At 41.5% G+C, this 144,179-nt stretch overlaps 4 protein-coding genes across 4 annotated transcripts in view; 2 read left to right on the top strand and 2 right to left on the bottom strand.

Annotated features, from left to right (window-relative positions):
- Positions 1–14,670, bottom strand: part of LOC120529938 (dynein heavy chain 5, axonemal-like) — a 331,615-nt gene extending 316,945 nt beyond the window's left edge. Inside the window, exons 1-3 of the mRNA XM_039754147.1 lie at positions 14,506–14,670; positions 8,319–8,393; positions 2,895–2,978 (exon numbers count right to left, since the gene is read on the bottom strand). Coding sequence (XP_039610081.1) covers positions 2,895–2,978; positions 8,319–8,393; positions 14,506–14,670 — 324 coding nt within the window. The remainder of the gene's footprint in view (positions 1–2,894; positions 2,979–8,318; positions 8,394–14,505) is intronic.
- Positions 14,671–44,289: 29,619 nt separating this feature from the next.
- Positions 44,290–45,182, top strand: LOC120529939 (zinc finger BED domain-containing protein 4-like). Its single transcript, XM_039754148.1, has 2 exons — positions 44,290–44,630; positions 44,888–45,182. Exons 1-2 carry the CDS (start codon positions 44,290–44,292, stop codon positions 45,180–45,182), a joined length of 636 nt encoding a protein of 211 aa, XP_039610082.1.
- Positions 45,183–65,493: 20,311 nt separating this feature from the next.
- Positions 65,494–66,016, top strand: LOC120530053 (dynein light chain 4, axonemal-like). The gene has a single exon (XM_039754206.1). It carries the CDS (start codon positions 65,496–65,498, stop codon positions 65,796–65,798), a length of 303 nt encoding a protein of 100 aa, XP_039610140.1. The 5' UTR covers positions 65,494–65,495; the 3' UTR covers positions 65,799–66,016.
- Positions 66,017–73,057: 7,041 nt separating this feature from the next.
- On the bottom strand, positions 73,058–118,585 carry LOC120529940 (intraflagellar transport protein 57 homolog). The gene is made up of 11 exons (XM_039754149.1): positions 118,373–118,585; positions 113,908–114,070; positions 109,141–109,259; positions 104,338–104,428; positions 95,866–95,937; positions 90,798–90,917; positions 90,648–90,719; positions 82,697–82,828; positions 81,052–81,114; positions 76,970–77,036; positions 73,058–73,227 (listed from the first exon to the last, which is right to left on the bottom strand). The coding sequence occupies exons 1-11, from the start codon at positions 118,537–118,539 to the stop codon at positions 73,058–73,060; spliced, it is 1,236 nt and encodes a 411-aa protein (XP_039610083.1). The 5' UTR covers positions 118,540–118,585.
- Between the last annotated feature and the right edge of the window lie 25,594 nt (positions 118,586–144,179).

Raw genomic sequence — 144,179 nt, forward strand, 5'->3', positions numbered from 1 at the left:
ACTCTGTCACACAGAAATAGTACACGTTGCCCATTTTGCAGTTGTCCCTGTCTTGTCTTCTAATGCATGCCTAGCAGTTCTAAATGATGAGCCCCTGTGTGCTAAATCTGACTTTGTGTTAGCTGTACACGTGAGAAGAACAGATTTATAAAATATTTTTTGTACAGAGCACAGTGACATATTAAACATATAAACTTATTACATTGGGTCCAAATCCCATGCCCTGTCATTGTCTATTTTCTAAACAGCCCAAAAGAAGTGCAGGTGTAAATGGACTGGCCCATTGGGAATGTGAGACCAAACACTGCAGTTTACCATCATGCTGGCACTGTCAGCTCTAAATGTGATTAGACAGATTGGAGAATGCCATGTTATATTATATTTATTAATGCATTGCTAACACTTAATCATGACACTCTAACATCAAGTCAATAAAGCTTCAGGGATTATCAATCTGTCCTGTTAGGAAGCACAAGCGATTGTAAATTGAATTGCAAATGAAAGTGACAACAGGTGAACTGGAGATGCAATAGCAAAACAAACCCCCAAAAAAGAGAATGGTTTTGCAGGTGGTGGTCACAGACAGTTGCTCTTTCCTTATCCTTCCTGACCGATTCTTCTTTAGTTTTACATTTTGCTAATGTCCTTGTCACTACTTGTAGCATGAGGCAGCATCTGCAGTTGATTCAGGTTGCATAGGTGGTCCAGCTTCTCCAGGATGGCACATCCAAGAAGGTTTGCTGTGCCTCCCAGGACAGTCTCAAGAGCATGGAGGAGATACCAGGAGATGGGCTGTTACACAAGGAGAGCTGGACAGGGCTGCAGAAGGGCATCAACCCAACAGCAGGACTGGTATCTGCTCATTTGTGCGAGGAGGAACAGGAGAAGCACTGCCAGAGCCTACAAAATTACCTCTAGCAGGTTACTTGTGTGTATGTTTCTGACCCAACTGTCAAAAACAGACTCAATGAAGGTGGCATGAGGGCCTGACGTCCTCTAGTGGGACCAGGTGATCACAGCCCATCACCATGCAGCTCTATTTGAAATTTGTCAGAGAATATCACAATTGGCAGCTCTGCCACTAGTGCCCTGTTTTCTTCACAGATGAGACCAGGTTCACACTGAGCACATATGACAGATATATACCTAAATTTGGAATTAATAGGAAACTAAATAAAACTCCACGTTGGATTAATAAAGATTTAAAACAGAAGTTGCAAAGGAAAAAACTGCTTTATAAGGCATAGAAGGCAACCATTAAAAAGGATATCAGAGAGGCTATAAGACAGTTGGAGAGGAATAGAGCAGATAAGGCGAAAGAAGACCCCAAGAGATTCTCTTCAGTATTTTAGTAGTAAAAGAACAGTCAAGGAGGAGGTGAAGTGCATCAGGAATAGTAAAGGGGAATTAAAAGATACAGACAATGAAATAGCAGATGCCCTAAACTTACATCATTCTGAGGTGTTTACAAGTGAACAAGTGGATAACCTCAGAGCAGTAACAGGGACTATTAAGGAGGTACTGAGGGATTTGGAAATTGTAGAGGAAGAAGTGCTGCTCAGATTAAATAAAATGAAATCAAACAAATCACCAGGCCCAGATAATATTTATCCTCGTGTTCTTAAGGAGGCTAGTGTGTACAGATATAAACCCTTGACACATATTTTAAGGAAGTCACTGCACACTGGAGAGATTCCAAAGGACTGGAAAATGGCAAATATCATCCCATTATATAAAAAGAGTGACAGGGCAGATCCAAGCAACTATAGGCCAGTAAGCTTAACAAGCATCACAGGAAAATTAATGGAAGAAATTATTATGGATAAGATTGAGCAGTCAGCATGGGGTCAGAAGAGGGAGGTTGTGATTTACTAACGTGCTGGAATTCTATGAGGAGGCAACAAAAGAGTACGTGGCGCTGATGATATTATTTATCTGGACTTTCAGAAAGCATTTGATGAGGTGCCACATGAGAGGTTGGGCATCAAATTAAAAGAAGTGGCAGTTCAGGGTATGTTATTAGATGGGTGGAGAATTGGCTCAGACACAGGAAGCAGAGGGTGATGGTGTGAGGAACCTCATCAGAACTGGCCGATGTTAAGAGCGGCGACCAGCAGGGGGCAGTGCTAGGGCCGCTGCTATTTTTAATATATATAAATGATTTAGATTGGAATATAAGTAACAAGCTGGTTAAGTTTGTAGATGATACCAAGATAGGTGGATTAGCAGATAATTTGGAATCTGTTCTATCATCACAGAAGGACTTGGACAGCAGACAGGCTTGGGCAGACTTGTGGACGATGAAATTTAATGTCACTAAATGTAAAGAATTACACATAGGAAATAAAAAAGTGTGGTTTGAATACACAATGGCTGGTCAGAAAATCGAGAGTCCACCTTATGAGAAGGATTTAGGGGTCGTAGAGGACTCTAAGCTATCAACTTCCCGACAGAGTTCAGAAGCCATTAAGAAGGCTAACAGAATATCTGGTTATATAGCGTAATATAACATTAAGAAGTTTTCCTTTACACAAAGAACGATAGATACTTGGAATAAGTGACCAAATAGTGTGGTAGACAGTAAGACGTTAAGGACTTTCAAAACTCGACTTGATGTTTTTTTGGAAGAAATTAGTGGACAGGACTGGCGAGCTTTGTTAGGCTGAATGGCCTGTTCTCATCTAGAGTGTTCTAATCTTCTAATGTTCTAATGTCTGTTTAAAGTCCGCTTTCCAGACATTTCATCAACAGTGTGATGCAATTCATTATCCTGCCAACCTCCACCATCTTGAATGGCATCTGAGCCCATCACAGATCAAGCTCACCAGTTGGTATTAATTTATTTCCTTGTCTTACTAAAAGTAACAACATATAGATAAAGCTGGTGAACTCACCTCCTCAGAGCCACTAGAAAGGAAAACCCTCTTGTGAGGCGTCACTGAGCTGGCATCAGTCAATAAAGTACCACTGAGCTTTTTCTGCAGGAAACAAAAATTGGATAAAACCTCAGGAATTTATCCAGAATAATCAGTAAAGATGGGTGAGTTGTGATTTGTTAAAAAGCCATTTAGGGAAACCAATTCTGAATATCTATCATGGCCACATTAAATGGCCTAATTACTCTTTTACTTCTTTTTAGGACCAGCTAATTTAAATTAAGAGACATGGGAAGCTTGTGCTTAGCAAGATTAAAACCTTCAGTTCAAATTTAACTTTATTGTTTGTGTGGACTCAGCACAATGAAATTCTCACTTGCATGATTCCTCAGTATAGGGCCAATAAGAAGAGTACCAACACAAGACACATTTACACACACACACACACACACACACACAAAGCATATATACACTAAATGAAACATAAATGTGCAATTACAGGAAATAGCAGTGGCTCCCAAAGTTTTTCGACTCTCAACGCCCTTGCTGAATCCTGGTTTTCCCAAAGTGAACCTCCCCCATCCCTGTCAAATTCTAATTTGCAAAATAGCCAATCATTTTTTAATTAAAGGGTTAAGAAAAATTAAATAAAACACATATTAAGATGACAAAAAAATGTAATTGAACAAATTCAACTAATTATAATTAGTGGGATTGTGGTGTAGCGGGTCCGCGGCTATGAAAGATCAGTGGCTTTTAAATAATCCATTCGTCATGTCAGTCTCTGTGGGCACGATCGTGCAGCCGCGGGGAGTTGATGGAGTAAATGGGGCGAGTCGCACCTGCATTTGAGGGTGTGATCGTTCTCATTTGCTTAATCCAGTGGTCGCCAACTCCGGTCCTGCAGATTTTCATTCTAACCTTTTTTTTTTTTTTATGAGTGCCCTGTTTGTGCTGCTAATTAACTACTTGTGAATTAATTTTAATTGAATTACTTTATTAAGATTTGTACCCCTGAATTTCTTCATCGTTCCTCTGAATTGCTTCATTTCTTTCCTTAAAATGGCACCCAAACAGAAATAAAATGTAGAGTGAGGGAGCCAATAGAAGACCAACTAAGTCAGGGCCACAAACTCCAACCAATTCCACTCCAACCAGCTGCTTAATGAGGTGCCAATTCTTGTTGTTAATTAAACCTGTTCTTTAGTTCCGGGGCTTGTTGCTGCTCTCATTGTGCAGCATCATACATTTCCAAAATTGTTGATTTTCTCTTTTCTAAGAGCTCCATTAAAATGTTTTGTGGACCCGAGCAGATCAACTTTATAACTTTCTTGAGACCTTCATCGTTCTTTATTTTTAGATATTGTATGATGGAAACCAGTTGTGTGCCACATTTGTGGAGCGCTTGTCAAATTGTTGTCACATGCACACAAAGACCACTCTTTGCCATAAAATCCTGTAACTCCTTCAAAGTGGCCATTGGCCTCTCGGTAGCCTCTCTTACCAGTTTCCTCCTTGCTCTTCCATCCAGTTTGGAGAGATGGCCGGATCCAGGGAGGGTCCTAGTAGTACCAAACAATTCTTTATGATGGACTTTACTGAGCTCCTTGGGACTGATAAAGGCTTTGAGATTTTTGTGCATCCATTTCCTGCCTTATGTCCGTCCACAAGTCTATCCCTGAGATCTTTTGAAAGTGGCTTGCCACCCATAGTCAGTTGTTTGCTAGCAAGGGAATGAAACAGCTTCACTAATCACAGTCATTACAAATGATCACAGGTGGGAGGAAGTCAGTAACCATGGTCTGCAATGGAAATGGTGGGCACTTACACCTGATTGAGTTTAGTGGGGGGGGGACTTTTATTAATCTCAGGATTTCTTGTTATTTTTTATAATTCTTCTGAACTGTAGCTGTGATATCAATCACTTAGATGTTAGAGATTGCATTGAGTAAGTAAAGCTGGAAAAAATATTAGTTTGTGTGTTTTCATTTAAGGCTGTAAAGCAAAAAAAAAAAATGGGAATTTTTCAAAAGGGGGGATTCTTTTCTATACCCACTGGTATATACAGTGCATCCGGAAAGTATTCACAGCGCATCACTCTTTCCACATTTTGTTATGTTGCAGCCTTATTCCAAAATGGATTAAATTCATTTTTTTCCTCAGAATTCTACACACAACACCCCATAATGACAATGTGAAAAAAGTTTACTTGAGATTTTTGCAAATGTATTAAAAATAAAAAAATTGAGAAAGCACATATACATAAGTATTCACAGCCTTTGCCATGAAACTCCAAATTGAGCTCAGGTGCATCCTGCTTCCCTTGATCATCCTTGAGATGTTTAATTAAAGTCCACCTGTGGTAAATTCAGTTGATTGGACCTGATTTGGAAAGGCACACACCTGTCTATGGAAGTCTCACAGTTGACCGTTCATGTCAGAGCACAAACCAAGCATGAACTCAAAGGAATTGTCTGTAGACCCCCGAGACAGGATTGTCTCGAGGCACAAATCTGGGGAAGGATACAGAAAAATTTCTGCTGCTTTGAAGGTCCCAATGAGCACAGTGGCCTCCACCATCCGTAAGTGGAAGAAATTCGAAACCACCAGGACTCTTCTTAGAGCTGGCCGGCCATCTAAACTGAGTGATTGGGGGAGAAGGGCCTTAGTCAGGGAGGTGACCGAGAACCCGATGGTCACTCTGTCAAAGCTCCAGAGGTCCTCTGTGGAGCGAGGAGAACCTTCCAGAAGGACAACCATCTCTGCAGCAATCCACCAATCAGGCCTGTATGGTAGAGTGGCCAGATGGAAGCCACTCCTTAGTAAAAGGCACATTGCAGCCTGCCTGGAGTTTGCGAAAAGGCACCTGAAGGACTCTCAGACCATGATAAACAAAATTCTCTGGTCTGACGAGACAAAGATTGAACTCTTTGGTGTGAATGCCAGGCGTCACGTTTGGAGGAAACCAGGCACCGCTCATCACCAGGCCAATACCATCCCTACAGTGAAGCATGGTGGTGGCAGCATCATGCTGTGGGGATGGAACTGGGGGACTAGTCAGGATAAAGGGAAAGATGACTGCAGCAACGTACAGAGACATCCTGGATGAAAACCTGCTCCAGAGCGCTCTTGACCTCAGACTGGGGCGACGGTTCATCTTTCAGCAGGACAACGACCCTCAGCACACAGCCAAGATATCAAAGGAGTGGCTTCAGGACAACTCTGTGAATGTCCTTGAGTGGCCCAGACTTGAATCCGATTGAACATCTCTGGAGAGATCTTAAAATGGCTGTGCACCGACGCTTCCCATCCAACCTGATGGAGCTTGAGAGGTGCTGCAAAGAGGAATGGGCAAAACTGGCCAAGGATAGGTGTACCAAGCTTGTGGCATTATATTCAAAAAGACTTGAGGCTAGAATGGCTGCCAAAGGTGCATCGACAAAGTATTGAGCAAAGCCTGTGAATACTTATGTACATGTGCTTTCTCAGTTTTTTTATTTTTAATACATTTGCAAAAACCTCAAGTAAACTTTTTTCATGTTGTCATTATGGGGTGTTGTGTGTAGAATTCTGAGGAAAAAAAATGAATTTAATCCATTTTGGAATAAGGCTGTAACATAACAAAATGTGGAAAAAGTGATGCGCTGTGAATGCTTTCTGGATGCATTGTGCATTATATTATTGGACAGACATGGACAATTTGTTGATCCCCTTACAGTTCACTGAAAATGTGCTCAATCCTCCTAAAAAGTGATGAAATGAAAAGCCATTATCTCCTGTAGACCTGCATACCGCTGATATATCATTGAGTAAAGCAAGTTAAGTGTGACAAGAAATGAAGTATTGCTTCTTCTACACATATCTTCTACAATGGCCTGGACACATTTGTTGGCACCCCCACAAACCCGCTGCTTTCTTGAGCCTCCAATTGTGCACTCAGTCATTCAGTTGATATAACTGGAGAAAAGTTGTCACTCTGCTGTTTGGTGTCATCGTGTGTCCCACATTGAACACAGACCAGAGACAGCAAAGAAGAGAGTTGTCTGAGGAGAAATAATAGACAACCATGTGAAAAGCAAAGGCTAGAAGACCATCATCTCCAAGCAGCCTGATGTTCCTATGACAACGTTAGCAAATATTATGTAGAAGTTGAAGGTCTATGGGATTGTAGCCAACCTCCCTGGATGTGGCTGCAAGAGCAAAATGGATGCCAGAATGGGCAGAAGGATAGGGAGAATGGGAGACCAAAAGCCAAGAACAGCTTCCAAAGAGATACAAGCTGAACTCCAAGGTCAAGATGCATCAATGTCTGGTTGCACCACCCATCAATTTCTGAGTGACAGTGGGCCCAATGGAAAGACCCAGGAGGACTTCACAGAAAAAAGCCAGTCTTGAATTTGCTCAGATGCATATTTGCAAGCCACAGTGCTTCTGAATAAATGTCTTATGGATAAATTAGACAAATTTGGTGCTTTCTGGCAAGTCACATCAGCTCTGTATGACTGAGGATGAAAAAAGTGGAGCTTTCAAAGAAAAGAATGCCAGACTATTGTGAAACATGAAGGAGGCTTGGTTATGTTCGAGGGCTGCTTTACTGCAGCTGGCACGGGGTGCCTTGAGTCTGTGAAGGGAACAATGAAATTTCAAGATGATCCAGACATTCTGGAGTGAAACATACTGCTCAGTGACAGAAAGCTCTGTCTCGGTCATGGGTCATGGATCCTCCAAAAGGATAATGAGCCAAAACGCACAGCTAACAGCTAAAAGCACCCAAGAATGGCTAAGAACCAAATATTGGACTATTCTGAAAAGGCCTTCTATGAGCCCTGATATGAATCCTATGGAACATCAATGGACAGAACTGAAACATGTAGTCTGGAGAAGACCACCTTCAAGCCTGACCCAGCTGGAGCAGTTTGCTCAGAACGAGTAGACCAGATGACTTGTGGAAAGCTGCAGAAGTCTCATGTAGAGCTCCAGGAATCTCTTGTGTGCAGTGATTGCAAACTCTAAAGCTTGTGCAACCAAATATTATGCGAAGGATTCCATCATTTTTATTCATGCCATTTTCATTGGTGTCATTCTTTGAAATGTTCTTTTGAATCGAAACTCTAAAGCAAAGTCTGAATTTTGTTAAATCCGAAACACACAATGATGGGGCCAATGACTTTTGAAAGTGTCAAGTGATTTCAGAGACAACTGACAGGGTAAAATGTACCCCCTGTTTGGGAGCCCCTAATGTACAGTATCTCTTATCCTTGCTGCCTTTTCATGAGGGGATCTGCCAAAAACGGATCCCTAACTCCTTCCTCTCATTTGGCTGCATCATCCATACACAGATTAACCTGGCGTGTTGATAAGCCTCAGCTCCAAAAAAGGCAATTAAACAAAAAACATACCTCCTCACCTCCAACATTTAAAAGGAAATTAAACGAAACATACCTGGGTGATTTCTTGATAGAAGAATGTTAACTTTTTTGGCCCATTTGGAGCAAAGAATTCTTCAATCATACCAAACTGATGAAAATAAAGAATAAAAACAAAAATCACAGTTTGAGCTACATTATTTTTATGAAAATGTGCTATACAAATAAATGTTGTTGTTGCTGTTGTAGTTTCAGTGTGTTGTGTTGTGATGTGAAATTTTACATACAAGTTGATCAATATTTTGTACGTCTTTATTTGTAACTTAGACAAAGCAAATGTAATATTAGTGTTACATTATTGATAATATCAGTATTGGTTTGATGGTTTCAGGACCCCTTTCCCCCCCTTTTAGGACTGTAATTTTACGACAGGGTTGGGGTGCAGTGCCTTAAACAAGTTTGGCTAATATTTCTCTGCTAAAGTCTCTCAGTCAACCCCTACAGGAAAGCCAGGCTGCCTAACTGCCAAGCTTCACCTTAACACCTGGTTTGGAGGGTAGATGTGAGGGTATTCTGTGCTCCCATTGGTCTGTTTGGAACTGGATTGTATAAGAAGCCTTTAAGAACCGTGATGCACTATTGGCTGTAGGGGTTGGACAGAAAACCTATAAATTTGCTTCCTTTACCTCACTTTCTCTCTCTCTTTTACCAAACTGATGAAAGACAATCACACACCATGAACTGAAAAGAACAACATAATGAAGAGCACAGCTTGGCAGCCATATTGAGGACTTAACTAGAGACATTTAAAGTAACTAACAAGTCTGTGTGCCGCCTGAAACTACACATTACCATTTATCAGGCTATATGGTTGCCAATATCCAAGTGTACTTTGCATATTGTTATTATTTATGAATATTATCAATAATACATTATTTAAAGTGTAACTTAACTCCTGCTTGTCTTTTACTACATCTAATTGCCTGCGGTTATAAATGTAAAAGGGAAGGTGGGGAGAAGTTATAGAGTACAATACCTTGTAAATATTGATAAGTCTGTGAGATTTGAGGCATTCAGACAAAGGCTACACATTAATAATACAAAAGGGGAAAGCAGAGTAATATATTACTCCACCAAGACAAAAACGGGCCTTTAAAGCCTCCATCTTTGCCTCTGATAATCAGTTCTGTTTTGGACTTAGTTCTATGCACATTGTACAACTAAAATTCAACTTTTGTAGCCAGGAAAGCAATATACGGATAGCTGCCCCAAATCTTTATGATGTCTGTGTCGCATTATTATCACATCCATCAATCTCCTCCCAATAACCCATAATGACAAAGTGAAAAAAATGTTTGCAGATTTGTTTGCAAATTTATTAAAAAATGAAATCTCTCATTCATAGAAGTCTTTGTAGAAGCATCGTGTCTTCTTGGTAAGTTTCCACAAGCCTGACACACCTGAATTTGGGCAGTTTGGGCAGATCCTTACAAACATCAAAAACTGAAATCTTTCATTCCTAGAAGTATTCAGACTCTATGACACTCCACATTGCATCCAGGGGCCTGCTGTTTGCTTTAATTCTCCATAAGATGTTTCTAGAACCTGACAGGAGTCACCTATGTCCAACCTAACTTGTTAGATATTGTTTAAAAAGGCATACGTGTGGACCTTTGTATAGAAGGTTCCACAATTCACACTGCGTGTTAGGATAAAAACCAAGCCATAGAGTTTAAGGAACATTCTGTAGGCCTCTGAGATCAAATTGTGGTAGCGCAGAGATCAGGACAAGGGGGTCAAACCATTTCAAGTAGGAGACCGAATTATTGGGGCTCTGACAATTGAACTATTATAAGGGTCTCTTTGCAACCAGCAACAAGATCTGGGAAACCACTGTCATGTTTTTCAATGGGGCTCTTCCACGACAGATCACCACACATTATTTAAAAGTTTAACTACTACATCTCAGATTTTGAATAAAATGGCTGTATTGCTCTGTACTATATCATTAATATTATAATTAAAAAAATAAAACCTTCTCACACAATAGGCAGTAAAAACAAACAAAAAAAAAAACAGCAATAGCATTTTCATCCAATCTGGTTCAGCCGTTCAGAGGTGTTGTTTGTCGGTCGCCCTGAGCATTCAGTTACGTTGCGCTGCTCACTACGCGGTGGTCTTGTACCTTAGGCTTACTATACTGTAGTCACGTGGCGTAAAGGACCGTTGTTTGTTTGTTGCGCACATTTGGTTCGTCGGTTTAAAGCAGTAAGCACATGTGGCTGCCGATGGCGAGTTTTGCACAGATGTTTGCGGGTGGAAAGCAAGAAAGTAACGTGTGGAAATACTTTAATTACAGCGCGGATGATAATAAAAGCAAATGTAGCGTGCGAAAAGCAGAAAAGATTCTTGGAGTTTCAGTGCAGGACCAACTGGATCAGTACTTAGTGGAAGTCCAGCACCTCTCTGCCACCAGGGGCCTCATGTATATCGCCGTGCGTAGAACTCGCACTATAACATGACGTAAGCACAAAAGCCGAAATGTGCTTACGCACAGAAAAATCCAGATGCAGGAATCTGTGCGTACTCCAACTTCCACGTTCTTCTGCTACATAAATCCCGATCAGCGTGAAAACTAACGCTCGTGCACGCGCATTATGTAACGCCCCAAATCCTCCCAGAATTACGCCTATTTGAATATGCAAATCAATATAAATCGCCCTTAAGCGCAGCCTTCTGTGAAAAGATAATGGGAAAAGCACGGGGAAAATATAAGAATTTCAGAGAATACCAAGTGGAGGCAAACGAAAAACATACTATTTGTTCAAATAAACCGTGGGATAATCAACACAAGGAAGTTGATCGAGTGACATAGCGTGTTGGAGACACATGAAAGCTCACATCCACAAAATCGCACAGTGCCAGAAATAAAAAAGAAGTCACATATCAAAGTCGCCGTGAAAAGCCGAGTTGTAAGCCCACTGTCTGAGTGTCATATGAAAGCTTATTAGGGTACAGAGAAAAAAAAAGCACACAGTGTGGAAAAAGCACGAAATGTCAACTTCAATCTCGACATTTCCACTTTAATCATGTAGTTTATTTTGTCATTAAAGTAGAACATCATAAACTTCATCTTAAAATCGTTTAATTAACCAGTTTCTAAAATCACATCATAATTAAAGTAGGACGTTAAATGCTTTGTTTTGTATTTGATTTTCTATGTGCTCTGTGTGTGTGAATCACTACTTGCTTCTTAAACCGGCTCTCTTCCTCCAACTGGACACAGAGTCCATGACATTCGTGATATTACAGCTCTCTGAATAACTAAAATACTGAGATGTATACGTGATGTCATTTTCATGATGATAGGAGTTAAAGAACATTTGTGCTCATGACACAAGCATTTAACTTTTGCCGAAATTTGTCGCCATGCTTTTAGCTGTGTTGTTATTTTATCTTTCTGTTTTATATTCAATATATATTGGCGTAGCCGTCACTGCAGTCAGTGCTTTTCTTTCCCCAAGTAACCGATCGCCATACAATCAGCTCTGTAATAGACGTTAAGCCATCTGTAAGCTTAGCTACCGATTCTTCAAAACGTTTAAAGAACATTGAAATATCTTCGTAGTACATGTTTAATTATTCTATCCTTAATGACACTCCCAGTGAAGAATATAGATTATTTAAATGAAGTTAAAGTTTTATCTGTATAATTTAACAAACATATTTTGCTGCATTTCACCTTAAAAATGATATCGTCATCATATGTAAATACGCGCTTTATAAAGTGGCCCAGGTTGTGAGATATTATAACTGTAGTGTAAGTTTACAGTGGGGTGATTGTACTTATAAGTCCTAACAGTTCTACAAGGAGCACTTGATGAGTGCATTTAAAGTTCTTGGGATGAAACTGTTTCTGAACCGCGAGGTCCGTACAGGAAAGGCTTTAAAACGTTTTGCAGTGGCAGAGACAGCGTGTCCTTAAAGCTGTATACCGATAATTCTCTTTCCGATCAGCTGCTGCTGTGATTCACACTCAGATACAGTGATATAAATACTCCAAGTCGTGCAGTGAGAGAAATATGGAAAAAGATGATCTGCTGTGGCAACTCCTAACGGGAGGAGCTGAAAGAAGAAGAAGAAGAAGAAGAAGAAGAAGAAGTGAGAGTAACAACGCTAAAGCAGTTATGGTATTTGGAATACTATGGCTGTTCCCTCTACCATTATATTGTTACGAGTTAATTACAATCAGATGCATTACACTAATAAACAATATGCGGTTAGTTTCTGTGTATTTATAAAGCCGCTTCATGAAAATAATGAGTAATCACAGAGTCAGAACAGAACAGAGTCAGAACAGTAGCACTGCTTTGACTCTGGGTGCCGCCAGTTTGCAAAACCGAGCGGAGAACTTGCGTACGACAAGGCATGAGGTACCGTGGAAAAGTGCGTGGATTTACGCCAAGTGTAGGTTTTATACATCGCGATTTGAACGTGGACAAGTCCTTACGCAACATTTCTGTGCGTACGCACCGTTTATACATGAGGCCACAAGGACTGCACTTCAGTACAGGGAACGTGCAAACGGGGGAGGCATGAAAAGTAAAAAAAAAACAACTAATAACGATAACATTAAATAAATTTGTCCACTGGTCTGTGCTATAGATTTGTTTTCTGTATTTTTACCGTCAAAATTTCTGAATTTGTGAATTTCCTGATCAAATAGAAGAGAGAAATGCGAGGTGCGGTAGTGACGAGTCTTACCTCACCTTGGACTGCGCTCTTCCTCACACACTGGGTTGATGCCGGCAATTGGCACGTGCCTGTTGCTGCCTCTCTGTGTGTCGCCAATATAAGGTTTGCAGACACGTTTATTATACACTTTTATTAAGGATAGGTGCATGGACTTCATTTACAAAAAAAGGTAAGACCATAAACGGTTTTCAATTTAAAAAAAAATGGGATCAGACTAAGAAAAAATATTTAAAGACTAAATTTTGACCTTAAATAAAATATTCGTTTGGTTTTCTTCTTATTCTTTATGTTGAACACTCAGTCAGTCATTGTCCAACCCACTATATCCAAACTACAGGGTCACGGGGTCTACTGGAGCCAATCCCAGCCAACACAGAGCACAAGGCAGGAACAAACCCCAGGCAGCGTGCCAGCCCATCACAGGGCACACACACACCCACATACAAAGCACACACTAGGGACAATTTAGGATTGCCAATGCACCTAACCCGTATGTCTTTGGACTGTGGGAGAAAACCCAGGCAGACACAGGGAGAACATGCAAACTCTACGCAGGAAGGACCCAGGAAGCAAATCTGGGTCTCGTAACTGCGAGGCAGCAGCGCTACCTACTGGGCTACCGTGCTGCCCATATTACATTACATTATAATATATTATATTATATTATCCATCCATCCATTATCCAACCCGCTACATCCCAACTACAGGGTCACGGGAGTCTGCTGGAGCCAATCCCAGCCAACACAGGGCACAAGGCAGGAAACAAACCCCGGGGCAGGGTGCCAGCCTACCGCAGGACACACACACACACACACACACACATACACACCAACGACAATTTAGAATCGCCAATGCACCTAACCTGCATGTCTTTGGACTGTGGGAGGAGCTGAGACATGGGCAATAAAGGGACTGCAGGAGACATTGGATGTGGTAGAAATGAGAATGTTGAAATGGATGTGTGGAGTTACAAGTAAAGGATAGAACAAGAAATGAGACAAAGTACAACAAAAGTGAGAGAGAAATCTAAGTAAGTACAAGAAAGTAGGTTGAAGAGGTGTGGGCATGTGATGAGGAGAGACAATGAATTAGTGGGCAAAAGAGTGATGGGGATAGAAATCCAAGGGAAGAGAAAGCGAGGGTTGCCAAAGCGGAGGAGGAGGTCAGATAAAGTGAAAAGAGATCTGAAGGAAAAGGGTCTGACTGGCCAGAAGGTGCAGGACCAAGCTGTTTGGAAAAGGTTGATCAAGTATATCGACCCCACATAAAATTGGGAAAAATTGAAGAGGAAGAAGAAGAAGTTCAATGCATTTTTGGCAGATCCTTTTATCTAATGTGCCTTAGTCAATCTTGTACATCTTCACATCCAGTTTTTACAATTTATACAAAGGAAGCTCAGGATCTCACTGTGATTGGATGGTCCCTGTAATGATTCACATTACACACATTTTCTAGATTCCTCATCTCAACTTGGCTCTTTCTTTACTTGTATCTTCAGTAAATCTCACCTTATCATCAGAAATAATAAAATCTTCCACTTCCAGTTCGCTCAGGTTAAGTCCAAATGCAATTAACGATATGATATACTTGTGGCGTGGGTCGAGCTGAGCTTTACGTTCATCCTTTTTGGCTTTGGCATGCTTCTCCATCTCTTTCCTGGTTTCAAGTGTCATTTCCTTTTTACCCGGGGTCTGAAACAAAAGTACATTTTTAGTTGTCATGAATCTCCGTTTCTTTTTTTTTCTCTATATTACATAGAAAGTCATTCTCTTGACCGAGGACAGGTGGAAGGCCAAGTGTTGATACTGAATGCAGCCGGGACAGGGGACATTACGATATTTTAGAGAATTCGTTAAGAGGTGTTTGTCTCATTGCATTTAATTTTAATTGTGAATTTCCCCTTGGGATTAACAAAGTATCTATCTATCTATCTATCTATTATATAGTACTTTTCAATCTATCTATCTATCTATCATATAGTGCCTTTCATATATATCTATCTATCTATTATATAGTACTTTTCAATCTATCTATCTATCATATAGTGCCTTTCATATCTATCTATCTATCATATAGTGCCTTTCATATCTATCTATCTATCTATCTATCTATCATATAGTGCCTTTCATATCTATCTATCTATCTATCTAAGTCTTTGGCAGCCGGTTTTGGGACAAGACCAAATGATGTGCTAATTCATTTTTTTCATGTTTACTGTAAAAATTTGTAGGAAATCAAAGCAAAAATAGGAAAACCTCAGACAACTGGTTAGCTTGATGCATTGTCCACCTTAATAAAAGGACAATGGCACATCACAAACAGTTGTACTAATAAAATGCACTGCCTTTGTTATTGCAACAGATGGCACATCACAAACATTTGTAGTAACGAGATTCATTGCATTTTTCATTCCAACAGATGGTGCATCACAAACATTTTATGCATTTTATTACTATATATTTTTTTGATGATGCATTGTAAAATACATTAAAACAGATGATGCACTGCAAACATTAACACTGAGGTCTACGGTGATTAACTGGATTTCAGCTAAGGCTGTTAATGGCATTTAACACACGTGATTAATGTGTTAAAAATTTCTGCAGTTACATTTTTTAACGCAGCCCTAAATGCGTTCATTTAATCTGGGTAATTTGACCGCACTACACATATTGAAAAAAAAGAAGTATCCAGCTGCAGTCAGGCAGTTTTATGGCTCCGACAGAACCGAGCACTTCAGACACTATGAGGCCCAAATACCTCTTTGTATTCATGTGCAACACAATGACGTCTATTTTTACCTCTTCTATAACTGCACAATTAAATAACTTACTAGCTGGATTCAGTAGACATTTTTAAAGCGATGTGTTGCTTTACCTTTAAAATTGATTAATTTACGTTTTTCACACAAAAAAGCTACATTGACGTATGAAAAACATAAATGTAGCAGGAACTAAAAGGAACTCAAATCGATAAAATGGGCATTCAATATAGGCGTCAGTACAGCAGCAAAACATAGGGAGTGGCTCTTGGAAAGTGGGCGGAGTCAAATAGATGCCACTGATAGGGGTGTCATTTTATGGGCCTCAGCATTTCTAAGGTCGCTGAATACGTCTGATGCTTCAGACTGTCATGCATGCAGCCGGACTCTTTTGATGTGAATTGAAGTCTATGAATGGTAGCAGGTCATGGCTACCGAGGAATTCCAGCCCATCTTGTTCAGCCAAGCATGCTCGCCAGGGCTGGATTAACCATTAAGCAAAATAAGCACATGCTTAGGGCATCAAGGGAAGGAGGGCACCACAGAAATGTTTTACTGCCAGATTTACCACGGACTATATGGTGCAGCTGAACCAGGTTTCACAAAAACGGGTTCCTAAATAACATACATATCTCTCTATTATAAAAAAAAAATCTTGGGGAGGCAGACTAGGGAAACGAGACGTGATCTTCTCAGAAGACGGTTTGAAATCCCTTTAACTTGCTCCCAGCTCTTAAAACAATGACAATCGACAAGCAAAACACACAGCTCGCAGCAGATGATCTGACCACTTCTCCTTGCATGCATTCAGCCACCCTAACGGCCCCCTCTTCACAACGCGAGCAGCAGAGACACGAAGTGGCAAAAAGGACAGTGGCTGTACAGGCTTTAAAATGATCGATCTCGCTTCACAACGCGAGCAGCATTATACGTCCCGCGAGAAAGAGATGTAACCACGCCCAGGGCTGGAAATAAAGGACAAGTATTGTTTTTATGTTACGCGAGACAAGGCAGTGAGCCATCATTTAAAACAAGTCCACTAACATCTAACCTAGCAGTTGTTGGATTGCTTTTGGAAGACACGCATCATGTGTAAAGACATAAATCGTTTGCAACTGGTGCAGAATGCAGCTGCTAGAATCCTAACTAGGAAAAGAAAATCCGAACACATTTCTCCAGTTTTGATGTCACTACACTGGTTACCTGTGTCATTCAGGATTGACTTTAAAATTCTGCTTATGGTTTATAAAGCCTTAAATAATCTGCTCCATCTTATATATCGGAATGTCTGACACCTTATATCCCAAATCGTAACCTCAGATCCTTAAATGAGTGTCTGCTTAGAATTCCAAGAACAAAACTTAAAAGAAGTGGTGAGGCGGGCAGGCGGCCTTCTGCTGTTATGCACCTAAAATCTGGAATAGCCTGCCAACAGGAATTCGCCAGGCTAGTATAGTAGAGCACTTAAAAAACACTGCTGAAAACACATTACTTTAACATGGCCTTTTTATAACTTCACTTTAACTTAATTTAACTTAATCCTGATACTCTGTATGTTCAATTCATCATAATAACTATTCATGGTGGCTCTAAAATCTGTACTGACCCCTGCTCTCTCTTCTGTTTCTTTTTCCGGTTTCTTTGTGGTGGTGGTGGCCACCACCACCTACTCAAAGCTTCATGATGCTCCAACAATGATGGATGGATTAAAAGGCAGAAGTCTACGTGACCATCATCATCATCAAGTCCTTCCGTGAGAACCCTAAATCCAAAGAGGACTGTTTCATTTATGTTAGGTAGAATGCCCAGAGGGGACTGGGTGGTCTCATGGTCTGGAATCCCTACAGATTTTATTTTTTCTCCAGCCGTCTGGAGTTTTTTTGTTTTTTCTGTCCCCCCTGGCCATTGGACCTTACTTATTCAATGTTAATGAATGTTGACTTATTTTGTTTTCTTATTGTGCCTTTTTTTCTATTCTTTATTATGTAAAGCACTTTGAGCTACTGTTTGTATGAAAATGTGCTATAGAAATAAATGTTGTTGTTGTTGTTGCTCCCAGCTCTTAAAACGACATGCGACAAGCAGAACAGGCAGCTCGCCAGCAGCTGATCCGACGGCATCTCCTTAACGTGTGTTAAGAATACAAACAGCGTTATACGTCCTGCGAGAAAGAGGTGTAACCACGCCCGGGGCTGGAAATAAAGGACAAGTATTGTTTTTATGTTACGCGAGACAAGGCAGTGAGCCATCATTTAAAACAAGTCCACTAACATCTAACCTAGCAGTTGTTGGATTGCTTTTGGAAGACACGCATCATGTGTAAAGACATAAATCGTTTGCAACTGGTGCAGAATGCAGCTGCTAGAATCCTAACTAGGAAAAGAAAATCCGAACACATTTCTCCAGTTTTAATGTCACTACACTGGTTACCTGTGTCATTCAGGATTGACTTTAAAATTCTGCTTATGGTTTATAAAGCCTTAAATAATCTCGCCCCATCTTATATATCGGAATGTCTGACACCTTATATTCCAAATCGTAACCTCAGATCCTCAAATGAGTGTCTCCTTAGAATTCCAATAACAAAACTTAAAAGAAGTGGTGAGGCGGGCAGGCGGCCTTCTGCTGTTATGCACCTAAAATCTGGAATAGCCTGCCAATAGGAATTCGCCAGGCTGATACAGTAGAGCAGTTTAAAACACTGCTGAAAACACATTACTGTAACATGGCCTTTTTATAACTTCAATTTAACTTAATTTAACTTAATCCTGATACTCTGTATGTTCAATTCATCATAATAACTATTCATGGTGGCTCTAAAATCTGTACTGACCCCTGCTCTCTCTTCTGTTTCTTTTCCCGGTTTCTTTGTGGTGGTGGCCTGCACCACCTCCACCTACTCAAAGCTTCATGATGCTCCAACAATGATGGATGGATTAAAAGGCAGAAGTCTACGTGACCATCATCATCATCAAGTCCTTCCGTGAGAACCCTAAATCCAAAGAGGACTGTTTCATTTATGTTAGATAGAATGCCCAGAGGGGACTGGGTGGTCTCATGGTCTGGAATCCCTACAGATTTTATTTTTTCTCCAGCCGTCTGGAGTTTTTTTTTGTTTTTTCTGTACCCCCTGGCCATTGGACCTTACTCTTATTCTATGTTAATTAATGTTGACTTATTGTTTTCTTATTGTGTCTTTTTTTCTATTCTTTATTATGTAAAGCACTTTGAGCTACTGTTTGTATGAAAATGTGCTATAGAAATAAATGTTGTTGTTGTTGTTTTTGCTCCCAGCTCTTAAAACGACATGCGACAAGCAGAACAGGCAGCTCGCCAGCAGCAGAAAGACAGCAGCTGATCCGACGGCATCTCCTTAGCGTGCGTTAAGAATACAAACAGCGTTATACGTCCTGCGAGAAAGAGGTGTAACCACGCCCAGGGCCGGAAATAAAGGACAAGTATTGTTTTTATGTTACGCGAGACAAGGCAGTGAGCCATCATTTAAAACAAGTCCACTAACATCTAACCTAGCAGTTGTTGGATTGCTTTTGGAAGACACGCATCATGTGTAAAGACATAAATCGTTTGCAACTGGTGCAGAATGGAGCTGCTAGAATCCTAACTAGGAAAAGAAAATCCAAACACATTTCTCCAGTTTTGATGTCACTACACTGGTTACCTGTGTCATTCAGAATTGACTTTAAAATTCTGATTATGGTTTATAAAGCCTTAAATAATCTCGCCCCATCTTATATATCGGAATGTCTGACACCTTATATTCCAAATCGTAACCTCAGATCCTCAAATGAGTGTCTGCTTAGAATTCCAAGAACAAAACTTAAAAGAAGTGGTGAGGCGGGCAGGCGGCCTACTGCTGTTATGCACCTAAAATCTGGAATAGCCTGCCAATAGGAATTCGCCAGGCTAATACAGTAGAGCACTTTAAAACACTGCTGAAAACACATTACTTTAACATGGCCTTCTCCTAACTTCACTTTAATTTAATCCTGATACTCTGTATGTTTAGTTCTTCATAATAACTACTCATGGTGGCTCTAAAATCTGTACTGACCCCTACTCTCTTCTGTTTCTTTTCCCGGTTTCTTTGTGGTGGTGGCCTGCACCACCTCCACCTACTCAAAGCTTCTGGAATCCCTACAGATTTAATTTTTTCTCCAGCCGTCTGGAGTTTTTTTTTTTTTTTCTGTCCCCCCTGGCCATTGGACCTTACTTATTCTATGTTAATTAATGTTGACTTATTTTGTTTTCTTATTGTGCCTTTTTTTTCTATTCTTTATTATGTAAAGCACTTTGAGCTACTGTTTGTATGAAAATGTGCTATAGAAATAAATGTTGTTGTTTTTGCTCCCAGCTCTTAAAACGACATGCGACAAGCAGAACAGGCAGCTCGCCAGCAGCAGAAAGACAGCAGCTGATCCGACGGCATCTCCTTAACGTGTGTTAAGAATACAAACAGCGTTATACGTCCTGCGAGAAAGAGGTGTAACCACGCCCGGGGCTGGAAATAAAGGACAAGTATTGTTTTTACAAAAGTTTTTAAAGTAAAAGTAAAAATAATACATTGTGAACTAAGCCCCGGACACAGACAGGGTGACATGGTATTAAGCACCACCACGCATTTATTTACACTATTTACAATAATAATAAAGTGCCACACAACACACTTTACCCCAAAGTCCAGGCCTCACACTGCCTATTTCCTCTCTTCAGGCCGCCTCCCTGCTTCCTCCAAGACCTTGTCCTTCCTTCTCTCCCGACTCCAGCCATCATATGGAGAGAGGCAGCCTCTTTTATAGCCACCCAGATGTGCTCCAGGTGTCCTCCAGTAACCTTCCGCCGACATTCCCCTGTGTGGTGGGGACTGTGTCCCCGATCCTCTTCCCCCCCAGCACTTCTGGGTGTGGCAGAAATGCTGAGGTCCAGGGCTCTCTAAGCATTGGGGTGCCCCCTGGCGGTAACCACGGGCCCCTACAAGGTTGAGCTTCCAAGCTCTCTACCCGTGATTCCCAAAGCAACCAGGGCGGTTGTCCCCTCATGGTCTGGAGGAGACGCAAGCCCTCCTCCTCCGTTCCTCCTGGGCGTCCCGGCTGGGTAGCAGCCCCAGCCACTCGCCACAGCATATGTAACAATTCTCATGAAAATAGCAATCTCTTTAAGTTGTATATCCGGTAAACCAAACCCTGGGGTGGGCGAGCGAAGCGAGTAGGGGGCAGATCCCCCTAGTAAAAAACAATAATACAAATAATAATAAAATAGTAATAATAGAGGTACATGATATTTATTAATCTTGGGCATACAACATATATCTAAATGCCAGAGATAAATTTCGTTTCACCACCTTTTACACAACTATTGACAAACTTGAAACTGAGATGAGAAGAAGAGGAGAAAAATACAAAGAAATAGAGAGATCTTCTTTTCTAAGTGATGTGCCACATAATGTCACTTCATCATCTACTGACATTGAAAGTTAATCTCAGAGTTGTCAAAAGCTGCTGATGAAAGCTTACCCGGTGGACTTGAACACTAAATTTCTCAGCTAAGCTTCAGCGGTTTCACTCACACTGTATGTGCGTCATAAATTCAGTGCAACAAAAAAACGTTAAAATAAGATGCGGACATGCTGAACTTTAGAAAATAATTTTAGAAGACAATGTTGAGTGTGCCTTTACAAACAGAGGCAGTAACTTTCCTATTTTATTTTTTTTTAACATTAATCGTGACAAATTGCTCAGCTGATCGTTCATTTTCTCAACTGAAGTATATTAATAATCCCAACTGAACAAGTGGGCAACAAGGCAGGCTGGATGCCTGATCTCTGCTAAGTATAGAAGCAGATGAGCTACGCAAGATGAGTTTTGAGGATCTAATCAAAGATTTTGCCAATTAGAAAAAATAAGAGAAATAGAAAAAATAGGAGAAAACCTTTCAAACATAAATAACGTGAAAGTATACAAAATAAACATTGTTTTTCCATTTTACTGCAAGTTTTGTTTCATTTCAAAAAATACAATTTTATTTTTTCGGTTTATTATTGCTTATATTTGGAATTAGTTATTGATGGGGATAGGGTTGCCAGACGTCCCTTATATACAGGACATGTCCCATATTTGATCATTTTGTCCCCTGTCCCGCGTACTGACCCTTCAGGGACACCCAAATGTCCCGTATTTAGTTCATTTTCAAATTTCGTAATAAAAATATATTTTTACTACCTTCTTAAAGGTACTTAGTTGTAACTTTATAAGTAACTAGCTGAAATACCCGCAGCGTTGACCGGGAGGATAATAAAATGTTTTTTTTATTATTATTTAATTGTTTGAGAAAAACATAATTAAAAAAACACAGCTTTAAAAATAAAAATAATTAACAAACAATAAAGACTCACTAATGATCTTGTCTTGCAGTCTTGTATGTATGTTATCATCCAGTTGATGCTCGGAACCGGCCAAATGTATTTAATTTGAAAAGCAACGGTGCGCGGTGCTGCTTAAACGTAAAGAATGCTGGCAGTCGCCTGCTATATACTAACTGTGTAAACCGCACGGGATCCTAGAAAGTATCGAAATCGTCAGAACAATGCTGGGCATCTCTTTGCTATGAGGATTCGTGCTGTCGATGCGATCGTATCGTTTGTGTGTTAGCAGCTAAGCGACTGCCTTTCTTAGGTTGTTTCCTTTTGCCAGTGTGCTGGCATCACTTGTGTATCCTCAGAGCTGGAGCCCTCACTCCGACTCTGCGTCTCACTTCCGGGCCGGACAGATACACACGCACTTGCACGCGTAGAACTCTACAGTATTTAATTTCAAAAGGAACAGGGGAGTGGTGGCGCTCATACACAAAGAATGCGGACAGTCACCTCCAGTGCGTCCTTTGGTGGTCGTTCCGAGTACCAACTGGATGATAACATGCATACAAAACCATAAGATCACCCCTCACCCTACCCAGAAGGGGGGGAATTGGGGTTAAGGCCGATTTCACCCTACAGTATTTTTAGTCGACCATTGAGAAACACCTGTACCAAGTTTCATGAAAATCGCTCCAGCCGCTCGGACGTGATGCTGGAACATACATACACACATTGACTTATATATTGTGGACTGTGCTGGGCAGTTTATCCCGGCCAAGTCCCCCAAGCCGCCAGATGGAGCCCTCCCTGCAGTATGGAGGTGCCCCTAAGACCAGCAGGGAGTCATGGACTATGTAGTTTTTATTCTCAGCCCTGCTGGATACCACAGGGGCCGCAAGAGGGAGCTGCAGGGAGGACCAGAGACTTATTTGGACACTATGACCCGGAAGTTCGTCATAGGAAGAGCGACGGACTTCCGGGATGAAGAAAAGTACTTTTTACCTGACCCGGAAGTGATACAAGATCACATGGACTGGGGACTGGGAATACTTCCGGGTCAGGGAATATAAAAGGACTGAGGGAACTCCCAGACAGTGAGCTGAGCTGGGTGGTAGGAGGGCAACGCGTCTGGGAGTGGAGGATTATTGATTGATTATTGTATTGTGGTTTATGAATAGTGTGGAGTGGAGGGTGCTTAGTGCACATTGTTATAATAAATATAATCATTGTGGCAATTTTACAAGGTGTTTGGCGTGGTACCTGAGGGTTCAAGGGAGCACTACTGCCCCCTACTGCGACAATATATATATTGCACAGGTGGGATCCTATCACGGTACCACCCTTGAATCTGCTGAGAATGACCAATTCTTTCACAAATGTTTGTTGAGACAGTCTGCATGTCTAGGTGCTTAAGTTTATACACCTGTGACCATGGAAGTGATTGGAACACCTGAATGCAATGATTTGGAGGAGTGTCTTAGTACTTTGGGCAAATTAGTGTAATTGGAGAAACTGACAGCACCCTTATTGCAGTGAGGTCACCTAGTGAGAATGAAGCTGGGGTCTTACTGTGTTTGGAGGGAGGTTGCTCTACCAGCCAATGAACATTGGCAACCTCATGATTGCATATGTATGGTTAAGTTGGTTAGCATCAAGGCATATTCACAAACGCGTTACAAGGTGTTTATGATTATATAAAGGGTAGGTTGCATAGAAATGTGCATATGTGGGGTTTTATGAATCTGTTATGTGTTTTGTTTTTTTTCATGTACGCATTTTTGGTGTGCTGATTTTTCATGCTCAGATCCATGCAAAGTTTTATAAATGAATGCTTTTAAGTGAGTTACATCCTCACACTTGATGATTGCCCGTTTTGTTTTTTTCTATGTAATATTTGATCATTTTCCTCAATAAATAAATGACCAAGTATAATATTTTTTTGTCTCATTTGTTTAACTGGTTTCTCTTTATCTACTTTTAGGACTTGAGTGAAAATCTGATGATGTTTTAGGTCATATTTATGCAGAAATATAGATAATTCTAAAGGGTTCACAAACTTTCAAGCACAACTGTAAGTTGTTTGCAACATTTGTTCAATAAAAAGGTTCTACATTTTGACTGCAACTGTCATGCAGTGTGATTCCTTCTCTTCATTAGTGTCACCACCTTGAAAACTATCACTTTATGGGGCCATGCAAACTTGTATTAATACTTGTGTGCACATTAAAATGTGTTTTTGTACAGTGTACAATTCTCATGACAGTGGAATAGATTATTCTTAGCCAGTCTACTGCAGTAATTGCAGTGGAAAATGTGATTAACATCCAATCATGCATGGGGAAAAAAAATACAGTTGAATACCTTAAAACCGGTATAATTTTGAAAAATACCGTGATATAGAATTTTGGTCATACCACCCAGCACTAATTGAGATGTGAAAAAAAAAACCCAACAACTTTATGCTGTTGACTAAATTGTGTTTCACTGTTTGTTCTGTCACACAAAACTGTTTAATAAATTGTAATAATTTGATACCCCTATTCAAGTGTTTATTAAAAACTGCTTTATATTAGAAAGTAATCAGATTACTTTCAGTTAACTTATCAGTTAACCTGCTTGCCGCTGAGCGTTACTACACCCGGCACTCAGCCCGGGAGTTTGGCGGTAAACGGTCTCAAGCCCGTGTAAAAGAGGAGAGTTTGGCTAGGGGTAATCGCCCGGCCAGTAAAATAGTATCAGATTCTAGACAAGAACGAAAATCTGCAGAACGCATCCGATCGCTTGCGTCGCCGGAAAGATCAAGTGTCGCGGACACGCTCTGCACTCATGATAGAATCAGGGCAAATCGCAAGAACCTTGATGCCTGACCACACACGAGATCCAATGGCACCAAAATACCATCAACATCACAAAGAATTCAGAACGTCCGAACACTCAAGAAACCAGGTAAAGAACACCAACTAATATCCAGGTGCGAGAAATTCAACATCAAAGTTCTCGCTATTCAGGAACACCGGCAGATCTTTGATGATGACCTCAAATTTGAATGGACCAACGAAACGAAATGGCTAAAAGTATTCTCCTCAGCAACAACTCAGGGCACAGGAGGAGTTGGTATTCTACTAGAGCCGAGTATAGCTTCGACCATAGCAAGTGCCCAAAAAGTTTCAGATCGCATAGTCGTTGTTCACCTAAACGGCAACCCTAAAGTCACCATAATCGCGATCTATGCCCCAACAAATTGCAACGAGAACAACGCAGAAGAGATGAACAAGAAAGAGGCTGAAAAGAACGGATTTTACACCGAATTGCAAACAACTCTAAACCAAATTCCACCTCACAATGTCGTCCTTGTACTCGGCGATTTCAATGCCAGACTAGGCAAAGATAGCCACAAGACCAACCCAAGTATCGTCGGTCGACACACGTTCCACGAGATCACGAACGACAATGGCCATCGTCTAATTGAACTGTGCAAGAGCCACAGTCTACGCCCAGCTAATTCACGCTTTCCACACCGCCCAAGTAGAATTTGGACTTGGCAGCATCCAAACCACAAGCTGGATGAACCTCACACACAACTCGACCACATACTCATAAGCAGCAAATGGCTAAACTCGCTAAGAAATTGCCGAGCATATAACACCATCGATGTTGATTCAGATCACAAAATTGTAACTGTGCACATCAAGATCAGCTTTCAAACGACCCGTAAAGCTCCAATTATCTGCCGGAAGTACAACGTTGAGGTACTCAAAAACCCCGAATTCCAACAGAGATTCGATCTAGAGCTCCAAAACCGGTTCAGTGCACTGGAGGAAGAAGGCAAGCCTACCAGCATTCAATCAACATATGACTATCTTGAGAGAGCAGTCGAGACGACATGCAGCGAAGTTCTAGGAATAAAATGCAAGAGGAAGGGCCCTAACTGGGTGAGCACAACAACACTGAACCTCTTGGATGAACGGGACAAGGCCAAGAAGAAGTTCAACCAAAATAGATCTAGTGCTACTCGAAAACAGTGGAGGGAGTTAGCCAATAAAGTCTCAGATTCGTATCAGTCAGACTCAGCTGCCCACCTAAACAAACAACTTGAAGAACTCGAACTCGCTGCAAAAACAAACAAGCTCCGGAGAACCTGGGAGATTGTAAACGAACTTCGTGGCAAAGGAGAAAAGAAGCACGCAATTGTCAAAAAGCTAGATGGATCAATGCCTAGCTCTCAAGGTGAATTACTCGAAGAATTGACCAAGTACTTCGAGAATCTTCTAAATGGAAAACTCCCCTCAGCCACCGACACACTCCCAAGTCCAGCCGCCAGGGACCTCCCGATTGAGACCAACAACTTTTCGCGGGCTGAATTTGATGCTGTTGTTGACCAACTGAAGGAGCACAAATCCACTGGTATCGAATATGCGTTCTCACCTGAACTTCTTAAAGAAGGTGGAGATTTCATTCGTACAAAGCTACTCATGATTTGCCGATTATGTTTACGAAAACAACACAACGCCGAAGCAATGAACTACAAACATTATAGTTCCTATACCTAAAAAAGGCAACCTACCACTTATGACAAACTATCGAGGCATATCATTAATGTCAATCGCAACCAAAGTGTACAACATTATGCTACTCAATCGAATTCAACCTGTAGTCGACACTCTATTACGTCCCAATCAAGCTGGTTTTCGCAAAGGGCGCAGTTGCAATCAACAAATCCACATCCTCCGCCGCTTATTCGAAGGTGCAGCTAGCAAGAATCTTCCGCTCTGTGTGACTTTCGTCGACTTTAGAAAAGCTTGTGATTCGGTCAAACGAACATTTGTTTGCAATTCTTTGTCACTACGGCATCCCAGAGAAAGTAGTCAACACAATTCAAACTCTATATATTAATTCAACCAGCAAAGTGCTTGTAGACAATCACCTCTCAAGTGAGTTTACTACTAGAACTGGAGTACTCCAAGGCAACATTTTGGCCCCTTTCATTTTCATTATTGTCATCGATTTCGTCATGCGTAAGTCAGCAGGAGACTATGGTTTTGTTACTCATCCTCGCCTAAGTTCGAGGCACCCCGAACAGAAAATCAACGATTTGAATTTCGCTGATGACATCGGACTACTTAAAGGCAGTCGCGAAAAAGCCCAACAACAACTTGAAAGCGTCAGCAGTGAAGGGCAAGTAGTTGGCTTAGAAATCAATGCTGAGAAGACCAAACAGATGATAGTAAATGCTGATTTCGGCCCTCAACTTCCACTTGTTCTTAATAACGAGTACATCGAAATAGTGAGCGATTTCAAATATCTCGGTTCGATGGTAGCCACTACATCAAATGACGTAAAGATACGTAAAGGACAAGCATGGGGCGCCTTTTGGAAATTAAAAAGCATCTGGCAAGCCAACAACATCCCCATACGCCTCAAAGTGCGCCTGTTTAAAGCCTCCTGTCTAAGCATACTCCTATACGGCAGCGAAACTTGGATCATAACAAACCAGCTCAAAAACACTCTCGATAGTTTTGCAACCAACTGCTATCGAGTAATCCTCAACATCAAGCGAATCGATCACATACCTGTCTCGGAAATCTACGCCCGTGTCGAACAACAACCACTATCAACTACAGTCCTACAGCGTCAACTGACATGGGTGGGCCACATGCTTCGTCGTCCACCAGATGAATTAATCAGGAAATACGCATTGTACGTCCCGCCAGTACAACTAGGCAAGGCCAAACGTGGAAGGCCCGCGCTCACATATGCCCTGTTCATCTCCAATTCTATCTGTAACGAGAGAATGACTGTGACAGAGATTGAAAAGGCAGCCCAGGACCGGGTTGCGTGGCGGAAGATCGTTCTCGCCTGCACAAGCACCATCACGTAGTGATACTCGCATGAGCAGCTGACCGATGATGATGATGATGATGAATCAGATTAGTTTCTGCTTAATAGAATAATAATGTGTTTTGAAGGTGTCGTGTATGTGAGAACCTCCTCCACAGGCTTAGTCGGGGTATGTAATAACCTGCTGAGATAAGAAGGGCCCTGCTACTAACTGTCATGACTTGGGAGTCCCAAAAGAGACCTAAAATACTGCAAAAATGTCCCTCTAGTGGGGGACTACTGTCCAAATCCCAACTAGATACAAAAAGGGCCTAGAAGAATCTTTTTATAAAACAAAAGATTTATTTAAACAAAAAACTCTGTAGTATTAAAAAGCTCTCAAGAACACAAAAGAAATTGCCTGAGAAGGCAAGACAATACACAGCAAACACAGAATCCTAAGGTGAAGTAAAAAACTGAGAACAAGTTAAAAAATCCAGCAAATCACAAAAGGCAATAAGTCACACAAGTGAATAGTCCACTCCCTAGCATGTTTAAAATGTACTGGCAGGAACTATGGAACTACTATCCTGGAGGGCGGTTCCTGATGATAATTGGCAGATGGGCCCCCCCCTGGGGGGGACCACCAACAAAACACATGGGACATACTCAAAGCATTTTCCAATTAAAAATAAACACAAATAATCTACATAATAAACAAAAGAAAAATGAATATAAATAAATGGCACAAAATTGGACAAAACATACAAGAAACACAACTGCCAGCCATCTCATTCGTTCTCCACAGTGTCGAGAAGCCACCCAGTGAGGGAAATTGACCTCACCCCTTCCAGTCCAGCTGCTATCAAAACCCAGGTGTTGCACGAAGGAGGTGTAATTACTAGTTTGAGCAACCTGCCGCACGGACCTCTGCTAGGAGTACAACTTGGCTATCCAGCCCAACAGCCTTATCATTTTTGCTTTAATTATCTTGCATAACTGGACATATGCTAAAGAGACCGGGATGGCACCCCAAAATTTCTTCAAGTAGTGAAGCTGTCATTCCTGCATTAAGCCACAAAGGAAATACAAATACATTTCTGATTAACATGCAGTTAATTTCAATTGAAAATTTTAATTGTGTGATTAATCACAATTACATTTTATAATCAAACTGTAGCCCTAATTTCAATCCACCTTAGATGGGTAGCACAGCTCATCATTTGCATTAAAGGACATGAAAGGCATTTTCCCAATTGAAAAAACACCCTTATGATTTTATATTGTGCCTTCCCACAGACAATGTCATCTCAAGGTGCTTTGCAAGTAGAGAACTGTATAACAAAATGGATTTTCCTGCAGTTGGAACACGGGCAGACAAAGTGACTTACTCAGAGTCATGGATTTCTTTTGAATAAATATTTTGAAGTCACTCTTACAAAGGGTTTGGTATTCATATATATTTATTTTACTTCAGTAGATCCTTTGCAAAGTGCCAAGTGAACTATTCATTCTGCTTAAGCCACTCTGACTATCACAAAGAGATCTAGAGATTTTATAGATAAGGACTGGCAGCTAGGAAGGAATTAATCCTCATATAGACGGTGAAAAAGTAAGAAACTTAAAGTTAACAAACTATCACGTGGCTAAACCCAAGTCTTCAAATCCTTTGGTGAATAACATAAAGTATTCAGATCCCTTCACTTATTGAGCTACATTTTTTTTTGTATGAAAATGTGCTATATAAATAAATGTTGTTGTTGTTGTTGTAAAGTCAATTTAATTAATTTCTTCTTCATCAAGTAACACTCAACATCCCAGAATAACAAAGCAAAACTGGATTTTAGAATTTTTTTTGCAAGCTTTATTTTTAACAAAGCTGAACTCTCAACACTGACACAAATATTCAAACCCTTTATCAGTTCTTTGAAGCCTCCTTGGCAGAGATTCCATCCTGATTTTCTTTTGGGTCCAATGGGATACTTGCATTTGGGGATTTTCTGCCATTCTTCATTGCAGAACTTTTCAAGCTCTATCAGTTTGGATGGAGGCCATCCATGTACAGCTATTTTAGGTCACTCCAGAGACATTCAAACCATAGAATATTGCTGGGCCACTTAACATTCCCAGTGATGTCCCTAATCAGTTCTTCTGTTATTTTTGCTTTGTCCTGTCAAAAGGGGTTCCTTCAGCCCAGTCTGTGTTCCAGAGGATTCTGGGGTAGATTTGTATTAAGGACATTTCTGTACTTTGTTCTATTCAACTTTCTCCTGACCCTGACTTGTCTCCCAGTGTCTGCTGCTGAAAACCAAGCCCTCGGCACGATGCAGGCACCACCATGCTCTACCATTGGAATGCTACTGCACAGGTGATGAGCGGTGCCTGGTTTCCTACAAACATAACACTAATGTTGGTTTCATCAGACCAGAAAATCTTGTTTCTAACAGCCTAAAAGTCGAGCAGATGTCTTTTTGCAAATTCCAAGTGGCTTCCATGTGTCTCTTACTGAGGAGAAGCTTCTATCTGGCCACTCTGCCATAAAGCCCAAGTTAGTGAAATGTTGTAATGGTGTCTGTCCTTCTGGAAGTTGCTGCCATTTTCACATAGGTTCCCAGAAGCTCATCCCGAATGACCATTGGGTTTTTGGTCACTGCTCTTATCAAGGCTCTTCTTTCCACAATTGCTCTAGGAAGAGTAGTTGTTGTTTCAAACTTCTTCCATTTAAGAATTATGGAGGCCACTGTGCTCTTGGGGACCTTCAGGTTTGCAGAATTTGTTTGTAGCCTTCCCCAGATCTCTGTCCATGACTTGGTTCCTGTTTCTGTTTAACTGTGGGACCTTCTATTCACAGGTATGTGACCTTCCTAATCATGGCACATCAGTTAGATTTACCCAAAGGTGTAGAAATATCTTAATAATAATCAATAGAACGGGATGTATCTGAGTCAAATTTCAAGTGTCTCCTAAAGGATCTGAATACTTGTGTCATTGTGCTGTTTTCAGTTTTCTATTTTAAATACATTGTCAGAACTAACTAAAATTCAGTTTTTGCTTTGCTATTCTGGATTATTGAGTGTTTCTATGGGGTAAATAAATTTAAATAATTTTAATCACCAGGCTTCAAAATAGCAAAATTTGACCAAAGTAAAAGGGCGTGAATACTTTCTAAACACACATTAAATGAGTATTGTGAATGAAAAATTAACTACTTGCAAGCTATGAAGGGTTAAAAGCTGAACAAAGCTGCTTTGCTATAGTAAAAGGTTATTTATACGGGCACCTGTCATAAGACAGGGTGATGTAAGTAGACCTAGGGTAATTTCCTAATATTAGGAGTGCATCTATTAGGACACGTACACAAAAAAAGAAACAGATTGACAATTTTCTGCAAGATAAGATGAAACGCTTAGATAGATAGATAGATAGATACTTTATTAATCCCAAGGGAAAATTCACATTTAGATAAACTTAGATAAACAATATTATGCTGTTTCATAAGTAAGGGGAAGGAGGAGGGAGGAAGATAAGAAAATATAAAAATAAGTTGACTGAAAAATAAAATGTTCTTCTTTGCAAAGCATGAATCCATGTACTTATCTGTGACTGAATAAAAGCTGATTGATTGAACTACTCCCCGTCTTCCTCGGAAATCTCCTTCCTCAATATACTGTACACTGACAAACCGGTTATAGTGAACATATATACTAAATATAAAAATATATTTTTATTAAAATGCATAGAGAGATAATTTCACAAGATTTAAACAACACTAGAGCATTAGAACACTCTAGACGAGAACAGGCAATTCAGCCCAACAAAGCTCGCCAGTCCTATCCACTTATTTCTTCCAAGAAAACATCAAGTTGAGTTTTGAAAGTCCCTAAAGTCTTACTGTCTACCACACTACTTAGTCTCTTATTCCAAGTGTCTATCGTTCTTTGTGTAAAGAAAAACTTCCTAATGTTTGTGCAAAATTTACCCTTAGCAAGTTTCCAACTGTGTCCCCGTGTTCTTGATAAACTCATTTTAAAGTCACAGTCTCGATCTACTGGACTGATTCCCTTCATAATTTTAAACACTTCAATCATGTCACCTCTTAATCTTCTTTTGCTTAAACTGTAAAGGCTCAGCTCTTTTAATCTTTCCTCATAACTCAACCCCTGTAGCCCTGAATCAGCCTAGTCGCTCTTCTCTGAACTTTCTCTTGTGCTGTTATGTGCTTTTTGTAGCCTGGAATCCAAAACTGCACACAGGACTCCAGATGAGGCCTCACCAGTGTGTTATAAAGGTTGAGCAGAACCTCCTGGATCTTGTACTCCACACATCGTGCTATATAACCTGACGTTCTGTTAGCCTTCTTAATGGCTTCTGAACACTGTCTGTCAGTTGATAGCGTAGAGTCCACTATGACTCCTAAATCCTTCTCATAAGGTGGACTCTCGATTTTCTGACCACCCATTGTTTATTCAAACCTAACATTTTTACTTCCTTTATGTAATAAATCTTCCCACTTTGCTGTGTTCACATGAATTTCCAGGCAGTCACTGTGGATCTGCTACTTGATCCCTACAACATCACAACTACAGATTACCTCTTACATTTTAGTGAAAATAAAAACTAAATTCATCAATTGAATATCTGATCAGTCCAAATACACTGAAACCCTAAGAATGCAATTTGTGACTTACCGATGCAGTGGGTGATGACGATGCTGATGCTCCTGCTTGCTCTTGACTTTGGTGCCTAGCCAAACCTAGGCGCCTATGTCGTTTCACTTCTGGACCTATTGACAAGTGTAAAATATTCAATCAGAGATTTATTACTTCATATTAATATCTACTGTCTATACTTTGCTTTATAAAAGATAGGTATGGGGAGCGACCAATAGAGACAATAGAGGCACATTCAAAGGTGATGGTCATAATTAAATATAATGAAGTCATACTTGTGAGTCCTTTCTACGTATCTGGATATAAAAATCCACCTTTGTAAGGGAAATACCTTGGGTATAGAAAAGAATCACCCCTTCAAAATATTCCCAATTTTTTACATTACAGCCTTAAATGAAAACACACAAACCAAGATTTTTTCCATCTTTACTTACTCAAAGCAATCTATAACATCCAAGTGAAAGATATCAGAGCTACAGTTAAGAAGAATTAAAAAAAAAATAAAAAACAAGAAATACTGAGATGAATAAAGGTTCACCCCCCTCCTAAACTCAATCAGGTGTAAGTGCTCACCATTTCCATTGCAGACCATGGTTACTGGCTTACTTCCACCTGTGATCAGTTGTAATCCGTGTGATAAGTGAAGCTGTTCCTGGAGCATTCATTCCCTTGCTTGGTAGTGCAACTGACAGCAAACACCTGACTATCCTCCTATCTCAGGGACAGAGTTGTGGACGGACACAAGGCAGGAGATGGAGATCAAAAAATTCTCAAAAGGCTTTATCAATCCCAAGGAGCACAGAGAAGTCCATAATAAAGAAGTGTTTGGTACTACTAGGACTCTCCCTGGATCCGGCTGACCGTCCCTCCAAACTGGATAGAAGAGCAAGGAGGAAACTGGTAAGAGAGACTACCGAGAGGCCAATGGCCACTTTGAAGGAGTTACAGGATTTTATGGCAAAGAGTGGTCTTTGTGTGCACATGTCAAGAATTGGACAAGTGCCCCACAATAGTGGCTTGTTCAGGAGGGTCGCAAGGAAAAAGCCGCTTGTCAAGAAAGGCCACATTAAGGCTTGTTTGAGCTTTGCCAGAATGCAACTTGAAGATTCTGATGCCAGGTAGACTTATGGTCAGATGAGACCAAAATCGAACTATTTGGCGTCAATACCAAACGGTACACCAATGCAGCTCACCATCCACAACACACCATACCTACAGTAAAGCATGGAGGTGGCAGCATCCTGTCGTGGGGGTGTTTCTCTGCTGCAGTCGTTCAAGTAGAAGGAAAAATGGATGGGGCAAAATACTGTCATTCTTGAGGAACACCTGCTACCCTCTGCCAGAAAGTTGAAAATGGGCAGAATGTTCACCTTTCAACATGACGACGAGCCAAAGCACACAGCAAAATTGACCACACAGTGGCTGAAGGAGAAAAAAGTGAATGTCCTCATGTGGCCCAGTCACAGCCCAGACCTAAATCACTCTGAAAATCGGTGGAAAGATTTGAAGATAGCAGACCACCAATGCTCACCATCCAGTTTCACTGAACTTGAACAGTTAAATTGTAAAGAAGATTCGACAAATAATTACTCAATCTAGGTGTGTAAAGTTGATAGAGAAGAATCCCAACAGACTCAAGGCTGTCAATAAAGCAAAAGGTGGGTCAACAAAATGACATTGACATGGGGCGGTGGGGTATTGGAGTGATCCTTTATTAATCTCAGTAGGTCTTGTTTTTGATTTTTTTATAACTTCTGAACTGTAGCTGTGATATCTTTCACTTGGATGTTATAGATTGCATTGAGTAAGTAAAGCTGTTATTGCAACAAGTGGATTCCTGACATATGAATAAGTTGGATTTTAATACTTTGGCAGACATGACCTTTGGAGTGACTCTTCTTCTGTTCAGTATCTACAGAAAATGTGTTGAGTTCACATTAAAAATACTAAGTGGATATATATGTGTACAAGCTTTTTGTCATGCAGGAAACTGAGGACTTTCAAGGGGACTGAATGCTTTTTCACGCCACTGCATATATTGTCAAGCATACGTGCCTCGGCAAGGCACACAATGCCACCTTGAGAACTCCCTGTCCTTTTTCTACCAACAGACAACAAGTGACCCAGGTTCCTGTCTCTTCTGTGAAACCCTGCCCCTTCCTGGACGTTGATATAAAAACCGCAAAGCCACTGGAAATAGCCATTCAATATGGAACCCGACTTAGAAGGGGACGGAACTGCTCGCCAAGATCTCAGCACTATTTTTACATCAGTTCATGCCGCCTTGTTTAGCTGCCTCAGCTGCTTTTTGTTTTCATATTTATTCAACTTCACTAATGAAACGGGGACTACTGGCTGTTACCACAATCCTTCTTTTGCCTTATATTTGTTCTTCTTGCAATATTAAAATTGATCTAATTACCTTATCTAGTGCCTTTTCTGCAGGTTTTGTTTTTCTGTATTATTATTATTCAGACGTTTAAAACCCAGCTAATGGCCAAAGGTGTAACACTAATCAGGTCAATTCATCTACTTGTAATCCAGGACTAAGTTCTGGTTCTGCTTTAGCCTCGCTACAAACCAAGAGTGACGGAGCTACCTACAACCACATGCCCATTCAGGAAGTGGTCCCCTGAGGCAGAGTAGGCTCTGAGAGACTGGAACTACGGACTGGGATATCCTGTAGGGGTCACATAGTGAGAACATTGAGGAGGTTGTTGACTACACTAGTGACTACATCAACTTCTGTATGGACATTGTAGTTCCAGTATGCTGCTATGCTAACAACAAGCCATGGATTGCAAGTGACATCAAGGGTCTTTTGAACCAGAAGAAAAGGGCTTTTAAAGGTGGTGATCAGCATGAGCTCAAGCGCGTGCAGAAGGAACTCCGAGTCCAGCTCAGGGCGGCGAAGGATCAGTACAGGACAAAGCTGGAGCAGAAGTTGCAGAATAACAGCATGAAGGAAGTGTGGGATGGGATGAAGATCATCACTGGCTGCAGCTCGAAGCGGGGTGCCACCATTGAGAGAGACGTGGAGAGAGTAAACCAAATGAACAACTTTTTCAACAGGTTTGACCACCCTAACCCATTCGCACCTCGGAGTACTGCACCCTGAGAGTGAGTTTGATGATTGTAAAGAGTTTAATTTAGGATTGTAAATGTTGTGTATGAGAAATGCACATTTTTAGGATGTAAGGATCTCTTTGTAAATGATGTTTGCAGTTCTGCCCTCGGGCTGTAAAATGACCAAGCTGTTTGCCGAGCTTACTCTTGAGCATGCAACGTACAGTTGGCCATGTGAGATGCAATCTTGTGTCAAGTCAATGGCGACCTTTTTTAGAGTCTGGCCCTGTGACTTATTTATTGTCATAGCCAAGCAGACCCTTCCTGGAAATTGGAATGGGAGGTCAGAGGGTATGAGATGGATGCGAGGAATAAATCCAGTCTCCCCTGAGCCAGTTCCAGTGAAGACCGTTGCCTCAATGAGGTTCTTATGCAGAGATCTGATCTGAAGCCTGGTGCCGTTACAAAGTTTTGGTGGTTGTAAGTTTTGTAGTAACATCATTGGTGTGTTGACCTTCAAAAGTACAGAATGCGGAGGCCTGAGTGTGAAGAAACTAAATGAAAAGGCAGGAGTCACTAGCAGGAAGACATAAAGTAAGGCCAACAATAACAGGCTTGAAGCGGTGGAGTAAAGAAGAAGGGAGCAGTGAGCATTTCAAACAGCTAAGGAAGGTAAAGAAGCAAGTGAAGAGGCACAAAAAATGAAAGGAGGCGGCCCTTGTGCATCTCTGCTGTGAAATAAATCCTCTGTTAATGGAAATAAGAAATGAAACCGTCAAAAGGAGAGTTCAGATCCGAAAGTTCATTACAGCATAATGGTGAGAACTGCCAAAAAGTAAGATGTTATTTTTGAAAGTTTGTTACGGCAATAGGTACGAAATGAAACATACTTAACATTTGTAAGTACGGTGTAAAGGACAAGCATGGGAAATTTGGACTTCCTACGTATACAGTATTGGAAGTCACAGAAAGAGTGAGGATGGGTTTACCCCATCTATATATACAGTTTTGGGGGTACACCCGTTTCCCCCCCTTGGGTGTTGCAATAAGACGCGAAACATACGTAACTTTTGTAAGTACACTGCAAGGAATGAGCATGTGAAAATTCAGCTTCCCACCTCTATGGAAAGTGGGAGAATTAGTGAGGAGTCAGTGAGGGCTTTGCCTTTTATATGTATAGATGAATGGATTGATAGGAAATGAAAGTAACATAATTAACATGAAGTACATAACTCAGAATAGGAAAAATAAAAATGACTAAAGGATACAAAGTAAAAGCTTAAATACATATTGTCTTATCTCATCAGCTACCAAAGGCTGACTTCAGTGATTTTTTTTTTTTAGCAAGGCACACTTTAGAGTGAACACATGATACCCAACCAAGGTCCTGATTCTCTGTGATCATTAAGGATCCCTGGACATCATTTGTAAATGGCAGGGTGTATCCTGATGTCCTGGCTAAATTGCACCCCACAGCCTTGTGATTCTGCTCCCTTATCATCCCCTGTCTCTAATTGGCTATCTCTCTCTCGCTCCTTCTCCATTTAACCGCTAATGTGTGGGGATGGCACTGGTGCAAAAATGGCTGCCGTCGCATCATCCCGCTGAGTGCTACACATTGGTGGTGGTTGACATGGCTTCCCACTCCCTATGTAAAGTCCTTTAAGTAGTAAGAAAAGCGCTACATAAATGTAAACATTTTTTATTATTATTATTAATGAAAGGACATACATACCCTTTTGTAGTATAAGGAGTGGATTGAGGATTTCAATCTCTGGTTTTTGTGGTGACGGCTCGCTCGCTTCTTCTTTCTCTCCTTCCTCTCCTTTCTCTCCTTTCTCTTCCTTCTCTACAACTTCTATGTTATCATCTGGAGAAGACAATTGCAGTTCTTCCAACTCTAGGTTTCCATTCTCAAGCAGCTTTAAAGTAAAATAAAACATTAGTTTACTTAGGCAATTTACAATCCGTGATCTCCATCTGTCCCTGTTACATTACGTGTTCTTTGGAGTTCAGTACTTGGCCCATTTTTCTTCTTATTTATTTTTACCCATTGGGTGAGATTATTTATTGCACTTATGCCATATAAATCAATCTCTGATAATCTGAGAACACAGGTGGTGACTTTTATATAGCCACACCGTTAACATCAACTGTAGTGCACTTGCAGGGCATCATTAGAAAAAACAACACTGCAAGAATCTCACAGTTATTCCAGGATGTCTTTAAAAACAGAAGTAAATCATTTAATATTTTCGGGAGAAGGCCATAATCACAAAATATGTTGCACCATTGAATTCTTTGTGACTGAGACCCCTCAAAAAAAGAAAAAAGAGGTGCTATACTGTACATAACACTTTCTATAGTGACCCACATCAAAATATATGGAACAAAAGTGAAGTGAAAAGAAGAAATAATGGAAATTACAAGAAAAAGAAATAAAAAAGAAATAACAGTGCTTGAGCATATTAAACCTGACAAGATTCTGGTGCATAAATTCAGACTACAAAAACAAGTCTTTGACTATGATAAGAGGACAAATATTTGTGTGTCCATCCAGTTGCTACGCCTCAGTCATTCCAATAGATGGTGCATCACAAACAACAACGAAGCTTTTACAGATCCCATGCCAAATGGCATATAACAGAGACAAGTGCATTGTCATTTCAACAGATGGCACATCACAAACACTTGTAGTAATGCATTTTATAATTAGAAATGTTTGTGATCCACCATCTTTCAGAATGGCAAATGAAATGCATTTTATTACTACATGCATTACAAAATACATTCTATTAGATGGTGCAGGTCAAGTGTTAACGTGGAGGTCTACATCGATACGTTAGATGTCATCTAATTTTATAAAACCCATTAACATTACAACTGAGATATGGATATTTGACAATAGAGAAGAGAAAAACAAAAACTCTGGTCAGCAGAACAATTGATCTCTGGTGTCCATTAAATGTATGTAGCTATAGTTCCATCTTAACCCTGATTTATTGTGTTTATTTTCATTGATCTCTGGGATCATCTGTCTTTGGTCATCCTAAGGTGTGGATAAAACCATTTGTTTTTTTTTTTATTTTATGGTGCCCCGTACCTGATTCTGTTTTTTGCTAACCTCTGATAGCTATAATGTTTACATTGTGAAGAAAAATGTGCCATACCTGTCTATATAGTTGTCTGTCTGTCTATCTATCTATCTATCTATCTGTCTGTCTATCCATCCTACAAATGCAGTTATCTATCTATCTATCTATCTATCTATCTATCTATCCTCCAAATGCATTCATCTATCTATCTATCTATCTATCCTTTCATGCCTCTACAGGAATTCAAAGGGTCTGGCAATATTAGCATTGCCTGATAGGCTTTTGCTGCCATCATGGAATTGAGAGCCTATTTCACTGAAAGCTGGGCAGATCCTACTGCAAGCAGGCACACGGGTCAAATGATTAATTGACTCATTTCAGTTTCCTTTTGTATGAAATGACATAATTTTGTGTGCAGCCCTGAGTGTGGTGTGTCTACATAGGCAGTTGGTTCAATCTAGTTTTTATTCTCACCTCATCAGGTTCTTCTGGCTCCTCTATCTCCATTCTTCTGATGTAACTGAAGTTTGTAGAGAGACTCTGAAACTGATATTCTGCCTTTTACAAAGTTTGGCTCGCTTTTGCTTATCCAAATGAATCAGGCAAGTCTTAAATGAAAGCTCCAAGGGATTCTTATATTCTGGGTATTAAAAATAAATAAGTGAAAAATAAATCAATAAATACCTGATCAAGTATTACAAGTTTCTTTTGCCAACTAGCCATGGAATAGCATTGTTTATTTACCAAAGCACAGTCTCTTTCAGGAAAAAGCCCACGTTATGCAGGTACTCACCTACAGAAATATAAACTCCCTATCTGTGTCTCGTCCAGTCCTATTGATAAAAATGTTGCACATCAAAAATTAAAAATACACACTCACCAAGTTTAAATCATTTTTGAACAGCTGTGATACTCAGTGCTCAAAGTGTAAGGCCTTGTTCACACGGGCGTTAAGTTTTTGGATAAACGAACTTGCTCTGAACGTCCTAGAGGTTTATGTTGCATTTTGTGGTGGCGAATGATTGACTTCTACACCAGCGTTCGTTTGTCTCTGTCTTAACACCAGCCTGCAGCCCAAATTGTAGTTTGTGTGTTAACCTGTGGAGGCAGTGTCGGGAACTGGATATGAAAGCCCTTGTCATTTTATTTGAGGTGCCTCCTTTCAATATGGACCATTTTGCTATGTTAGATATTAATCTTCTTGTTTTAAAAATACTCGTAATACGGCGACGTAGGGAGAGAAAAATCGCCGCTACTGGGTTCATCCTCTGACTGCACAACGTCGGGTTAAAGGAAGTTTTTTTGTGCTTTATGAAGAAATGCGAAAATTTCCGCGCAAGTTTTTAAATTACTGTCGGATGTCGGTTTCCACTTTTGATTGTCTGCTGCAGCTGGTGCAATGCCACATTGCACGCCAATCAACCAATATGCGACTTGGTGTTAGCCCCGAAGAGAGACTACTTGTCAGTTTGAGGTAAGGAAACAGTAGTCGAGTGTGCGCTTACACTGGTGTTATGCACTGAAATGCCCCCGCTCCTCCGAAGCGTAAAATAAACGAGCAGAAAACGAACTAGAAGCAGTTTCCTTGCGTTCGTTGGGTTTTGAACGCCAAGAAAAAGCTGCATGCAACGTTTTTTTGATGCCGTATAAACGCTGGCGGACAAACGCGACGTCACCAAAGCCCGTGTGAACACTTTCATTGACTCCTACGTGTAGAAAACACTCGCCGCTTGATCCGCGCTCACCGGACGCTACGAATGCAAAAAAAAAAAACGCTCGATTTTAACGCCCGTGTAAACAAGGCGTTACATTTACAACTTTAAATAGTTTCAACTGAATATCAGGCAACTAACATCAACCACTGCCAGTCACATTTTTAAAAATATGTTTAAAACTAACATCCTCATAGTAGACTCTCATTAATACAAATGCTTTTTGAAATACACTTTATTTTCTACCAGTAAATGCATACAAATACACTTGACTTGAGCATTCCTAGTTTTCTCTGTACGTTTATCATTCGTTTGCTTAGAGGTTGATGCGCTTGCTGCCTCCTGAGCAGCTCTTCTTGTCTCCACCCTAGCGGCCTGCTTCTTCTCTTCTTTCGTCGGCATCTTTTTACGTTAAAACCGATTAAGCCAGTGTTTGTGTTGCAATTACTTAGTACGTTTTCCTTGATTATTCACTTAAGTCTTCAATCTGCCTCAAGAATGATTTAAAATATGAAGAGGGAGGGGAAGTGACGGCGAAGGTGGTAGGGAATGAGAATGGCGCCTGTACACATGTGCTGCTGCCGAGAGTTGATTCTACAATAAAATAAAATAAAAAAATAATGAGGGATAACCTTGGAGGTCATTCATCACCCCGAAAGCAGACAGTAGACATCACATAGTATATGTGTACCAAATTTCGGGTCTATAGGTCAAACGGTTTGCGAGCTACAGGTGATTTAAAATCCTGGACAGACAAATGAACAGCCATGGGTAGCGTATTATTTATATATATATATATATATATATATAAAGATGGCGACCAACATAATTGTCCAATGCTGAATGCTGTCCCCTCATTGATGGGAGGGCTGTCAAGAGGCAGGGCCTGTTAAAGCCCATTGCGGCAATTTCTGTGTGATTTTGGGCTACACAAAAATAAACTGTATTGTATGTCATGTCCCAGCTATTTATCCTCTGTGTGAAGGTTGTGTACTCTCACTATGCCTGGGTTAGATGTGTGAATCTGGTGTGGCGTGGGTGTGTGATTGGGTCCTGCTTTGTGCCTGATGCTGCTGGGAATGGCCTCTGAATTGGATTAGTCAGCTTCGAAAATGCAATGTTATTTTTTCATGGTGACCCCCTTCACAAATTCTTCTTCGTGACATCACAACATAAACATTAAGAACAGAGGGGAGCGAAAGAGAGGTTGGGAGCATGCGCCGCACCCACCACACAACGAATCACCTGGATTGAGGCCCAAATGCAGCGGATGAGACCTCAGTTTTTTATGGTGGCTGGAGTGCCAATCCTGCCCCCAAATTTCTCTCTGCAAGTTGGAAGACCTGCGTGCAGGGCTGGATGCAGAGTCATTCCCTGGACGAAGCAATTGTAAGTTAATGCTAAGGATCTGCACCAGCAATCTGGACCTGTTCTGAAAGGCCCCTGACTCTGACACATCACTTTGCAAGCAATATGTCAGTGACAAAGTTGTGGAAAAGCAGAAGTTATGATTTAATTATATTAAAAAAAAAGAATATCCCACAGAGCACCAGTAAATCGTTTATAACATCCTGAAAAGAATATGGCACCACTACAAACGTCACCAGTTGGAGCTGGAGGACCTGCATCATCATACCCAGGACAAAGCAATTGTAGGTTAATGCTGCGTCGGCAATCGGAAGGTTGCCAGTTCGAATCCAGTAAATGTCAGAAGTGAGTCTCTAACCCTTTTTCCCCTGAGAGCTACTTTTACAAAATGAAAATGGCCAAGAGCTACTCATGTTTTCTAGCATTTCTTCTCATAGCTTATTTCAACCCAAACAAACTGAATAAGCTTGTTTTGCCTGAGCATTTACAGAATGTTGGTGTCCACAACTCACATTTTGCATTAAAACTAGGGATGCACCGATACCGATACCAGTATCTGGTATCGGCCTCGATACCACATTTTCTAAAGTACTTGTACTCGTTAAAAGTCCCCCGATACCGGGGACCGATACCACGGTCTGAGAAATGTCTATGTTTGAGCGGCGTGTAAGGGGTTAATCACAGGCGCCGAGTGCCCGCCCCCAGGCCCCGGGTGCAGCTCAGAGTGCGGAGAAGGCGAGGCGAGACATATCAGCCGTGTGGAACTCTTTCAAAGTGAATGAAGACGACAAAACAAAGGCGGACTGCAAATTGTGCCCAGCGAAAATGTCCAGAGGAGGCTCAAATGGTAGCGCATTTAACACAAGTAATTTAATCAAGCACCTAAAATAACAACACGACAACGAGTACAAAGAGTTTAGCTACGCTTCTAAACCAACACAACCCACGCTGCAGCAAACTCTTGCAAGACGAGAGAAAATGTCCAGAGACAATTCACATGCTGTGAAAATAACACAGGCAATTTTCGAGTACATTGCATTGAGTGACCAGTCACTCTCGGAGGTAGAAAATGTGGGATTCCTGCGTCTCCTCCATGTTCTGGAGCCCAGATATGATGTCCCAAGCCGCCGCTACATGACTGACACGGAGCTGCCTAAACTACACGACTCATTTAGTTTCACCACGGATATTTGGATAAGCAGTGTTAGCCCCGTGTTGCTAATTAGCCTAACCTCCCAGTGGATAGACGAGAGTTTCACGCCGCAACGCGCCATATTACATGCGAAACAATTCCACGGCTCGCACACCAGCCAGGCTATAGCGCATGTGTTTTAGGAAATGCTCCAGACATGGGGTATACCTAAAACATCAGTACATGTTGTGCTTCGTTACAATGCCAAAAACATGATTAAAGCCATGAATGACGCAGGGCTTCCAAGTCTGCCGTGTTTCGCGCACACACTCCAACTGGCTGTTCACGAGGGCTTATTAGCACAGAGGAGCATAGCTGATGCTATAGCAGTGGGGCGGAAAATAGTCGGGCATTTTAAACATTCCGCCTTAGCCTACTGCAGCCTCGAGGACATTCAGGGACAGCTCAACCAGCCAATAAAGAGACTGCAGCAGGACGTACAGACGCGCTGGAACAGCACGTATTAAGGCGCTTTTTCACTGCATAGTACGGCACAGCACGGTTCAGTACAGCTCACCTTGGTTCGGCTCAGTTCGGCTCGGTTTGCGGTTCGACTGCAGTTTAGTACCGCTTTAGAGTGGGCGGGATTATTCACGTGTCGTTATAGTTGCGCCGCCTCTACTGCCGTGACACCGTGGAACTTTTACAACAACACGCAGACAACGACAACACTTTAGCTCGATGACACGCAAGGGAAAGCATCTAAAAAAAGCACATCACTAGCTAACTTTTATCACTGTTGCAAAGCATAAAATGAACTTAACTGCCAGTGTAACATTAAAATGCTGATTCTGTATATTACAGATCTTCCACATTTTGCAAAAAAGTCGCCACAACAGACCATCTGTTTGGACATTTAACCGTGCCTCAGAGTGGTGGGATGTGATTGTTCCCGGTTTTACAAACACTCAGTGCATGGAGAACTTTCGAATGTCTGAAGAAACATTCATCCACTTATGTAACAAACTGCGTCCAGCGATGGAGAGACGGGACACAAACTTCCGCGTGTGTGTACCTTTAAAGAAAAGAATAGCCAGTGACGCAGTAATGACGATTTTCTCCGGCCAATCAGTGAACAGCAGAGTTTACACGCCACGCTTTGGTAACGGTTCGGCGCTTGGAACCTCGGCTGAGGTGGTACTAAAAAAAGGACCAGGTACTGTTCCCAGTGGAAAACCCCCCAAAAGTGAGCTGAACTGAACCGTGTCGTTCCGTACTATGCAGTGGAAAAGCGCCATTACATGCTCCAGTCCCTCATTGAGCAAAAGCAAGTGCTGGGGGTGTATGTGTCCGAGCATGAACTCCCTGACTATCTCACCGCTCACCAATGGGCTCTTATGGAGAAGACTGTTGCCATCCTCGCCCCCTTTGAGGAACTAACTAAAAAAGTGAGCAGCTACGACGCACTAGCCTCTGATGTCATCCCAGCTGTGACTGTGCTAGTGAGACTTCTAAACAGAGAAACAGACGAGGACCACGGCGTCAAGACAATGAAAGCAACCTTACTGGCAGCTGTCAAGAAGCGCTTCAGTGACGTCGAGACCAACCCACTGTACTTCATCTCCACCATACTTGACCCAAGGTAAAGTCTGTGTGCTATAGGTATTCAATGATAAACTACAGTACTAAATGTAAGATTAATTTCCATCTGAAATATTATATTATATTTTTGTAACTAAAATACACAAATACAAATGTATGCAATATATATAATATGAAATATATTTCCCTTATTACTACCAGAAAGCCAAATGGCTGGCATTTGTGATAGTGGTTTAGGGGAAACTAAAATCACGTCCTATTTTTCCACATATTAATACATTCATGAATTTTGTTCAGGTATAAAGATCGCTTCTTCTCCAACAACACTGCTCCGGACGCCAAGCTGCACCTGAAGCAGGAGCTGCAGATGATGTCCAGAGCTGAGGCAGAGGGGAGTCGGGCAGAAGCTGCAGAACCTCCTGCTAAACTGTTCCTCAAGGCCCAGGCCAGCACTAGCAGCAGTCTGGATACTGTATTTGAAGAAATCGCTAAGGAGCGCCCCAGGCAGCACAGCCGCTGGCAGCAGGTACTGCCATTGAGCTCGACAAACACCTCGGAGAGGCCCCAAGCCCTCGTGAAGACAGTCATCTGAAGTACTGGGGTGTCAACAAAATCAGGTTCCCCACTTTGGCTAAAATGGCCCAGAAATACCTCTCAGCCCCATACAGCAGTGTGGAAAGTGAAAGGCTTTTTAGCTCAGTGTCACACATTATAGATGAAAACAGAAACAGGCTGACTGCTGATAATGCAGAAAAGCTACTTTTCTTAAAAAAACCTGCCACTCACTTTTTCTAAATAGGCTCCATTAAGTGAGTCGTCTTAGACTTGATGTTAATACCTACCTCAGTTGCACTGACTGCCACAGTTCTATGTTGGTGGATGTTGTTAGTTTATTCAAATATTGTGCGCTAAATAGCAAAGATGTTTATTAATGCCCCTTGTGTTGTCCAAAGTGGCAGAGTTTACAACAAACTGAAAAAAATACTTGAGTTGCACTGTCACTGTTTAAATTTTTTTTTATAATTATTTATTCTGTAATATGTTGCATACAACATGCTTTTCATTTTAAATAAATGTTCTTAATTCCAAACTAGTCCCTTGTTTTTTTTGTTAAATTATATGACTAAAGCTGTTACCTGTAAATTGAAATCATGTTTCGGCGAGTACTGAAATGCAAGTACTCATACTCGTTTTCCAAAAAAGTGGTATCGGTGCATCCCTAATTAAAACATCATAAAAAATTACCGAGTTCACCTGCAAGTGCATTATGTAAGTCTGTATGCATTTTCTAGTGTATCTCACACTATTGAATTTAAACATGAATGCTGTCAAAACAATACAATTCCAAATACACAGATATTACTTCTTCATTTGTCATTTTGTCACATGTCACTGTGTCACTTTATTCGCAAGTCCAGTTGCATGGGTGATGTGTTTCTTAGTTAGTCAGATGACTGGCACAGAGGTTCACTCTTATGGAGTCATTTCAGTGTTCGTCTGTCAGTCTTCTTCTGAACTTTGACTTCATGACATTCATGTCAGACTCACAGAGGTGTGGAGACCCAAACAAAGCAGACATTCTTCTAATTATCTGGCTCTACTAAGCTCCAGAAATGCTGAGAATGCTGTTGAGACTTTATTTTGAAGGTTTACTAATATATAATATATATAATCCAATGTCTGTATGTCTGTCCGTTTTTCACGAGAGAACTAATTAACGGATTCAGATCGGGTTTTTTCTATAATTTGTTTGAACATTCCGGTTGATTTTGCGACTTCTTTTATTTCGCCATGTATCAGAGTTCGCTTGCTGTACCGATTTATTTGCACAAATACGAGAGACACGCAGCGGGCCGAGGGGAGGGGCCTTCCTCACTCACTCACCAGCTTTGGGGCGTGTTCCTTAACTGCACTTAGCTAGCGAATGAGAGAACAATTGAATTCAGCTTTGTTTGATATTTAAAATAAAGTGTTACTTAGGTCTTGATGAGTTTGAGTCCAGATATTCTTGTGAAAGATTGTCACGAAATTACTTCAAACTGCTTCCAGCCTGAATGCAGCCGAGGGTGGACTATCTATCCCGCCAATGCCAGTTGATGCATATTCGATACGTACCAAGAATCATATTGGAAGCACTGGTAACGCCATTTAGCAGTCGTAGTAGAAACTACATGCGTCTGATGGAAGTGCATTGTTGGTGTGGCAATGCTCATGGATTTTGGCTACTAATTTTGAGAAATTGTCCAAATTTGAGGTAAGTTGTGGTACGATAAAAATACCAGTTTATTGTTTGCTTGAGTGCTATATTCAGTTTAACAATCTCCACTTAATTTCAACAGAGTATAATTGCAGACTGCTGTACCTTTGAGGTCAGTCATGTATTGCCCCAACATCACAAAATGCCCTCAACGTCAGTCTCATAACACCCATCGCATTAGACTATGATTAGCATTAGGGCCTTGTTACACTGTGGTTAAGATTAGGGTCATTGGAGTGTTATCTGAGTCAAAGGGCGTTTTGTGACTGACGCTGTGGGCATTACATGATCTGTGTCATAGGTATTGCAAGCTGCAGCTAGACCCTTCTCCTTAATATAGCATCTGCTTGACAGCAAAAACACAAATAATTGATTTTTTTAATATAGCTGTAAATACATTTAGGCAACAAAGGGTTAAGTGTATGCAACTTTGAAAAGATAGATTGTAATTCAGGTTGTGGATTGTGATTTTGTGTTAAAAGGATTGTGATATGAATTTTTGGAAAGATCGCCCACCCTTAATTTGACTAATCAAGTTTTCATATTTATGTAGGATTCATTAATCCTTTGGTGAGCTACTTGGAAAGGGGAGGCTCGCAAGCGACGTGTTGGAGACCCCTGCTCTTCTCTATTGAGCCACTGATTAAGGCCCTTAACTTGCAATTGAGAAAAGAGACATTTTGCAATTTAGGCATTGAGTTTTTACATCAAAAGAACTGCTACCTTAGGAATAGGAGCACATTTGTTAGAATTCTGCTTCTTGCCCAAAAATGTCAACACAAGCGGCTTTATTCACTTACCTGCACTTGCTACCTAGAAATATGGAGACAAATACACTGGTTATATTAAACAGCCCCGTATAAAGGTTTGCTATTGAAATACCTAAGTTTAGTATTTTAGGCTTCTGCTTAATCCAATTTGGTGGTGTTGTCGGGCTTCAGGGGGTTAAGCGCCTGATATATTATGCCAGTCACCTAATCTTTTTTGTCAATTTGCATGAATATGTTTTATGCAAAAATTTCCCCTTTGCTTTTCATATTATACAAGAGTAAGTCAAAAACTAAAGAAAATTTTAAAATTGGATAGAAGCTGATGCAGTACAACATGTTTGCGATGGCTTATGATCACACGGACACTCGCAGTGCAGTGCTCTGCCATTAGTAGAGCTGAGGCTGGGGTCAAATGAACATGGACGCTCTACTGTGGGATTGCAGCATTGTTGAACAACACGCCTTAGTCAGAGTTAACTTAGAGGGAGTGAAGTCTTCTGAAGTTCACTGAAGGATGTTGGTTCAGTATGGAAGTTAAAACAGCATGATTTAAGGATAGGTTTATGAAGGGGTAGAAAAGTTTAAAGCACGAAGAATAAGTGTAGCTGACAAAGCTCAACCTGGTCAACCATCCAAATCACACACACAAGCTCACCATCGACAAGGAGAATGCCTTCATCAGAGAAGACCAACAGATTGTGTTGTCTGCTGTTGCTGCCCATTTGGATATCAGCAACGGATCTGTACATGCCACAGTACATGATGATCTAGGGTCCCGTAAAGTTTTACACAGAATGGGTATCTGCACAAGACAACATCGTGTGGAGGTTGTGACCCAACTCCTGAAATATCATGAAAAAGATCAGTGTTTTGGAGCGGATTGTCACCAGGGATGACACATGGGTCTATCACTATGAGGTGGAACGCAAAAAACAAACCATGCAGTGGGAACACCCACCTTCAACAAAAGAAAGCAATTCAAACGACAGCCCACTGCCAAGAAAATCATGATGACCGTCTTTTGGGACATGAAGGTTCCTATTCTGGCGTATTTTCAGGAACACAAACAATCAGTAACCTGTGCAATGTAGAGAGAAACTGAAACCTGTAATTTGGAACGTTGTCAGAAACAGTGTTGCTAATCCATGACAACGCACATCCCAGTGTCACAGCTGAAACTGTAGAGAAAATGCCACAGTTGCAGTTTAAATTTCTTCTATATCCACCTTAAATGGCACCATGTGACTATTGCATCATGGGTCCACTTAAAGAGGCTCTACATGGTCGCAGGTTGGCTTCTAATGATCGTCATATTTTATCACGCCACTGCCATATCCAGGTAAGAGCGGCGTCATTAGCATCCTTAAGATCTTCTTGGGTATATGTAGGGCCTCAGGAACATTCATGGAGGATGTGGTTCATTGTTTGGGTGGGCTCATCACAAGGACATTCAGTGCTTGTTGTGAGGCCCCATCTAAATAGGTTGTCCCTTGTTTTGCCCACCTTTGACCTAGCTCGGTTAAGCGCGACCCAGTCTCTCCTAGAGAAGGATGTTCCATTGGGTAGATGCTCTTGAGGTGTTAGAAGAGCTTCATTGGGAGGGCTACAGTCAGTCTCTCTCCAACTCTCGAGCCTATGTGTTGTGGACTGCTTTGGATTAAGGGGTTCCACTGTGGTGAAGCTTCGACGAGAAGGTACTTGGTGATTTACTTCCTGGTGGTGGTGGAGGAGTGGGTGGCTGGAGTCCATCAGTTGCTTGAACCTTTCTACTCTTGAACTACTTTCTTGTCGTATATGGAGAAGTATGATCCCAGCCAGCCTGTATAAAGCAGGAAGGCACGTTGTTCGCAATGTGTCAGTGATAATTCGGCATGCACTAGCTCAGGGTCAGCATTGTTGGCATGGGTTGACCTAGTCCACGCTGGTGCACAATAACAAAAGTATTGAAGAACACCAAACATCCTGTTTACTTAGGAATCACACTGGACAGGACACTGTCTTTTAAAGAACATATTTTTAAACTCAAAAAAGAAGATATCCAGCAGGAATAACCTCCTCAGACACTAGCAAACACATCCTGGGGAGCAGACCCTAGGAATGATGAGGTTAAAGAAGTGGTGCAGACCTGGATTGGACAGCAACTCAAACACTTCTCTAAAGAAATGAAGATAAGTGGAATAATACAATAAGTGCATGGACCTGCAGGGAGTCTTTGTGGATTCACAGTTATTGGTATTTGGATATACGTTTGTTAAACCCAGAGGGAAAATTGTCTTTTTTTACTATTCGAGGGTAAGCTACCTTAACTTTTTGATTCTCCCTTGAGTATATATATCTTAAAAACCCCAGACAAAACATTAAGAACTGACAGCAACTTGGTTCCCCTTCAAGCACCGATTTAAGAACTGTTTTGAGCTCCTGCCTATTTATTTGAATTGTGTGTTTTACACCAGCCATCCAGAGTGCTTAGATTTTTCTGGTCACTTATCTCTTGTTGTCCCTTGTACCAAGTGTAAAACTAAGGGGGACAGGGCTTTTGCAGCTGCTGCTCCTCACCTGTGGAACTCTTTACCTCATCACATAAAGGAATTGTCTACAATTGAACTGTTCAAAACATTCACTTGCATTCCGTGACCTTCAGTAATACTGATGGTTTCCTCATTGTGATTATATAACATTACTTCTATTTATCGTTCTATCGATCGTTCCTCCCCCACACTATGCGACTCTTCAATTCCACCCGGGATGGTAAACGCTAACATTATTCAAAGTTATTGTCTGTTTTTACATGCATTTTTACTACTCTTTAATTTAATATTGTTTTTTGCATCAGTATACTGCTGCTGGAGTATGTGAATTTCCCCTTGAGATTATTAAAGTATCTATCTATCTATCTATCTATCTATCTATCTATCTATCTATCTATCTATCTATCTATCTATCTATCTATCTATCTAATGTTCATATATTTTATTTTTGTTGATTTTTTTATATTAATTGTATGTTTTTTCTTCTTTTATTGTAAACATCTTTGGGAGCATTCCTGTGTTGTTTTAAATGTGCTATATAAATAAAGTTGACATTGACATAAAAAAAAAGAGTGCAAGAGCCCAAAGAAAGATACCATTAAAGGGTCCTAAGACGCTGATAACATCAAATCTTAGAAACACCCCAATGCAATTAAGAGTCTAGGAGATGGCACAAAGGTAGGTAGAAAGCAACCAAGGAGTACAATTGTACACCCTGTTGCTCATGTTGGGTTCAGTTTAGAACCACCAAAGAATACAACACCAGATGATATACAGTATAAACATATCAATATTAACCACAACAGCTTTCATTCTCTTCCCTTCTCTAAATGTTCATTTTAACTTTAGATTTATACACTTCTAAATATAAATGAAATTACTCTAAACATGAATTGAAAGCATACACAGAGTTGATCAGTATTGACTATATCTTAAAGAAAGTTCACCTTTTATATACTCCAGTACGTTGTTAGAACAATCCTGTGAAAAAGAACTACAGTTTTTCAATAAACTTATAAATAAAGATGTAAACTAATATAAAAGACGCTCAGCCCTCCCTCATGTCCCATCTGAGATGTGTGTAACAGAAATTAAACTTTTTCTTCCTACCTTGGTCTGTTCCATTTTTGTCAATGTGGGGGTGTCCTAATTTATTCACATTCAGAAGGTCGCTCTCTACTTTTATGATTATAGAGATTTAAAATAAAAATTGATATAAAGTTAATGAAGTCTGAAGTTCTTCATTATTTTGGTAGTTCTCCGTTCTGAGTCTCCTTAGTTTACCTGTCTTTGCATCTCTAGAGCTCCCACTTCTACCAAAGTCATATGACTGGGACTGAAGTGGCATGGTATTTATCGACAGCTCAACATTCATTCCAGAGTTTATTCAAAAAGTCTTGAAAATGTGGCACTTGGTGCCACGGCCCACCTGCCAAGTTGTTTTGCCTACTTCAGGTAAAGTCATCCCTGATGGAGGATCGCAGAAATCGTTGGATAGAAGGGTCCTTTCATTGGATTGGCTGGCCCAGCTCTGTCTCAGCTGTGCAATGGCCAATAGGGGGAGGCAGCTTGATGGATGAGGTCTCCAGGACTCTAAACAAATCCAAATCATATTATGGGATATCATCTACTGTTAAATTCTGCTCCGTACTTGTAATATTTTAATTTTTTTGCTGTATTGAGGATTTGTACTGTTCTGTGTATTGTATTATATTGTATTGACCCCCTTCTTTTGACACCCACTGCACTCCCAACCTACCTGGAAAAAGGTCTCTCTTTGAACTTCCTTTCCCAAGGTTTCTTACATTTTTTCCCTACAAGGTTTTTTTTGGGAGTTTTTCCTTATCTTCTTAGAGAGTCAAGGCTGGGGGCTGTCAAGAGGTAGGGCCTGTTAAAGCCCACTTAAGACACCTCTTGAGTGATTTTGGGCTATACAAAAATACATTGTATTGTATTGTATTGTATGAGCTACTGAAATAGAACCCACATTGACTTGACTGTTGGATAGATAAAAAGATTAGAAAGACACTCTAGATAGAGGCAATATATAAAATATACAGTGCCTTGCAAAAGTATTCATTCAATGTTGGTCCTGTTTTGTTTTGTTGTCCTGGAATTAAAATGGATTGCTGGGAGGTTAGCACCATTTGATTTACACAACATGTCTCTGCCACTTTAGAGGTGCTCCATTTTTATTTAGTTATTTTTTTTTTTTTACTGTGACACAAACAATAATAGGACAGAAAAACAGAAATCCTAAGTGTGCATAAATATTCACACGCCCCACCCCCAAAGTCGAGATATTTTAGAGCCCCCTTTGGCTGCAATTCCAGCTGCAAGTCTCTTTTTGAAAGTCTCTATTAGCTTAGCACACCTAGCCACAGGGATTTTCAAGGCCAAACTGCTCCAACGCCTTCAAGGTCGATGGATGGCATTGGTGCACAGAAATCTTCAAGTCATGTCACATATTCTCCATTGGGTTGAGGTCTGTGCTTTGACAAAGCCATTCTGAGTCATTTTAGTGTCTCCCTTTAATCCACTCCAGTGTCACTTTAGTATTGTGTTTAGTGTCATTCATTGTCCTGCTGGAAGGTGAACCTTTATCCCAGTCTCAAATCTCTGGCAGACTGAAACGAGCTTCTCTCAAGTATTGTCCTGTATTTAGTGGCATACGTTTTTTCTTCAGGCCAGACCAGTTTTCCTGTCCCCACAGCATGATGCTGCTACCTCCATGATTCACTGAGGGAAGTGTTTGGTTCGTACCACAGATGGCAGTTCTCATAATTGCCAAAAATGTTAATTTTTGTGTCATCTGTCCAGAGAATCTTCTTCCATGTGTTTGAAGGGTCCACTGCATGTTGTTGTACAAACTCCAAATTTTGTATTTTTCTGGCCAGTCTTTCATACAGCCCCACTCTGCTTAAAGTGGTAATATGGATACATATTTACATCTCCTGTGGCTGTGGATCTATTCAGCTTGATCAGTGTTATCCTTGGCGTTTTTGTCAGATCTCTGATGAATGCTCTTCTTGTCCTGTCTGTGAGTTTTGGTAGGCAGCCTTCTCTGATGAGGTATGTAGTAGTGCCATATTTGTCTCATGTTGTTATGAATGATTTAATGCTGTTCCGTGGGATATTCAGTTCTTAAACCATGACTTCTACCTCTCCACAACTTTGTCTCCTGGAGTGCTCCTTGGTCTTTTATATTGCTTGCTTGCTATGGTGTGTCAGAATCATGGGCCTTTCAGAACAGGTCCTTCTGATTGCCGGCACAGCATTAACCTACAATTGCTTTGTCCAGGGTATAACGTTAATCTGCGTCCAGCCCTGCATGCAGGTTCTCCATCTTACAGGGAAAACCTGGGGGTTGGTGGTAAGATTGGAACTCCAGCCACCGTAAAAAAAATAAATAAATGAATAAAAAACCTCACACTGTTGAAGTGTGGTGCTGAGGTGTCACCTGCTGCACCGAGGGCCCCAATCCAGGTGATTTGTTGTGTGGTGGGTGGCAACACGCTATTAGTGCATGCTCCCGACCTGTCTCTCTCTCTCTACTGATATTGATGTCATTTGATAGATCATGTGACACTGAGTACCACAGGTGAACCCTAACCAATTAATCACGTGACTTATGAAGTTGATTGGTTGGACCAGATCATATTTAGGGGTTTCATAGCAAATGGGATGAATACATATGCACACACAGCTTTTCAGTTTTTTTTGTTTTTTTTCATAGACTAGAGGGCTCTGCCCCCTGCTTGCCTTGCTCACCAACCCCCATGCGGGCTCTACACGCTAGTCATTTCCCAGATCTTCCGTTTGTAGCGATTTGTGCTGTGCTTTTGGATAAACACGAATATCAACTCTGTCTTTGATATCTCCATCTTTCGAAACTATTATCGCTGACAATTCATCACATGTGGGTTTATCATATATGCGAGTGTGATCTTTCAGATTCAAATAGAAATCCAAGAAAACTTCTTTGTCCGTGTTTTTCAGATAAATTTAGTGTAAAATGCGATACTTTTGGACGTATAAATTTGTATCCATTATTGGCTGTTAAATTTCTAATACGTCCGATCGCTTTACTCTTTCGATTCTATGTTGCATCACTTCTCCGTGATCATAAATAATAATAAATCTTTGCATTTATATAGCGCTTTTCTCACTACTCCAAGCACGTTTTTTCTCACTACTCAAGGGCCCAACAGAGCAGTCCCTATTGGCATTTGTGGGATTCGAACCGGCAAACTTCCGATTGCCAGTGCCCATCCCTATCCTCAGAGCCACCACTCTGCCTAATATAAATAATAAACCTGACCGAATTGTGTGTTTTTTTTTAATTAAACTTGTAGTTACTGTAATTGTTGTGGGACCACAGATTCTCATAGCACATGGTCCTGAATCATGTAAATCTATGTTTTGAGCATTGGATAATGCGAACGCGAACAAATTATTGTAGATTCGGATATTTTGCCTGTAGTGTTTGTGGATTTCACTTTTACCAAATAAACAAATAACTCGGAGTCCTGTCACGTGCAAAAGTTCGCTGATGACACTGCTATTGTGGGCTGCATCAGGAGTGGGCAGGAGGAGGAGTACAGGAAGCTAATCAAAGACTTTGTTAAATGGTGCGACTCAAAGCACTTACACCTGAACACCAGCAAGACCAAGGAGCTGGTGGTGGATTTTAGGAGGCCCAGACCCCTCATGGACCCCGTGATCATCAGAGGTGACTGTGCAGAGGGTGCAGACCTATAAATATCTGGGAGTGCAGCTGGATGACAAATTGCACTGGACTGCCAATACTGATGATCTGTGCAAGAAAGGTCAGAGCCGACTATACTTTCTGAGAAGATTGGCATCCTTCAATATCTGCAATAAGATGCTGCAGATGTTCTACCAGACGGTTGTGGTGAGTGCCCTCTTCTACGCGGTGGTGTGCTGGGGTGGCAGCATAAAGATGAAAGACGCCTCACGCCTGGACAAACTGGTGAGGAAGGCAGGCTCTATTGTAGGCACGGAGCTGGAAAGTTTGACATCCGTGGCAGAGCAACGGGCGCTGAGCAGACTCCTGTCAATCATGGAGAATCCACTGCATCCACTGAACAGTGTCATCTCCAGACAGAGGAGTAGCTTCAGTGACAGACTTTTGTCACCGTCCTGCTCCACTGACAGACTGAGGAGACCCCACACTATGCGACTCTTCAGTTCCACCCGGGGGAGTAAATGCTAACATTACTCAAAGTTATTGTCTGCTTTTTCATTTTTATTTTTTTTACTATTTAATTTAATATTGTTTCTTTGTATCAGTATACTGCTGCTGGATTATCTGAATTTCCCCTTGGGATCTATCTATCTATCTATCTATCTATCTATCTATCTATCTATCTATCTATCTATCTATCTATCTATCTATCTATCTATCTATCTATCTATCTATCTATCTATCTATCTATCTATCTAAATCTTTTATTTCTCGCAGATTTGCCTCTTCATTGGGAAGACACATTACTTTTCCCTGATGGCAGCATGAATTAGACAATCTACAAGTCTCTGACTTAAAGTTTAAAACCAAACGATATCTATATACTTCTGCCATATCACCTATGTCCATATATTCGATCTCTTTTTGCTCTTCCGTTATTTTACCGAGTAATAATTTCCATGTGTTAGCGCTAATGCGATCTTTACTATAATTTTTTTGAGACTTTCTTAATATCTAATCTGCTATGCATGTGTATTGCACCAACGTTTTTTAACCTCTTTACGACATTCTACTTTGTCTTCTACTCTTTGTCTTTTATTTCCAACTCCGCTTGGACCGGTTAAGTTTTCAATTCATCTCATGGCACAAAGTCTCACCTCGCAGGACATGAAATTATCTCTCTGAAAATATCTCATCTTGTCTCTCTGAAAAAGTCTTGTCTCGTCCCAAGATTTTTGAATATAATAAGAGAGATATACAAAGTATCTTATTTTTATTCCTCTTCAACAATGTGTGCAATATTCACAGGAAATCCAAATGAAAAAACTACTTTAATTCAAACAACAACATTTATTTCTATAGCACATTTTCATACAAATGATGTAGCCCAAAGTGCTTTACATAATGAAGTAAGAGAAAAAAGACAAAATAAATAAGAAAATAGAATTAATATAGAATATAAGTAAGGTCTGATGGCCATTGAGGACAGAAAAAACAAAAAAAAAACTCCAGATGGCTGGAGGAAAAAAAAAATCTGCAGGGGTTCCTAGGCCACGAGACCACCCAGCCCCCTCTAGGCATTCTACCTAACATCAGTGACCTCACATGGAGGAACTTGATGATGATGGTCATGTGGACTTCAAGTGACAAAACACAAAAACACAACAGCGATAACTACTTTCGTAAGGCATTGTATGAAAGGCACTATATAACAGATGGAGTGTCAGTCAGTCAGTCAGAGTGGCAGGTGCTTATTAAATATTGATGGCTTTTTTCCTCTTATGCTATATCTGTATTCCATGTGGTTATGCACATCTAGCAAGGCCACACAAACAGACTCTGGCTGGCCAATCAGAAAGTGGTATGCAAATGAGACCTAGCTTCTTCTAATACAAGAGAAAACTGAATTGAGTCAATTAACCATTTGACCCGAGTGCCTGCTTGCAGTAGGATCTGCCCAGCTTTCAGTGAAATATGCTTTTCTTGACATCATGAAAGTGAGAGCCTGTCGGGCAATGCTGGTACTGCTAGTCCCTTTGATTTCCTGGAGCTGCTATGCAGATGACACCGTTGCAGATGACATTGGAATTCACCAAATGACCCGAATTGTAGAGCTACTGAGCCCTCAGGAATGTCAGGACCTCTACCGTACTCTCACCACTCCAGAAAAAGATATGCTGAAAGAGGCAGAACGATTGTCAAAAAGCAATATGGCACCTCTAACCAGGAAAAAGAGGGACATAACCAGTATTGAGCAGTGCAAGGAAGTCATGATGAACTGGCTGTCGAGCCAAGGACAGGTAATGCCATTTGACCGTCTCTTCAGAGCTTTGGAGCAAGTTGGCAGGGACGATGTTGCAGTGGAAATGGGAAAGAACATCAACCAAGATAAAATACTGGGTTTGAAGAAATATGTGGAGAATTACCAGAAGGGAGTGGAGAGCATGCAGTCGGCACTAGTTGCCGATGATTCCAACAAGGAAGGAGCAAACGTAAGAACAATACGAGACCTGAGTGAAATAAGCATGGAAGAAATGGAGCTGATCATCGAGAGAGAACAGCTGCCACCGTACGACCGGAGCATGCATGCCTGGATCTGGCCCGTGGTTTATGGCATCGTGTCTGCTTTTGTGGGGACTCTTATTTTAGCTGGTGGTATTGCTTATTGGACCGTGAGTATCAGTCGGTATGACTTAGAAGAAATCAAGAAGCAGCTTGCTGCAAAGAAAAAAGGCCGAGCCAAAAGGAAACGTAGTGCTGCAGAAAAGTGAGGATCTGTGAACTGATATCAATGGTACAAAAAGACTGGAAAAATACTCCATGAACAGAGTTGAGGCGTCACAAGAAACACACGGAGAGCAAGCTGTTAAATGACATGCTGGATGAGAAAAAAAGACATGGGGCGGGGCTATCGGTGAAGGAGGGGCATGCAAATTCTACAAAAGTCACTAATCATTCAAAATGTGCTATGAATGCTGAAGAGTCATTGTTACGGTGTTATGAGTACATTTTTGTCTTTCTTGGGCTTTGACTAGTGATGATTAAACCCCCCCCAGAGTTCGCTTTGCCTCGTGTTCAGTGAAATCACAGAAATGTTCAGAGGAAGGAGGTACTGAACTAGATTGGACTGGATTATTTTTATTTATTTATTTTAATTTTATTGATTTTACTGTACTCACACAACATTCCATACAAATAGATACATTTTTACAAAAATAGGATCGAAAACAGATCAACCCCCACCCCTGAAAAAGAGAGCATGGCCACCAGCGTAAAACTTAGAGCTAGTAAAATTAAGTAAATAAATTGTCCCTAGTGTGTGCTTGGTGTGTGGGTGTGTGTGTGGGCTGGCATCCTGCCTCGGGTTTGTTTCCTGCCTTGCGCCCTGTGTTGTCTGGGATTGGCTCCAGCAGACCCCTGTGACCCTGTAGTTCGGATATAGCAGTTTGGATAATGGATGGATGGATGGATAGATAGATGAATTAATAAGTGAATAAAGATAAATGGAGAAGAAAAAGAAATGGGGAGAGGATCTGCTTTCTCAGTGCTTTAAAAGCTTATTCTAAAATGTTATTGATTTGATTGGATTAAAATGGTTTAATGGTCTTTTTACATGTCCCTGAGGGGTAAGGAAATGCCTGCCAACTCTCCTTGACTGAGTTTTGTGGCCAAAAATGTAACCTAAGCTGTGAGGCAAAGTATTAACCACTGAACCACCATGCCTTAAACAACAAAACACACAGATGGAATAACGACCTCAGCCAGACTAGCAATGTTGTATATTGTGATGGATGGCTGGGGTCTTTGTCCCACCGGGAGGCCTGGAGAAGCAGGGTACCGGGAGAGGGGCAATTCCTTCCCCAGGACGCAAGAGGGCAGCCATCCTGAATTGTGTGGGAGCCATGGAGCTGGAAGGATCAACCTTGTGGGGATCCGTGACCACCGCCAGGGGCCCCCGAAGGACTAAGGAGCCTTGGACCACAGCACTTCCTCCACACCAGGAAGTGTTGCTGAACCAGGAAGCAGGTACACCCGAGTGCTTCTGGGTGCCAATGCAGCACTTCCACCACACCAGGAAAAGCTGCAGGGAGATCATCAAGGAGCACATCTGGGTGCATCATAAAAGGGGCCTCTCACTCCATTCTGGGAGCCTGAGTCGGGTGGAGGAGGACGAGATTGCCTAGAAGGAGTGGTGTTGGAGGAAGAAGAGTGTGATGTGGTTTACTTTGCTTTACTTATTTGGTGTGCTTGGGACTGAGGGACACGGGGAAGACGTGGACCTCAGAGGAGAAAAATAAAAGTTTATTTGCTGTTTTTACACGTGCCTCCATGTCAGTCTGTGTCAGGTCGAGCGCGGATATAGCGCCTTTTACAATATATACATATATATATAGTTATGCTCACAGAGTCCCAATCTTGGGAACACTATGGAAGATAAAATCCATGCAATGATGTAATTTCTCCTAGACTAAGAAAGCATTTGCTATAGCTGTTGGTCTTAGACCATAAAAGAGTTAACCAGTAAAGGCCTGAACCTGTGTCTTTATTTTTCTCAAACCGAATGTAGAAACCCCCAATATTTTCTTTAGTGTAAGGTTGAGGAATGTAAGGGGTCATAAGGTGATAATCCATTCTGGAAGTCAGATAACAGCCCAACATTGGATTAGATATATCGATGGTAGAGAAATGGCTGTACTTGAACCCTATGGTAAATATCGGTGTCCAAAGCGGGGTCTGGGCAGGAGGAGGCTGAGTCCTTGGAGTGATAAGAATGAAGGAGAATGATTAAAAAAACGTAATAAAAATGGGGTCCGCAGTTGGTTTGGGGCTCGCTTCACTGAACTGAGACAGTTATGCGCCTTTTGTAATAAAAGTACTGTTCTACCTGCACATCTTGAAAGTCTCCGAGTGTCATCTTTGAGCAGCGTGTTGACACAAGCAGCTGCCATGCCTTTTTTTGCTTCTGATTTGTCTGTGTAGTATATCACACTTTTTCCTTCCATCAGAAAGATAGAAATACTTCATTAATGCTAATAAATCCACTGTTATCTTTTTTATTTTGTATGTTTTTGACTCTGGGAGGGGGGGGTCCTTTAAGGTTTGCTTTGCCTTCCCACTGGACATCAGTCATTTTCCATCCATCCATTATCCAACTTACTATATCCTAACTACAGAGTTACGGGGGTCTGCTGGAGCCAATCCCAGCCAACACAGGACGCAAGGCAGGAAACAAACCCAGGGAAGGTTTGCTTCCCAGGTCCTCCCTGTGTGTACTTTGCATGTTCTCCCCATGTCTGTGTGGGTTTCCTCCCACAGTCCAAAGACATGCAGGTTAGGTGCATTGGCAAATCTACAAATTGTCCCTAATGTGTGCTTGGTGTGGGTGTGTGTGTCTGTGTGTGTGTGTGCCCCGCAGTGGGCTGGCGCCCTGCCCGGCATTTGTTTCCTGCCTTGTGCCCTGTGTTGGCTGGGATTGGCTCCAGCAGACCCCCGTGACCCTGTAGTTAGGATATTGCTGGTTGGATAACGGATGGATGGATGGATGGATGTGGTCATCCAATATACCCCTCTAATGATAATATGGCAAGTTTTTTTTAATGCATGTGGGGTGCAAATCCTGCTGGACCATCAATCGGGTATTGACATCATACATGGGCAAAGTGGCGAGTAATGATATCCCCATCCAACACATTTGCTACGGTTCTGTTATTTCATGCTGGCCTCACAAAAAAAAGCAAGGCCGTTGTTTTATCTTGGTAGAGTAATATATTTTGCTACTTTCCCCTATTGTATTATTAATATGTAGCCTTAGAATGCCTAATCTCACAGACTTCCCACCGTTTATAAGGTATTATTGTATATAACTTATCCCCAACTTCCCTTCTATATGTATAACCTCAGGCAATTAGATGTAGTAAAAAGTTACACATAAAATAATGTGTTACTGATAATATTCATAAATAATAACAAAATGCAAAGTACGTTTGAATATTGGCAACCATACAACCTGATTAAATGGTGATGTGTAATTCAGGTGGCACACAGACTTGTAGTTACTTAAAATGTCTCCAGTTAAGTCCTCATTTGCGGTCAGCTTTCTTCAGAACAGGCCGCATGCCTAACTCAATATGGCCGCTGTTTTGTCTTAATAGAGTATTATTTTACTCTCCTTTCCCCTTTTGTATTATTAACTCTTTGAGGGCTGAATATTTTTTCTAAAAAAAACATAGTTCCTGAAAAGCAATGGTTTCACAGAGAAATCAACATTAAACGTCTGTTGCTGCATGCTGTGGCTGCCAGTTTGCCAAGAATGTGCGACCGGCTTGCTGCCGGGTTGTCTTTGCGTGGACGAGGCAGCAGCAGCAGCAGGGGTCACGGTCGCAGTGCATTGCAATCTGGTTTCTACCTCTTACCATTGTCTTCCGTGCTAACAGTGCCGTAGGCGTGTCAACTACACGAACCTGTTTAGCACCGCGATTAGCCGGAGACCAATCAGCTGAAGCTGGAACCTCACATTCATTTTCGATCACTTGTATCAAAATTGGAGTCCAGCAAGTCATCGTCCAGTTCAGAGATAATAGGCAAAACTTTGTCCACGCAGTATTTTGCTTTACGCATTCGCTTTGACCTCTCGCCATTATGTCAGTGCCATTTTTGCCGTTGTTTGCGCCGTGCTACTCACGCGAGTGCAGGAAGTCTCGGTCAAACCAATGAAGCTAACTTTCCTTCTAGCAACGAGAGTCTAACTAAAAGATAACGGTTGGTTTTGTCACACTTTACATACTGATTATCATCGTCAGCTCCTCCTTTTGACAGAAGTTGACATCAGCCCTGAAAGAGTTAATATGTAGCCTTTGTCAGAATGCCTCAGATTTCACAGACTCGCCACTCTTTATCAGATATTGTACTTTATAACTTCTCCCCACCTTCCCTTCTACATTTATAACCTCAGGCAATTACAGTGAAAGACAAGCAGGAGTTAAGTTACACTTTAAATAATGTATTATAGATAATATTCATAAATAATAACAATATGCAAAGTACATTTGAATATTGGCAACCATACAGCCGGATAAAATGGTGATGTGTAACTCAGGTGGCACACAGACCTGTAGTTACTTAATGTCTCTAGTTAAGGCATCATTGGTGCTCAGCTTTTAGCCACATGTCTGTTCAAAATGGCTGAAGCTGTGCTCTTCATTGTGTTGTCTTCAGTTCATGGTCTGATGGTCTTCTTTAGTTGTTAGCAAGAGAAAGATACTTCTACATCATCACAGGTTAGCAAGAGAGATGCTTCTTCATCATGTGTTGGTTAGAGAGAGAGAGTGTGGTTGAGCAAGTAAATTTATAGGTTTTCTGTCCAATCCCTACAGCCAATCCAGACAGCCATATCTCAGACCAATGGGGGAAATAGAACATCTTAACACCTAACACCAAAAACCATATGTTAAACATCCTGGCTTCCATGCAGGGGGGTTGAAAGACTTTAGCAAAGAAACACTCGCCAAACTGGTTTAAGACACATCCCCAAATCCTGTCGTAAAATTACAAATAGACAGTCGTAAAATTAGGGGGCAGTAAACACGAATGCCTCTCACCAAAGTAACACTGAATTACATTGCTTTGCGTAAATTATAAATAAAGACATACAAAACATTTATCAAGTTATGCAAAATCTCACATCACAACAGCCGTAAAGGGTTGAGGGCCAACTGGTTACCCTGCTTTTAATATCAACAAAAGTAAGGAATTAAATAAATAGTTGACTTTCTTTCCAATCAATTAGATAGTTTTTCCATAGTTCATGTTTGTCAGATGCGGGTTCCTGTTTGAACGCTGACTTCCAGTGCGGGCATAAAGTTGGGACCTGTGAACAAAACCTGGGAGTGACGTTGCAGTTCTTATCTTAAGTTGTCCTCTGGTCTGCAGGTGAAAAAGAAGCAGGCATTCGTGACCGTGGACACTCAGGTGCTTGAAGACCTTGCTAGACTTGCTAGACCTTAAAGACACTTCCAGTGTATACACATGCAACACTGATGACCAGCTAACTTTCGCTGATCACATGACAGCAATCTCTGGATCATGCAGATTCACTCTACGTAACATCCGCAAGATAAAAAGAGTATACAACTCAACTTCTTGTCCAGGCACTGGTCACGACATGCATTGTCTACTGCGACTTGCTGGCTGGGATTACAGACTGAGCACTGAGTGTGATGGCTCAGTTGAATGTCATGTAAAGGTTAGCCCCCCTAACCCCGACACAGACAGACAGGATGTACAGGTTTTACCATACAGCACACAGTTTATTACCTTCCACAGCATAAGGTAAAGCACAGTCCCTTCTTTGCCGCAAGTCTTTCTGCCGCTTCCCCTCCTCAGGCTTTGTCCTCTTCCTCCCAACTCCGGCCATTGAGTGGCGGTGAGTGGTTCCTTTTATAGGGCACCAAGATGGACTACAGATGCCCAACGAGCTTCTTCTGGCAGCACATCTGGGTATGGAGGAGGTGCTGCCAAATAGGGCCCTGTAAAAGTCCAACTGTGTGGATAGATGTCCGTGATCTTGTTTTAAATTGTTTATAAGTAAGGCGTGACGTGCAAAAGTCACCGTCTCACGTGTCTTTGCTTCCAAAGGTTGTAAAGTCTCGCGGGACATCAAAGTGTCTTTCCAAGAAGGTCACGTCTCGACCCAAGATTTTTTTATTATAATAGATAATTTTATATACACTTTATACAGTGTGGCACAGTGGTTAAGGCCTTGGACTTCAAACCATAAGGTTGTGGGTTCAAATCCCCCTACTAATAATTCTTTGCAATTATATAGCGCTTTTCTCACTACTCAAAGCGCTCAGCAATTGCAGGTTAAGGGCCTTACTCAAGGGCCCAACAGAGCAGAGTTACTTTTGGCATTTATGGGATTCGAACCAGCAACCTTCCGATTGCTAGTGCAGATCTCTAGCCTCAGAGCCACCACTCCACCTAACTGACACTGTGTGGCCCTAAGCAAGTCGTGTCACCCACCTATGCTCCAATTGGAAGAACAAAAAGAAATGTAACTAATTGTATCTCAAATGTTGTAAGCTGCTTTGTATAATTGTGTTGGCCAAATAAATAAATGTCATTGTATACATGCTGTAGCCACAAGGGGGTGCCACTGAGCGCTGAAGCTCAGATACAATATCACCCAACACAACTCCAGGTTTAAAATAACAGATTTTTATTTTCACCAAGATGTTTTGCAGTGCACACAGTCACAAATATCACAATATAACTTAATAAATGTCTTTCTTTTCTTCTACTTCTCCTGGCAAGTTTCTGCATGCCAGGAGCACTTCCGAGTCTTATGAAAACCAGTGTTGCCCCAAAACCCAGGCATTGCCCTTTGGAGTCACCTAAGGACCCTGACAGGACTGTACTTCCGCACTCCGCTTCCCAAGCAACCTTGGGATTAGCCTAGAGGAACACTGCCATCTTCTGTTTTTTTAATGAACATCAACAATTTTAGCTCAAGACTGCAACATAGTTTCCTCCCACAGTTCAAAGACATGCCGGTTAGGTGCATTGGCGATTCTAAATAGTCCCTAATGTGTGCTTGGTGTGTGTGTGTGCCCTGCGGTGGGCTGGCGCCCTGCCCGGGGTTTGTTTCCTGCCTTGCACCCTGTTTTAGGTGGGATTGGCTCCAGCAGACCCCCGTGACCCTGTAGTTAGGATATAGCAGGTTGGGTAATGGATGGATGGACTGCAACATAAGGGTGACACGGTGGCACAGTGGGTAGCGCTGCTGCCTCGCAGTAAGGAGACCTGGGTTTGCTTCACCGGGTCCTCCCTGAGTGGAGTTTGCGTGTTCTCTCCGTGTCTGCGTGGGTTTCCTCCGGGTGCTCCGGTTTCCTCCCACAGTCCAAAGATGTGCAGGTTAGGTGCATTGGCGATTCTAAATTGTCCCTAGTGTGTGCTTGGTGTGGGGTGTGTGTGTGTGTGTGCGCCCTGTGGTGGTCTGGCGCCCTGCCTGAGGTTTGTTTCCTGTGTCGGCTGGAATTGGCTCCAGCGGACCCCCGTGACCCTGTAGTTGGGATATAGTGGGTTGGATGATGGATGGATGGATGGCTGGACTGCAACATAACAAAATTCGTGATGGTGTCTGAAGATGTTCTGAAATGAATTGTTGATTTAATTAACCTGAAGGAGAGATGAGCACAAGTAGTGCACCCATCAATTTTAATCAAGCTTCGCAGGGTCCATTGCCTAGCCTGGCATTATTAGCAGTACCATCAATAGATTGGGGGGGGAGTTGGGGAATCAATAGTATCAGATAACAAGTAAAATATAAAACTAACAAAAAGACAAAGATGACCCACTGTGCTTACATTATCCATAATCTCTGAATTCCTCTTTATAATGACTGGCTTTTCAAAGAGCACAACTTAACTCTAACAAGTCCTGTTAACGGCTCTGTTTCTATGTGGAGTAGACGTGACTTTTATTTTTAATTAAGCCTTAGTGTTCCAAGAATGTAGCTGCACACCTCCCTCATTATGCCAACCAATCAGAAAAAGGCATGCAAATGTCAACTCTTGTGAGCCATTATTGGAGACAAAGCTCAGGCTGACAACCATTTCAGCGCCGTACCTCCAGCGGTTAAAGTATGGAAAAGAAGGATGAAGCCGATTACAAAAGAGCACACAGCTTCGCTCTTGTCCGGGGTTCAGACATGCCAGATGAAATGCGAGCAGAAACCATTGAAATGTGTGTCACTGCCCTGGAAAAATTTGCCTCAGACAATGAAAAAGCAGCCAAGATGATTAAGGAGACGATGGACAAGACATTTGGCTCCTTGTGGAATGTTGTTATTGGGGAGAGCTTTGGGTTGGACATCACCCATGACGTCAAGGGACTGTTGTACTTTTACTTCTGCACTGTGGCCATCTGCATATGGAAGTGCTCCTAGGTCTGAGAAATGGCCTCCTGAAGGGATACGTGATGAACCAACAACCTTAATTTGACCATAGCCTTCTCCATAAAAGCCAGTTTTGAATTTATTCTGTAACTGTAAAGTGCATTACATGAATGTATTTAATGTTTGTGTAGTGACTGTGATGTGGTTGTAGAGCCTTTGGATAACGTGACGTTATGGATAAGTTTAACCAATAGAAAATGAAAATATAAAATTCATATACATGTGAATCTGAACTGGATAAGTGGCTTCAAAATGGATGAATATTTAAACAGGATATTCAAGAGGTGCATGGGAAAGTTGATTTCAGTACTTTATTTGAACACAAGTCTTCTATTTGAGAACTGGAACGACCATTGGAGATTCTTTCTTCCAAATTTGACAAAACATTTCTTTAAATGTAACATGTGTTCATCTCATTGGATGTGGCAGCACCATTGGCTGCTGCTGTGTTTCTCGGGATGCTTTACTATCTTAATCTCCAGTAATGGGGAGTAATACCTAGCACACGTTGTTAATTTTCTTTCAGTATCGTCTAACAATCTCTTAATTTCAAAATTCAGGGAAGCAAGGTAAGGCAGTTGTGGTTCGGTATGGCACATTTAAGACCCCCTACTAAATTAGATAAGGACCCTTGTTAAGTGTTGGACTGGGGATTTGAACACCTTGTGTCAATCTGGGTTAGTTAATTTTCTTTCTGTATCATCTAACCATCTTTTAATTTCAAGGGGAAAGCGAGGTAAGGCAGTTGTTGCTCAGCACATTTAAGACCCCCTACTAATTCAGATAAGGACCTTGTTAAGTGTTGGACTGGGGATTTGAACACCTTGTGTCAATCTGGTTTAGTTAACTTTCTTGCAGTATCGTCTAACAATCTCTTAATTTCAAAATTCAGGGAAGAGAGGTAAGGCAGTTGTGGCTCGGTACGGCACGTTTAAGACCCCCTACTAAATTAGGTAAGGACATTTGTTATGTGTTGGACTGGGGATTTGAAGGCCTTGTGTCAATCTGGTTTAGTTAATTTTCTTTCAGTATCGTCTATCAATCTTTTAATTTCAGGGGGAAAGCGAGGTAAGGCAGTTGTTGCTCAGCATGTTTAAGACCCCCTACTAAATTAGATAAGGACCCTTGTGAAGTGCTGGACTGGGGATTTGAAGGCCTTGTGTCAATCTGGTTAGACGGAGTGCACAAGAGTGCTTTGCTATAACTGTGAAGCATTGTTTTAGTCTGTATGAACGCCTAATACATTGTTGACTCTGTAATTGATCTTAGGAGGTCTTCAGCAGGAAGAAACCCTGGAGTGGAAGAGAGAGGTAAAACTCTTACGCACCCCTTCCAATGAGAAAGACTTGGTTACTACAGGTGGCCAACATGAAAGGACAAGAATAGGCTGGACTCTGGGTTTTCAGGAGGAGAGCTGAGCAGTGTGATTGTGGACTACACAAAGGTGTGTCAAGAAGTCACAGGATTCCCTTAAATTAAGACTGATACAAAGGCTTAGTCTCTCTAGATGCTGCTCCATTCATGCAAAAGACCACTTTGACCAAGGCTCATGCTAGATTAGAAACCAATCAACACACCAAACAAAGAGCCACCTGGTAGTCTGCCTTGAGTGGAAGAGAGAAGTAAATCTCTTGAGCACCCCTTCCAAGAAGAAGGCCTGGGTGGGAATACAGGCGACTGAGATAAAAGAACCAAGAACAGGCTGGACTGGGAAGTTTCAGGAGGAGAGCTGAGCTGTATCACTAGGGAATACACACCCACTGGTTCAAGTGGTGTGTCAAGAAGCTGCAAAATTCCTTTAAGTTAAGGCTGATACAGAGACTTGGTCTCTCCAATTGTCTCAGTCTCTCTGTGCTGTTCCATTGATGCAGAAGGCCACTCAGTCCTAGAGGTCTCTCCCCTGGGACCTTAGAGGGCAGCCCTCATGGATTCCCGCAGGGCATGCTGGGGCTTGAATTTTCTTACAGTCCTGTTGCATTCAATGTGGGGTTGCCAGGGGGAGCTGGAGAGCCCTATAGTGGATTTCCACCACACCTTGGGAGTGATTCTGATACTTAGATTTCAACCTGACTTAGATGGGTAGCACAGCTAGTATTAACATAAACTATATGTGATAACGGCAGATCTATGGTTTGTTAATTGGGCATATAATTAACATCTTTGGGTGGGGCTTGGTAGCATGGCAGGAGTGGTTCCAGTATGGAATGTGGGGAAAAAAGAAAGAGGCTAAAGAACAATGGAGGTTAAAAAAAAGGAAAGAAAATGAAAGACAGAGAGCAGGAAGAGCCGGTGAGAGAGAGAGAATAGCAGGCAAGATGGGTGTGTGAGCCTCCAGGAGAAGGAGCGAGATGATCAGTGGGGCTGAGTCGCTCCTGTTAAGTGATTAGGGAGAGCAGGAGCGACTGCAGTGCTCTAAGTGCGCTCTTGCTTCAAGGAGCCAGGAATCAGCAGCGGTGGGAGGATAGAGCAAGATCTGGAGTGGGCATCTCATGGCTGCACTCTCGGCACCTGGACAAGGGAAGGCTCTACAAGTGACCCGTCTAGGTGCAGGAAGGAAGGGTAGGAGGTGCGTTGTCTGGATCGGGAACCCCACGAGGGACAGAGAAGAAGAGAGTCTTATGCCTGCTGGTGGACTTCTCCTCGAACTGCAAGGTGAGAAAAGGCCAAGTTGAGGGGGCGTCAGTTGTAAGGGGGCACTGAGGCTTATTCGTTTTTTAACATGAGGAAGCCCATGTTGTTTTAATGTTGTATTGATTGTTTTTAACCTCCATAGAATCACTCATTTAAAATTATTTATATGTTTGGGACTGGGCATTGCACCATTTCCTTGTAGACCGTTTTTTGATTTTATTAAAAGCATCTGCACTTGTTCACCAATCCCTTTCTAGTTATGTTTTTGACGGTGATGGGTTCAAAAGGCTTCCAATAGTGCAACTGGGAGTGTGGTGCAGACCCGCACTGTCACATTAAAATAATCAAACAAAATGAACAAAAAAGATGAAGCCAAAAGTTTCCATCCATCTCAAACTCCATGTTTCCCAGCTCCACACGTCTTCATGTCACCACACATTCCCCATGATCAGTTAGTTATGGACTTTATTTCTATAAATGGTAATGTCAAAATAATAGCTAAGACAGATTTATTTCAACTGTGTTATTACTAGCCAGCCATGTTACCTGTCTACAGATAATATAATAAATTAAAAAATATGATATCTCTTGCTTTGCTCTTCGTGCTTCATCTGTCGAGTGCATTACTGTCCTGCTTCTCACACTCTGCCTCCTATTTGCTTGTTGACTATCATCGCCTGCTGTGAAAACCTCATTTGTATTCTTGCAAATACTTCCCATTTTTCTGGGAATAAAACTCTCCACTCCACTCTCCACTCTCCCCATATACCTTTTCCTGGTGTCCTTATGTGTGTAAACCTGCCTTGTGCTTCTCGATAGTGTTTGACTGAGCAACCACAGCGAATCCGTCCACTCAGACTGCTTGGAGGAACTGGACAAACACACAGACGTTAGTCATTTGTTATATAGAATTATGTACCGTAGATCCCGGAATATAAGCCGACTCGGTATATTAGCTGACCCCCTTCTCTACCTACTAAATTACATGTATTTGCCGATGACCGGTATTTAAGCCGACCCCCTTTTAAATGCAAAATTTTCTACATTTCCTTAAAAGTGTCTCTTCAGGTATATTTATCATGTTTATCGGCAAGAATTTGAGACTGCCTGCATTTTTGATGGAAACCAGGAAGTGATTGCAGAGAAGTTTGGTAAAATGAAACCTTTGTGTTGAAACTAAATATGCAAATACGGTACATCGGCGGGTGGATTTCCGGAGACTCGTTATAAATTTGATTAAATTAAATACGCAATACAGTGGATCCTTGACTTATGAACTTAATTCGTTTGCAAAGGCTAACCCATAATGTGTTCCAAACATCCCACTGCAACACTTACTTAACCTTTTCATAATAAAAAAGGGTTGTATAATGTGCATAATTTACCAAAACACCAATAATGTTTCTAATGTACTAACCAAAAAGTTATAAAAAGTGCCTAGCCTACCAGAAGTAGGCTAGATTAAGCTAGGAGCATGGCGACGCGTATGGTCGCCTCGGCTCAGGGCTCTCCTTTTCAGTGCACTTTTTTGTTCTTTTTGTACTTTTTTTTTTCCTTGTTTGTGCATGATCGGTTCGGCGAACATCCACTACACCCTTCAGAACCTTATAGACATCGGTGTCCAGAGCCAGACATCTGTTTTTCATCACATGCACAACATCCCAGACAACATAGCGAGACCAGCGGGCTCTCCGTGGATTGTTGTCGGGTCTAGGAGGGAAAGAAAGCAGAAGCGGGGCCGCAGATCTGGCGTTATGCTAAGGCTAAAAGAACAACCATACAAGCCCTATACAGAACTTTTTTTCTGCACTGAAGGAGCTGCTTTTAATTTCATTGTAGATGTGTATAGTGACAATAAAAGGCATTCTATTCTATTTTAGAAACAACAATTTCATACTGTACTCACCATTTAATTTGACATCTTTAGGCTGCAGGAAGGGAGGAGGAGGAGAATGAAACTGAAGGTGGTTATTGTTTAGAAGGAGCCTCCTTATGCAAATCTTTTCTTTATAAAATTGTCGAGATGGTGGATTTCGACATGCTGTACATATTAGCGAGATCGGTCACACGAACAGCACTCTCATATTACCACACAATTTCCATCTTCGTTTCGATTGTGATCACTTTCTTTACCTTCTCTTCGTTCCGTAGCAGTTATGTGTCTTGCTTGCATGGTCTTAATGAATTATATATATATAGGTAAATCACTGCAATGACCGAAATTACATCCACAAACACATGTATCTGGGCTCCAACTGACGCTACTAACGCTCTCAGTTGTTTGTTTACAATTGAGCAAGCGGATACACATGACCGCATTCGGGTCGTAACGCAAGATGTTGATCGTAAATCAAAACAAAAATTTTTATTTTAAACTTCCCGATAATTTATTGTACATTTTATTAATAAAATCAACAACTAAAACACTTTTTTGAATAAATTCTTTATTTAATTTAAACTACCGGCATGCAAAGTTACTTCTTCATCTGAACGATGGCTCTGTGGTTTCGTCATTATTTACTTCCGTATTCATCGGCAAAACCGCCATTGCGCTGGAAATCTTGAATCTGAAACGATACTCGTTGTATAAACCGACCCTTAAATTCTCGGCTTATATAACGGGATCTACGGTATTTTCTGTTAATGTAATGTTTTTCATTTATTTTGCAGGTGAGATGTATTGTTCTCTGTGCCCCTTATGGCCTGTGGGTGATGCCTCAAGAGGATGTCCTTTTGACAGTTTCTTGTATTTCCATGCAGGTTCTCTGGGGCTTGACCAGCCTGACCATCAGGCTCTTGGTCAGCTCTCTTACTAAGGCCTTTCTCCCACAATTGCGCAGTTTGGCCAGCTCTAGGAAGAGGTCATATTATTCTATTTAAGAATTATGGAGGCTATTGTACATTTGTGAACCTTCAGTACTGCAGCCTTCCCCGGTTCTGTGCCTTGGCACAATCCCGTCTCCTAAGCTCTGCAGGCAATTCCTTTCACCTCATGGCTTGTTTTTTGAACAATTGTTGAGATAAATCATGGCAAATTCAAAACATTTAATTACATCACCATTAAATAAAGGTAGTTTATTTGCGCCCATATGTGGTGAAAAAAGAACTTTTCATGAGGTGCACTCACTTTCTCACATCACTGGGAGTTGCACTGAGGCCTACATGTGATGAAGACCATGGAGCAGCTGCTGCTTCACCACCTGAGGCCACAGGTCCTCCACGTCCTCGACCCTCTGCAGTTCTCATGCCAGGACAAGGTAGGAGCGGAGGATGCCATCATCTATATGCTACACCGATCCCTCTCCCACTTGGACAGAGGCACTGGTGCTGTGAGAATTCTGTTTCTGGACTTCTCTAGCGCCTTCAATACCATCCAACCTCTGCTCCTTAGAGACAAGCTGACAGAGATGGGAGTAGATTCATACCAGGTGCCATGGATCGTGGACTATCTTACAGACAGACCTCAGTTTGTGTGTCTCGGGAACTGCACGTCTGACATTGTGGTCAGCAGCACAGGGGCGCCGCAGGGGACTGCACTTTCTCCGGTCCTGTTCAGCCAACATACATCAGACTTCCAATACAACTCGGAGTCCTGCCACATGCAAAAGTTTGCTGACGACACTGCTATGGTGGGCTGCATCAGGAGTGGGCAGGAGGAGTAGTATAGGAACCTAATCAAGGACTTTGTTAAATGGTGCGACTCAAACCACTTACTCCTGAACACCAGCAAAACCAAGGAGCTGGTGGTTGGTTTTAGGAGGACCAGGCCACTCATGGACCCCGTGATCATCAGAGGTGAGTGACTGTGTGCAGAGGGTGCAGACCTATAAATACCTGGGAGTGCAGCTGGATGATAAATTGGACTGGACTGCCAAAACTGATGCTCTGTGTAAGAAAGGTCAGACCCGACTATACTTCCTTAGAAGGCTGGCGTCCTTCAACATCTGCAAGAAGAGCTGCAGATGTTCTACCAGACGGTTGTGGCGAGTGCCCTCTTCTACGCGGTGGTGTGCTGGGGAGGCAGCATAAAGAAGAGGGACACCTCACGCCTGGACAAACTGGTGAGGAAGGCAGGCTCTATTGTAGGCACGGAGCTGGACAGTTTGACATCCGTGGCAGAGTGACGGGCACTGAGCAGACTCCTGTCAATCATGGAGAATCTACTGCATCCACTGAACAGGATCATCTCCAGACAGAGGAGCAGCTTCAGTGACAGACTGCAGTCACCATCCTGCTCCATTGACAGACTGAGGAGACCCCACACTATGCGACTCTTCACTTCTACCTGGGGGGGGTGGGGGGGTGAACATTAACATTATATAAAGTTATTGTCTGTTATACCTGCATTGTTATCACTCTTTAATATTGTTCTTTATCAGTATGCTGCTGCTGGAGTATGTGAATTTCCCCTTGGGATTAATAAAGTATTATCTATATAGTACAGTATGTGCTTTCGTTATATATCGTAGGAAACCAAAAACATAATGTGCTTTAATTTTATATGTACAATAAAGGATGTAGGCAAAAATGACTGAAACTTTCGATTGTTTTATTTAAAAACAAAAGAGTCATGAAAAATATATGCAAAGTTAAAGGAAGCATCCTGCATAAGTGACGACTTAAAATCGATTCTGGGTTGGAAAGCCTGAGTAAATGTCTCTTGTCATGTTCGACTTTTCCTTCAGCTTGGCTTGAAGAAGAGTGTGCTCTACTAGTCCAATGCGAATATCCATCTGTATGATCTCTTGTTTTAGTTTTGTTAGACTTTGCTTGATCTTTACTAATGGTGCTGGTAAAGTAAAAAGAGAAATAAAAAAATGAGTAGATAAATAAATGGATGGAAAAAGGAACAAACCGGTAATTGAGCACTATGTGCACAAGTAAAAAAACAAATAATAAAACATTTTATTTATATAGCATCTTTACCATACTTACGTAGAAACGCCCACAAATACAGATGTTGATAAATATGCATAAATAAGAGTGGGAAAACATCACAAAATAAATGAGTACTGTCACACATACACAACAGATGGGCTCATCAGAGGCAAGCAATACCACACCAACACACAAGATGGTGGTGTCGCTGAAGGTGTCTCTTTTTTAACCCACAGCCCACAGAAGCCTCCCAGTGAGTGCAAATGACCCCACCCCTTCTGGTCCAGCTGAGACATTCCCAGCAGGGTCCATCTCACTGCAGAATAGGAAGACCACCAGACGGAACTCTGACTTTACCAGTGTGACCAACGCTTTATGTTCAGTAGACCAGCTGTTTTTCAGGTAATACTGCCTGAACTTTCTGTTTTAGCATCATCGAGCGCCTGTTTGTTTTGGACTTTTGTGTTTATTAAAAAAGAGTGACCCAGTTGGTGCCCCAACATTTCTCTAATGGACACGTGTTTTCCCTCCACCTGACAATACATACATCCATATACACTCACTGGCCACTTTATTAGCTACACCTCCTCAACTGTTTGTTAATGCGAATATCTTATCAGCCAATCAATGGCTGCAACTCAGTAGGTATTGTCAAGATGATCTGCTGAAGTTCAAACCGATCATCAGAATGGAGAAGAGAAGTGACTTTGAAAGTGACATGGTTGTTGGTGCTAGGCAGGCTGGTCTGGTCACAAACCGCTGATTTTCACACACGACCATTGCTAGGGTTTACAGAGAATGGTCCAAAAAGGGAAAATATCCAGTGAATGGCAGTTCTCTCTTGATGCCAGTTGTCAGAGGAGACTGGCCAGACTGGTTCGAGCTGATAGAAAGGCAACAGTAGCTCAAATAAGCACTTGTTACAACTGAGGTATGCAGAACAGCATCTGTGAATGCACAACATGTCGAAACGTGAAGCAGATCAGCTACAGCAGCAGGAGACCACATTGGGTGGTAGTCCTGGCAGCTAAGAACAGGCAACTGATGCTACAATTCACACAGGTTCAAAATTGGTCAATAGTATATTGGAAAAATGTTGCCTGGTCAGATGAGTCTCGATTTCTCCTGCAACATTCTGATGGTAAACTTTTTTCACGTTGCCATTATGGGGTGTTGTGTGTAGAATTCTGAGGAAAAAAATGAATTTAATCCGTTGTGGAATAAGGCTGTAACATAACAAACAACAAAAAGTGATGCGCTGTGAATACTTTCCAGATGCACTGTATATATACTGTATATATATATATATATATATATATATATATATATATATATATATATATATATATATATATATATATATATATATATATATATTGTGGTGGTCAGCTGGGGCCTGTGCTGTGTGTCCCAGACCACAAGAGGGCAGCCGCCCTGGTCTGTATGGGAGCCACGGGAACTGAACATGGAAGCTCAATCCTGTAGAGGCCCGTGCCCACCGCCAAGTTGTGCCCGGAGGATTGAGGAGCCCTGGATGTCAAAGGATTACCAGGGACACCCAGAGTGCTTCCGGGTGCTCATGCGGCACTTCCGCCACACCAGGAAGTGCCACAGGAACACCACCAGAGGGCACCTGGAGCATGTCCGGGTGGGTATAAAAGAGGCCACCTTCCTCCAGTCATTAGCCGGAGTCGGGAGGAAGAGGACAAAGCTCAGGAAGGAGGAACAGAGGCTGTGAAAGAAATGAAGGACTCATTGGAAGGCCCAGACTTGAAGGGTGTTTGGTGCCAGGGGCACTGTGTGCTGTGCGAGACTTTATTGGGGAGTGTAAATAGTGTAAATAAAAGCCATGTGTGTTGGACTTATCGGTGTCTGCCTGTCTGTGTCCGGGCTGAATGTCCACAATATACTGTATATATTCTGACCCTTTGCTATAGGACACTCCAAATTGTGCTCAGGTCCATCTCCTTGAGGTGTGTCTAGATTTTGATTGGAGATTGCAATTCTGTGGTCGCACAATTCAAAGTGCAGGTTAGGACAAAATCCAAGCCATGAAGTCCAAGGAACTCTCTGTAGACCTCCACAATCAAATTGTGCTGAAGTTGAGAGGAGGGCAAGGAGCTAACACCATGTTTTAAAGCTCTGAGTGTTCCCAGGAGCACAGAGACCTCACCAATTGTGAAATTGAAGAAGTTTGGAACACCTGGGACTTTTCATTGAGTTGGCTGTCTATTAAAGCTGAAGAAATGGACAAGAAGGGCCATGGTCAAAGAGATGACCAAGAACCCATTGTTCACTCTAATAGAGCTTTAGAAGTACTCTGCTCAGATGGAAGAACCTGACAAAAGGATAGTCATTTTAGGGGCATTCCATCAATGGAAGAGAGGTTAGTCGGAAGTCACACTTGACTGGAAGACATACTGTATGACAGCTTACTTTGACTTTGGGAGAATGAGAAAAAAGATTCTCTTGTCCGATGAAGCAATTTTGAACTCCAAGAATTATGTCTGGCAAAGACCATGAACTGCTCATCACCTGTCTAATACCATCCCTGCAGTAAAGCATGGTGGTGGCAGCCTCATGTTGAGAGGGTGCAGGGAGACTGGTCAGAATTAACAGATAGGATGCCAGTTACAGAGAGGACCTTGAAGAACACCTGATCCAGAGTGTTCATCAGCTCATACAAGGAAGACTGCTCACTCTTCAGCACAACAGTGACTTGAAGCATTTGGCCATGACAATACTTGAGCGGTTTAGGGACAAGTCCCTTGAGTGTCCTTCAGTGGTCCAACCAAAGCTCACACCAAAACTCCATAGAACATCTGTGGAGAGATCTGAAGATGGCAGTTTACAGATGCTACCATTCCAATCTAATGGAGCTTAAATAATAGGATAAACTTCCTAAATCCAGGTGTGCAAAGCATATGACGGTGTACTCAAGAATACTAGAATCTGGAATTGTTACCAAAGGGGTTTCTACAAAGTACTGAATTAAGGGTCTGAATACTTACAGAAATTAGTGATTTCTATTTTGGTTCTTTGAAAACATGGATGGAGAGCCCCTGGAGGAGGCAGAAGCCTACATAGACCTTAGCAATATGATGGACAAGTAATAGGAACAGATACACACATCAAAGCTAGGGATAAACAAGGCCAGAGCAGTATATATCCAGCTCAAGAACACTTAGATTGTCATAGACATATCTCCTTAATTCAAACATTAAGCCAGTGCTTTTGTTTGGGGCACAGATGTGGAGAACCACCAAGGCCAATATGATAAATCCAGATGTTTGTGAACCAGCATCTGTGAAGGATTCTTCACATTTACGGGTCAAAGACCATCAACAACACTGACCTGCGGCACGGGACATAGTAGCATGCCATGGGAGAGGACGTCCTGAAAAGGAGATTGGAATGGCTTGGTCACACCTTACGAAAACCAGCTTCAAACGTCACCTGGTGACAGCAGCACAGGACAAGGCACACTAGAAGAATCTTATGGATGACGTATGCTCCAGGAAGTGTGATGGGTTAAAGTAAGTAAATAAACTTCTTCAATAGAATCTAAAATGGACATCACATTCCAGAAATCCCATGATATTGCTAGAAAACTTGAAAGCCCTGCTCTAGAATGGAAGCAGATGACCCCTTACCTCCATCAGATATGCTACTCCCCTTTTCTTCCATTTCCTGTTTCACACTGTCTAGTTCTTCTGCAATCTAAAAATGACATTAAAGTTAAGAGTTTAGAACCAGGGGTGTGATGTACTACATCTCTCTATTATAATAAAAAAAATCCTAGGACGAGATGAGACTTTTTAGCCTGGGACGAGACGTTATTTTCTCAGAGAGACACTTTCACATCCCGCGAGATGAGATTTAACCACGCCCAGGGCTGGAAATAAAAGACAAAGAATAGATGACAAAGAAGAACTTCGTAAAGAATTCAAAAACATTGGCGCGATACACATACAGAACATGTTAGAGATACTTAAAGTACTATAATACGAAAGTCTCAAAAAAAATGATAGTTAAGATCGCATTAGTGCAAAGAAACGGAAATTTTTACTCGTTGAAATAATGGAACAGCGAAAAGAGATTGAATATATTGTTCGGATTTAAACTTTCAGAGACTTGTAGATTGTCTCATTCGTGTTGCCATCAGGGAAAAGTAGTGTTTCTTCACAATGAAGAGGCGAATCCGCGAGAATTAAAAGATTTGTTGTTTGGTGAAAGTGAAATCCACATACACGAGAGGCAGAAACGTGAAGTGGCTGGTGCGTAGTGCAGGCCCGGTTGGCGAGCGAAGCCTCCTAGTCTACCTAAACACAATTCATCCATTTTATACATCAGCTTTCTCTATGACAGGTCCTATTTTCATTGCATTGGATGGGAGGAAAGAACCAAACATCCTGGGAGTTCTGGTGACCACCTGTCATATTATTATTATTTTTCTTCCTAGTGCTATTGATAACGTAGCAATCTGCAATCCAGTCTTGAAAATCTCCATGTGTCTTGCTGCTTTGGTACATACTTAGCCAAAAGTTTGACAATTTTTTCTGTCTCCTTCCAGCTCATTGATAAAGGTGCTGTCTGCCTCCTGAAAAGTAATGACAGGACAAGAAAAGCAATTGTCCCCTGTGTACCCGCATGTCTTTGACATGTCATTGAGTAAAGCAAAGCAGGTGTGATAAGAGATCAAGTGTTGTTTCTTCTACAAAGATCTTCTACGGTGGCCTGGACACATTTGTTGGGACACCTAGAAAAGATTATCAGCTAGTAGATATGAATGATTTTCAAACTAGCTGTTTTCTTAAATTCATATAACACAAGTCTCCAATCGTGCAATCAGTCATTCAGCCAATGTAAATGGAGAAGTCATCACTCTGTTGTTTGGTGTCATCGAAAGTAAAAGAGAGACTTGTCTGAGGAAATCAGAAAGAAATTGATAGACAAGCATGTGAAAAGCAAAGACTAGAAGACCATCTCAAAGGAGTTTGATGTTCCTGTGACAATATCTCTCTATTATAAAAAAAAATTTTGGAAGGAGACGAGACGTGATTGTCTCAGAGACACTTTTACGTCCTGTGAGACAAGTCTTCGTGCCAAGCGATGTAACCACGCCCGGGGCTGGAAGCCCCGCGAGACAAGAGCTTATGCAAAGAGATTTAGAAAAGTCCTGAGTGGTTATGTCAGACATATTTCTTGTAGAGAGAAAGAAACGATATTCACTCACGGGCAGTTATATGTTGTGTTGTCACGTTGAAATTCCAAATACGGAATCAAAATTCAATGCGACATTGACGAAAATGTAAAAGCGAAAAGAGACTGAATATATGGACATGAGTTATATGAGAGAAGTGTGCCGTGAAAAATGCAGATCACGAGGGTGCAGGCAGAGATGAGCAGGAGGTGAAACCCCCTAGTTTTGAAGAAGTTTAAGGTCCATGAAGCTGTAGCCAACCTCCCTGGATGCGGCCATAAGAGAAAAAATTAACCCCAGAATGGGTGGAAGGATAGTGATATCTAGACAAAAGGTCAAGGACAGCTTCCAAAGAGATACAAGCTCTACTCCAAGGTCAAGGCCCGTCAGTGTCTAACCCCACCATTCATCAAATTTTGAGTGACAGTGGACTCAATGGAAGAAGACACTTGAGGACTCCACCTAAAAAAGCCAGAATGGATTTTGCTAAAATCCATATTGACAAGCCACAATGCTTTTCTGTAGATGAGACAAAACTGGAGCTTTTTGGCAAGTCACATCTGCTCTTTGTACACAGATGATAAATTGAAGCTCTCAAGGAAAAGACCACCAGACCTACTGTGAAGCATGGAGGAGGTTTGGTGATGTTTTGGGGGTGCTTTGCTGCGTCTGGCATGGGGTGCCTTGAGTCAGTGTAGGAAACAATAAAATCTCAAGACTATCAAGACATTCTGGAGTGAAACCTCCTGCAGAGTTCAGTCGCAGATCATGGACCCTCCAACAGGATAATGACCCCAAGTACCAACATTGAACTATTCAGAAGTGGCATTCTATGAGCCCTGACTTGAATCCCATGAAACATCTATGAAAAGAACTGAAACATGCAGTCTGAAGAAGACCCCCTTCAAACCTGACAGAGCTGGAGCAGTTTGCTTAGGATGAGTGGGCCACACTGCCTACGGACAGGTGCAGATGTCTCATGGAAAGCTCCAGGAATCGCTTGTGTGCAACGATTACAAACTCTAAAGGTTGGGCAACAAAATACTAGATGAAGGGTCAAATCATTTTGGTCCATTTGTGTTATTATCTATATACAGTATATAATTCACTAAGGGCACGCATGACAGTGAGCGCAAGTAAGACAGAGCCATGCCTGCCAACTCACAGAGCCCCACCCACCAACTCCAAAACCATGAGATACGCTCTACAGAGCCCTGCCTGCCAACTCTAACCCTCCTACCGCGTCATGGGATACGCACGACGGAGCCCCGCCCGCCAACTCTAACTGTCCTCCCACGTCCACCCTCAAAACCGGTCCCACCCACACGCTGCAGACACAGCATTTCTCGCCAAGCATCTGCAGTACGCTTAGATTGCTCAGTCCAATCCAACAGCAGTTGTACGAAAGCTTTTCGAAAGAAAACCCTAGGCAGAATTTACGATGCTACAATGCCCCGAATATCACACCAATGCTGCAGAGATTTTCATCGGAGAAGATGGCGAACCGCCTGCCGAAAGGGACATTTGCATCTGTCCCATAGGCAACTCCTGTAGACCGATTTCCACGCTCAATATGAATTGCAATCCTATGGTTTACCCATTTTTATTCCCTTACAGAGACATTGGCTGGCAAAAAGACAAATTTACAACATGTTCCAGACAAAAGAACCGGTGACTCGGGCATTAACCAATACTGTGGTACTGTGTTGCGTAAGAACAGGACGAAGTCTACAAATGTTTTGGAGATGGAAGAATGCAGTCCGAGAAATGATACTTAAACGGGAGGAATTATTTAATAATAATAATAATTATTATTATTATTTAATAATTGCCATTATTAGTGTATAAATGGATATAAATAATTGCATGTAAACGATTCGCCAAAATCTGTTGTCCGTAAACGATACTGTTTAAAACGTTTTTTCATCAGAAAACCCGGTTTCCACGTCTGCATGTATTAGTTTAAATGGCACTTTTACCACTCACAATAGGGCAGACGCGCTGACTTATCGTGTTGACTAGGCAAAACAGTGAATGCGGCGTCTATCTATATATGTCTATGTTTTCCGTAGCCTGCTACAGGAAGGTACTCTCTCGACCATTGGCATTGGTTTCCCTCCTTGCTATTTTCGTTATACTGCGACAGTGGTTTCCTAAGCCTTTGTTATACTGAATTCCTTTCTCACCGTTTTCTGTTCCTATTCTTACACCGCCATATGCTACGGTGGGCTTTGGCTAGTTTGTAATATTTTGTTGAATCCAAACTCTAAAGCAAAGTCTGGTTTTTGTTAAGTACGAAATAAACAATGGTGGGTGCCAGTGATTTTTGTCAGTTTCAAGTTATTTCAAAGACAGTTGTGGATTCTTCTTTTCTCGTGGAGAGGTACCAACACATTATCCTAATTTGGTGCATGAGCAGGTTCAAGTACCTGTCTAGCAGAGGGCTGTGGAGGTCATTCATTGCGCAACTCCCTTACACAAAATAGATCCTCATCCACGAGGTGTGACTTCTAAATGCTTGGCCACGCTTACCTCCGCTAAAATCCTGGTTCTTTCTGTAACTCGACTGCTTCCTTGATGAAAACGTTCTTTTGCCTGTCAAAATAAAATATAAAGAACACAGAATGGAATTACTCGAGATGAACCGAAAAGAAAGGACCACAAAAGCCATTTTGTTTTTTCTTGACATACAATAGTCTGGCCCAAAACCCAAAACCACACACTTTAACATTTAATCGGACTCTGGTGTGCTTTTGTTGTGGCCCGATTTCAACAAGCTTATGCAGTGTCTCAACATTTATTCTCATCCAGATTTGCATTCGTTTTTCACTGAAAAATTGTACTGACAACAGAAGAGTCGAACCACTCCATGAAGTCTCCTCCACCACATCCCAAAGACTTTTAATGGGGTGAAGTTCAAGGGTCTGCGGTGGCCCAATTCAAGTGTGACAATGATCATTCATTCTCCCTGAGCCACTCTTTCACAATTGGAGCCTGATGAATTTTGCCATTGTTGTCCTAGAATTTGTCCGTGCCACCAGGGAAGAAAAAAATAAATCCAGTGATTGGATAATCAGTAGAGTCAGGTGCTCGGCCGATTTCATTTTATTGATGCGTAATGCTGAGAGCCTTGACCAGGCCAATGAGGTGATGCTCAAGGTTTATAACACACTGGTGAGGCTTCATCTTGAGTCCTGTGTACAGTTTTGGTCTCCAGGCTACAAGGAGGACATAACAGCACTAATAAAAGTCCAGAGAAGAGCGACTAGGCTGATTTATGAGGAATTACGAGAAAAAGTTAAAAGAACAGAGGAGCAGAGACTTTTCAGTTTGAGCAAAAGGAGATTAAGAGGGACCTGATTGAAGTGTTTAAAATTATGAAGGGAATCAGTCCAGTGGATCGAGACGGTGACTAAACTGCTTCTGGAATTTTTTTTCTTCGGTTCTTCATTTTGATTATTGGACTACATACTGGGACTTACTTCCTCTTGAGCAAATCCAAATTTTACCATTTTTTTTGTTTGTGACTTACAAATATTTATAAAGATAATCGTTTGCCTTAACCTTAAATCAGATGCTTTCATGGTATACCCCCTCTATGAAGGTAATTTTTGATATTACGTGACATTTAATGTATAGTTTGAACTTTCAAGTCAGGACCCAAAATTTAAGCCTATGCAGACCACAGCTAGCCAATAAGAGTTTGGGATCAGACTTCCTCGGGTGAGGCCAAGTTTGTGAGTCTTTAGGAGATCTCATGCCCTTTTATGAATGGAAATGCACTTTGATCTTAACACTGGTTCCTCCAAAAACATTTCCACACTACGGTTTAGCATATCCATTGGTATGGCACAGCAGGTTCTACCTTTAAAGTCATGACAGTCTTGAGCAGTCCACAGCTAGCCAGTAGAGTTTGGGATCAGACTGTCTGGGATGAGGCCTGGTTTGTAGGTTTATAAGAGTCCCCTTGTCATTTTATTAAGGGGGGTTCACAATGGTTCCTTCAAAAACATTTCCCTGCTACTATTTAGCATATCCATTGGTGAGGGAGCGCACACTCTACCTTGGGGAGTTCTGCAGGCCCCCAGAAGTCTATGTACAATAAGCAGCAGCACAAGCTTACGAACTCCCCTAAAAAAAGGTCTGACCCACAGAGTCTTGTAATAATCCATCTTACTTCACTAAGCTGTGACTGGGCCACGCGGTACTCCTGGATGAGATGCTTCATCTGGGTATTAATATTTTTCTCCCGACTTCCCACTTTTTCCAGTGTTGCACTGATTTCATCTTGAAGCCTATTAAGGTAACCCTAATAAATGCAAAGGCAAACAAAAAGAGTAGAAGGTCAGACATGTCTTGATGCATCAAATGCAAGCTGCATCCTTCAGTTCAGCTACTTAGAGTTCAAAGGTAGACTAAGTGTCATGTTTCAGGTAGCATTTCCCCCCTGGCTGGGGTTCAAAGTTATTTTTTTGTCTTATTTATATTAATGTTTTCTTTTGTTTTATTATATACTGTAACGGCCGACCCCTTACCCAGCCGGCAGCTACACCGCCAAGACCTGTGGCCTGGATAAATTACTGAGGTGAATCTTATAAAATCAAGCCATACCTCTAACAAATACAATTTTCCCCACAATAGACAGATTAAATATAGGCACACAAAAGCAGATATGTAAAAATAAGTAATTAATTATATTAAATGAACTTTCACATGAAAAAAAATATATATACTGCATATATCCCTCCACCAAAGCAACACGTGACACCACCATATATTACATAACAAACCCTCCCTTGCCCCTGTAACATATCAATCAATCAACATTTATTTATATAGCACATATTCATACAAAAAAATGTAGCTCAAAGTGCTTTACAAAATGAATAGAAAAATAGAAGACACATTAAAAAATAAACATAAGTCAACATTAATTAACATAGAATGAGAGTAAGGTCCGATGGCCAGGGTGGACAGAAAAAATAAAAAAAAACTCCAAAAGCTGGAAAAAAAATAAAATCTGTAGGGGTTCCAGACCACGAGACCCCCAGTCCCCTCTGGGCAATCTACCTAACATAAGTCAAACAGTCCTCTTTGTATTTAGCGTTTTCATGGAAGGACCTGATGATGATGGTCACGTAGACTTGTGGCTTTCAGACCATCAATGTTGGTGCATCATGAAGCTTTGAGTAGGTGGAGGTGGCGCAGGCCGCCACCACAAAGAAACCGGAAAAAGAAACAGAAGAGAGAGTAGGGGTCAGTATGGATTTTGGAGCCACTGTGAATAGTTATTATGAAGAATTGAACATACAGAGTATCAGGATTAAGTTAAAGTGAAGTTATAAAAAGGCCATGTTAAAGTAATGTGTTGTCAGCAGTGTTTTAAACTGCTCTACTGTATTTGCCTGGCGAATTCCTATTGGCAGGCTATTCCAGATTTTAGGTGCATAACAGCAGAAGGCCGCCTCACCACTTCTTTTAAGTTTAGCTTTTGGAATTATAAAGAGACACTCATTTGAAGATCTGAGGTTACGATTTGGAATATAACGTGTCAGGCATTCCGATATATAAGATGGAGCGAGATTATTTAAGGCTTTATAAACCATAAGCAGAATTTTAAAGTCAATCCTGAATGACACAGGCAACCAGTGTAGTGACATCAAAATTGGAGAAATGTGTTCGGATTTTCTTTTCCCAGTTAGGATTCTGGCAGCTGCATTCTGCACTCGTTGCAAGTGATTGATGTCTTTTTTGGGTAGTCCAGAGAGGAGTGCATAACAAACATATATAACAAACAACGACGAATAACAATAATGAATGAACTACGGAATGAATGATCGTGAACTCGAGTCCGAGTATAAAACTGTCCTGAATGCAGATGACTGGTCAACAGATATGTGATGCGTTTGTATTTCCCAGAACAAATGGAACAACTTCACTGTGAATCCTTGGCTTGTGGTGGATGATGTAGTCCGACCCTGACGTCTCTGGTGATGATTGAATTGATGCAAGTCCGGCAAAATGAAAAACAAATTGGTATCAAAAGCGTGATGTGGAAAACAGCAGGTACTGGTGGTTCGTGGTAATGAATTGTGATCTCCGTCTTTCTCCTTTTTTTCTGTCTCCCTCCTGATTGGTTATATAGTGATGAGCTGGTTGTACTTGCATTAATTGTGAACAGGTGTTTTCCATCTTGGGGCTGCGTTCTCCCTCCATCATCCGTCCCCACTGTATTTACGGGGACAACATTCACTGACGCACACATGATAAACAGCAAACGGGACGATGGAAACACACACATCGAATACATCATTACTATGTAGCCCCGCTACAATACATTATTCTTTATGTTTATTTGATTATGTCCGTTATGTTTTGTAGTTGGTTCCACAAGGGGTGGGGCCATCTGCCAATCACCGGCAGGAACTGCCCTCTTCCCTATTTATTGGAGTGCCGTCCATAGTTCCTGGCAGTTCATTTTAAACACTGTAGGGTATGGAGTGTGTGAGGGACGACTGGTATCTCCACCCGGCCCGGATGCCTCCTTAAAGGATGGACAGAGGGAGATGGCTTTTGATGGGTGCTCTCTCTCCCCTAACTGCTACTTGGCAGCCCCCCGGGTTGCAACGGCACCTCAGATTCACACAGGGCTGTGTCAGAATTGGTATTTTTTGGGGGTGCCACCAGATGGTGCTGCAGGAATTGCTGAGCCATCATATGTAGGGCTTCCGCCTTACCTGGCGGTCACAAATTGTGACAAAATATGCAAGAATGGGCTGCTGCCATCAGTCAGGATTTGGCCCAGAAGATCATGGACAGCCTGCCAGGGTGAATTGCAGAAGAGCCAACACTGCAAATATTGACATATTCATGTCAATGTCAGTGTCAATTTATTTCTATAGCACATTTAAAACAACATAGGAATGCTGTGGCCAAAGTGCTTTACAATAATAGAATAAAAGAAAAACATACAATTAACATAAATAACATAAACAGAAATAAAATATATGAACATAAATAAAATAAATAATAAATAGAAGTAATGTTAAATAATCACAATGAGGAAACTGTCAGTATTACTCAAGGTCCAGGAATGCAAGTGAATAGAAATGAGTCTTTAATCTCGTTTTGAATTGTCGTCGACTCGTTTATGTGACGAGGTAAAGAGCTCCACAGGTGAGGAGCAGCAGCAGCACAAGTCCTGCCTGTCCCCTTTAGTTTGACACTCGGTACGAGGGACAACAAGTGACAACTGACCAGAAGATCTAAGCACTCTAGATGGCTGGTGTAAAACACACAATTCGGATAAATAGGCAGGAGCAAGTCCATGTAAAGATTTAAAAACTAGCAACAAGATTTTAAAATCAATTCGAAAACTGACAGGCAGCCCGTGTAAAGAAGCTAATATTGGAGAAACAGAATCAGACTTTCTTGCCCCAACCAGGAAGCGAGCGGCAGAATTCTGGACCAACTGTAACCTGCGGATCAGAGATCTGCTAATCCCAGAATACAGCGAGTTGCAGTAATTGAGGCGAGAAAAATAAAAGCATGAGTAGCTTTCTCAATATCCCTAAAAGATAAAAAAAGGCTTGATCTTACCTAAAAGACGAAGCTGGAAAAAGCAAATCTTGACTACAGAATTAACTTGTTTCTTAAAAGGGAGGTTACTGTCAAAGATAACACCAAGATTGCGGACTTGAGGTTTACAAAAGACAGAGAAAGAGCCGAGAAGTTCAAGACCAATTTGGCCTTTAGCTGATGGACCCGCTATAAGAACCTCTGTTTTATTTTGATTCAGATCAAGAAAATGATTAGCCATCCAGGATCTTAGTTCAGAAAGACAGTTGTGCAGTTGATTTATTGCAGAGTTGCAGACGGGGATATAAACCTGAGTATCATCAGCATAGCAGTGGAAAGAAATGCTACATTTCCTAAAAAATAGGGTGAAGGTATATCCTTCTATATGAAAGCGGTCGGGATTGTCCTTCCGTCCCGTGAGTGCTACGCAGGCGCAGAGTTTCACACACGCCCCGTCCATTTTGCAATGCACGATGGGATTTGTAGTTTCGTTTTTTCAGGTAAAAGATGATTTTCTACTCCAGACTGTGCGATATCTTCTTCTTCTTTCTTACTATATAAATGCGGTCGGGATTGTCCTTCTGTCCCGTGAGTGGACAGCGTAGCAGTATTCCGCTTATCACAGACTTACTACTTGCAGCTTGTGGTACGAAGCGACATGATGTGAGCAGAGTTCTGGTGCTCTCATCGTTCCCTTGCTTTTGTGCGCGGTGCGCTGGAAAAATAGACAAAATGATGTCTCTGGAAATAATTAATATTGATGGAGTACAAATGCCTCACCGCGTAGTATACATTTCATCACAAAAATAACAGAAACTACAAGTATTAAAGTAATACCGCTCAAATGCAATATAACCAAGTTAATGAGTTTGTATAAAATATCAAATTGATCTACATATTGAATTGCCTTAAGTCAACTTAAAAGTCGGTCGCCTTAAAAGGCGGGTCAGCCTAGAAGAGAATAAGACCCAAAATGGATCCCTGAGGAACACCACATTTAAGAGGAGCAGTAGACGAAAAAGAGGGATTTAAAGTCACTGAAAAGTGTCTACCAGTTAAGATGTAACCTGAACCAGTTAAGAGCAGCCCCTTTAAGCCCAACAAGATGTTCAAGCCGCAACAGCAATATCTCATGGTCAATAGTGTCAAAGGCAGCGGTCAGGTCAAGAAGGACAAGGACTGCAGTGCCACCCGAGTCAGTAATAACAGAGATGTCATTTGGGATCTCTTAAAGACTCGCAAACTTGGCCTCACCCGAGGAAGTCTGATCCCAAACTCTATTGGCTAGTTGTGGACTGCTTAAGGTGTGGAAAAATACAAAACAGCTTGATCAATCTGGTGTACGTGACAAGGGTCAGGCAAACTCTGCTTGCCCAAAGTATGCGTGCTAAGTGCTACTTCTTGTTTTAAGGTTACTACACAAAAAACCACAAGTGTGGACTCATCGAGCCCCAAACTAAGGAAACTAACAGATGTATTCCACCTGTAGATTTCTGGTAGTGCTGATTCAGGCTAATATTTTGAAATACTTGTGTAACTAAAGTCATAAGACAAAAGCCCTATAAAAATTTGGGACACCGACCCCTCATGTCCTAGGACTGTGCTTCTCTGTCATTTTACCTTTGCCTGGTGTGTATCAATAAAAGATTTTTTACTAATTTTAATTATATCTCTCTGTCTTCAGTCACAAGAAACGACACTATAGAAAAAGTGTCCACAAAGGTCATGACTTTAAAGGTAGAACCTGCTGTGCCATACCAATGGATATGCTTAACCGTGGTGTGGAAATGTTTTTGAAGGAACCAGTGTTAAGATCAAAGTGCATTTCCATTCATAAAAGGGCATGGGATCTCTTAAAGACTTGCAAACTTGGCCTCACTCGAGGAAGTCTGATCCCAAACTCTATTATTATTATTTTTTTCTCCGGCCGTCTGGAGTTTTTTTGTTTTTTCTGTCCCCCCTGGCCATTGGACCTTACTCTTATTCGATGTTATTTAATGTTGACTTGTTTTATTTTCTTACTGTGTCTTCTATTTTTCTATTCTTCATTATGTAAACCACTTTGAGCTACATTCTTTTGTATGAAAATGTGCTATATAAATAAATGTTGTTGTTGTTGTTATTGGCTAGCTGTGGTCTGCACAGGCTTAAATTTTGGGTCCTGACTTGAAAGTTCAAACTATACATTAAATGTCCCATAATATCAAAAATGTCATTTAGGAGGGTAGTCTCAACACCATGATAACGCCTAAAACCAGATGGTAGATCTCAAATAAATTATTGGAGTTCAGGTGATCAACCAATTGATTATAAATAACTAGCCAACCCACGGCGTACCATACGCCGCATAATCAGGCCGGTTTTTTAATGATTTTTAAGCACAGGGAGAAAAGTAACATTTGAAAAAGTGGAAATGTAATAAATCAGCAAGAAAAGCAACATTGTAACAATGCACAGAACGAACCAACACACAATCGTCCGTGACTGAAAACTGGCGGACCGTCCTCGCGCCGTGCACGGCGCGGAGGTTGGAACGGGAGGAGAGAAGGACGTCCATTCAGCTCCGTCTGCTGATTTCTTGTTCAGTATGCACTGCCCGCTCATGTGCTCACCTCCAACTCGTCATTTGAGTCGTCGTCTTTATACAGTCCAGATGTACGTGTGACTGACGTAGACCTTTCATTGCTCTGTGTGGATCTGGCTGATTTTCTATATATAATCCACTAAGGCACCTGGCCACGGTAGTAGCGAGGTGGGAGCGGTGTGTGTACAAAGGGTTGGGACGTAAGCAGTGGGAGCGTAGGAGTCACACTTAGTGGGAATTCCACGGTTTGCAGCCCGAATGGGGTTCAACGGCTTACCCACGCCTCTCTGCGCCGGGTAGACACACGCTCAATGTCATGCATAATTATTTATTGAATGCTATTGAATGGTTGTCTAAAACGGGTTGGTGTGAGAATACAACAGTAACCGAATGAAAAGATGGAACCCTGGAGAGAGCAAAATACAACACAATAGTGAACCCGCGGCATAACAAATGCCGCATAATTATTTATTGATGGTTGAACACTTCTGGAAAGACACAGTTGTCTAAAAAGGGAGGGTTGGAGGATACAACAGAAAGTGAATGAAAAGATAGAACTCTATAGAGTTTTCATTCAGTAGTAGCGAGGGGGGATGTGAACAAAGTGCAGGAGCATCTAAGAAGACGCATGTTTGTCGCGGATGCGAATTGCTGTATGTAGCGTGTACAACAGTTTGCTATGGTGCACGCGGTCATGCGTCGTAACAAAAACTCGGTTTTTAAAGACTGCCTACTTCATTGTGTTTTAACCTCAGTTGTAAAGGATTGTTTTAAGGATCCCATGGGATGCCCCTCGCAAAACGTTTTACATGCTGCAAATGGCAATTCACCTCCGCGAGAAACATGCCTCTATGACATGCACATGACATTAACCTGACCTGCACTGCATGTGGCCTCTACGACAGACGAATATAAATGACATCATTTTTTCTGTGTCGTCGTGTTCGAGTTGGTGGGCGTGGCCCTGCGAGTCGTCGTCGTATCCAATGGGCTTGGAGTTGGTGGGCGTGACTCCTTCCTGCGTGCGCTTGACGGCGACTTAATGAATCCACACCCCTTGCGGCGTGCTTTCCATGGTTGTCTTGCCTTAGTGAATTATATATATAGATTATTTCAAGAATTTTAGCCAGAAATGGCAGTTGGGAAATTGGGTGAAAATTAGCTAAAACTCCAGGATCTAATTCTGCCTATTTTAGACAGGAACGCACTGCAGCATATTTAAAAAAAATGAGGGCACAAACCCATTGTCCATAAAAGCCTTTGAAACTTGAAAATTTGAAATGCTAGTAATTCTAGTTCAGTCTACCATAGAAACATCTGACACAAAGATCTAAAAACACTGAAGCAGCAAACTTGGTGAAAACCAACACTTGGGTCATTCTCAAAACTTTTGGGCACGACTGTAATCCAATTTGGCCACTGCTTAAATGGCACCACCGTGTTTTACGCTGGCGGAGAAATGAGTCAGACATCGGCCAACAGCTAAATGGTAACTGAGTGCTGTTGTGCAGAATGCATAAAGTGGTAGCAGCTTTTAAACGCCTGGCGTCAACTGCATTGTTGCCAGACCTGTTATTTCATTAGATCAGTGTTTCCCAACCTTTATTTCTGTGGTGGCACATTAACTGTAACCAAAAACATCCCAAGGCACGCCGCTATTTTACTCGCCACAAAGTCATTAAACCTCATACACGTGCTCAACTGACCGAAGGAACAAAACTGCCAGAGAAGCTGGTAAAAGAAGTGCCATTCATCTGCACAATTTCTACATACTGCGGGCATTCCATGGATATTCTCATTCCAACAATTAATAACCATTTTGTGCTAAAAAAAAATACAAACTCAAGTTATGCAATGGGTTTACAAAGTTTCAAGAGTGATCATAGAGCCAAACCACAATTTCACCCTGACTTGTTACCCCTATGAGTCCCAACAGGGCCTCAGATCCTTACATTGGCTGACACACCTTTGTATCTTTTAGAGACGACTCGATCCCATCTTTATGTTGGTGCATTTGTTCCACATGGACTCTCCAGTCCTGAAAATAAAAATAAAATCACGTCATTTACTCAGCTCCAAACATTTGGCATTTGACGAACCAAGCAGATATACTGACCTTATCGGATCTGATTGTGACTTTCAGCTGAGGAAGAACTCTTTCAGTCTCCAATTTCCACTCTGAGGCATCCACACAGGATTCAAGTATATTGTCTGGCTTCGAAGATTCTCTTAAATCCTTGGGAACAAATAGCGTACATTCAGTTAGAAATACATGCATGGGGAGCAAGGTTAGGGCTGCCAATCGTCCTCATTTTCCCAGACATGTCCTCATTTTTAACGTGCCACGGACTATCCGGGAGGAATTTATAAAATTCTGAAAATGTCCGGAATCTTGGCTCTTAAAATTTTAAAATCTAAGTATCCTTGTCATTGATAAAACTTGACATCTGTACACCAATCAGCATTTGCGGAAGTAGTGCGCACACTTTTTTATCCCCCCGAATCTTCATTTCCATTCTGGTAGTAAACAATGCGGATATTAACAAGAATAGTTGACGTTTGTCCAACTTGGCTATGTCAGTTCATCTTTTGAACTCAGCTGTATCTTCTTGACGAGTAGACCGTTCATTATAAATGTTCTTTTCTTAATTATTTGTAATCCTAATTCACTGTAAGTAAGTTGAGTTTTTTCAAATTTGAAATTACAGTTTCACGTTTTCTACATGAGATGTTCTCTTTTGATTCTTCTTTCAGCCGCTCGGTTAAATAAGAATTTCCATACATCCAGGAACAGTACGTCATATTTAAGTACGAGTAAGTACTGCTTTGTAATATTTTAATGGAAAATTATCGTTATTACCACCCATTATTCCAAAATGGATTTATAATTTACAATTTTCAGTTAAGGGGCGGCACGGTGGTGCAGTGGGTAGCGCTGCTGCCTCACAGTTAGGAGACCCGGGTTCGCTTCCTGGGTCCCCCCTGTGTGGAGTCTGCATGTTCTCCCCGTGTCTGCGTGAGTTTCCTCCCACAGTCCAAAGACATGCAGGTTAGGTGTATTGGTGATTCTAAGTTGTCCCTAGTGTGGCGTGTGCCCTGTGGTGGGCTGGCACCCTGCCCGGGGTTTGTTTCCTGACTTGCGCCCTGGGATTGGCTCCCGTGACCCTGTAGTTGGGATATAGCGGGATGGATAATGGATGGAAGTTTCAGTTAATTAAAAAAAAAAAATCACACATTTATTCTGTCGTATAAATGCAATATCTTTTTAGTTATCAGTTGATCAAGTAATAAGTCACTTCTTCAAGTAATTTAATCATATTTTCACAGTTCTTTCATTTATATAAATTCAGGGATATCCATTATGTCGAAAACAAAGTGCGAGTTACAGACTACCTGAACAACAAATCTCTTTGTTTTTGAAAGGGCAGAACAGACTCAATGAAGGGGCCGATGCTCCCAAGATTCAATTTCAGTAGCAGGCTATGTAAAGATTTATATTTATATTTATCCAAGAACGACAGATTTACTGAGAAAAATTAGCTTCAGTGAAAAAATATGAAAGAATGTAGATAAATGCAAATAAACCAAGTTGAAAAGAGTAAAATATTTTTTATTAATTTTCTAATAATTTTTAATAATTTGTATTTTAGTAGAAGTGAATTTACCACATTAATCATTTTTTACAGGTTTACAGCAGTTAAGCTATCCAAATAAGAATGGATGGAATGATGTCTCTTAATTTAAAAGGCTTGACGTATTCAAAATATTTAATGGGTTATTAGTTTGCCAGTGAGTGTGATTGTAGCCATTGTATCATAATTAATGTGATAAACTGCTACTAAAAGTTTATATCATTTTAAAAAAACCACCATACAGTATAAAGGCTTATTATGGCATCCTAGGGAAAGGCGACCTCAAAAGGTCCTCATTTCCAGAGAAAAAGAGTTGGTAGTCCCAAGAAAGGTGCTACTGTGATTAGCGCTGTTGACTTCTTCCAAAGCTGGTGTATTATTGTGGGCTTCGGTGGGACTTAACAGGTCCATTACTAGGTTGGTCTACTCCCGCATCTTAAGATTAACACAAATACAGACACACGCAAACTCACACACTCACATAGGGATCCTAGAGACAAAGTCCCAGGTGAGAGCTTAATTGTCAGTCACCCCACAATATTCTACTTAGAATTCACTTCACACTCATATCCTTAGCTCTTTGAGGACTGAATATTTTTTCCAAAAAACTCAAAGCACAGAAGGCAATGGCTTCACAGATAAATCAACATAAAACATTTGTTGCTGTGTGTTGTGGCTGCCATCAGCACCTGTCGATGATCGGGCTGCCTTTACGTGGTGGTCGCAGTCACAGTGTGACGCAATCAGGTTTGCACATCTATCTATCTATCTATCTATCTATCTATCTATCTATCTATCTATCTATCTATCTATCTATCTATCTATCTATCATAAAGCACCTTTCATCTATCTATCTATCTATCTATCTATCTATCTATTATATAGTGCCTTTCATATCTATCTATTATATAGTGCCTTTCATATCTATCTATCTATCTATCCATCCATCCATCCATCCATCCATCATCCAACCCGCCATATCCTAACCATAGGGTCACGGGGGTCTGCTGGAGCCAATCCCAGCCAACACAGGGCGCAAGGCAGGAAACAAACCCTGGGCAGGGCGCCAGCCCACCGCAGATCTATCTATCTATCTATCTATCTATCTATCTATCTATCTATCTATCTATCTATCTATAATAAATCACCTTTCATATCTATCTATCTATCTATCTATAATAAAGCACCTTTCATATCTATCTATCTATCTATCTATCTATCTATTATATAGTGCCTTTCATATCTATCTATTATATAGTGCCTTTCATATCTATCTATCTATCCATCATTATATATTGCCCTATATATCCATCCATCCATCATCCAACCCACCATATCCTAACCACAGGGTCACAGGGGTCTGCTGGAGCCAATCCCAGCCAACACAGGGCGCAAGGCAGGAAACAAACCCTGGGCAGGGCACCAGCCCACCGCAGATCTATCTATCTATCTATCTATCTATCTATCTATCTATCTATCATGGTGTACCTCTATCTATCTATCTATCTATTGTGGCAGACGGCCGGAACCCATGCCCAGCCGGGACACCCCTTTGACATTAGATCCGGGGGAGCAGCCATGGGATGCACACTATGTCCCCAGGAACAATTGGTGGCAGCCCCCCTGGGTTGCACCGGGGCCACAATTGTGTTACACCAGAGCTCATCCCTGTTGGGCTTCGTGGCCACCACCAGGGGGAGCTGCACAGCTTCCTGAGCCTATGTGGGTTGTAATGCAGCCACACCCGGAAGTGCAGCCTTAATTAGGTTAATTATTACCTGAAGCACTTCAGGGTGGGCTATAAAAGGAGCCACCACTCCAGGAGCCACAGTCGGGAGGAGGAGGAGGAGGACGACGAGGAGGAGGAGGAGGAGGAGGAGGAGGAAGACAACGTTTGCTGGGAGGAGTGGTGGCAGAGGAAAATTTGCTATTTTTGTTGATGTTTTGCTTGTGTGTGTTTGGGACTGTGTGCCGCCTGAGGGATATGGGGAAGATGTGCCCCACGGGTGAAGAAAAATAAATCTTTTTGTTTAGTTTTCATGTGCCTCCGTTGTCGGGTTGGCACTGGTGAAGCACTTATTCTCACACTATCTATCTATTATATAGTACCTTACATAAATATCTATCTATCTATCTATCTATCTGGTTTGTACCTCTGGTGAGGCACTTATTCTCTCTCTCTCGCTCTCTGGTTTGTACCTCTTGTCATCGTAAGCAGTGGTCCTCCTAGGAGAAGGTTGCTGTAGGCACATCAGCGACACAAACGTATTCAGCACCCTGGTCAGCTGGGGATTGATCAGCTGAAGCTGGTGCCTCACTTTTGTTTTTGATCTCCATCTCCAGATAACTTGCATCAAAATCGGAGTCTGACAGGTCAGAGTCAGCGATAATATGCAAAACGTTGTCCACCGAGTATTTTGCTTTGCTTATTTGCTTTGGTCTCTCCCAAGATGTTGATGCCATTTTAAAGGTTGTTTGCTCTTCGCTACTTGTGCGCAGATAATCAAGGTCAGATCAACAAAACTAACTTTCCTTCCAGCAACGAGAGTTGAACTAAAAAGTAACGGTGAGTTTTGTCACAGTTTACAGCTGATTACCCTCCTCTACCCCTGAATTTTGACAATAGTGGAGGAAGAAGAAGACAAGACAACAGCAGTGCCCCCTCTCAGTCTGGGGTAGAACCACATACTTGGGAGGAACTTGGAGGGTGACACTCTGAGGCACATGTACAGCCATGTCCACCTCTTGATGACTCCGACGGACTTCTTTTTTTTGTGGAGGACTTCTGGTGTCATAGTATTGGAGGACTGGAAGCAGGTCAGGTGAAAGTTCCACAAAACTGAGTTTTTCTCTAGGCAGTGCCCTCTGGCTGCAACCATACCCGCAATCAGGTTGTCCTACAACAGTACCCAGCACGCCCTGCAGGTGTCCATACTGGGATTATGCCAGGAACACTGCCATCCCTCGTATTTTGGAGGAGCTGCTCTCCCCCCAAACATCCATTATTCTTTATCCCTGACTGGAACAGTGACTGAGGACCACAGCAAGGTTCATCAGACAGGGCATCGAGTGTATATATATATATTCAAGGCATTCGTGGTCTGAATCACAATCTGACTGTATGGGTGACTACCTACCAGGTAACGCTTGTGGTTGGTCAGCAAGTCGGCTAACATCCGCCACGGTGCCCTCTTTCAGTTGCGAGAAGCAGATCATAGAATGGTTGAAATAGTTTTACTGTCAAATAATGCAAAGAGTACGCGACACGTGTTTCGCCCTAATTCAAACCCTTAATTTCGCCCTAATGTGTACGCCTGGTGAGCCCAGAATTAGGGCGAATCACTAGTCGCGTACTCTTTGCATTATTTGACAGTAAAACTATTTCAACCATATATATATATATATATATATATATCCATGGAACCATCTCCTACACTAGAACATTCTCAGATCTGCTTAATTTGGTACAGAGTTGAAGGGCACATATAAAAAAAAATATATTTGAAATTGGAAAAGAATAAAATATGTAAAGGCTCCAATTCACACACTTACACTTTTATATGATGGCTCCTTCAAAGCTTCTAAATCCAGGAGATGCTCATCTTCATAATCGTCTGGCTCTTCCTTTAAAAAAGAGTAGCAAAGTGAGATCTTTCAGTTTGGACTTTAGTATTGAATCCTCCCTCCTTTCTGCCCCCAACGGGGACATTTTTATTAAAACTTCAGTTTGCAGTGATGAAAACTTTAAAAACGGAATAAACATGAAAATATTGGGACTAAACTTCTAACACTTTGTAAAATGCAGACCTTTTTCTGATTTTCTTGCTTTGTGAAAGCTCCGTTGGCTTGTAATGGTCTTATGAAGATCAAATATGAAGTCATTGTGGAGAGGATGACTTTACAGTTCACATATGACAACACTGACATAGACGTGGACATCATTTAAAATAGGAAATCCACCAAAGGATGAATGGATGAACAGAGGGAGAGCAAATTTAAAGCACACACACACACACATATATATATATACTAGACATTGAGCCCATTACAATAACGGGCGCTAAAACAGTAGTGCATAAACGTTAGTAGGAACAGTCGACATTAAATGGCAAAGGACCTTGTATGTGGCTGTAATATGCGTCACTGTATTGTGTGCCTTTAATTTTCTCTCTCAGTAATACTGCTTTGTATTTCCGTAAAATGCCTGTAATTTTGTCTGACAGTAATACAGTGGAACCTCGGTTCACGACCATAATTTGTTCCAGAACTCTGGTTCTAACCCGATTTGGTCGTGAACCGAAATAATTTCCCCCATAGGATTGTATGTAAATACAATTAATCCGTTCCAGACCGTATGAACTGTATGTAAATATATATTTTTTTAAGATTTTAAGCACAAATATAGTAATTATACCATTGAATGCACAGCGTAATAGTAAACTAAATGTAAAAACATTGAATAACAGAGAAAACTAACACTGCAAGAGTTTGCGCTATAGCCTTACAACCCGCTCGCTAAAAACGCCTTTTTTAATGAGTTTTAAACACAAGGAAAAAAAATGAACATTTGAAAAATCTGTAATTTAATAAACAACCAAGAAAAGTAACATTGCAACATTGCACGCGTGTGTGTGTGTGTCTCTCTCGCGGGCCTGCGTGTGTGTGTGTGTCTGTCTGTCTGTCTGTCTGTCTCTCTGGACAGGGAATGCACAGGAAGAGACTGAACACGTGCTGTGTGGCCCCGCGCATGCGCACCTTACCAGGAGACATACACACAGACACCTGGACACACACAAGGGTTTTATTAAAGAGGATGATGATATATATATATATATATAGTACAGGCCAAAAGTTTGGACACACCTCCTCATTCAATGTGTTTTCTTTATTTTCATGTCCATTTACTGTACATTGGTAGATTCTCACTGAAGGTATCAAAACTGAATGAACACACGTGGAGTTATGTACTTAACAAAAAAAGGTGAAATAACTAAAAACATGTTTTATATTCTAATTTCTTCAAAATAGCCACCCTTTGCTCTGATTACTGCTTTGCACACTCTTGGCATTCTCTCGATGAGCTTCAACAGGTAGTCACCTGAAATGGTTTTCCAACAGTCTTGAAGGAGTTCCCAGAGCTGTTTAGCACTTGTTGGCCCCTTTGCCTTCACTCTGCTATTTTGAAGAAACTAGAATATAAAACATGTTTTCAGTTATTTCACCTTGTTTTGTTAAGTACATAACTCCACGTGTGTTCATTCAGTTTTGATGCCTTCAGTGAGAATCTACCAATGTAAATGGTCATGAAAATAAAGAAAACACATTGAATGAGGAGGGGTGTCCAAACTTTTGGCCTGTACTGTGTATATATATATATATATATATATATACTGCTCAAAAGAATTAAAGGAACACTTTTTAATCAGAGTATAGCATAAAGTCAATGAAACTTATGGGATATTAATCTGGTCAGTTAAGTAGCAGAGGGGTTGTTAATCAGTTTCAGCTGCTGTGGTGTTAATGAAATTAACAACAGATGCACTAGAGGGGCAACAATGAGATGACCCCCAAAACAGGAATGGTTTAACAGGTGGAGGCCACTGACATTTTTCCCTCCTCATCTTTTCTGACTGTTTCTTCACTAGTTTTGCATTTGGCTACAGTCAGTGTCACTACTGGTAGCATGAGGCGATACCTGGACCCTACAGAGGTTGCACAGGTAGTCCAACTTCTCCAGGATGGCACATCAATATGTGTCATTGCCAGAAGGTTTGCTGTGTCTCCCTGCACAGTCTCAAGGGCATGGAGGAGATTCTAGGAGACAAGCAGTTACTCTAGGAGAGCTGGAGAGGGCCATAGAAGGTCCATAACCCATCAGCAGGACCAGTATCTGCTCCTTTGGGCAAGGAGGAACAGGATGAGCACTGCCAGAGCCCTACAAAATGACCTCCAGCAGGTCACTGGTGTGAATGTCTCTGACCAAACAACCAGAAAGACTTCATGAGGGTGACCCAAGGGCCCCATGTCCTCTAATGGGCCCTGAGCTCACTGCCCAGCAGCATGCAGCTCGATTGGCATTCGCCATAGAATACCAGAATTGGCAGATGCACCACTGGTGCCCTGTGCTTCTTTACAGATGAGAGCAGGTTCACCCTGAGCACGTGGCAGAAGTGAAAGAGTCTGGAGAAGCCATGGAGAACATTATGCTGCCTGTAACATCATTCAGCATGAGCAGTTTGGTGGTGGGTTAATGATTGTCTGGGGAGGCATATCCATGGAGGGTCACACAGACCGCTACAGGCTTGACAAAGGCACCTTGGCTGCCATTAGGTATCAGGATGAAATCCTTGGACCCATTGTCAGACCCTATGCTGGTACAGTGGCTCCTGGTGCACGACAATTCCTGGCCTCATGTGGTGAGAGTATGCAGGCAGTTCCTGGAGGATGAAGGAATTGATACCATTGACTGGCCACCACGCTTTCCTGACCTAAATCCAATAGAACACCTCTGGGACATTATGTTTTGGTCCATCCAATGCCACCAGGATGCACCTCAGACTGTCCAGGAGCTCAGTGATGCCCTGGTCCAGATCTGGGAGGAGATCCCCCACAACACCATCTGTCATCTCATTAGAAGCATGCACCGATGTTGTCAGGCATGTATACAAGAACACAGGGGCCATACAAAGTGCTGCGGACAATTTGGAGTTGCTGCAATTCAATTTTGGCAAAATGGACTAGCCTGCCACATCATTTTTTCACTCTGATTTTTGGGGCGTCTTTGAATTCAGGGCTCTGTAGGTTGATCATTTTCATTTCCATCAAACGATGTGGCATCCTTTCGTTCCTAACACATTACCCAGTCTATATCAGTATAGATATCCAGGAGGATTTCTTTTTCCCATTGAGATCTGATGTGTTTTCAAAGTGTTCCTTTAATTTTTTTGAGCAGTTTATATATATATATATCTCCATCCATCCATTATCCAACCCGCTATATCCTAACTACAGGGTCACGGGGGTCTGCTGGAGCCAATCCCAGCCAACACAGGCCGCAAGGCAGGAAACAAACCCTGGGCAGAGCGCCAGCCCACCGCAGGGCACACACTAGGGTCAATTTAGGATCGCCAATTGACCTCACCTGCATGTCTTTGGACTGTGGGAGGAAACTCCACACAGGGAGGACCCGGGAAGTAAACCCAGGTCCCCGAACTGCGAGGCAGCAGCGCTACCCACTGCACCACCATGCCTCCCAATTTATATATATATATATATATACATATATATATATATATATATAATATATATAATATATGAGATATATATATATGAGATATATACAGTGGTGTGAAAAAATATTTGCCCCCTTCCTGATTTCTTATTCTTTTGCATGTTTGTCACACAAAATGTTTCTGATCATCAAACACATTTAACCATTAGTCAAATATAACACAAGTAAACACAAAATGCAGTTTTTAAATGATGGTTTTTATTATTTAGGGAGAAAAAATCCAAACCTACATGGCCCTGTGTGAAAAAGTAATTGCCCCCTTGTTAAAACATAACCTAACTGTGGTGTATCACACCTGAGTTCAATTTCCTGATTACTGCCACAACTGTTTCAATCAAGAAATCACTTCAATAGGAGCTGCCTGACACAGAGAAGTAGACCAAAAGCACCTCAAAAGCTAGACATCATGCCAAGATCCAAAGAAATTCAGGAACAAATGAGAACAGAAGTAATTGAGATCTATCAGTCTGGTAAAGGTTATAAAGCCATTTCTAAAGCTTTGGGACTCCAGCGAACCACAGTGAGAGACATTATCCACAAATGGCAAAAACATGGAGCAGTGGTGAACCTTCCCAGGAGTGGCCGGCTGGCTGACCAAAATTACCCCAAGAGCGCAGAGATGACTCATCCGAGAGGTCACAAAAGACCCCAGGACAACGTCTAAAGAACTGCAGGCCTCACTTGCCTCAATTAAAGTCAGTGTTCACGACTCCACCATAAGAAAGAGACTGGGCAAAATGGCCTGCATGGCAGATTTCCAAGACGCAAACCACTGTTAAGCAAAAGAACATTAGGGCTCGTCTCAATTTTGCTAAGAAACATCTCAATGATTGCCAAGACTTTGGGAAAATACCTTGTGGACTGATGAGACAAAAGTTGAACTTTTTGGAAGGCAAATGTCCCGTTACATCTGGCGTAAAAGGAACACAGCATTTCAGAAAAGAACATCATACCAACAGTAAAATATGGTGGTGGTAGTGTGATGGTCTGGGGTTGTTTTGCTGCTTCAGGACCTGGAAGGCTTGCTGTGATAGATGGAACCATGAATTCTACTGTCTACCAAAAAATCCTGAAGGAGAATGTCCGGCCATCTGTTCGTCAACTCAAGCTGAAGCGATCTTGGGTGCTGCAACAGGACAATGACCCAAAACACACCAGCAAATCCACCTCTGAATGGCTGAAGAAAAACAAAATGAAGACTTTGGAGTGGCCTAGTCAAAGTCCTGACCTGAATCCAATTGAGATGCTATGGCATGACCTTAAAAAGGCGCTTCATGCTAGAAAACCCTCAAATAAAGCTGAATGACAACAATTCTGCAAAGATGAGTGGGCCAAAATTCCTCCAGAGCGCTGTAAAAGACTCATTGCAAGTTATCGCAAACGCTTGATTGCAGTTGGGTGGCCAAACCAGTTATTAGGTTCAGGGGGCAATTACTTTTTCACACAGGGCCATGTAGGTTTGGATTTTTTCTCCCTAAATAATAAAACCATCATTTAAAAACTGCATTTTGTGTTTACTTGTGTTATATTTGACTAATGGTTAAATGTGTTTGATGATCAGAAACATTTTGTGTGACAAACATGCAAAAGAATAAGAAATCAGGAAGGGGGCAAATAGTTTTTCACACCACTGTATATATAAATAATTTCTGTTATATAAATAAGTGGAGAATACTGTATATATGTAATTAGAGGAGAAATCTAAAGATAATAAATGCAGATTGAGATCTATTAAGAGAGAATTTTGTAATGCATAGAGTAGGAAAGTAAATTATATTTCTCACTCCACCAGGTGATCATATCACAAACATTAGTAGTAATAAAATAAAATGCACTGCTCCAAATGTTTGTGATACACCATCTGTTGAAATTACAGAGACATAGCAACCGGACAAACCCACATATATTTGCCCTTTTATTAAGCTGGATAAAAAAAATGAAGGATGAATGGATGGGTCAAAAGATGAAATATATATATATATATATATATATATATATATATATATATATATATTTTTTTTTTTTCTGAGTCTTTTTTTTTCTGTTGATCAATGTCATAAAACCCAAATTATATCCTCAGTGAATCAGATTGCTCTCTATGTCTGTGTAGGTTTCCTTCCAAAGTCCAAAGACATGAAGCTTAGGTGGATTGGTGATGCTAAATTGGCTGTATTGTGTGTGTGTGTGTGTTCACCCAGTGACAGACTGGAGTCCTGTCTGGGGATTGTTCCTGCCGTGCACCCAATGCTAGCTGGGATAAGCTCCAACTTCCTCATGACAAATCAATGCTCAGGAGAAAGTAGGTTTAGAAGATGGATGGATAGAGGATTTTTATTTTTTAATCAAAAGAAAATACATGAAAACATCTAAAAGGGTGAGTACTTTTCATTGGCACCACATTCTATGCTGAATCAGGAGCTTTAGTCTTTTTCTGCCAATCTATTTTAAGTACTCCAAGATCCATATAATTCCAAGTCCAAGAAACATTCAAGCAATGTTGTTACTGATCTTTCCCATCCTGCACATCAAATTTTTAAAGCCCTCCTTTCCTTGAAACAACTCCCTTGTATGTGTAAATGTATGTGGCTAATAAAGTGACTCAAGTCTAAGATTCCAGAAGTATTCTGCAAAGAAAGAGTACTATGCCAGGTAGTGGCTGTTTGTCTCCACCTTGAGGTCTGAACATGCTATGACACCATTTTAGTCTTCTTATTCAGAGTGCGTACTTCTAGCCATATTAATTACACAGTTTTAAATCTAATAATTAGACCCAAATTCACACTTAATTATGGGTTTGTTACACTTTTGTTGTGGTGTAGCAACAGGGTGACTTGCAGATCTCAGCACTCTGCATTTCTTCTTAGAAGATGTTTCTGCTACAATCACATGTTGGTGATGTGCTTTTTTTTAACACATTTCTATTTATTAAAAGAGGTCCTGTAAAAAGCCACATTTCCCCCTATCTATCTATCTATCTATCTATCTATCCATCTATCTATCATATAGTGCCTATCTATCTATCTATCTATCTATCTATCTATCTATCTATCTATCTATCTATCTATCTATCATATAGTGCCTTTCTATCTATCTATGAATGATATAGTGCCTTTCACATCTATCTACAGTTGTGCTTGAAAGTCTGTGAACCCTGTAATATTTGATCATTTTCCTTAATAAATAAATGACCAAGCATAATATTTTTGTCTCATTTGTTTAACTGGTTTCTCTTTATCCTCTTTTAGGACTTGAGTTAAAATCTGATGATGTTTTAGGTGATATTTATACAGAAATATAGAAAATTCTAAAGGGTTCACAAACTTTCAAGCACAACTGTATCAATCTATCATATAGTTCCCTTCATATCTGTCTATCTATCTATCTATCTATCTATCTATCTATCTATCTATCTATCTATCTATCTATCTATCTATCTATCTATCATATAGTGCCTTTCATATCTATCTATCTATCTATCTATCTATCTATCTATCTATCTATCTATCTATCTATCTATCTATCTTTTCTCAGAATTAATATAGTTGGTTGGATTTCTCTCGTTTTTTTCAGTGTGAGCTTTATGGAATTCACCAAAACATAAATTTTTTATTCCCTTTTTTACTTATCTTTACCTGGGGTGCCAATAATTGTGCTGTGGACTGATCACACAAACCGATGGTCAATTTCTTAGGACCACCATACTAACACTGAGTAGAGTCTCCTTGTGCTCTCAGCACAGCCTCGGTTATTCATGGCATGGATTCCACAAGATGCTGGAAACATTCCTTTGAGATTGTGGTCCGCGCTGACATTGATTACATCACATAATTTCTGCAGATCTGTCCGCTGCAAGTCTCCTGTCCTTCCACATTCCAAAGGTCTTCTACTGGATTCCTATCTGGTGACTGGGAAGTCCACTGAAGAACACAGAACTCATGGCCATGTTCATGAAACCAGTTTGACTTGACTTTTGCTTTGTGATGTTGCGGACTAACATGCTGAAAGTAGCCACTAGAGGATTGGTCAGTTGTGGTCATGAAGAGAAACACATGGTCAGTGACAACATTCAGATAGTCTGTGGCATTCAAGCAATGATTGGTTGGTATTAACAGCTCCAAAGTGTGCCAAGAAAACATTCCCCATGCTTTTCCACCACCACCACCAGTGTGAACCGGTGATACAAGGCAGGATGCTTTCATGTTGTTGACACTAAATTCTGACCCCACCATCTAAAAAAAGAAATCGAGACTCCACCAGTCTTCAACGGCCCAGTTTTGGTGAGCCTGTGACCACCGCAGCCTCATCTTTCTGTTCTTAGCTGACAGGACTGGTCTTCTGCTGTTGTAGCCTTGAGGTTCAACGTGTTGTCCGTTCTGAAATGCCTTTCCACTCCCCACAGCTGAGCAGTGTGGCCTTTCTGTCAGCTCCAGCTAGTCTATGACCTCTCCTATCAACAGATCTGCTGCTCAATGGATGATTTTTTTTGTTTTCTGCTCCATTGTGAGTACACTTAAGAGACTTGTGCGTGAGAATCACACGAGATCAGCCATTACAGAGATTCTAAAAACCCACCCATCTGGCATGGTGGAAATCACCGAGATCTACAAACAAATGCTCGATTCATATCATCCAATGTACAGAACCCAAAATAACTATAAAAGATCACAAAAAACTTAAAAATAAATTACATCAATTCACAATCATCACAATGCACCAACATTCTTCAGACTTACAGTGATCTCCTCTTCCAGCCTGTCCAGTGAGAATTCAGCAATATCCTCAATGAAATATCCTTCTTCGGGGGCTTCAGTCGGATAATTAGGTCTGATAAAAATTAGGTCAAATGTTAAAAAACAAAACGTACATCTGAGTCTGTCCTGACCTTCGAGGTGTGGTGGACCTTAAAAGACCGAGACCGGGAGACAAATTACCAAATCCCGGAACTCTGGTCCAGATTTAATTATGAAATTTTCATTACGCTATAACTTATTAAGTTTATTACATAGAAAATCACCTGAAAAATCCCGGACCATCGAGAAGTGTGCGAAATGACGACATGAAGAATCGTCTTTGTGCCTAACTGGAAATGTCTTCGCATAAATCAAAGTCATCCAGACGCGCTGGAAGTGCATAATTAGATCTGGACCATCCTGTAGATGGCAGCCCCCAGGAGTTGCAGCGGCGCATCAGATTCCCACAGGACTTTATGGAATTTGGAGTTTGGCACAGTCCTGTTGGGTTCCATGGGGTGCCACCAGGGGGTGCTACAGGGACTGCGGAGTCCAACTTGATTGGGCTTCCGATCCACCTGGAAGTGCTTCCTGTCCACACTAATGGGCTACTGGAAATACTCCCAGGTACTGGACAAAAGAAGGCCATTGCCACTGCACCGAGAGCCAGGAGGGAGGGAGAGGACGACGCTTGCTGGGAGGAGTGGAGGCGGAACAGACAGAGAGAAGAAAGACAAAGAGAAAAATATTGTATATTTTTTATATATAGGCACCTCGGATACGAAAGCTATCAGAATAAATTCTTCTCAATGCAAATTACATCCATTCATCCATTATCCAACCCGCTATATCCTAACTACAGGGTCACGGGGGTCTGCTTTAGCCAATCCCACCCAACACAGGGCGCAAGGCAGGAAACAAACCCTGGGCAGGATGCCAGCCCACTGCAGGGCACGCACACACACACACACCAAGCACACATTAGGGACAATTTAGGATCGCCAATGCACCTAAAATGCATGTCTTTGGACTGTGGGAGGAAACCCACGAAGACATGGAGAGAACATGCAAACTTCACACAGGGAGGACCTGGGAAGTGAACCCGGGTCTACTAATTGTGAGGCAGCAGCGCCACCATGCCGCCTACAAATTACATTTTTACACATTTTTGTATTGATTTTTAAAGTTTGTCCTGTTTCACCACTACATGCCTGGAGCCAAGGGGGGGCTTGGTAGCTAGTTGCACACTAATTTAAACCTTTGTGCTCTGCAAGCACAAATGACACAAAGGTGACAGTCACTTGACAGTCATAGTTAAATGTAATGAGTCCTTTCTTTCTCTCCCACCATTTTCCCACAGCGTCCCCTGGTGGCATCCACAGTGCCCAGCAGGGCTGTGTTGCCGAACTCCACGTCCCATAGTGTCTTGTGGGAATCCGGGGCAACCACTGCAGTTCAGGGGAGCAGCTATCTAGCATTTTGGGGGAGAAAGTGTCCTTGAAAAGCTGCCTTTACCCACATCCTTCCATCTCAGGGGTGTCCTGGCCGGGTTGAGCTACCGGACCGTCTCTTACACAGCAAAAATGAAGACAGAGGAGCATCCTGCTGATGTGAGAAAACAAAATCATTGCAATGCACAAGGCAGGAAATGGCTAACAAAGAATATCGAAGAGTCTGAATGTCCCATTATGCACTGCTGGATCCACCATCAGAAAGTGGAAGGTTCATTACAGCACCAGGACTCTTACTGGAACTGGCTATCCCTCAAAACTCAACATCAGTGCGAGATGTTGACTGGTGAGACAGGCCACTAAAAATCCAACCATCACTCTCTAAAGTCTGCAGTGCTCCTTGGGTGACACGGGAGTGAAGGTGCAGAGGTCCACAACTTCAAGAGCTCTCCATAAAGCAGACCTCTACGGGAGAGTAGCAAGAAAGGAGCCATTCTATAAGAACAAAGCATGCATGGCACTTGCTACAAAGCATGAGAAAGACCCAGTTAAGGGGAAGGAGATCATTTTATGGTCAGATGAGACCAAAATAGAACAGACTTCAAAAAGGCATGCGTGGCATAAAATGAACACTGGCCAGGCCTCAAGAAACAGCAAACCTACAGTGAAATATGGTGGTGGCAGCATCAGGCTATGGGGATGTGCTGGGACTGGGAAATGTGTCAGAGCTGAAGGGTCAATGGATGGACATAAATACTGCAGAATACTGCAGGAGAACTTGTTCCAGTCTGCTTATGAACCTACGGCTCGGGAGAAGATTCAAATTCAAGGATTCAAGGCCAAAGTGACGCTGGAGTGGCTCAGAAACAGAAAGGTGAATATTTTGGAATGTCCAAGTCGAAGCCCTGATCTTAACCCTAAGGAGGAGTTGTGGCACTATTTGGAAACTGCTGTCCAGAGGTGCCATCCCACCAACTTAGAGGGTCTCTATCGATTCTGCCAAGAAGAATGGGGAAGAATCATAATGTGCAAAACTGCCAAATACTTACATAAGGGCTGTTAATGCTGTCAAAGGGATTTCCTTTTCTCTGCTTTCTTTTCCAGTTCTTCTATGGTGGTGCCTTACACTGCCACCACCACCACCACCACCTGACCGAGGCACCGTGCAGCCGCCTGTGATACCTGAATAAAGGCAGGTGCCCCAGGTGTGTACAAGACCCACTACATTGAATCCACTCAAGGTAAAGCCGGAAAACAATGACGAATGACTTCACATTTCTGAGGATCCCGTGAGTCGGATCACCCTCAGGTAATCGTGCCACATGGCCGTAGTGCCGGAACTGACGCTCCCTCACAATGCAGGTCATGAGCCTTATTCGGGACTCCATGAGCAACACAAAATCAAACCATCGGTACCTAAGGATTTTCTGGAGAGACCCCAAAGGAGTCCAGTCTTCGTCTCGAGTCACTGGATGGTGTCCATGACTCGCAAACGGGGAGCACCAGGACTCTAAATATTTGGACCTTCGTCCCTTTGCATAGATATCGGCAGTGCTACACACCCCTTTCCAGTGACCTCATGACCCCCCATGCTCTTCCAATTCATCTACTAACTTCATAGGAAGAGTCACCAGAGTCACATGAATGTCATTGTAAACCTTTCAATGATGAGGTCAACACTCTCTCTGCAGACAGACACCCTGCTGATGGCCGTGACTAAGAGGTCATTAAAGGCCTGGATCTTTGCTTTTTATCAGGACCCCCGCAAGCCCAGACACTCAAGACTCCTCACTCAGTCTCTCGAGAGCCCCCATTAAAGCCTCCATTGTCTCTGCGAAGATCACAGCATCATCAGCAAAATCAAGATCCGTGAATCTTTCTTCATCAACAGATGCCCCACAGCTGCTGGACCCCACGACCCTGCCCAACACCCAGTCCATGCAAGCTTTGAACAGAGTAGGAGCAGAACAGACCACTGACGGACCACAGAATCAACTGGGAAAAACTCTGCACAGCACTCACAGTACCAGTAGACAGGCCAGCCATGATATCCAGCAACCTCGAGGTGAAGTCTAAGGATGTCCCACAGGGCAGCTCGATCAACTGAGTCGAACATTTTATGAAAATCGACAAAGGCTGCAGAGAAACTCTGCCGATATTCACGTTTGCGCTCCATGAGAACCCTCAGTGCCAGGATGCGGTCGAAGGTCGGCGTAAAACCAGATTGCTCCGGTCGCTGGTAGGTGAGCAAGTGGTCACGGATCCTATTGAGGACGAACCTAGCAAGGACCTTACCCGGCACAGAGAGCAGTGTTATCCCCCTGTAGTTGCCGCAATCCAGGTGATCGACCTTCCTTTTCCAGACAGGGACGACGAGTCCCGTTTTCCAGTTAGTTGGGATGAAGCGCGTCTCCCAAATGGAAGTAAAGCTTGCTTGCAATGCCAGGAGGACAATCTGACCACCAGCCTGGAGACGTTCACCCCAGATACCTCAGATCCCTGCAGCCTTCCCTACCCTCAGCTGGTTCACCGCCTGCGCAATCCCAGTGAGACTGGGGGGGTTCACAGGTAATTGGAGGATCAGCCTGAAGAACCGTGGACCAGAGATATCCAGAGTCCTAGCTGGAGGAATCAGCGTGTGTTTCAATTAAATTAAAGACGTGTCACTGGGTATACACTTCCACTCAACGATATATGGACCCCCACTGGCCAGATCACATATTTTGTGTTTGAATGAAAAAATAGGGGCGGCATGGTGGCGGAGTGGGTAGCGCTGCCGCCTCACAGTTAGGAGACCCGGGTTTGCTTCCCAGGTCCTCCCTACGTGGAGTTTGCATGTTCTCCTCGTGTCTGCTTGGGTTTCCTCCCACAGTCCAAAGGAGTGCAGGTTAGGTGCATTGGCAATTCTAGATTGTGCTTGGTGTGTGTGTGCCCTGTGGTGGGCTGGCACCCTACCCGGGGTTTGTTTCCTGCCTTGCGCCCTGTGTTGGCTGGGATTGGCTCCAGCAGACCCCCGTGACCCTGTAGTTAGGATATAGCGGGTTGGATAATGGATGGATAAAAAAATAGTTAATGCAACTTTGACAGCAAACAAACTAAATTAATGGCATTTTTATCAAAATGTTAGTGAACTGAAAAACTTTGGCATCACCAGTCCAAGGAAGCTGGCACACCAGGAGGAAACTCATATGGCCAAGGAGGAGAAATGCAAACACCACACAGGAAAGCATCCAAGACTTGAACCCCAGGGTCTTTGTTTCAAAGCAGCAGTGCTAACCACTGCACCACCATGCCCCCCTCCCGTACCAGTGTGATATTTTACAAATGTCCACCAGCCCCCCTATAAACCACATACCTTTTCCAGCTGATGCAAGTCGCTTTTAAGGCTTCTTCTGCTAAACGGTCCAACACATTGCATACATTTTCTCCACTTCCCGTTTTCAGTTTTAAAGGTGGGAAATCAACGCTTCCACCCTAAAAGTAAGAAACATAAAACAATTGTTTTTTTTTTTTTTTACAATTGTACTCCGGCTCATTTGCATGAACTGCTTAGGCCGGCGGTGCTGGGTGGGGCACAAAGTAACAAAAAAGGGGGAGCGAAGATGTGAAAAAAAGAAAACAAGAATCAAAAATATGAAAAATCCATCTATTGAAACCAAAACAAATGAACTTAAACTACATTCTGATACTAGAAAAATAATAATAGAGTTAGATAAATGTCGATAAAAGTGAAGTAGGTATAATAAAATATGCATCTATGATATATCCATCCATTTTCTAACCCGCTGAATCCGAATACAGGGTCACGGGGGTCTGCTGGAGCAAATCCCAGCCACCACAGGGCACAAGGCAGGTACCAATCCTGGGCAGGGTGTCAACCCACCACAGGACACACACAAACACACCCACACACCAAGCACACACTAGGGCCAATTTAGAATCGCCAATCCACCTAACCTGCATGTCTTTGGATTGTGGGAGGAAACCGGAGCGCCCGGAGGAAACCCACGCAGACATGGGGAGAACATGCAAACTCCACGCAGGGAGGACCTGGGAAGCGAACCCGGGTCTCCTAACTGCGAGGCAGCAGCGCTACCACTGCGCCACCGTGCCGCCTCTATGATATATCATTAATTAAAAAAAAAACAAATTGGTATTAGTGGGCTTCTTTCAAAAAAATGTTAGGAGGGGCGCGATTAAAACTGTTTTGAAAACTCGGGTCGCAAATACGTGAAGGTTGAGAAACGCTGGCTTATACGCTTCAGATTCTGCTGGAGTCCTCATTCAAATCTGAAACTTCAGACAAAGGCTTCTAGTCTTGGACTTGGCATTGGAACTCCTCATGAGCATCTGGAAGATGGGGACATCACTGTCACCAATGAGGAATCGTTCAGGGTCCTCACACACACCAGGTGGCCACCAACTCAGGGCCTTCAAGTTAAAAGTGGCGGCTCATCCAGTTGAGCTAAAGAGAATTTCCCCTGCTCAAGTGAGGAAGCAGACATCTTGTCTTCTACTATAAACTGGGAGGATTTCATTTTACACCATGGTGGTCTTGATAACCCTTCATGAGCACAGTAGGGTGAGCCCCCCAGATATCACCGCTGACACATCTCTCAGGGTCTCACATGCTCATACAGAGAGAATGGCCACAGACCTGAGAACCCTGAGTCAATAAACCAGCTGAGCACCATAAGAACTTGGACCACTCAAGTGTCCATAATGTTTGGGACAAAGTGACAAAAATTTTCTCCTTGATTGACCCGTCTGCTGAATAGTTAAAAATTACAAATCAAACAATTCAGACATCATGATTAAAGTGCACATTGCAGACTTTCATTTGGGGGGATTTGCAGACATTTCGTCACAGAACGCTTTATCTACATGGTTCCCCCCCCATTTCAGGGCACCATAATGTTTGGCACACAGCAATGGCGGGTCTGTTAAAGCCGTCATATTTAGGACTTTGTCGCATGTCCCTCACATGCAATGACTGCTTGAAGTCTTCCATTAACAGACATCAGTAGGTGTTGAGGGTCTTCTCTGGTGTTGCTCTGCCAAGCCTCTCGTGCAGCCATCTTCAGCTCCTGCTTGATTTGGGGGGTTTGTCACCTTAAGTTTTCTCTTCGGCATAAGGAAGGCCTGCTCAGTTGGACTGAAATCAGGTGATTGGCTTGGCCATTCCAGAATTTTCCATTTTATCTCTTTGATAAAGTCCTGTACTGTCTCAGCAGTCTGTTTAGTTTATTATCTTGATGTTGATGAAGTTTCATCCAGTGAGTTTGGAGGTCTTTACTGAAACTTGAGATGATCAGATGTTTCCATACCCCTCAGAATTCATTGTACCACTGCAGTCAGCAGGTCCATCATCAGTGAAGAGAAAGTGTGCCAGTACCTTTGGCAGCCATACATGCCCAAGCCATAAGACTGTCAGCACTGCCATTTTTAACAGATAAGGTGGTCTGCTTTGGCTCTTGGGCATATCTTTCTCATCTCTACACTTTGCTCTCACCATCACTCTGATGAGGTTCACCTTTGTCTCGTTTGTCCACAAGACCTTTTCCCAGAAAACTGCAGGCTCTTTGAAGTCCTTTGTCACAAACTGTAATCTGGCCATCCTGTTTAGGTGGTCTTCATCTTGCAGTGTGTCCTCCACTGTATTTCTGTTCATGATGTCTTCAGCTGATCGTCGTCTCTGACACGTCCACATCGGCCCCCTGAAGTCTGTTTCTGATCTGTCGGACAGAAATGGGGGGCTTTTTCTTGACCATAGTGAGGATTCTTCTGTCATCAGCAGTGGAGGTCTTCCTTGGGCTAGCAGTCAGTCCCTTTGTGATTACTGAGCCCACCAGTGTGTTCTTTTCACTTCATGATATTCCAGACAGTTGACTTCGGTCCTCGTAAGGTCTTCTGATGTCTCCAATGGTTTAATTCTTGTGTTTCAGCCTCATGATGGCTTCTTTCACTTTCATTGGCACAGCTCTTGTCCTCATGTTGAATAACAACAGCTACAGACTCCAAAGGGTAGCAGCAGGCCGAGGTTTCTTATGAAGCCATGAAACCCACCTGAGGAATCACAAACACCTGGGATGCCAGTTGTCACAAATATTATGATGCCCCAAAATGGGGGGACCATATAGAAAAAGAGTGGTGTGACTGAAATGTCTGGAAATGTGCAGCTTAATGAAAATGTGTTTGATCTAAAATTTTAAACAGTGGAGCAGAGGGGTCAATCATGGAAAAGGGGGTCTTTTTACCAAACATAATGGAGGATAGATAGATGTGAGAAAAAGAAAAGAGCCTCTGGTCTGATGAAACCTGTTTGGCCTCAATTCTAAAACAGGGACCACTCATCATCTGAGTGATAATAGCACTGCAAAGTTGAAGCATGGTGGTGGCAGCATCGTGCTGACGGGTTGCAAGGATGGATGGATAGATAGATAGATAGATAGATAGATAGATAGATAGATAGATAGATAGATAGATAGATAGATAGATAGATAGATAGATAGATAGATAGATAGATAGATAGATAGATAGATAGATAGATGAGATAGATAGATAGATAGATAATGACTAGTTATGTGCGCCAACTATGCGTGTTAAAGTTGTCTGTGAAGGGCTCCCTGTTTAAACGCGGCTGCCAGTCGTGAACTGGGCCCTTCGTCACACAGCATTATGATTTTTTATAAGGGGAACAAAATTACAAAAGAAAACCCTTGGACGTTGATTCGATAGGAATGGCCTACTCGGAATCACTGTCCGAATCGTAATTATGTGGTGGTGTAGGAGCATTTTGCTTCTGTCCGTTCACAGTCCGTCTCGTTTTCACGACGCTGTAGTTTCCTCTCACGATCTCTTTCTCTTTCTCTAATCTCGAAGGTTGCTTTGTAGCAATCCAAAGAGTAAGGCAATATACACGGAGCAGTGGTTATAAAAGGGGGACACAAAGGTATCCAGGCTCTTTAAAGCATAAATAGGGATCACTTCACCGACATATGAGCAAGCCACGGTACAACTGTGAGACGTGCAGCACTCGCCGGCTACAACGTAACAATAATAATTTCCGGAACGTGCTGTTACGTGTCATTCATTTTACCCACTGTCTTTCTTTCATTCATTTGTTACGTAGGCACGTACCTTTTATCTTCGGCAATCTCATTCTCTAACCAGCGTAACACTGTCCACCACCCCTTTCGTTATTCTGGCACATTCTTGACATCCGTGAGTAACAACAACGTACTAAACTGGACGGTGGTCTACGCATGTGTGGAATTCACAGACAAACAAAGATCAAGATCTAAATGAAGATCTCTTTAGTTAATTTAAAGCACAACAATTTGTTTAGTTTGAATGTCTGTGTTTTGAGGTGTGACTGGCGTACTGCAGTCTTCAGTAGTATAAACCTGGAGGAGATTCTTAATGCAATGCCTATGTTTTAGCTGTCTCTCTACTGCCATCTAGTGCTTCTTCTTCTAATTCATTTGCGGACAAACAAAGATCAAGATCCAAAGGAAGATTATAGATAGATAGATAGATAGATAGATAGATAGATAGATAGATAGATAGATAGATAGATAGATAGATAGATAGATAGATAGATAGATAGATAGATAGGACACTATAAAATAATAGATAGAATGACAAAAGTGAAAATATGTTTTCAAAAATATTTGTAAATATATTAAAAGTCAAAAACTGAAACCTCTCATTGCCCGAGACTCAAAACACTACCATGTACGGTTGTGAACTTGTGTAAATTTTTAATTTCTCTTTAGGGACAAATAAATTATTCTAATCTAATCTAAATAAATAAATGTCTTTCATTAACATTTAAATAGCAAATTGGTTGGAGCACTAACTGCTTACCACTTAAGAAAGTGTCTGGAATGACCACCTGCTGGCCTGGTGGCCCTCCAGAATCTGAGTTTGATTTATGGCTATCCTTGGTGCCTTGTGATTTGGTTTTTTGAGCGCCCCCTAGAGTTCAACTAAACTGAATAAACCAGGTGACTGTAGCAGAGGTTGGTTAAACTAAGACTTAACAGAGACAGTAACAGCATAACGGGGCTTATAAGGCAGCTGAAGTTTGACCCAGCTGACGCTTTCCAATGATACTTACAAAGTTCCGGAACTCCTTCAGTATCTTCGAGACAGTAGCATTGGGGTCATCGTACTCTTGCGGCTGTTCAAAATAGCAGCCAGCCTTGTTGATGAGCCAAGCAGCAATAGTGGTGAACATAAAGAATTGTTCTCCAGGATTAGTGGGAAGTGCAAAGTAGTGCCTGAAATATAAAAGGAGCGGGGTTAAGGAGATATGCGCCCATAAAATGTTCAGGTAATTACAATGTGCGTCATTTCTATTTCCAAGAATCAATTCAGTTCAATTGTGGATAACGTGCTGCTGAGAAGAGAGGAATATAGTCACAATAAAAGACATCTATAAGGAATCTACTGTACAATGGAGTGGTAAAGTAGGTGGCATGGTGGTGCTGCCCCCTCATGGATCCAGCTTCTAGCATTTCTGTGTGGAGTCTGCAGCTTCTCCCTGTTCTTATGTGTGTTTCCTTCAGTTTTCTTCCAACATCTTTAAAGATATGCAGATAGGCTCTAAACTGTGATATGTTTGGTGGTCCCTCAAGTACTCAGATCCTCTCCTATGACACTTGAGGTGCATCCCATTCTATGGACCATCACTGAGATGTTTATATGTCTTCATTGGAACACTTTGGTGTGAATGCCAGGCGTCGTGTTTGGAGGAGCACCGCTCATAACCAGGCCGATACCATCCCTACAGTGAAGCATGGTGGTGGCAGCATCATGCTGTGGGGAACTGGGAGACTAGTCAGGATAAAGGGAAAGAAGACTGCAGCAATGTACAGAGACATCCTGGATGAAAACCTGCTCCAGAGCGCTCTTGACCTGAGACTGGGGCGACGATTCATCTTTCAGCAGGACAACGACCCTAAGCACACAGCCAAGATATCAAAGGAGTGGCTTCAGGACAACTCTGTGAATGTCCTTGAGTGGCCCAGCCAGAGCAGAGCCAGACTTGAATCCGATTGAACATCTCTGGAGAGATCTTAAAATGGCTGTGCACCGACGTTTCCCATCCAACCTGTTGGAGCTTGAGAGGTGCTGCAAAGAGGAATGGGTGAAACTGGCCAAGGATAGGTGTGCCAAGCTTGTGGCATCATATTCAAAAAGACTTGAGGCTGGAATTGCTGCCAAAGGTGCATCGACAAAGTATTGAGCAAAGGCTGTGAATACTTATGGACATGGGATTTCTCAGTTTTTGTATTTTTTATGAATTTGCAAAAATCTCAAATAAACTTTTTTCACGTTGTCATTATGGGGTGTTGTGTGTAGAATTCTGAGGAAAATATTAATTTAATCCATTTTGGAATAAGGCTGTAACATAACAAAATGTGGAAAAAGTGATGCGCTGTGAATACTTTCTGGATGCACCGTAGATAGATAGATAGATAGATAGATAGATAGATAGATAGATAGATAGATAGATAGATAGATAGATAGATAGATAGATAGATAGATAGATATGAAAGGCACTATATGATAGATAGATAGATCTAAAGATAGATGCACCTAAAATCTGGAATAGCCTGCCAATAGGAATTCGCCAGGCTGATACAGTAGAGCACTTTAAAACACTGCTGAAAACACATTACTTTAACATGGCCTTTTTATAACTTAATTTTAATCGTAATTTAACTTAATCCTGATACTCTGTATGTTCAATTCTTCATAATAACTATTCATGGTGGCTCTAAAATCCGTACTGACCCCTACTCTCTTTTCTGTTTCTTTTCCGGTTTCTTTGTGGTGGTGGCCTGCGCCACCTCCACCTACTCAAAGCTTCATGATGCTCCAACAATGATGGACGGATTAAAAGGAAGAAGTCTACGTGACCATCATCATCATCAAGCCTTTCCGTGAGAATCCTAAATCCAAAGAGGACTGTTTCATTTATGTTAGGTAGAATGCCCAGAGGGGACTGGGTGGTCTCATGGTCTGGAATCCCTACAGATTTTATTTTTTCTCTGGAGTTTTTTTGTTTTTCCTGTCCCCCCTGGCCATTGGACCTTACTCTTATTCGATGTTAATGTTGATTTATTTTTTATAATTATGTCTTTCATTTATCTATTCTTTAATATGTAAAGCACTTTGAGCTACTGTTTGTATGATAATGTGCTATATAAATAAATGTTGTTGTTGTTGTAGATAGATAGATAGATAGATAGATAGATAGATAGATAGATAGATAGATAGATAGATAGATAGATAGATAGATAGATAGATAGATAGATAGATAGATAGATGTGAAAGGCACTATATAATAGATAGATTTAAAAAGAAAGAAAAGAAAATTTGTGACTTGGCTGTCACAGCCCCAGTGAGGAGGTATATTGCTGTACTGGCATGTTGCTGTTATTATAAAAGACCCCCAGTCACATTTCTCAGACCACTTAAGCAAACAGTGGGCACTGCCAGGAACAACCCCTGGACAGGGCCTTGGCCCATCACATGGTGAACACGCTCACACACACAGCATAGGGACAATTTAGCACCAGCAGTCCACCCACCTGCATGACTTTAGATTGTGGGAGAAAAGCAACAAGAACACGGGGAGAACATACAGACTCCATACGAGGAGGACCTCGGATGTGAATGCTGGTCTCCTTAGTGTGAAGCACCAGTGCTACCACTGCACCCCTCTCTCGCCCTTTCTGGTCCTGACCTTGAAACATTTTTTAGTGTTTTGTTGTTTTTTTTTCATCAATGAAATGATGTGTAATTATGAAAATGTGCAATTTGCTAATTAATAAGAAGAAATAAAAAACACAATACTGTACTACTGTGGCTTTAAAACATTACTGACATGGCTGAAAGTCCTCATTATTGGTGTCAGAGAGAGGATGTTCAGTGTTGTTCAGAACTCACAACTGGCACTCAGTTTTGTTTTTTCATTCTCTTCTTCGCTGCGACCTCCAGGGGGTCCAGAGTCTGTCCCCTTACTGAGCCTGCCCCTTTAATTAGCTTGTTAATTTGGTGGGCTTCTCTTGAATTGCTGTTACCAGACCAGCACACCACTGTGTAGAACGCTGCTGATGTTTGACTATGAGACTGCACTGTTTGCACATTGGAAAATTGAAATACAAATATATGTTTAATTCTGTAATCTTATAAGAAAGAACAAATAACTGAAGTAATTCACGTAGGAAATGATGTGTTTTTTTTTTTTAATAATGAAAATTATTTTTAAATAATAAAGGAGGTATTTTAAAGATATCTTAATGTGAGATGCATTCAAAGATATTTTAAAACCATTTACAGTACTGATATTTTCAAATGATTAAGAAATAGCTCTAAATGAATTCAATATAGTTTCCTCCCACAGTCCAAAGACATGCAGGTTAGGTGGATTGGCGACTCTACATTGGCCCTAGTGTGTGCTTGGTGTGTTTATGTGCGTCCTGCGGTGCGTTGGCACCCTGCCCGGGATTGGTTCCTGCCTTGTGCCCTGTGTTGGCTGGGATTGGCTCCAGCAGACCCCCGTGACCCTGTTTTCGGATTCAGCGGGTTGGAAAATGGATGGATGGATGGAGTTCAATATATCTGGAAATATTTAAAGATATCTTGAAATGATTTAGAAAAATATTTTAATATTTAGGGATATATTTAAATGAATTTAAGTTATTTTCAAATGTTTTTAAAGATATCTCTAAATGGTTATTTGGCTTGCCGTGTAAGATTTACATAAAATAGGTGAATAAAGACAAGAATCTCCGAGGCTGATTACGCTACTGTTTAATAGGTAATAATGTAATGGGTTTGTTTCAACATAATTTAGTTGTTTTAATGTGACGTGTAAGAGAATTGTGTCAATGTAACTAGAAAAAGCTGAGTAATACCAACAAACACGATTATTTTAACTTCAAGTGAAGAACCCGTTAGTTAATTTTTCACAGTGTTCGTGTGATACACTATCACCAATTATAACCTATAATGCTATCGCTATTATAACACGACAAATCGCCTTTTTTCTTGTTGCTCTGACAGTAGGCTACGTTTTCTCTGATCGCATCACAAATATATAAGTTCATAATCCACCTTATATTGATATGCAGTGTATTTTTGAATATGTTCATATGCTGTCGTCCTGTTTCCATACCAAAGCATGATAACGCATTTAAGATGTTACGATATTTAAAAGAAGACGTTTCGCAATAGACTCACGAGTGAATCGTACAACTGAACGTGTCTTTTCACGAGTTAAAGGAGTGAAGAGGCAAGAGGCAGGATTCTCTTGCGCATGCGGTTTAGACATCTATCGACGAACCAAACCTACGCAGGACACGCATGCGCTTTAGACATCTACCGGCGAACTAAAATACCCAGGACACGCATGCGTTTTAGTCCTCCCGAAGCGCTCCACTTAAAACTGTTGTTCTTGCTTACGAATTTTTTCATACGACTCAATGAAATAAGCCGCTCAGAAAGAACGAATCGTTCGTGAATCTCCCATCACTTGCTGCCGACACTCGATCGCACATTTGCTCGCTCACCTCGACAGGCTCTTCACGTTGTTTCTCCGGAGCACCTCCTCCTCGTAGTTGAGCAGCTTTAATTTATCCAGTAGTTCCTCCATGACTACAAATAAGGTGTAAGCCGCTCCGGGACCAGGCTCGTAATCTTCGGATCTCCGGCTTTCTTCGGACATTTTGACAAGCATCTAACTGACACCGAGGACTGCTATTGTCCTGGCTATAATGGAAAAAATAAACGGATGTGAACAATGAGTACAAAAATAAAAGTATCAAGAAATTAGTCACGCTAGTCTTTATCATTTGGGTGGCAGCGACTTTTATTTTTTATTGAACGTCCGAGGTGGCCGTTTCCACGGAAACCGCTATCTTTACCGGGCTCGGTGCGAAAACGTCAGACGTGTCCCGCCGACCAACACGAATCGAAGTAAAGAATTTCTCGAGAGGGCCGGTAAAGCGCAAAGATCGCATGTACCAGTGATGGTGGTGGACCTGGCGGAATATGAAAAGGAATAACCCAGCAAGCATACTGACATGGGGCCAGCGTGGGCAAAGTTAACAGTGTTGGCATGTGTTAATAAAGTTCAGTTAATCTAATCGACTCTAATCTATGTGGGCAGCCAACTGTGGCTCAATTGGGATTAGCACATTTGGGCAACATTGGCCACAAACCACTGACCCAGAGTGGGCAAACAGTCAGGAAGTCCAAATTTGGTCATGAACCTGAAAAACCCATCCATCTATTTTACATATCTGGTGGGGATGCCAAGCACCTGGAGCCTACCCCAGCAAGCAGTGGGCACTGCCAGGAACAACCCCTGGACAGGGCCTTGGCCCATCACATGGTGAACACGCTCACACACACACAGCATAGGGACAATTTAGCACCAGCAGTCCACCCACCTGCATGACTTTAGATTGTGGGAGAAAAGCAACAAGAACACGGGGAGAGCATGCAGACTCCATACGAGGAGGACCTCGGATGTGAATGCTGGTCTCCTTAGTGTGAAGCACCAGTGCTACCACTGCACCCCTCTCTCGCCCTTTCTGGTCCTGACCTTGAAACATTTTTTAGTGTTTTGTTGTTTTTTTTTCATCAATGAAATGATGTGTAATTATGAAAATGTGCAATTTGCTAATTAATAAGAAGGAATAAAAAACACAATACTGTAGTACTGTGGCTTTAAAACATTACCAATAATGCAGGGGTGCACAAAAGTAGGTTTTCATTATTATTATTGTTATTATTATTATTATTATTATTATTATTATTATTACATTCTGGTTAGGTGCATTGGTGATCCTAAATTGTCCCTTGTGTGTGCTTGGTGTGTGTGCCCTGCAGTGGGCTGGCTGGGATTGGCTCCAGCAGACCCCCGTGACCCTGTGTTAGGATATAGTGGGTTAGACGATGACTGACTGACTGACTATTGTTACAGGTGTGCATACACCAAACACGTAACTTATTCTTGTATTATTGTTTCTCTCTATTATATAAAAAAATCTTGAGACGAGACAAGACTTTTTCAGAAAGATAATTTCAAGTCCCGTGAGACGAGACTTTGTGCCAAGTGATGAAGTGAAAACCTAACAGGTCCAAAAGACAAACAGTAGAAGAAGAAAAGACAAAGAACAGAAGACAAAGTAGAGCGTCGTTAATTAAAGTACTACAATTCGAAAGTCTCAAAAAACTGATAGGAAAGATCACATTAGCGCTAAGAAACCGAAATTATTGCTCGGTGAAATAACAGAACAGTGAAAAGCGATTGTATACAGTGGTGTGAAAACCTATTTGCCCCCTTCCGGATTTCTTATTCTTTTGCATGTTTGTCACACAAAATGTTTCTGATCATCAAACACATTTAACCATTAGTCAAATATAACACAAGTAAACACAAAATGCAGTTTTTAAATGATGGTTTTATTATTTAGGAGAAAAAATCCAAACCTACATGGCCCTGTGTGAAAAGTAATTGCCCCCTTGTTAAAAAATCACCTAACTGTGGTGTATCACACCTGAGTTCAATTTCCTGATTACTGCCACACCTGTTTCAATCAAGAAATCACTTAAATAGGAGCTGCCTGACACAGAGAAGTAGACCAAAAGCACCTCAAAAGCTAGACATCATGCCAAGATCCAAAGAAATTCAGGAACAAATGAGAACAGAAGTAATTGAGATCTATCAGTCTGGTAAAGGTTATAAAGCCATTTCTAAAGCTTTGGGACTCCAGCGAACCACAGTGAGAGCCATTATCCACAAATGGCAAAAACATGGAGCAGTGGTGAACCTTCCCAGGAGTGGCCGGCCGACCAAAATTACCCCAAGAGCGCAGAGAGAACTCATCCGAGAGGTCACAAAAGACCCCAGGACAACGTCTAAAGAACTGCAGGCCTCACTTGCCTCAATTAAGGTCAGTGTTCACGACTCCACCATAAGAAAGAGACTGGGCAAAACGGCCTGCATGGCAGATTTCCAAGACGCGAAACCACTGTTAAGCAAAAGAACATTAGGGCTCGTCTCAATTTTGCTAAGAAACATCTCAATGATTGCCAAGACTTTTGGGAAAATACCTTGTGGACTGATGAGACAAAACTTTTGGAAGGCAAATGTCCCGTTACATCTGGCGTAAAAGGAACACAGCATTTCAGAAAAAGAACATCATACCAACAGTAAAATATGGTGGTGGTAGTGTGATGGTCTGGGGTTGTTTTGCTGCTTCAGGACCTGGAAGGCTTGCTGTGATAGATGGAACCATGAATTCTACTGTCTACCAAAAAATCCTGAAGGAGAATGTCCAGCCATCTGTTCGTCAACTCAAGCTGAAGCGATCTTGGGTGCTGCAACAGGACAATGACCCAAAACACACCAGCAAATCCACCTCTGAATGGCTGAAGAAAAACAAAATGAAGACTTTGGAGTGGCCTAGTCAAAGTCCTGACCTGAATCCAATTGAGATGCTATGGCATGACCTTAAAAAGGTGGTTCATGCTAGAAAACCCTCAAATAAAGCTGAATTACAACAATTCTGCAAAGATGAGTGGGCCAAAATTCCTCCAGAGCGCTGTAAAAGACTCATTGCAAGTTATCACAAACGCTTGATTGCAGTTATTGCTGCTAAGGGTGGCCCAACCAGTTATTAGGTTCAGGGGGCAATTACTTTTTCACACAGGGCCATGTAGGTTTGGATTTTTTCTCCCTAAATAATAAAAACCATCATTTAAAAATGGCATTTTGTGTTTACTTGTGTTATATCTGACTAATGGTTAAATGTGTTTGATGATCAGAAACATTTTGTGTGACAAACATGCAAAAGAATAAGAAATCCGGAAGGGGGCAAATAGTTTTTCACACCACTGTATATGGACACAGGTGATATGACAGAAGTTTGTGGATATTGTTTGGCTTTAAACGTTAAGTCGGAGACTTGTAGTTCGTCTAGTTCGTGTTGCCATCCGGGAAAAGTCGTGTTTCTTTCCCAATGAAGAGGCATATCCACGAGAATGAAAAGATTTGTTGTTTGGTGAAAGTGAAATCCACATATGCAAGTGGCAGAGACGCGAAGTTACTGGCACGTCCACGGTCTACTCACTTCTCATTGGTGTGAATGCAATTGTCAGACACAGTTCCTGTGCTCTCAGCGGGGTCAGAAGTAAAAGACAAAGAGTAGAAGAAAAGTAGAACGTCGTAAAGAATACAAAAACATTGGCGCAAAGCACACGCAGAGCAGGTAAGAGATAATGGAAGTACTAAAATTTGAAAGTCTTGAAAAATTGAAAGTAAAGATTGCGAAAGTGAAATCCACATACGTGAGTGGCAGAGACGTGACGTGGCTGGCACATGAAGCACAGGCTGTGGAGTTGACGAGCAAAGTGAGCAGGGGGCAAAGCCCCCTAGTATTTATTATTATATTGTTTATTTGTATTGTTTGTCTTCTTCTTCTTAGTATTATTATTCTTAATATTATGTCATATCCTTGTGATTTATGTTTTAGGTAATTTAAGTACTTATGAGATTGTACCTAAGTGCACTGTGCAATTGTGCTATTCTTTTGAGTTAATAAAGCTATCAATAAATCTATTGAGTTAATAAAGCTATTGTAATAATCAAAACTACTGCCACCTGGTGTATGGAGGATGGCTTCTCCTTGTCCATGCACTATATTATACAAGCCGGGCACAATGTTATTTTCCTGTCCCTCTAGCCAGTTCCTCTGATGTTCCATTCTGGCCTCCCATCTGGGTACAAAACCATTGTTCTTCCCGGAGGTTCGCCCTCTGCTCGCTATGCGCAAGCCACTTCGCATGTCTGCTGCTCGTGTTGTGAAGAGGTGGGCTGAACACACCCAAGGAGACACGGTTGCTCCTCCGAAACCCCCTCTTAAACAGTGATACAATGAGAAACAAATACGGTGTTCCTCCTCTTTGCTCGATCAGCTACTGCTGCTGCCGTGCTGCATGATCTACATCTCGAACTTTTAAAAGTCTGTACAGCAGCTGTTCTACTCGTTGTCTTTTATTTCCAGCCCCGGGCATGGTTAAATCCCTAGGCACAAAGTCTCGTCTCGCAGGACGTGAGTTCTTGATATTTTTCAGTTTATCATTTAAAAATGGAATAAGAATCTGAAAATCTAACAACACTGTGGTGGGCTCTGCCCAGGGTTTGTTTCCTGCCTTGCGCCCTGTGTTGGCTGGGATTGGTTTCAGCAGACCCCCTTTGACCCTGTAGTTAGGATATAGCGGGTTGGATAATGGACGGATGGAAATCTAACAACATCACATTAAAGCTTGATACATTCTAAAAAGAATGATCCCAAACATATACACTCACCTAAAGGATTATTAGGACCACCATACTAATACGGTGTTTGACCCCCTTTCGCCTTCAGAACTGCCTTAATTCTACGTGGCATTGATTCAACAAGGTGCTGAAAGCATTCTTTAGAAATGTTGGCTCATATTGATAGGATAGCATCTTGCAGTTGATGGAGATTTGTGGGATGCACATCCAGGGCACGAAGCTCCTGTTCCACCACATCCCAAAGATGCTCTATTGGGTTGAGATCTGGTGACTGTGGGGGGCATTTTAGTACAGTGAACTCATTGTCATGTTCAAGAAACCAATTTGAAATGACTCGAGCTTTGTGACATGGTGCATTATCCTGCTGGAAGTAGCCATCAGAGGATGGGTACATGGTGGTCATGAAGGGATGGACATGGTCAGAAACAGTGCTCAGGTAGCCCGTGGCATTTAAACGATGCCCAATTAGCACTAAGGGGCCTAAAGTGTGCCAAGAAAACATCCCCCACACCATTACACCACCACCACCAGCCTGCACAGTGGTAACAAGGCATGATGGATCCATGTTCTCATTCTGTTTACGCCAAATTCTGACTCTACCATTTGAATGTCTCAACAGAAATCGAGACTCATCAGACCAGGCAACATTTTTCCAGTCTTCAACTGTCCAATTTTGGTGAGCTCATGCACCAACAACCATGCCACGCTGAAAATTGCTGAAATCACCTTTCTTTGCCATTCTGACATTTAGTTTGGAGTTCAGGAGATTGTCTTGACCAGGACCACACCCCTAAATGCATTGAAGCAACTGCCATGTGATTGGTTGATTAGATAATTGCATTCATGAGAAATTGAACAGGTGTTCCTAATAATCCTTTAGGTGAGTGTATATATATATATATATATATATATATATATATATATATATATATATATATATATATATATATATATATATATATATATATATATATATATATATATATATATAGTAAGAGATGCCCGGCAGTTCAACCAGGCTAGGCTGCCTAAGAAATTGATGGCTAGGGAAAGGCAGCCTCGTTAGGGCACTGCTTCCCACAGAACGTTAGATGGCAGCTCCCCTGTATTGCTGCGGCACCCCAGATTCGCACAGGGCACAATGGGACTTGTAGTTCTTTATCTCTGCCCTGTTGGGTACCATGGGTGCCACCAGGGGGTGCTGTAAAAATGGAGAAGCCGTATGGCATGGGGTTTCCACCTAACCCGAAAGATCTTGCAGACCACTTGGGTGTTTGTGGAGCTGCATATATACAGTGGGGACTCAGACTACAGATGCTATGAATGTAATTACTCTGATCTCCAGGCTGTCAAATAAACGAACCACAACCTGTGGCGCAGTGTAAATGGGGTTTGTCTCTGATGCTGACGTCTGAGGTTCCATCCCCGTGAGTGGTGCAGTGAAGTGTATACGCCTGATGAGGCCAAATAAGGGCGAAATACGTGTTGCGTACTCTTTGCATTATTTGACAGTAATCTATGTTACATATATATATATATATATACTAGGGCGCTCTGCCCCCTGCTCGCTTCACTCGCCCACCCCTGTGTTTGATTTACCGCATATACAATTTAAAGAGATTGTTATTTTCATGGGAATTGTTATGTATGCATTATTTTCACTTTACTTTAAAAACAATTTTTTGTAAAAACAATACTTGTCCTTTATTTCTGGCCCCGGGCGTAGTTAAATCTCTTCCTCGCAGGACGTGTAATTCTGCTCGCATTGTGAAGGAGGGTCATCTGCTGTTGTACTGCCTGTTGATCATTTTAAAGCCTGTACAGCTGCTGTCCTTTTTGCCACTTTGTGTCTCTGCTGCTCGCGTTGTGTGAATTTGGGGGTCAGTGTGGCTGAACGCACACAAGGAGAAGTGGTCGGATCATCTGCTGTGAGCTTCGTGATTTGCTTGTCGTTTGTCATTGTTTTAAGAGCTGGGAGCAAATTAAAGTGTCTCTCGTGGGACTTCAAATTGTCTTCTGAGAAGATCACGTCTCATCTCCCTAGTCTTCCTCCCCAAGATTTTTTTTTATTTCATATATATATATGTAAACTAAATATACATATAGGAGGATTCAGGAAGAAGGATAATTTCGTTCCCAGATGAGAGGCCAGAATGGAACATCAGATTGATTGGCCAGCGGGACGGAAAAATAACTTTGTGCCCAGGCTGTATAATACAGTGGATGGACAAGGAGAAGCTGAGAGTCAGGAGCGGTTCCATCCCCCAATTGTCAGGTGGCAGTGGTCCTTGTATGGCAGCGCAGACAGGACACCTGTAGGAGTTATTGGGAATTGGAGCCCAGAAGTGCAGTACTGTCAAGATCCCTGCGTGCCACAAGAGGGTGTTGTTGGTGGAGGACTTTCCTTATGGCCTGTAAGTGCTTCCAGCTAGATAAGGTGCAGCACCAGAAGCATTCCGTGGTCCAGCTTAAAAGGGAGCCTACTGCCTCACATCAACAAAAGATGACATTGGATCCTATCCTGACAGACCCCACAGGACTGACTACTAAAAATACATTTCCAGCGCAGGCCGACGGGCGTCTAAACAGGAGCACTGGTCACTGTCCATCATACTGGGAGAACACAGGGCTAGTCCATCCATTTTCTCCATTACTATATACAGATAGATAGATAGATAGATAGATAGATAGATAGATAGATAGATAGATAGATAGATAGATAGATAGATAGATAGATAGATAGATAGATGTGAAAGGTGTTTAATGAAAAACAGAATTGCTTGATTATCAAAGGCACAATAGAATAAATAGAAATGCTGGCAATATTGCAAAGTTCCTGGATTACAGATTGCTTAGTGATATAATAGATACTGTAGATATGAAAGGTGCTCCATGATAGATGTAATCTGCTAAGGCCTTCTAAAGTATACCTAACTATATGATTAATTAATATGATTTCTTTTTGTGTTGTTCTAATGTGAATCAGGCTGTTTTGGCCACTTCTTTGTTTTAGCAACTAACAATATCAATGAAGCATTTCCCAAGTTTTCTCTGTTGCTAGGGAACAGCTCTTTGAATGGGACTCCACAGCAGCTAATGGCAGGCTTGAGCCGAGCCAAGTGATGGCTGAGTGTTTTCTCTTTGCGTGAAAGCCTCAAGGAGACCTGAGGGCAACGTGCTTTAAATGGCAGTTACCTGGACTTTTGTTGTTTCTTTTTTCCACAAACCAAGCTGGTCAGGCCTGTTTCCATTGTTCGCTCCTCACTCACTGAACAGTAAACAGTATTAAGCTTGTCTTTATGTTTATGATTTGCTGTACTTTCTTCTACCGGCTTTTAAATGAAACAATTTCAGTGTTCATTTCTCTTTGAATGAGCTTTGATTAAAACCGCCTTTCTCAATCTCAGTCTCTCCCTTAAATAAGGCCTGATTGAATTCTGTCCTCAGCTGAACCCTCATTTCATAATTTACAGCAGTACGTTGTCTGCTTTTATTCCCTGTAGGACTGAAGTGTGATGTGATTTCTACCTTGGCTCCTGATTAAAGTAAACATCACTTGGTACACAGTCATGGCTTTAAGAACTGAGCAAAAGGAGATGGACATCTCATTACTCTCTGCTTTATTTTAATTAATCAGGCATTACATCTCTCTCTCCATCTGTATGTCAGTATCTGGCTGAGCATATGAGGCAAATCTATCTATCTATCTATCTATCTATCTATCTATCTATCTATCTATCTATCTATCTATCTATCTATCTATCATATAGTGCTTTTCTTACCTATCTATTATATAGTGCCTATCTATCTGTCTATCTATCTATCTATCTATCTATCTATCTATCTATCTATCTATCTATCTATCTATCTATCTATCTATCTATCTATCTATCTATCTACCCATCCCACCCATTTTCTAACCCGCTGAATCCGAATACAGGGTCACGGGGGTTAGGGTTAGGGTTGAGCCAATCCCAGCCAACACAGGGCACAAGGCAGGAACCAATCCTGGGCAGGGTGCCAACCCACCGCAGCTATCTATCTATCTATCTATCTATCTATCTATTATATGGTGCCTTTCTTGTCTATCTATTATAAAGTGCCTTTCGTTCTATCTATCTAGTAAATTACTAATATACTTTATTTATTGTGTTTGAGTAAATACACAAGTGCATTTTAGTTCATTTTATTTATTCTTTTAAGCATTCCATTAATATTTCCGTTTGCATACTTAGTTGTTTCTAATTTATTATTTTTCTTTTTTCTTGAATTTTTTTCTCCCTAACTTCTTGTACAGCACTTCAAGCCACATGTGTTTATTGAAAATATGCTATAAAAATGAATGTTGTTTAACCCTAAATTGGTTTGTTTAGTATTCAATTTTCACGTTGCCATTTCCAAAATTGTCTTGGAATTTCAAAACAAATAATAATAATAATAATAATAATAATAATAATAATAATAATAATAACGAGATGCTGAATATCATTATAAAGTGCTGTACCAGCCGCACTGCTCTCACAGCCTCCCAAAAAACTGTAAAGCACGCAGTCCGTCTCTCATTTTCTAATTTCTTCAAATGTATTCTTCAAGTGTATTGTTAAAGTTCAAGACTGATTCCCAAATGTGAACTGAAGAAGACCTTTTAATTATTTTATTTATTCTTTTGTTTTATTACTTTTATTGCCATGGTAGAAGGCTGATTAGACGTCATTGGCAAAGTGAATTTCCTCTCCACAGCAACATGAACTGATTTGGTGCCTACAAGCTTTTATACGAAGCTGTCCTACAAATTTTAAATAGCGCGCTCGATATCATCTATATATATATGTGTGTAATTATATAACTACAAAGTCAAGTCAACGACTAATTCCACTAAATTTCCAACATCGCCGGTTGCCTCGGAGTCGGTCAGCCCTGAAGCGCGCACTCGGGACTCTCGGCCGGCGAACTCTTGCGCAGCACGTGTGTTTATGCGGCGCGCGGCGGTTTCCATGGCAGCAGCAGAACGCCTAGACACGAAGGTGGGAAGAGGACGCCGGGAGCGCGCACGAGGACGGCTACTGGCATTTTTCCAGGACTTGACGAGGTAAGGTGCGACGTCCGGGAGCCGCTTCGATGTTAGAAACGTTTGAAACTTTGGTATTCTTTTTTCTGTGGTGAAACGATGGCATTTTGACCTCAAGGAGGATCACATAAAGTGTGGCATTCACCTTATAAAGTGTAAGTTGTTCAGTGGATTGCCTGTGCTTACAAATCTCAGAATGTGAATCACTTAATTTATACCCTCCTTGAAAAGAGAGAGGAGTCAAAAGGGACAGAGTGAGATGATGTTTTTGTTAACATGAAGCTACAGATAGCTTTTATTCTGTCTTCGAGCTCTTTGGACATCAAAAGCGCCTTTTGCTCTTATCTTTAACGTGACCGTCGCCGGATTGCGTTGACAGATTTGCACCTTCTTCTTCTTCTTCTTCTTTGGTAGGCGCGTTTCCGTCACAGAGATGCTGTGTGGGGCGAGAGGAGCGCCGACTGAACGGTACACGTTTCCATTACAAGACTCTCGAAATTGACCCCTTCAAAAGTCACATAATACAAGTTTAAAGATGTATACACATATTTCATGAACCCCAAAATGCAATTACAAGACATTCTTGATGGAATCAAAAAAATACGTCGTAGTTTCACCTCTCGTAACGGTGGCCATTTGGTTACTGCGCGCATTGAACAAAATATCAAGACGAGACGAAAATCGATAACTGAGGACGGTCCTGTGGCGCAGTGATAACGCCGCTGATCGGATTCGAGTCCCTTGTGTGTCCCCAACGTGGAGTCTGCATGTTCTCCCCGTGTGCGTGTGGATTTCCAGCCGCAATCGAAACCCAGGCAGGTATGGTAGCTGATCTGACGCTGCTAAACTGGCGGAGTGTGCACACCCTGTGATGGACTGGTGTCCCGTCCAGGAATTGTACCTGCCCTGTAGCCGATGATTGGTAGGTTAGCCTCCAACTGCCCCTCACTCCTGCCCTGGGAAAACGAGCTAAGAAAAGGGATGGATGGATAATAAATCTAAGTAAATATTTAAATAGCGTGGGCTTCTGTACCTCTTTAAAAAAAATCTGCCAGGGAACTGAAATGACCGGTTAGATATTTAGTGACCGAGTACCGTGCAGGGTGTATTAATATTTGTGAGATTTCAGTTTGTTATTCCGTGGACACCAAATGGTGTGGGGATTGATTAATGTTAATCAATCAGTTTTGTCTTTGGCAATGTCAGTAATTGACTGCATATCATAGGTAAGGATCCCACTTTATTTTCCTTACCTTTTTCTCTATGGTTCTCAGGCCGTTAGACTTTTATCAAGGTTTCTGAGACACACTTGTTTTATGAAGCAGAATAAAGCAATTTATTGATAAAGAGAATATAGAAATACAACAACTGCACATACAGTCAAAGAAAAAAGTATGTGAACCCCTAGAAATTCTCTCTATTTATGTCTAATTCCCATATAAAACCTGGTCGTATCTTCGTGTCAGTCCCAATAATGAACAAACACAGTCTCCTATAACTAAAGATACACAGATTGTCAGAGACTTTTTGACCATATTGAATAAATCATTCAAACTGTGAAACATAAGGTTGGAAAAAGTAAGTGGACCCTAAGCTAAGGACTTTTTAAAAAGCTCATTGCCGTCCGACTTTAGCACACGTGGAGTCCATTTAATGAGACGAGTTCAGAGGTGTGGTGGTCCAGAATTACTCTGATTGATGATAAACACGATAAAGTTGGAGTTTGAGCTTTTGACAAGAAGCATGTCCAGATGAGAATCACATCTCGCACAAAAGAGCTGTCAGAAGAGCTACGATGGAGAATTGTTCATCTACGTAAGGCTGGAAAGGGTTACAAAATCATCTCGGAGATTTGAGATATTCATCAGTCTGCTGTTAGGCAAGTTGTCTATAAACGGAGACGGTTTGGTATTGTGGCTAATCTGCCTAGAAGTGGGTGCCCTGCCAAGATGACCCCAAGAACACAAAGCTAAGTCAGCAATGAGATAACGAAGAACCATTGAGTGACAGCAAAGGACTTGAAGGAGTCATCAGAACTGGCAAACATCTCTGAGTCAACTACACGCAAAACATTGAACAAGAAAGGAGTCCATGGCAGGACACCAAGAAGGAAGCCACTGCTGTCAAAAAAGAACATTGATGAACGCCTGAAGTTTGCTGAACGAGCACTTGGACACTCCACAACGGTACTGAGAAACTGTTTTGTGGAGTGATAAACCAAAATTGAACTGTTTGGGAGGAACAAGCAGAACTTCATTTGGTGTAAAAAGGGCACCGCATATCAACATCAAAACATCACCCCTACAGTAAAGTATGGTGGAGGATTGAACATCAGGATTTGGGCCTGCTATGCTGCATCAGGGCCTGGACAGCTTGCCATCATTGAGGGGAAAATGAATTCACAAGTTTATTAACAAATACTCCAGGATGATGTGAGGGTGTCTGTCCATCAACTTAAGCTCAGAAGAGGCTGGGTGATGCAACAGGACAACGAGCCCAAACATCGCAGCAAATCCACAGCACGATGGCTTCAGAAGAACAAACTCAGCCTTTTGGGGCGGCCCAGTCAGAGCCGAGACCTCAATCCTATTGAATGACTTGAAGAGAGAGAGACACACAGAAGACAACCAAAGAATATGGAGGAGTTAAGGCAGTTCTGCAGGGAAGAATGAGATAGATAGATAGAATGAAAGGCACTATATAATAGATAGATAGATAGATAGATACTTTATTAATCCCAAGGGGAAATTCACAATGGATTTAAATTCGATGTGCAGGTCTGATCTGCAGTTACAGGAGGTGCCTGGTTGAGGTCATTGCTGCCAAAGGAGGGTCGCTCAGTTATTCAATCCCAAGGTTCACTTACTTCCTCCACTGCCACTGTGAACGTTGGATGTGTTTGTAAAATAAAGACATGAAAGAGTAGAATTTCTTGTGCGTCATTGGCTTAAGCTCATGGTGTAGATCAGGACCTGTGACTTAGATGAAGATCACATCACTTTTTATGAGCAATTCATGCAGTAAACCTGATCACTCCGAAGGGCTCACATCTCTGAAAAAAGTATAACCTCCATTCAACTTAAAATAATTAAGGTAATGATTCACACTTATTATTTCCTATCTGAACCGATATAATTCTTATCTTATTGAACCAACAATTTTTAAGTTGAGGCAAATCATTTGGAGTGATTGGGTGTAATTCACTTGTTTTATACTGAAGTAAATCAGTTTTTTAGGATATTACAATTTAAAATGGTTTATTGGTCGTAATCTGTTTTTATGCTGTTAGAAATATGACACATTCCAATGGCACACTTTTTATATTTATTTAAAAATCTAGTGCAAATACACAAGCATTTTACAGTGTAAATCTTAAAAATACAAAAAATATGAAACGTTTCTACAGCTTTCTTGAAAGTATGTTTTAATACGAGTTCTTATACTTAAAATTATCCATCCATCCATTTTCTAACCCTCTGAATCTGAACACAGGGTCACGGGGGTCTGCTGGAGCCAATCCCAGCCAACTCAGGGCACATGGCAGGAAACAAACCCCGGGCAGGGTGCCAACCCACCGCAGATATATTATATTATATTATATTATATTATATTATATTATATTATATTATATTATATTATATTATATTATATTATATTATATTATATTATCCAACCTGCTATATCCTAACTACAGGGTCACGGGGGTCTGCTGGAGCCAATCCCAGTCAACTCAGGGCAGATGGCAGGAAACAAACCCCGGGCAGGGTGCCAGCCCAACGCAGATATATTATATTATATTATATTATATTATATTATATTATATTATATTATATTATATTATATTATATTATATTATCCAACCTGCTATATCCTAACTACAGGGTCACGGGGGTCTGCTGGAGCCAATCCCAGTCAACTCAGGGCACGAGGCAGGAACCAAACCCTGGGCAGGGTGCCAACCCACCGCAGTACTTAAAATGAACAGTTGAGAAACAGGATTACTTACCAGACATGCTCCGTTATAAAAGTCTGCTGCTGAAAATGACCAGACCTGGATAGCCACGTCCACTCCACTCAGGAAAGTCGTCTTCTTTTTCACTGAAAAAAGTCTAACATTGATGTTGTTCATTCAACGTACATTTTCTCTTTCAAGCAACTTAAGATTAGTCATTTAGTGTTGCAGCTTGAAATATTTGGTTTCGGATCTCAATCAAAGTAAAAAAAATTGTTTGTACCAAAGTAAGTTATGGTGGAGGGAACAAACGTAAAAATCCTATTTCATTTAACTTAATATTTTAGGTTGTTCATGTGCTGTGTTTGAGGGGCCGTTTGTATATTCTTTCGGTCGAACTTTCCAGTGTGATGGCTTTCCAACTTCCAAAAAAGAAGAACAACTTAAAAAATAGATTTACTTCAGTAAAAAAAACAAGTGAATTGCACCCAATCACTCTAAATGATTTGCCTCAACTTAAAAATTGTGGGATCAATAAGCTAAAAAGAATTATATTGGTTCAGATTGAAAATATTAAGTGTGGATCATCACGTTTTTTTTTCAGTGTAGTTGGAAAGTTCTACCGGGAGAAAATACAAACGGCCCTCCCACACAGCATACGGACAACCTAAAATATGAGGTTAACTGAAATAGGATTTTTATGTTTATTCCCTCCACCATAACTTACTTTGGTACAAACACATTTTTTTACTTTGATTGAGATCTGAAACCAAATATTTCAAGCTGCAACACTAAATGACTAATCTTAAGTTGCTTGAAAGAGAAAATTTACGTTGAATGAATGACACCAATGTTAGACTTTTTTCAGTGCAGACTTTTTACTTTGTATATTGACATAGAAGACAGATAGGAAGGCAAATGTGTAACACAGAAGACGTTGGCTGTTTAATGGCTGCTTAAAGTTCTGAGTGTTCTTGGCACAGATAAGCAGTTTTATGAAACTTTAAGGATGACGTCCGGCGCTGTCTTGAGATACGTGTTGTTGCTCCAAGTTCAAGTGGAGGACACTTCTTGTGTTTCAGCCCCATGTGTTTGCCACATGGTTCTTAGTCCGTGGTGAGACCTGACGCTGTCTTCCTCGGCTCGCTGTTAGGTTCTTTGCCGAGTCCTCTACAACTTCACAGTGGAAAGCGTTCCTGTTTCTGGCACAAGAACGTAGGCGCTGAAGTTTCCCTGCTTGAAGTAATGGCTGCTTTTCAGTCTTCTCAGACTGGGCTCATTAACTGGCACAGTGTTTAGCTTTGCAGAATGGATCTCGGAGCTTATTTTAGGGCGTCCATCTCCAAGGCCCTATGGAGAGGAGCTTCCCAGCCAAAGAAAGTTTCTGAGATTTTCCCCTGTGGAGATGCAGAGACCCTAAAGAGAGCAGCTCATTGGCGTTCAGCTCACAAACCGCACAGGCTGTCAGCTTTCAGCTCCAACCCTAAGAGACAGAAGAGATGAACGTAGCAAGTCTTGAAGGGAGGTGTGACCTCAGGTCCAGTTACCTACCGGGCCTGTGCCTGCCTGCCTGTCTGCTCAGAGGTGCTTTATGTAGTCCGTCACTTCCGGACAGAGTTCACTTTTCCATTACAAGTCGAAGATGAATGTCTGTTTGCGCACCGTTTTTGTCTGAAGGAGTCTCTGTGGAGGCGCCAGCTCAAAGTCTGAATTAAACCTTTGGTGTCCGAGAAAGTTCAGAGCTGACCAACATGTCGGTAGAACTGCAGTTCTGACATTCATTTTAGTGAAATGCTGGTGGCGCAGCAGCTGAATGTCTGCATCCCTGTTAAATCTTCATAGGCCTCATTTGCCACTAAAAGCATAGCAAAATGGGCAATGCCCACTTTACACTGTAGTTATGCCATGAAATGGAGGACGGGCAACATGTACTTCATGCTAAAATTGTGCCTCTGACAACACAGAAAAATGAGCAATGCCCACTCTGTCCTACAATTGTGCCATTGTGCCACTTAGGGATAGCAGAATGGGCAATGCCCACTTTGTCCTAGAATCGAGCCACTAAGCAATGTTCACTTTGTGCAAAAATTGTGTGCCACTAACAACATAGAAAAATGAGCAATGCTCACTCTATCCTACAATTGAGCCATTGTGCCACTAAAGAATAGTATAATGGGCAATTCCCACTTTGCCCTACAATTGCACCCATAAAAGGATAGCAGAATGGGCATTGTCTATTTCATTCCAAAATTATTATGCCACTAACAACACAGCAAAATCAGCAATGTCCACTCTGTTGTACAATTGAGCCACTGGGCCAGTAAAGGATGGCAGAATGGGCAATGCCCACTTTTTCCTAGAATTGAGCCACTAAAACCACAGCAGAATGAGCAATGTCCACAGTGCCCTGCAGCTGTGCCACAAAATAGATAGCAGAATGTGCAGCATCTATTTTGTGCTAAAATTGTGCTGCTAACAACACAGAAAAATGAAAATGCTTAATCTGTCTTGCAACTATGCCAGTAAATGGTATTAATATGGGTTAATACCCACTTTGTTCCAGAATTGAGCCACTAAAAGCATACCATAATGGGCCATGTCCACTTTGTGGTACAATTGTGTGACTAACAAAAGAAAAAAATTAGCAATGCCCACTCTGTCCTACAGTTGTGCCCTGAAAAGGATAGCAGAATGGGCAATGTCTATTTTGTGTTAAAATTGTGCCACTAACAACACAGAAACACAAGAAATGGCCACTCTGTCCTACAATTGTGCCAGTAAATGATAACAAAATGGGCAATGCCTACTTTGTTCCAGAATTGAGCCATTAAAAGCATAGCATCATGGGCAATACCCACTTTTTGCTAAAATTATGCCACTAAAGGAGAGCAAAGTGTACAATTGAAAGTCTGTCCTACAAGATCAAAGCCAGCAGATGACCCCATTTAAGAAACTAAATTAAATCAAATAATTGCTGAAATTGATTTGAAAGCTCGTGTTTCTTTAGTCTAAAACATACCGTATGTATGTGGCATTTTAGTTAATTCTATGTCTGGTGTATGTGACAAAGCTACAATTGGTAACTTGAGGGTATGTGTTATCGATGAGGGCAGTATGGTGGTGCAGTGGTTAGAGCTGCCACCTTCTGACCCGTGTAGTGTATTATGGAGTCCTTAAACCTCTCCCAGCATCAATAGGCATGAGGCAGGAATCAAGGTTTGACAGGGTGCCAGTCTTTTGTAGTGCCCACTCTTACCGATACCCACACTCACACATTTGAAATTGGGGATGTGGAAGGAAAAACTAAAAAAAAATACCAGACACAGGATTCTAATGTAGGATGCTAGATCTGTGAGGCTATAGTCAAACCCACTGAGCCACCACGCTATCCATTTGGGCATATGGAAAATGTGAATTATTTTCACTGTCTGCCCAGGCATTTTCTGACACTACATCATGCAATGACCACGGGGAAGGGCAAATCCTGTAACAGTGCATGGACTACCTCAAAACAGACAGCCAGTCCAACACGGGGCGGCCGGCATCTGAGATGTACAACCACTGTTGAGTCCTACGGCCAAGTCAGAGCCACTGGTTCACCTCCCCTGTGTGTCCTTGGAAAAGAAAAAAAGGCGGTGATGGGGCTGCGATTTGAACCCCTGGAGCTTTCAGTTTTCAGAAAATTCAAAATATAGTAAAGTAAAGAATAAGACAGAACAATAAAATACAACAAAATATGTGAGCAGACTCACCGGTAACTAAAATAATGGAAGAGTCTTTAACTGTGCAAGAGACTCAAGTTTGACACTGGGCTCATACCAGTGGCGTCTGGACTCGTATCAACAGTCGCCAGAACATTTCTACTCGATTTTCACTGAGGAGATTTTTAGTTTTATTTGTTGTAAGGTTGCACATCTTCCTATGTAATATATATATAGTGCCTTTCTGTTTTTAGTATCTATCTATCTATCTATCTATCTATCTATCTATCTATCTATCTATCTATCTATTATATAGTGCCTTTCTATCTATCTATCTATCTATCTATCTATCTATCTATCTATTATATAGTGCCTTTCATATCTATCTATCCATCTATCTATCTATCTATCTATCTATCTATCTATCTATCTATCTATCTATCTATCTATCTATCTATCTATTATATAGTGCCTTTCATATCTATCTATCTATCTATCTATCTATCTATCTATCTATCTATCTATCTATCTATCATATAGTGCCTTTCATATCTATCTATCTATCTATCTATCTATCTATCTATCTATCTATCTATCTATCTATCTATCTATCTATCTATCTATATAGTGCCTTTCATATCTATCTATCCCTATCTATATCTATCTATCTATCTATCTATCTATCTATCTATCTATCTATCTATCTATCTATCTATCTATCTATCTATCTATCTATCTATCTATTATATAGTGCCTTTCATATCTATCTATCTATCTATCTATCTATCTATCTATCTATCTATCTATCTATCTATCTATCTATCTATCTAATAGTGACTAGAGAGGATGACTTTACATTTCAAATATGACAACATTCACATAGACATCATTTATAATAGGAAATCCACCCATGAACTGATAAACAGAGGGAGAGCAAATTTAAATTGCACACATACACACACACACACACACACACACACACACACATATATATATATATATATATATATATATATATATATATATATATATATATATATATTTTTTTGTTACATAAACAAGTGGAGAATATATATGTACTGTAATTAGAGGAGAAATCTAAAGATAATAAAGACCGGTTGAAATCTAAATCAATAATGTAGATCTCAGCATTAATGTTTGCAGTGTGCCATCTATAGAAAGAATTTTGTAATGCATGGAGTAGGAAAGTAAATTACATTTCTCCCTCCACCAGGTGGTCATATCACAAACATTTGTAGTAATAAAATGCATGTTTCTGATGAGCCATCTGTTGGAATGACAAATGCAATGCATATCAATCTGTTACATGCTATCTCATAAGGGATTCATAAAAGCAGTGTTAATGTTTGTGATGCACCACCTGTTGAAATTACAGAGACGGCAACTATTAAATTGGATAAAAAAATGAAGGATGGATGGATGAATCAACAATGAAAAAACACACACACATACATGCATTGCTTAAAAAAACCCTTCACTCCCATTTATTATTCCATCAATTATTTTGTATTTTATATTATTAATAAATTTAGAATACTTTGAATAGATGTTTTTTTTTTCTGTTAATCAGTTTCATAAAACCCAGATTATTTCCTCTGAGATTCAGGTTGCTCCCCATGTCCAAGATCCATTCAAGCAATATTATAGCTGATCTTTCCCATCCTGCAAATCAAATTTTTAAAGTCCTCCTTTCCTTGAAACAAATCCCTTGTATATGTATGTGGCTAATAAAGCGACTTAATTCCCAGATTCCAGAATCATTCAGTAGGTAGTGGCTGTTTGTCTCCATCTTGAGGTCTGAACATGCTATGACACTCTTTCAAGTCTTTATAGTCATGATGGGTACTTCTAGCCATATTAATTACACAGTTTCAAATCTAATAATTAGACCCTAATTCACACTTAATTATCGGTTTGCTACACTTTTGTTGTGGCGCAGCCACAGGGTGACTTGCAGATCTCAGCACTCTGCATTTCTTCTTAGAAGGCGTTTCTACAACAATCATCACATCCGGGTGCTGGGCTTCCTTTTTTTTTTTTAATTTCTATTTATTAAAAGAGGTCCTGTATAAAGCCAGATTTCTCTGTCTATCTATCTATCTATCTCTCTATATTTTCTGTCTCCCCTGGCCATTGAACCTTACTCTTATTCGATGTTAATTAATGTTGATTTATTTTGTTTTATAATTGTGTCTTTCATTTGTCTATTCTTTATTATGTAAAGCACTTTGAGCTACTGTTTGTATGAAAATGTGCTATAGAAATAAATGTTGTTGTTGTTGTTATCTATCTATCTATCTATCTATCTATCTATCTATCTATCTATCTATCTATCTATCTATCTATCTATCTATCTATCTATCTATCTATCTATCTATCTGTCTATCTATCTATCTACAGTTGTGCTTGAAAGTCTGTGAACCCTTTAGAATTTTCGATATTGCTGCATAGATATGACCTAAAACATCATCAGATTTTCACTCAAGTCCTAAAAGTAGATAACGAGAAACCAGTTAAACAAATGAGACAAAAATATTATACTTGATCATTTATCTATTAAGGAAAATGATTCTCATATATTACATATTTGTGAGTGGCAAAAGTATGTGAACCTTTGCTTTCAGTATCTGGTGTGACCCCCCAATAACTACAACTAAACGTTTCCGGTAACTTCTGATCATTCCTGCACACCGGCTTGGAGGAATTTTCGCCCATTCCTCCGTACAGAACAGCTTCAACTCTGGGATGTTGGTGGGTTTCCTCACATGAACTTCGCTTCAGGTCCTTCCACAACATTTCGATTGGATTAAGGTCAGGACTTTGACTTGGCCATTCCAGAACATTCACTTTATTCTTCTTTAACCATTCTTTGGTAGGGTCGTTGTCTGCCTGCATGACCCACCTTCCCGCATGACCCACTTCTCTTGAGATTCAGTTCATGGACAGATGTCCTGACATTTTCCTTTAGAATTCTCTGATATAATTCAGAATTCATTGTTCCATCAATGAAGGCAAGCCGTCCTGGCCCAGATGCAGTACAACAGGCCCAAACCCTGATACTCCCACCACCATGTTTCACAGATGGGATGAGGTTCTTATGCTGGAATGCAGTGTTTTCCTTTCTCCAAACATAACGCTTTTCATTTAAACCAAAAAGTTCTATTTTGGTCTCATCCGTCCACAAAACATTCTTCCAATAGCCTTCTGGTTTGTCCACGTGATCTTTAGCAAACTGCAGACGAGCAGCAATGTTTTTTTGGAGAGCAGTGGCTTTCTCCTTGCAACCCTGCCATGCACACCATTGTTGTTCAGTGTTCTCCTGATGGTGGACTCATGAACATGAACATTAGCCAATGTGAGAGAGGCCTTCAGTTGGGGTCCTTTGTGACGCCGACTATTACGTGTGCCTTGCTCTTGGAGTGATCTTTGTTGGTCGACCACTCCTGGGAGGGTAACAATGGTCTTGAATTTCCTCCATTTGTACCCAATCTGTCTGACGGTGGATTGGTGGAGTCCAAACTCTTTAGAGATGGTTTTGTAACCTTTTCCACCCTGATGAGCATCAACAACTCTTTTTGTGAGGTCCTCAGAAATCTCCTTTGTTCGTGCCATGATACACTTCCACAAACATGTGTTGTGAAGAGCAGACTTTGATAGATCCTGTTCTTTAAATAACACAGGGTGCCCACTCACACCTGACTGGCATCCCATTGATTGACAACACCGGACTCGAATTTCACCTTCAAACTAACTGATCATCCGTGAGGTTCACATACTTCTGCCACTCACAAATATGTAATATTCGATCATTTTCCTCAATAAATAAATGACCAAGTATAATATTTTTGTCTCATTTGTTTAACTGGTTTCTCTTTATCTACTTTTAGGACTTGAGTGAAAATCTGATGATGTTTTAGGTCCCATAGAAAATTCTAAAGGGTTCACAAACTTTCAAGCACAACTCCTATCTATCTATCTATCTATCTATCTATCTATCTATCTATCTATCTATCTATCTATCTATCTATCTATCTATCTATCTATCTATCTATCTATCTATCTATCCACCCTTTATCAAATGATGTGCCTGCTCTACGTCATCATTGATTTCTGAGAGCTAACATTACTTTCATCTTTTCCTCCACAGATGTCTGAGAGTGAGAAGTTAGATTCAGGAGATGAGCCGTCTTCTCCTACAGACGACATCCTGGAGGTTGGAGAGAAGGAGCTCACTAAGCCTCCCTCCCCCAAGCCGGATAATGAGGCTCTTAGCCCACCTCTCATCAGCCTACAGAAGGGTACGTGTCACTTGAAATCGAGAGAGTTCCTCCTGTATTTATTCCCAAGGTGTCTTCTACGTTAAGAAAATGTCCGATGTTTAACAAAATGAAAATGTGAAAAAAAAAATGGAATGGGCCTGAATTGTTTCTGGGGACGCCGCCCGCACTCAGTTTAGAAATGTCAGTGTTGTTGTTGGAGTTATCTAGGAGAGTTTTAAATTGAAGAAAACCAACATAAATTTCTGCCGTCGTTAAGACTACTTTAGATAGCTTGGAAGGTGGAACAACACATACATTAAATGAGATTAAGGATGATTGATGCATTTGAAATAAGTCTCAGGTATTAAAACTGTAACGTTTATATCCTTAGTTTATTGTAATTCACTTAACACCTTTGTAGCCACTAAGCAGCATCTGAGGACCCCAATTCCTTGACACAACTACAGAACCTTTAGTCACTGGCAGGGGTGTTAAATTTTGGGGGGTTTGGGAGGGGTAATGATTACCCAGGGTCCATTGGGTGGGGTGGTCCCTCAAAGCCTGGAATGAAAAGTTTGTTTTCGAGAGGAAGGGGTCCACAGAGACTGCTTATGTAAAGGGCCCAGAGTTCTGTGCTACACCCCTGATCACGGGTTTAAATAAGAATTTTAATTGAGGTTTATACCTTCAATATACACATCACAAGTCCTAACATTCTTCCTTAACCTCTTTAAGCAAGTGTTGTCCTCCTCCTCCTCTTCCTCCTCTCGCTGACTCTGACACCCCCCTAAAGAGATGAGAAGGCCCCTTTAATGCAAGACCTGAAATGAATTCTGGTGCCACAACAAAGCACTTCCGGGTCAGATGGACGCTGCTCAATGAGCGGTCACTCACTTGTTGCATCTCCCCATGGTGGCAGTTGTGGAACCCAGCAGGGCTGCTTAGCTGGACTTCAGTTCCTAATATGCCTTGCATGTGTGTGTGTGTGTGTGTGTATGGGGGGGGTTCAGCCCAGGGATGTTGCCACAGAGTGCAGTTCTAGCTGTCTGCCTGTCCTGTCCATACATTTTATAGATCTGTCCGCTAAAGTGAGTGCCTAGGACATTAATCCAGTATCGCCTCCCATTACAACTTTTTGTTGTTATATGTTCCCCAAGGAAAAAATGGTCTTTTTGCATGACCTTTAGGGATAAAGGGAAGGGTCAGCCATTGTGCAGCACCCCTGGAGCAATTTGTTAATTTGCTGCCACAGCTTAATTATTGACCAGTGCCACCTCTCTATGAAGGCCCCGTCCCCAGAGAAAGAATGGCACCTGCTAATTAGATTAGATTAAATGAACAAGTGGAAATTCTGTATTAATGAATGAATTTAATTATGTAGTGGATATAATGATATTCATTGTGATGTCCATAAATATCAATGCACCAGAGAGGTGTGACGTGTCGCATGCAAGAAAGAGCTGCGCTGGACTGGAATGGCCCTGTAATTCCCTGGTCTTTTATGAGTGTGTGTGTGAAGCCTTTGACGGACTGGCACCTCTGCAATGAAGTGCCTTGCACCAAGGGCAATATAAAGTAATCATTTCAAGTGTCCAGAGACGTTGGGTGGCGGATAGGTAGGGATGGCAAATGAAGAGTGTGGGCACCACAAGCCGCGTCCTTCCCATTAATTAAATGATGTTTTTTTTTTTATTTTTGTTGTTGTTGGCAGAAACAGGAAGCAAAGGGCACCGGCGATTGGGCGCTGCCAAGCAACAGAACGCTGGACATTCTTCGTCATCCTCCGTGTCCCCGCCCATAACGGTCACCCCGGTGAGAGACGTTTGTAAAAACTTTGTTTCATTCTTACGATGCTTTTAGTAAAAAGGGTGAAAAAAGCCATTGATTTGGAATGCTGCTCATAGTGCAGGTCAATGGAGGAAAATTTGGAGAAAATTTAAATAAACAGGCCAACAGATACACGCATTGTAAACCAACGAGAGGAGACCGTTCAGTTTAGCTAATAGCGTAGCTATGCAATGTGAGAATAAATACAGTTAGGTCCATAAATATTTGGACAGAGACAACTTTTTCTCATTTTGGTTCTGTACATCACCACAATGAATTTTAAATGAAACAACTCAGATGCAGTTGAAGTGCAGACTTTCAGCTTTAATTCAGTGGGTTGAACAAAACGATTGCATAAAAATGTGAGGCAACTAAAGTATTTTTTAACACAATCCCTTCATTTCAGGGGCTCAAAAGTAATTGGACAAATTAAATAACTGGAAATAAAATGTTCATTTCTAATACTTGGTTGAAAACCCTTTGCTGGCAATGCCAGCCTGAAGTCTTGAACTCCTGGACATCACCAGATGCTGGGTTTCCTCCTTTTTAATGCTCTGCCAGGCCTTTACTTTCAGTTGCTGTTTATTTGTCGGCCTTTCTGTCTGAAGTTTAGTCTTCAACAAGTGAAATGCCTGCTCAGTTGGGTTAAGATCAGGTGACTGACTTGGCCATTCAAGAATTTTCCACTTCTTTGCTTTAATAAACTCCTGGGTTGCTTTGGCTGTATGTTTTGGGTCATTGTCCATCTGTATCATGAAAAGCCGCCCAATCAATTTGACTCATTTAGCTGGATTTGAGCAGACAGTATGTCTCAGAACACCTCAGAATTCATTCGGCTGCTTCTGTCCTGTGTCACATCATCAATAAACACTAGTGTCCCAGTGCCACTGGCAGCCATCACACTGCCTGACTCCACCGTGTTTTACAGATGATGTGCTGTGCTTTGGATAATGAGCTGTTCCACGCCTTCTCCATACTTTTTCTTGCCATCATTCTGGTAGAGGTTGATCTTGGTTTCATCTGTCCAAAGAATGTTTTCCAGAACTGTGCTGGCTTTTTTAGATGTTCTTTAGCAAAGTCCAATCTAGCCTTTCTATTCTTGAGGCTTATGAGTGGCTTCACCTTGCAGTGCACCCTCTGTATTTACTTTCATGCAGTCTTCTCTTTATGGTAGACTTGGATATCGATCACGACCAAGCCCTGGAGAGTGTTGTTCACTTGGTGGCTGTTGTGAAGGGGTTTCTCTTCACCATGGAAATGATTCTGCATCATCCACCACTGTTGTCTTCCGTGGACGTCCAGGTCTTTTGCGTTGCTGAGTTCACCAGTGCTTGCTTTCTTTCTCAGGATGTACCAAACTGTAGATTTTGCCACTCGTAATATTGTAGCAATTTCTCGGATGGGTTTTTTCTGTTTTCACAGCTTAAGGATGGCTTCTGTCACCTGCATGGAGAGCTCCTTTGACCGCATGTTGTCTGTTCACAGCAAAATCTTCCACATGCAAGCACCACACCTCAAATCAACTCCAGGCCTTTAATCTGCTGAATTGATAAGACATAACGACGGACTTGAACACACCTGCCATGAAATAGCCTTTGAGTCAATTGTCCAATTACTTTTGAGCCCCTGAAATGAAGGGATTGTGTTCAAAAATGCTTTAGTTGCCTCACATTTTTATGCAATCGTTTTGTTCAACCCACTGAATTAAAGCTGAAAGTCTGCACTTCAACTGCATCTGAGTTGTTTCATTTAAAATTCTTTGTGGTAATTAATGTACTGAACAAAAATGAGAACAAAGTTGTCTCTGTCCAAATATTTATTGACCTAACTGTATGTAAAAACACAATAGTGGCTGTTCTTGAATATGGTGGTTATTTTTCACTCTCCTTATTGCCTATTTTAATGATGAGACATGCAAGTTCAGATTTCATTGACCTGATTAATAATAATAATAATATATTATTATTATTATTATTTATTACCTGACCCGAGTATGTATGACAACAAATTTGACTTGACTTTAATGGTAGCCTTCCAGTGGCTATTTTGGGTATAATGGACATAACTCAGATTAGCTTGTTTTATAGTCCCTCTCCAGTGGTTGTTTTAACACTAGAATTACCAGAGCCTACAAAAAAACTCGTAATTCCGTCCCACCTTAAACTGCTTCTTAAATCCCTTCACACCTCTCCGCCAGCGTC

This window comes from Polypterus senegalus, chromosome 5 (genome assembly GCF_016835505.1).
Source record: "Polypterus senegalus isolate Bchr_013 chromosome 5, ASM1683550v1, whole genome shotgun sequence".
Lineage (NCBI taxonomy): Eukaryota > Metazoa > Chordata > Cladistia > Polypteriformes > Polypteridae > Polypterus > Polypterus senegalus.

What these genes read in the sequence shown, in the direction of transcription:
- LOC120529939 (XM_039754148.1), top strand. Translation starts at nt 44,290, where the DNA reads ATGCTCCAGTCCCTCATTGAGCAAAAGCAAGTGCTGGGGGTGTATGTG. An exon ending in TCCACCATACTTGACCCAAG is followed by an intron (nt 44,631 to 44,887) that starts GTAAAGTCTGTG and finishes AATTTTGTTCAG; the next exon opens with GTATAAAGATCGCTTCTTCT.
- LOC120529940 (XM_039754149.1), bottom strand. Translation starts at nt 118,539, where the DNA reads ATGCTTGTCAAAATGTCCGAAGAAAGCCGGAGATCCGAAGATTACGAG. An exon ending in TGAAGGAGTTCCGGAACTTT is followed by an intron (nt 109,260 to 113,907) that starts GTAAGTATCATT and finishes TCTTACTTTTAG; the next exon opens with GGTGGAAGCGTTGATTTCCC. An exon ending in CGTCTCTAAAAGATACAAAG is followed by an intron (nt 82,829 to 90,647) that starts GTGTGTCAGCCA and finishes TGCATTTATTAG; the next exon opens with GGTTACCTTAATAGGCTTCA.
- LOC120530053 (XM_039754206.1), top strand. Translation starts at nt 65,496, where the DNA reads ATGGAAAAGAAGGATGAAGCCGATTACAAAAGAGCACACAGCTTCGCT.